We start from the raw sequence: 144,179 nt of genomic DNA, 5'->3' as shown, positions 1-144,179 counted from the left end.
CAGGTTGGTTGGGTAGGTGGGGCTTAGTTGAGGAAAAGAAAATACTAGTATGGCGGTGCAGGAAAAAAGTGTGGGTAACGGAATTACTGACACTTTTCCCGCTTCGCCATACTACGAGTTTGGCCCTGGAGTGGGGGATTTACCTCCAGCATAATGCTGGAGATAAATCCCCCCACTTTCTGCTGAAAAATCGGTAAAATTGGTGGAATTATCATGGCAGTAATTCTGATGAAATCCCCAATGGAATCGTATGGACTCCAAAATAATGGGGACTAACCCTGCCATCACCACTTGTAATCCCACAGTAAATCCTTCGGTCCAAGTGGCGGTTACAGTAATTTCATTTGGCGGTATTCCGGCGTATTTACTGACAGAATACCACCCAACTCGTAATGAGGCCCACAGAGAAACAGTGCAAGTGAGAGGGGATCAGTAGGAAGGGGGAAGGGAAACAGGCAGATGGATGGATAAAGGTAGAATTCATATATGAATGGATAACAAAGGATTGTACGATAATGGATTCAGCTTATCTTGCGCACGCACTTGAAAAAATAGATAATTTGAATCTTGTTTACTTTCAAAACCTCAGTATTTATTATTGTGTTTGCATAGTTTATTTTTTCAAGTTATATTGAATTATCTTCATTCAATGATCATTGTCTTGTTGAATTGTCTTCATTCAACTCCAATGGTAATACTTATTTTGTATACAATCATAGATTTCTTGTGAATTGTATTGTATAGCACATTCCTCTTTGCAGGTATCCCTGTGTACAATCATAGATTTCTTGTTGATTCTATTTTATCGAACATTCCTCTTTATATATATCCCGACACGTGTTTCTCATATATATCCCGACACGTGTTTCTCCGTCTTTCTTTCGACGGTTCTTCAGGGAATATCTTAGATTTGTATTTGTTTGATAATTAAAAATCAAATTCTCATTTTATTTATTAATATTATTTTATTTCGAACTGTTGAAAAATATACTTGTTATGTAACTACACTTGGCTTTAGCTTGGAACAAGCCACCATAGATCCATGTAAGGATTTCTTCGACCTCTGTGCAATGTTTTTGCAGAGACTTTAAGCGTTCTTATTACAATTGTTGTCCTCTTATATTATGGTTTCAGGTCCTTGTTGTGATAAGGACATTTCATTGTCTTTGAAATTCAAGAAAGGAGACGGGTTCGATTGCTGGAAATTGTTGCTAAGGCTGTAAACAATGATCTGCTAGGATGACAAATGAGGCCAGAAGTATGGAAGTGAGGAAATTAAAGTGAATAGACACATGGGTTGATGGAAAGTAAGACAGAGTCGGACACAACCCCGGAGATAGCTGCACGATACAGCCTCTCTGCTCAACCCCCAAAAGAGAATGTGTGATTGTGTTTTGACACTACATATATGTTGACATGGAAACCCTTACATGGAATTAAACTGCATTCAGGCTTATTTGTCTCCAGCTGTTGTAGTGCCTTCCATACACATTGCCCCGAAAGATGATTAATATTTGTCTTGGGAGGATAGCTCATGGGCAACGTGCTCGCCCTCGAAGCAAGACGTCATGGAGCACCACAGGTTCGATTCCCGGGTCCGCACTTAGAAACCTCTGGCTATTAGGCACGTTATAAACAACCTATCATATTATATCATATATCATATTATGGTAACATGCTGGTACTGCAGGGGGATGAGGAGGAAGGAGATCCTGATGCAATCATCGACCAGAAACAGGTTTTCTAGGCCGATGACACTAACAGCCCATGCAACAGACGGCAATTGTAAGCCATGACCTGACATCAAACTGGTCCTGAAGAGGTTGGAAGTGCTATAGAACCACCGGACAGTGTGTCCTGTCATGGAGGCTAATTAAAAAAGCCAAGCCCTTAATGACTAGACATAGGAGTAAGATATCAGCAATGATGAGGTTATCATGTGGCAATAAGCCACGAGACAGCGGGCCACTACCGCCCCAGGTAATGCCCCCGGGGCCACTAGTTACACGCCCGAGCATTGTGAGGGCCTTAACGAGGCCCCGGGGCCTTACCGCAAGCAGTATTGGCCCGCTGTCGAGGGACTTATAGCCATTAGTACCCCGTCCTGTTAGACCGGGGTACTAATTGCATTTTTTCTGTTCCGAAATGCGTTTCGGAACAGAAAAAAAAATAATTGAAATAAAATGGCCACTGGGAAAGGAAAACGTAGTCCCTTTTCCCTTTCCATGGCAGACATCGGGAGCGGACACGCTGGGAACATAAGTGTTCCCAGCGTGTTCACTCTCGAGAAAATAAGAAAAAAGAAGGTAAGTGGGGTTGGGAGGGCAGGGAGGGGATAGTTTGCAGGGGAGGGGGGTGGAGGAAAAAGAAAACCTACCTGAGTCCCCGGCAGGGGACGAAGGCAGCCTCTAGCTATGGGGAGGCTCGGAGCGGGGATTGCCCCATTTTGAGCCTCTTCATTGGCTAAGGGGCTGCCACACCCGCCCCCCGCTGGGAACAAACGCAGGCACGTAGGTGCGTCCACAGGATTACACCATGGTATGGCTCGGAAATGAGCCAATCACATTACGTGTATCCCGTGGACACACCCATGCCAGGTACTAATGACGAATAACCTAACTAACATCAGAGCAACCTTGGGGAGAGACTACAGGGTGTCATAAACCAAATTAACTGCATCAGGAGGATAGCTCAGGGGCAACTCTGGGTATTAAGCGCGTTATAAATAACCTATCATATCATGTCCAACAAATGTAGATATGGCTAGCCAGGCACCAAATGCCTCATGCGGTTGAGCAACATAGTGACACCAAGGCAGATGGGAAAGGCCTATCCTCTTCCCAGGAGGCATATGCAGCAGTCCTGAAAACAACATCAAGCCATGAAGAGGCTCACCCCAAGAAAGTGTACAAGAGACCTGTCCCAATGCACCAGGTACTCTCACGCCACCTCTGTATGGTATGTGAGCTAGTTTGGGTCTTCTGCATCATTTCCAATAGGTGATTCCTAGAGGAAGGAGCACTTCAGAGGGCCCTAGGTTGTGCCAGCATGGGTGGGTACTTGTTCATGATTACCATTCTTAACCTAGGTTAGGGTTGGGACATTATTGGGTTCTGCACAACATCGTGGTTAAGAGTGGGTGGTTGGATGGAATTGGGTTTTTGTTGGTTGAAAGAATTACGCAAGGAAAACAAAGGTTACTCACTGTGGAGACCTTATCTGGGGTGCAGACATGACAATTCGAAATCCCCCATCCTTCCGTCAAATTCCTTAATCATGTGGAATATAGTATTTATGGGAGATGGCTAGGAATTTTGTGAAAGCCATTATGAAGCCGACCGTATCCAAATTCTGCCCTGTAAGTACCTTACAATAGCTGTACTTGGTTAGATTATAAAACTGATTTCAGTCGACTAAAATCTGTATTTTTCAAAAGCAGTAAAATTAATGTTGTGTTTGTGCAGTTCTTTGCCTATTTTAAATTAATCGATTATTGACTTTATTCCCATCAGATGTGTCGTGTATTTATGACAGCGGGTAATCCATCTAATGTAGATCTGAGTTGACCATTTTTTAAGTCAATTTTAGAAAGAATAACTTGGCGTATTTCAGACACACTACCCTGGAATTTGGTTCAATATTTTCGGAGCACAGATTGTGGCTGCTCTCCATTCTGCCAAACTTCTTCTGGGTAGGGTGATTCATTGTGGAGAAGTGACCTTGTGGTTTATTTCTGTTTGCCAACATAAATGTGTCAGAGGCTTTGAAAAGGAAGAGCAGCGCGTGAAATGGGACCAGAGACAAGGTGGAGTTGATTTTGTGCCTGAACAAGCAGTGCTATGCTTGCAGCAGCTTGTAGCGCCTGCGTTTGGTTCTCCGTAGTCATGTTATCGTAGCACTTCATGGTGGTACATACAGAAGACACAGAGCTTGATTCAAAAAGGAGTTTTCAATGGGATTTGCCCATTACGCCCAAAGTGTCATAACATGTTTCTCTTTAACCGTATGGATCTGTGTTGCATTAATAGTTCAAGCAAAATATTTCTACCAAGAAAGACAATAGAAGTGGGAACCAATTCGCTGCACACAAAGGCCCTGATTTACAAAGCGTTTTTCAGTGGGGGGCGCCATTGTAAAACTTTTTGAAATCAGGTACCAAGCTGGTATGTGACTTACGGTCCTGGAGATAAGAACAGAAGCTGCTCAGGAGTCTAAATGATTCATCTGATATTCTGAATCCTTTGCACAGATCGAACGAGCTCAAGAGGTGCTCCTTCTTATGTGGCCGTACTAGGGAAACTTTGCTTCAGTGCAATTGCAATTAGCATCGGGGCAAAAAATGCCTTAGTGAGAAAAAAAAAATGATTTCAAAGATTGTTTGAACAAGGGCAAATTTCTCTCGGGAAATAATGTGTTGAAAGAATATTATTTTTTGGAATGTCGCAATTTTCACCCACGTGCTATTGCACCTTAAGTTCACTCATACAGATAGCGATAACGACAAATATGTCTGCTTTTTCTCATCCTTGCATTACATTCAACTGTGCAGGAGCAAAAGGCCTTATCATCAACATAAATATATACACACTACATTTGCATTTGTGCTAATACCATTTGCATGTTGGCAATTGGAATCCATTGCTTTCTTGCTATTTTGCCTTACCTTGACGTACTGCTGCCCAAATCCGTAGGATTACCTGCGATTGATACTACATTTCAGGTCACTGCAATTTTCATGGAAAAGCTCTCAGTTGATCCTTTCAGGATCGGACCGGGCCATAAAATTGTATCAAGCACCAATGAAAAAGTGGCCCACAGTTTCAAATGGCTATTCATTCCTATTGGGACACTGTTTGAATAATACCCAATGGGGAGTTTCTGGATAAAATGTGATGCAAATTGTGCATTTTAAAGAATATTTATTCAGCAACACTGGTCAAAACTATTAGCCGCCTGGTGAAGTAACTCATCAAACTGGCCCACATTGGCCACAAATTTGGCCCACTTTGACCCAAAAAACTGTCCCACACCAAATTTTGGGCCTCATTACGACCCAGGCAGAAAACCATGGCTCTAATAGCACCATGGTCCATGCCGGTAACTTACTGACTCTGCCATGGAGAAAGGGGGAACTACCACCCCGTTACAAGGTTGGCGGGGCGGTAATTCCCCCTTCCTCCATGGCCTTTCCCCATTCCCATTTTTGCCCCACAGGGCATAATGAGAACGGGGGAGGCGGTAATTACGGTACCGCAAATTGCGGTACCGTAATTAGCACCAAGGTCCCTTTGCGGGTCCATTCCTTAACAGCTGGTAAAACCAGCCGTTAAGGTGGGAACCCGCAAAGGGACCTCGTAATCAGGCGCTAAGGGATTACCGGTACTGGTACCCTTACCGGTACCGGTAATCCCTTAGCGCCAGGATCGTAACGAGGCTTTTGTTTTTGGGTTCCCCTTTAGAAGTTTAATGGACTATGGAAGATTAGCATTAGGATATTACGTGGCACCAATCTGGTCGCTTAGAATGCCATCAATATCAGCAACTAGTACATGGTGGGAACGTGGCTTCGGTCTCCCAGACAAAGAGGTGGCTGCGATTAAGGGCTTTGCCACATCATGTTTTCCTCTATCACTGAATTAAATATATTTAAAGGGTAATTGTAATGTAAAGGTTTACTAATCCTACAACATATACCCCCAGTAAATTGTTTTGACAGCTAGGCTAAGGCATTCCTCCTTTAAGGGTTTTGATAAAATGTAGGCTGTCCACGGCAAGGTTATGATATATGTGGGGAAGAGGTGGAGACAGCTGTACCTAGATTTGTAGATACATAATATCGGACCTGTGTCATTCTTCAAACTAAAACTTCTGGGGACTAATTTACAGAATAAATAGTGCAGCGCAAAAGTAAATTGTGCCAATAAAAGGCACTATTCGCTGCGCAAAAATAAACCCAACGATTTACAGATCTGTCTCTGGGCTGCAATCCAGCACCGTGCGCCATGTATGCGCACCCTACGTGAGGCGTGTGGGACTGGTCAGCGCAAAGGACAAGAAGGAGGCGCAATATGCAAACCCCCTCATTAAAACAGAGAAATGAGAGATAACATGGGCATGGGGAGGGAGGCGCTGTGTAAATGCACAAACACGCCCCATTACGCGCAAACAAAGCCGTATTCACAGAATAACCACTGGACCCGCACCAATCAAAATGCTCAAAAAATTCACTGCCACCCGTGACCAGGCAGAATGTGAGACTGTGTATGCAATTGCAGGAAACAGAACGCACCGTGCAAATGCAGCGAAAGCCCTGCACCATGCTGGTCCCTGCACTTCTTTCATACCTACTGCTACATGGAAGAGGAGGCGAAGGAGAAGGAGGGCCAGAATCTACCATACATGCACAACGCTATTCAGCATGCCCAAATGAGGATGTTTATGGTACATGCATTCCTTGAATTGGTCAGTGAGTGGGAGAATGACCTGGTCTCACGAACCATGTGGTCATAGCCACTAACACCCTTTGTGAAAGTCCTAACAGCACTACACTTCCTGGGGACTGGCACATTCCAACGGACCACAGCCATTGATGGTGGTATCTCACAGTACACACAATCACGCTGTCTCAAGTAGGTCCTAAGCTGCATCACTGCACATGTGCACAGTCACATCGCCATGCCATGAAACATGCAGACACAACAAAGAGTGGCACAATAATTCTATGCGGTTGCCCTGTTCCCACAGGTGCTGGGGGCAATAAATTGCACATATGTTGCACTACATTCCCAACGAGCAACCAAACGCATATAAAATTGGCATTTGCTGAACATGCAGGTCATCTGTGACGCCAAGGCACATGTAATGCATGTGAATGCAAACTATCCTGGATGCACCCACGACAGCTGCATACTATGCCATGCACACACCCACCAGCCACTGGCATTTGGAACATTTGGAAACAAGTGGCTCATTGGTGAGTATCACTCTGCACACAAACAAACACACAGATTTTGGTCCACATCAAATCTGAATCACCATGCCACGATATCCTGAACCAAATAACTATTTTCCTTGTCATCCACAAGGGACAGCACATACCCACTATCACCATTCCGGATGACACATATCCGACACCCCACCACACCAACGGAGGACTGCTACGATACAGCACACATTGCAACCAGGGGCATAATCGAAAGCACATTTGGAATGCTCAAAAAATGCTTCCACTGCCTCCACGATTCAGGTGGAATATTGTTGTATGCACCAGCTGTGTCATGTAAGATCATTTTAGCATGTTGCATCTTGCATAATACAGCCACACGTCGTGGCATACCAATAGAGGTACATGAGGGGTTGTGTCCGCAGCCACAGGCAAGACCCATAACAACAGCAAGCCAAAAGGTCAGGGTCCAGCACATACGCAACCAGCTTGTCCAGATATACTTCACATGAAAAACATATAGTGTGACAGCCACACCATATACACATACCAGAATGATCTTGATGATGAAACATGGCAAGACGTTTTGGACCATAGACCACTGCCTGAGATTTGCAGTCCAGGGTGGACATGTGGTGTGTGCCTCATACTCATAAAAACACACAAATCCTACCAGTACAACCTCACAGCAAAACATGCCAAAAAGGACAGTGTCACTATTATGACACATAGCAATACCAAAGTAACACACACAAGCACACATAACAGACAACAGGATCACTCAGCAACACATACCAACGAATAAAGCCACATGAACATGTGACATCTGACAAATCAAAACCAAGGTCTGTAGGAGTATGGACTCCGCATTTCAACATTTAGACTCTGCATTTCACATTCACATTTTAGCAAGGGTTTTAACTTTAACTAGGGCCAAGGGTGTGAAACTCATTGCTGGACTCAAGAAGTGTGAGTCCCAGGCAGAATTAAATAGATGCCAATGCACAAAGCACATGCTAGACGTTGATCACGTTGCTTAATGTTGCTATTTCAATTAACTGAACTGCACTAAATATAATACTAACCTAAATCTAACATAATAATTAACCCAACCCCATTTAACATGTAACAGATTCCCATAATAACATTTAGTGCAAATAAGCTCATGAAATAAGCCGAGTGCAGACTGATGAAAAGGCATAATGCCCTGAAAATGGGAAAGAAAAACAAACTTTAAACGTGCAGGCTGAATCTGCGCTGTGTGGTAAACTGAAACATGAGAAGATCCACTTTACTAAAGACCTGGCTTTGTCTTGGAGCAGGAAGCACAAGAGAAATGTTTAATTTTCTCGTCAGTAATGCAGTTAGCACAATGAGAAAGGGAAATCGCGTAATTTCTTTAGTGGGATGATCTGGACAAGAGGAGGTGCTTGTGGTGATTGACAAGGGGTTTCATAAAAAAGGGTTTTGAGGCAGAGTACCGCTGTAGTACTGAAGAACTCACCTGCAGCCTTATTCTGCTCCTGCAGTGCGAGGACCGGGTCATGAAGTTCCAGGTTCACCCTCTAAAGGACCCCGAGGTGGAGTGCTGGAATCCCAAGGTGTCCGCCCAAGTGCCCCTCTGATGTTGGTCCAGCATCAATGGCAGCCCTGGCTTTCTTTTGACACTGGATAGTCTTGTCATCCCATCTCTTCTTGATGTTGTAAGTGGTTCATTTGGCCACTCCCTCGATGTTCACGGCCGTGGCAATGTCCTGGCATCTCTGCCTATGGACGACCCCAGCAAGCTGCTGCTCTGGTTGGAATAGGGCGTCATAGTGCTCGAGCACCTGGTTGCACAGTATGGCAACCTCTGCCCCAGAAAAGTTGGCAGCCCTCATCCGCATGACCCTTGAGGTTAAGATGGATGTAGCAACATGTTGGTGGTGATGCAGGTGGGCTGGCACAATGCCTGGTATGCACCTCTAACAGAGAAACAAGTCAAACAACCATTGTCCAAAGGACTCTGAAACACTCAGTTTCATCCCCACGTCACCCACTCACATCAGAGGGCCCCAAGTATGGTCACTGCACATTGTCCCCGCCCAGAGTCAATACTGATCCAGGAAATAAAGGACAAATGGACAGTGACAATGTTCCTGGTGTCACCTGGGCATGGACCAACACACTCACACATGCACACTCAACGTCCAACTGTTCATGTCACTACCGTCCAACTAACCTAGGCACCTCACTATCACAATGTATGAATCTGCCAAAATGGCTCACGTGCATGATGGGCAAGTAGAAGTCAACTACAATGCATTGCGGTTGTGTCCATGCCACACGTGCCTTCCCATACATAGGTCTGTGCCCCGCCACAACACACTGTGCCCCACATAAAATTACCCCCTCCCCATGAGTCCCAAATCCCACCATGCCGCCCCCCCTGCATGTACCTTCAGATCAACAGGTTCAACCATCAACATTCCCCTACTTGCCTGCACTGAGTAGCAGCAGGCAGTAATGTATTATTGGCATACCTGGACCAGACTGTGCACCTCATACATGCTGGAGGGATTCCAGGAGTGTGCAGGCAGGCCACGATGTGTCCAGGACAGGTTACAGTGAGTTGTCAGTGGACAAATCCAAATCCAGGTGCAAAAAGAAGTAAGGTCCAAAACATGTTAAGTCCTGGGCACATGCACAGGAAGCATCTGCGCAGTGTAATCGCAATGGTCAGCGGACACAGAGCACAGTAGTGGACAGCGTTGCTGGCAGAATCTTCATATATGCCAAGCGAGTACAGAATTTTAAATTCATCCGTTCTATACTTATTGAACAGCTGACATGGATGGCAGGGGAATTGGCAGGGATGGGAGACCATTGAAGAGGAGGAGACGACCAGCAAGAAGTGCCAGGGGAGGAGCACAGCTGCCAAATGCTCTGTCAATGAAGGTGCCACCGTGTCCCTATATGGACCAGGGACAGCCACCAGTCACAGACAAGGGCCAGAACTGTGCATTTTTTCAGTGTTCGGGTGACCCTTCTGGCACCAGTGCATTGTGGTATGTTGTGATGCATGTGAGGTGGTGTTATGGCCAGGATGTACAAGTATCTGGAGGGCTGTTAGATGGTTGACTTACCAGGTGGATGTGGTGGTCTACGGAGGGGAGCGGTAAGTCTGCCATGTCCGCCTTGGCCATAGATATGTACTGTGTATGGGTGTGAGGAGGGGGTCCTTGGTCCTTGGTCAATGGTGGCTGGGGATGTTTGTGTTGATGATGTAATGTACCTGTCATCACATGTGCCCCTTCCATGTAGCCAGTATGCCATGCAGAATGGTGTTTTCTTGGACTGGCAACTGTTCACTCATTGCAGAGCCATTCATGATTTATTTGTCTGTTTGCATCATATGTTCCATGCTCACATGTCTGTCTCTTGATGCTTTATCATTGGATGCGTGTTGTGATTAGGGCGTGGCTTTTGTATGTGTGATGAGGCATGTTGCAACTGTGTTCTTGGGTCTTGCATATGTGCACACGTTTGCTGAAATCTCTCTCCTCTCTCGCTTTCCTAACCAGTGTTGCATGCAGTTGCGGAATAAAGCATGGAGAACAAGCAGGTGCCAAGGCCAAGGACCTCAAGGAGGCTGTGCAGACGGCATGCACTGATCCACTCAATGACTTCACCTGAGGGACAGGCGTCAGCTGAGGGTCCATCTTCGGATGCATGGGACATTGCCATGAACCTGGAAGTTGAGTCCTAAGGGGGCAGAGGGTCAGGGCGAATCTGCCTCCCATTCAGACAGGCAGGTTGACACAGGGTTGTCATCTGGGTCGTCAGGGTCTGGTGTGGTGCAGGTGGAAGAGGCATTTTGGGCATGTCCGTGGTGTCAGGTGGTGTTACAACATCTGATGTGCAGGCTGCGGACTTGCGCCTGGGACAAGAGGGTCTGCAGGACACAGTGGCAGGTAAGCCACTCACACTGTCCAGTGCCATCCTACTGCAGTTTTGCATGACAATGTTTATTCCACGACACAGACTACCCTGGCAGTGCGTGCCGAGGATGCCATTAGGGATGCCATGCTGCCATTCACATCTCGGGCCATAGCCGGCAGGTGGCTGCACTCAATACACTGGACATCATCCGTGGCCAACAGGTCAGCCATCATGGGTAAGTGTGCGACATTCTGTCCCAGATGGCTGGAACACTATTGATTGTGGTCAACATGGTTCAGGCATCACAGGTCACACCCACCTCCTCTTCAACTACTGTGCCCCAGGCACCCACAGGTGTGGACTACATGCAGGCAACCACTGCAGGATAGTCTGTCCATGTTCACCCATTTGCTGCCCTGGTTCCACCTTCGCAATGTGTGGGGATGCAAGTGCACAAAGGGATTATTGCTCTGGTATTTGGCTCGGCCATGTCAGGCACGCGTGATGAGGCTGCGCAGGTGGACATGGCATATGTGGAGAGTGGTGGGCCAGTACTGCCCTCCAGGAGTAGGTCATCTCTCCGGAGGGAAGCCCAGCACCAGAACGGGCTGCCAGATAGAGGGAGGAGTTGCACCAGCGGAGGTGTGCACACCGGCGGTTGGAGGCAAGGTGGGCCCAGAGGACATACTTCATCTGGCAGGGGTGGATAGTGACAAGGCAGCGTATTGGAGTGGCCACAACATACCAGCTACTACACATGTGGCAGCAGAAGGAGAGGTTCCATGCTGTGGAGGAGGTAGTTTACAGGGTCTGGGCTGCTGCACATGTAAGGGCAGAGGTCTTATGAGCAGAGATTGAAGATGGGAGCAGGAGGGCTGCAGAACTGATTGAGCAGGCAAATCGTGAGGTCCTGCAGGCCCTCAGGGACTGCACGGAGGCACGCCTGCGGGAAGTGCATGTGGTAACAGAGGCTCCATTTAAGCTGGAGTTTCCAGGAATGGGACAGCAGCAGTGACTGTATGTATGTTTTGTGTTTGCATCACTGATGTTGTTTTCAGAGGGGGATTCCTGTGACTTTCTTTTGGTCGAGTTGTACCATTTCTTTAGATGTTTTTCAATTATATAACAGTGTCTTTGGTTATATGGGATTCCTGTGGTTATTTTGTCATTTCTTCATGGGGCCAAATGGTTTCTGCAACGCTCATGTGTGTGTGCAGTCATCTATTGTGTGGCATGTCACCCTTGTCTGCTTTTGAGGGGTCATGTCACATAATCATGTGGAATGCTTCTCTGGATTAATGTGTCACCACTCAGCATGTCATGGTTCTGCGTATACTATGTTCTGTGCGGCATTAGTACATGCATGTGCTCACTGTGCATGTGGGATTTGGGTTTACATGTGCACATTGCTAATAGGCATAATGTGTGCTGTTTGCAGGTGAGGGTGGTGGTGGTGGGGAGGTTTGATGGTTGGTCATACTGGTTGTTGGTGCAGTGCTAAATGGTGTTTATTGCAGAGATGGTAATTTGTCCAGGTGTATTTCCTGTACGGGTATGTGATTGACTCTGTGTGGGGATAGTGACTGTGCCTTGCTGTGCACATGCATGTTGCACTGTTGACCCATGTGTTGATGTGATTCGGTTCTTGTATGTGGACATACTGCTCATATGTGTTTGGTCGATGTGTTGTTGATGTGAGTGTGCTCTCATGTCTGATGTTTCTATCTGCAAGGCTTTCTCTGTGTTGCATGTGTGTCACAGGTGTGTTGGGTGTGGTTTTGTTGGTGTTGATGGTGTTTGTTGCTCAGTGTTTTGGGTGGTCTCAGTAATGGTCACTGACTTGTTCAGTATATGCAGTGTCATGATGTGTGCTGCTGACATTATGGTTTTGTGCAGGGTAGAATTCATTTCATGCATCATGGTTGCTAATGCATGTGTTACTCAACAAATGGCACCCAAAGTGTCTGTGCCTGATGGTTGTCTGCATTGAGGTGTTAGTGGATGTACATGCGCTGCAAATGAATGGTTGTCGTCACCTCCATGGGTATCTACGATATATGGTGACATTGGTTTATCCATGGCATACCTCATGTGTGACACATCTGTGTAGTATTTCTGTCTGTCCAACTGGTGAACTTGGGTGGCTGGGGATGTGATGGCACACTGGTAACTAAGACTACTAGGGGTGGTTTGAGGGAACATTTGTGAGGAAGTGCTAAAACATTCGGGTAGTTGTTCTCCACCATATTTTGTGTGACAGGCATGTTGTTGCACCCACCATACAGTGGGATTGTCCACAGTCCAGTAGATCTTCTCCTCCAAGCGCATTCATGCCTCTTACAATCTTCAAGGAGGCAGTCTTTCAGGTGTTGCTGGTTAATAGCAAGTGTTGCCTCAGGGAATTCCGGTTACTGAAGTCAATGCAGGCAGCCAGGAACCAACTCACCCTCCAATTACAAATGTAAATCTCACAGTGGGGGCAGGGGGAAAACCAGCAGTGTGGTTCTCCTGAGTGGGGGCATGTGTCACACCGTTCCTGCCACCTCTGGAGCCCGGAACTCCCAAAACATTTTTCCAAACAAGGGGGGTGAGGGGCACTCTCCGGTTCCCAGCTTAGTATGCCTTCCACAGTCCAGTAGATCATCTCCTCCAAGCGCTTTTATGCCTCTTGCAATCTTCAGGGAAGCAATTTGTTCAGGTGTTTCTGGTTAACACCAAGTCTTGCCTCAAGGAATTCTGGTTGCTGTAGTGAATGCAGGTAGCCAGGAACCAAGTCACCCTCCAATTACAAATGTAAATACCACAGTGGGGGGAGAGGGGAAAACCAGCGGTGTGGCTCTCTTGAGTGAGGGCATGTGTCACCCCGGTGCTGCCACCTCTGGAGTCCGGAACTCACAAAACATTTTTCCAAACAAGGGGGGCGAGGGGTGCACTCTGGTATGCAGCTTAGTATGCCTTCCACAGTCCAGTAGATCTTCTCATCCAAGCGCTTTCATGCCTTGTTCAATCTTCAGGGAGGCAGTCTGTTCAGGTGTTGCTGGTTAATACCAAGTGTTGCCTCATGGAATTCTGGTTGCTGTAGTCAATGCAGGTAGCAAGGAACCAACTCACCCTCCAATAACAAATGTAAATCCCACAGTGGGGGAGAGGGGAACACCAGCAGTGTGGCTCTCTTGAGTGGGGGCATGTGTCACCCTGGTGCTGCCACCTCTGGAGTCCGGAACACCCAAAACATTTGTCCAAACAAGGGTGGGGGGGGGTGAAGGGCACACTCTGGTTCACAGTTTAGTATGCCTTCCACCGTCCAGTAGATCTTCTCCTCCAAGCGCTTTCATGTCTCTTGCAATCTTCAGGGAGGCAGTCTGTTCAGGTGTTGCTGGTTAATACCAAGTGTTGCCTCAGGGGATTCTGGTTGTTGTAGTCAATGCAGGTAGACAGGAACCAACTCTCCCTCCAATTACAAATGTAAATCCCTCAGTGGGGGGGAAGGAGGAAAACCAGCAATGTGGCTCTCCTGAGTGGGAGCATGTGTCACCACGGTGCTGCCACCTCTGGAGACTGGAACTCTCAAAAACAGTTTTCCAAATAAGGGGGTTGAGGGGTGCACTCTGGTTCCCAGCTTAGTATGCCTTCCACATTCTAGTAGATCTTCTTTTCCAAGCACTTTCATGCCTCTTACATTCCTCAGGGAGGCAGTCTTTTCAGGTGTTGCTGGTTAATACCAAGTGCTGCCTCAGGAATTCTGGTTGCAGTAGTCAATGCAGGTAGCAAGGAACCAACTCAACCTCCAATTACAAATGTAAATCCCACAGTGGGGGAGAGAGGAACACCAGCAGTGTGGCTCTCCTGAGTGGGGGCATGTGTCACCCCAGTGCTGCCACCTCTGGAGCCCGGAACTCCCATAACATTTTTCCAAACAAGGGGGCGAGGGGCGCACTCTGGTTCCCAGCTTAGTATGCCTTCCACAGTCCAGTAGATCTTCTCCTCCAAGCACTTTCATGCCTCTTGCAATCTTCAGGGAGGCAGTCTGTTCTGGTGTTGCTAGTTAATACCAAATGTTGCCTCAGGGGATTCTGGTTGTTGTAGTCAATGCAGGTAGCCAGCAACCAACTCACCCTCGAGTTACAAATATAAAACCCACAGTGGGGGGAGGAGGGGAAACCAGCAATGTGGCTCTCCTGAGTGGGGGCATTTGTCACCCCGGTGCTGCCGCCTCTGGAGTCTGGATCCCCAGTTATTGGGGTAGTGCCAGATTCCAGTGCAACCATGTTTGTGGACACTCATTCATGGACACACACACACCAGTTATGGTTTAGGTGATGCTTAGTCTAGGTCCAGCCACATTGTTGCAGTAGGGTGCTGTGTATACTCAGTAGAGGTGTTGCCACTTCTGGTCATTTTATTTAGCTGGACAGGGCTGGGCTCTTGTAGGGTGTTGTCCCCAGGGGACAATGCCTGTTGTGCTGCTGTCCAGGACCACAGTACATCCCTCTAGGCATTACCCTTGTATGTCGAGCTGATGTGCTTAATTGTGAGTCACATTCGACTCAGGCCATATTGTCAGGCACGGTGGTGGGTGTACAGTGGTCTGCATGGATGGCTGCGTATGTCGTGCCCGAACTCATAATGCACTGCAAGTTCTTCACCTGGGACACCTGCAAGGGGCTGGGACACACATGTGGGCCATGTGGGCCATCAATGCTCACTTTTACATCGACCAGTCCTCCAGGCAATTAGGCGACCCATTCAATGGGGTCAGACATGCATGGTGTGCAGTGGTTGGCTGCCGGCCTTCCTGTTGCATGCATACTGGTGCAGGTGGGGCATCTGCATGCTGCACTGCAGGACTGCTAAATGGGGTGGACAGTTAACATCCACTGTTGTGCCCTGACTGGTGTATGGTGATGGTGCCAGCTAAGTGACACACAAGTTGTTTTGTATTCTGCAATTTCTTTTTCTACACGGGGAGGTAGGGGTGCTGGGTTGTGGGGTTTTGTGGTTCACCTTGTGTGTGCAGGTCCATTGGTGTGATGTGTGCGTGTGGTGTTATGTGTGTGGTGTGGTGTTTGGTTGTGGTACAGGGGTTGTGTTTATTGTGTGCGGGTGCCCTTTGCATGTGGGTGCCTCTGTTTGGTGTGTGTTCAGGGAGTGGGTATGTTGGGTGTAGGTGCCCTTTGCATGTGGGTGGCTTTCTTTCATGTGTGTATGGGGAGGGGGACTGGTGGGTGTAGGTGCACTTTGCAAGTGGCTTGTTAAGTTTTGTGTGTGTCCAGGGAGTTGGAGTGATGGATGTAGGTACATTTTGCATGTGGCTGGCTCAGTTTTGTGTGTGTACAGGGATTGGGTATATTGGATGTAGGTGGCCTTTGTATGTGGCTGGTTCAGTTTTATGTGTGTATGGGGAGTAGGACTAGTGGGAGTGGGTGAGTTTGCGTGTGGCTGGTTCAGCTTCGTGTGTGTGTGGGGAGTAGGACTAGTGGGTGTAGCTGCCCTTTGCATGTGGCTGGCTCACTTTCGTGTGTGTGCAAGATTAAGGAATGGTTGGTGTAAATGCACGTTGCATTTGCGGTGTGCATATGTAAATCATTCATGGGGTTGTTGATGGTTGGTGTGGGTGCAGGTAATAGTGGTGACTTGTGGGCTCTCCAGGCTATTTTAGGTCTTTCGGGTAATTTGGTGGCGCGGCTCGGTATTTGCGCAAGAAGGGCTATTTTGGCGGGTACTTGGTTTGTGCTATGGCCGTGTTGTGGGTGTATTTGGTGCAATCCTATATTTTTTGCACTGTGGGGCCCTGCTGGTGCTTTATTCAGTAAATCACTTCCTCGCACAGTGCATTTGCGCTGCGCAACCCAAGTGCACGCACAGATATTTCTGTGCCAGTTTTTTTTCTCACTTCTTTCTGTAAATCAGGCCCCTAGTGTGCCCAAGGATTGCTTCTGCAGCTGTGGAATTAGTTTGCTGGAATTGGCAATCACTTTATTTTGACCATTACATTCACATTAAAAGGATAAGTGGCTAAGGCATCTTTTAAAAGGTTTGGCAGTTTTTACTCCAAAGTAGCAGAAGCCTTGATAAAGGTAAGAGATAGGTACAATGAGATGGTGGTTTATGTAATGTAAAGAAATATTTCTAATTAGTAATTCTTTTATTTTTATGTGATACATAAAATCTTTGATGTCCTGGGTTTTAGTCGTAGTAATGCACGGTGGTGGCGCGAGTTATGGTTGCTTAGATTACCGTAACTAGCGAATTTCTGGGGTTTTTCGGTTTTACTTGTAACCATAATGTCCCTTTAACAAAATTGTTTTCATTGTATTTCATAGGTTTTTATTAGTGCAACTTAATCATAACGTCCCTTTAACAAAGTTTTTTCATTGAATTTCATAGTTTTTACCAGTGAATGCTATTGTCCTACAACTTACTAATATCATACTTACCCAATATAGCCAAATTTTGTCCAATTTACAGAGTTTCACCTTAATACTCTGCCATTTCCCACCTCCTAGAATCTTTTTTAACACTTATATACACGTTTTGCAACTATTTCAACTAGTTTTGCATCCATAGATTTCTACGAACATCTGACTTCATTGCAGTCCTTCCGGACAGTGCCACATGACCATATGCTGGCGCGCGGCATGATGACGTGTCCGAGAACCCGTCTGCACTTCGCGATAAGATTTGTGCTTCACAGACAGTTCGGAACTGCATTTTCTACTGATCTAGGAACTTTCAACTTCAAAATTTCCCTTGCACAGCTCCAACACATATTCCTACTCAATATTCGTTAACAATCTAGTACACAGTACATACTTTTAGAAAAACTGCTATTTATCTTAAAATGGCATCAGCTAATGACATCCCTCCTCCCCAAGAGCCACCACCACTGCCGTAATCAAGAAGCATGAGAAACACTGCCCCCTACCTTAGAAATAACACATGCACAAAACTTTCCCCTGTCCACCTGCCCCTCCATATTAGTGTTTGGTGCCTCTTCCCTCATTTCTCTCCCCACCTTTCGTTCTAAGCTCTCCTGCCAAAAAAAAATACATCCAAAAACAACAAAAGAAATGTTCCTTTACGAACCACCTTTCACAGAAAAAAATAGAACTAAAAAATAAACTTATATACTCCATCTACTTTATATTTCTCAGTAAAGTACATAGACAAGATTTTCCAACATTTCCATTTGCATTTTATGTTATGCTAATGGGAATATTGTGGCGTTCATCCCCCGTTACAGGGACTGGAACTGTGGATACCGGCCTGGCAGCCCAGGTTTTCAGCCCAAGCGAAGCAAGGGTGGATAACGGGGTCTCTGGACCATTATCCCCCCCATTGCAGCCCCTGTAATGGGGATGAAGGCCATTAGAACCCTAGGTTCACAAAGCGGGAACCCGGGGTGCTAAAAAAAGTATTTTTCTTCCTACACTGGGACGCCTGCGGCATCCCAGTGGCGGAAGGAAAATCTTTTTCCAAGATGGCCACCATTTTAAGGGAAGACGGGGTTCCATACAGGGCCCCTCTTTGCTTTACATGGCAGCCTACAGAAGGCGAAAAGAGAACCCTATGACCAAATTAATCGAGCAGATTTTTCTTCCCTTTCAAACCTATCCCAATTTCGAATAACTTTACCACAAAGCCAGTCGCATGTGGACATGGCCACTTTAACCCAATGAGGTAGTGGCCAGTAACCCGATTGTCCAGATCATGACCTTATTCCATGACCTGGACAATCGGGCCACTGCCCATGGCCACAGGCTACACCTCAGTCACCAAAGATATATCACTATTTTGTGTACCTACATTATGACACCTGTCAAAAATTAAAACTCGGGCACAATTTGCAAAACCATGCTTTCAGGTCCTTGTCAATGCACCTTATACGAGTTTGCTGGAAATCCACACATGTTTTATTTTTTCAAAAGTGTCAAATGTATGCACATACAATAGTCATATAACCTAGCGCCCACTTGACAAAATCCATTCAGACTTTACGAAAACATGTATATCTAGATCTATAATCTATTTGCAAACCTTTGTGTAGATTTGTCAAATGGCACCACATTTATAAGCCTCTACAATATTGTGGGACCCCCCTCTAATTTTGCCCCCTCTTGACAAAAGCCCACCAAACTTTGCAAAAACATTTATATCTAGATCTATTATCAGTTTGCTAAATTAAGTGTAGATTTGTTAAATAGCACCTAATTAATAAGCCATTACATTATTTTGGGACCCCCTCTAATTTTGCCACCTCTTGACAGAATCCCACCAATCTTTGCGAACTCATTAGAAATCAGGTCAGAAATAAGATTGCAAAATTTCATGTGGTTTCATTTAATGGCGCCAAAGTTATAAACCATCCAAGAACTGCTTTTCACTAAACCTGTAATGCAGAAGTGCCTGCAAATTTCACAGGACTGTTCGCAAACATCCGGACTGTTTGCTGACTTTTTCAGCAAAAAGCACCTGTTTTTTTGCTTCTTGCAGCCATATCCCATCCCATCCTCATCACCCCTCAACTCCCAAGAGATTATTTGATAAGTGTTTTTACCGCGATGTCCGTGGACACCGGGCGCTGTCCGTGAATCCAATATGGCGGGCGCTTTAAAAAATCGGACACACTTTACGCTTTTCACCATCTAATCCGTGAGCGCGTCCGATGTCCGCAGACACCACGTTGCCTTCTAATCCAATCGGAGTCCTGCCCGCAAACTGAACAGGGAAGTGAGTCTGTGGACAAAACCCAGATATCACTAATTTTTTTGGACCTACTTTTTGGTTGTTTTAAAAAAACTAATGAACGGATTTCCACCAAATTTAGAAAAGCACGCTTTTGGGACCAAAACATGCTCCTTCTGCAAATTTGGTGAAAATCCATCCAGCGGTTTGAGCTGTAGGCGTGAGAAAAGTTTTTCTCCATTCAGTCTCTGGAAAAAAGAAATGTTGGACCTCCCCTATGACTTTTCCCCCCCTTGACGAAACTTCACCAAACTTTGCAAAAAAAAATCAGAGTGGTCCATATACTTTTTTTGCTAGGTTTGGTGAGGATTTGTGCAGGTGGAGCAAAGTTATAAGCTGCCCAAAAAGTGTTCTTCCTATGGGTTTAGCAACTTAACCATACCTACACGACCTCTACCGCAGGCCATGTAATATAGATTGGTATATCTTTCATCATTTGAAGTGCATACAATAAATACAATTCTACTGGGTAGTAATATCTAGGATTGGCTTAAATTCTGTTTCAGGGTAGGATCAGCGCAGCAGATCAGCACATTCATCAGCACAATTCCATACCACCAACTGAGAGAAATTAAATTAATTACATGCCTATTTTTTGCCAACTCATTCTAGGGTACTACTTGGCCATTAGCTGGAATGCCACACAATCAATACTGACAGTAAACCCATCAAATTCACCATTTGATTGTCTGGAGCTTGTGGCATTCCTGAAAATCAAGGCACGTAGGACATTGCAGACCCATGAATGACAAAAACTCTCTGTCTGCCCAACTAGCTGAAATATGTGGCCTCTCTGATTGGGTGAAATTCTGCTCAATTTGAAAGTCTGGAGGCATTGGCCAACCCCCCATCAGCACCATATAGAGAATGATGGTCAGGAGGATTGCACATGCCTTCTCCTCTTCCACTCCTCTGTATAATGTTTTCTTTTTGCCCAACCCCAGTCATAACAACTATGAAACAGTACTTAGATGGTGGATGAATTGAATAAAAGGGGCTTAATGGAAGCATTAAGTCTCCTTGTCTATTAGCACAGGCATGATAAAACATGATGGAAACATGATGGAATGCTAAGCTAACCAAATGATGTCCCACTGATTAAGAAGCATTGGTGCCCCCAATTTTATCCTTCACTTTTTGGTGAGTTCAGGAGTCTCCTGAACTGGGAAAGATATTCCCAGACCTGGATCGAGACCTCACTACACCTATTAATGATGCTGTATCCGGTGGACAAGGCTCAGTAAGTTTAAAATATGCATTGCTTTGATTGCATTCACTTGAAGAGGGAACATGCCTAGCAGTTCCAACTGGATTGCCATGTGTAAGCATCGTGATTGGCTGGATTTGCATATGGTTTGTCCTCCTCTGTAAGGGCACAGTTGCTCTACAAATCATGGAATGTATTGCCGACGAGAGCAATTCCTCTATGTTTAGGGGTCATTCGCTCAAATATTTTCATCCATCACTTTTCTTTTCCCCAGACATTGGTGTGAAAATAAGGCTTTCCAATGGAGGTGCAGACCTTCCCACTAACTGCTTGGATCTATGAAGGTTTCCTGATTGTTTTATTGTTTTGGCTGAATAGCAATTTAGTAATTTTGTTGGCCTAATTTTGCTGATTGTTTACCACAAACAGTGGGGGCGGGGGGCTGCCCACACCCCTCTTTTATCGCCCACAACCCTCCTTTCTGTATACCTTACCCAAAATTACCATCAGTAAGTTAATGGTAAAAAAAACATTCAAAAAATGAATAATCAATTTCATCCTGATGAAGACTGTTACTTTGAATAGAGCATTCTAAGAATTAGCTCGGAAATATAAAGGCCAAAACATACCTCCCAATGCTTATACATGCTCAAAACAAAAGAGGAGTTTGAGAGGAAAACCAATTGTAGAAAAACGTGGCAGACTCAATGACACTATCACCATATATCTCCCATGGGAATAAAGACTTGAGGTTACATACAGAGGATTTGGGTTGCATCCAAAATATTCCCAAATGGGTCTCTTCATTTTATTTTAAGTAATCTCCAATATATTTATTCAATTAATTCCAAATAGAAAAAGACTTACAAAACTTACATTACACACTTGAAAAAAGATATAATAATATATATATATATATATATATGTATATATATATATATCTATCACTGTTCTTCATTGAAAACGTCTGCTTGAATACAAATTATACAGTAAAACCTTTTATTTGTCTACTACATTTTAACATCACAAATGTAATTGGCCATATAAATCGTTTTTGTCATGAGTGAGATAAATTCCTTTACTTTTTACAATATTTCTCATGAAATGTTCTAAGGTCTATGGAATGTTACTCATATATGTCATTGTTCACAACTCTACATGTATATGTTTCAGTTCAATAGTTTGATTAATATTGAACATTCTTCAGGAGTATCATTTGTATTGTTTAGGAGGTGCTCACAAAATACAACTTACCTGTACATGTTTCAGTTTATTATGATTAATATTGAACATTCATCAGTAGACACACATTTTTGTTTAGGAGGTGTTCACAAAACCAAAGTAAGTAAAGAGCTTCTGTAACGCTCACCTGATATCCACGGGGACTCCACTCAGCCAGTCCGGACTTCTGACCACTTCAAACCCTTCCCTGGACCTGCTCAACCAAGCACTGGGCCTGAAACACAGTATTATCAGAGGTCAATTCCCTATTGGTCTTGCTTGTCTGGCCCCCCTTTTATTCCCTGGGTCCCAACCTTCCCCCGGTCCTCTCCTCACCTTGTTTATTGATGTGGGGAGCTCTCCGTCCTGCCTTTGATGCAGGGGTGCATTGGTTGATGCGCGCTGCAGGGCGCCTAGTTGCTTCACTGGCACGGGCCCGGCAGACGAGGCTTGCTGTGGCTTCAGCCTGACCGGTAATTGGAATGGGTCTTGCAAAAGTTCTGATGGCTCTAGTCCCTTTAATTCTGTGTCTTTCTTTCCTTAGGTGATGAAGGTCTTGAGGATGGTGATGCGCTGCTGAAGTAAGCAGGAATGCGGAGCGTGGTGCTTATTGGCTTCCTTAGCACTAACCAACGTTCGTCTTTTCTGTGTCCTTTTAGATGCCGGAGTAAACCAGCCTAGAAGCGAGCTGAGGAGATGAGCTGCGGTGAGAAAGCGCAATGTGCAGCACCTCTTAAATATTTTGCGCTAACCTGATGTGTCTTTTCCCCTTTTTCAGATCGGCGGGATGCTCCGGAGCAGAAGTTGTCTGATCGGCGGGAGTTCAGGTAAGGATTAAACTCTATTTGCAAATTCGAGAGAGCTAAGTATTGCAGAATGCTTACTAACGTCTTTTCTTCTATTTTTCTCCCCTTTGGTAGGGTGCAGCGTGCCGAGATGAAGATGACTTTGCCGTGGGAATCCGCAAGACGAGGAAGAGCTGGACAGAAGTTGGATGCTCTTCAAGGTGAGTATTGGCAACAAAGTTCTTATTCTTGCAGGTGTGCTGGCGCTGAAGAAAGAAGTGGGCCTCTTCAGGAGATCTGAGCATGGTGAGTGTCACGCTGCAGGTGCAGAGAAACGCAAAGCATGTTTCTCAGGCCGGGTGTGGTTTAAATAGTCTGTAGGTATCCCAGGTATCCCTGGGCTGAGCCACACCCGAAAGACTAGACCGCTCATCCAGTTCAAGGAACTGAATTACATGGGGGCATCCATTGCCCCATAATACATTGCAAATCCAATACTAAGTGGATCTCAGGACTGTGTGTGAGCTTGGTACCAAAGGCGCCAAGTCTGAGTCCAAGTAGGTGTCTGGGGAGATGGAGAGGTCCTGTTACGCTCACCTGGCTCCAACAGGGGCGTCAATCTGAACTGGACAGCTGTGGTCTCCAGCAATGTGACGTGTAGTACAGAGATGACAGACTGGACTGGCCCACCTAGCTTTGTTTGCTTGGCCCATAGGAGTATTCTTTTGCAAATGGAGAAAGGGAATTAACCACCCGTGGAGTTGAGTGTTAACTCCCACCCCCGCTGTTCTCCCCACTGATCACCTTTGATGTCCCCTCTTATAGTCTCACCTGATGGTTTGGAAAGATGAGCTCTCCATCCTGCATTGAGCGCAGGGGCGCGTAGATAACCAGTTGCTTCACTGGTTCGGAGGAATTGGTGAGTTCCAGAACAATATTGACTCTGAGATTTCTGGCGAGACGCCGTAAGTATATAGTTTGTAAGAGTTCAAATGTCTGACTTTCACTCTTGTCCGATTCCTTGCAGATTGCAGCTTGACCCTAGCGAAGTGTTCCTCGTTGCAACCGGTAACATGCAGGTAAGGATTTGTATTATCCAACACAGTTCGATAAAATAATGTCAGTATGTAACCTGTTGCTTTCTCCCTTATTCAGGTGCTGAGAGAAATTATGAAGTCTCGGAGAATAATGCCTCTGGTGGTAAAATTAGGTAATTCTATTGTGGTGAGAAGGATTCCCCTTGTTTGTCCCTTTGTTTCACCTTGATGTCCTTTTGTTCCCCTTAGGGGCCGGGGTAAGGAGAATATGCGGTGGAGGCTGTGCCGACCCGTGAAGAGGAATAGTACCCCCGGCGGTAAAATCAGGTAAGTCTATGGGGGGGTAACTAATATTGCCTCTGTTTATTCCCTTGGCTCACCTTGCTGTTCTTGTGTTCCCCTTAGGTGCTGGAGTGCAGCGGGAACATGCAGAAGGATGCAGTGGATAGTGAAGATGCTGCGAAGGGCTGTGAGTTCAGCGCAGCGCTGCAGCAGGCGAGGCGGCATGCATAAAATAACTTCTATCTTCCAGCTCGAAGGCGCGGTGGATCGGGAATTCAGGTAAGGATCAAAGGTATTGCTCTTGTTCTATAACCTTTTCTCCTTCTTTCTCCCTTTTTCTAGGAGCTCCAGACTCGAGGCGGGCGTGGCAGAAGACTGGATGCAGACTTGCAGGCACGGTGAGCATTACGCTGCTGGATGCAGAATAACGCGAAACGTGTGCTGCTCTTCGGGTGTGGTTTAAATAGCCTCCAAAGTAGTCCCAGGTAAGTATTCCTCCCCGACCCCACCCGAGTAAAAAATAGTCCCTAGGTAAAGTAGTCCCTTCCAAGTCTCTTTTGGCTTGCAGCATGGTCTGCATCAGGTAAGTTTGCAGCATGGTCTGCATCAGGTAAGTTTTAATCTATGAGCCTGGCACCTATGGCACCAGGACTGACTCTCCATATGAGCCTGACGCCATAGACGCCAGGACTGCACCCAAATAGGCCCTAGCAGGGGTTGTTGGGCTTGCTTGGAATAACTTGATGCCTGCTTCCGGGGTTGCTAGACTTGATCTGGATCCCCGGGGGTAGGCATCATGACAGGTCCTTAGGGGCCGACTAGGTGGCCGTGACCTGGCTCCAGCCTGATATGCTGGGTGGCTGGGGACAGGAATCGTGACAGCTTCAATTTAATACAATATTTCTAAAAATCACAAGGCAAAATATTCTTAAGGGATGTTTACACATGTACATATCATTTGAATATGGTTAATTAGACTGTATGTAGAATATTTTGTGACAAAATAACCCACAGGAATGCACGTGGTTAAATCTAGATAAAATCATGTTTTAATGTGAAGAAATGAGCACTTTGTCAAATGCCTTTGAACTGTATGTAGTCTATTAACATGTCCATATTGTTTTTAAAGCAACGGCTTTTTAGACATTTTGTAAAATCAAATAAAGAGTGCTTATAAGATGTAAATGTTTATGCCCTCGCTAATTAGTTTGTGGGTGAAACAATTGGGGATTTATTCAGATTACATGATTTGAAGGCTATTCTTGTCTCCATTCAAATATTCCATTCCATGACAAGCTTTGATTGTTTTGCTTTATGGATCCTGGGAAGTCCGGACTGAGTACCAGGTATCTCACATCTATAGATATATACATCAAAATGTGTTTGTTTGTTTGTGGTGGGATTTGTGGCAAAGTGTTGTTCCTTATACGATTCCACACTGTTTCACCAATCTGCACCACATTTTGCATAGTTACCTGTTAGGACCCTGCGGACATTACTGGCTACATGACATTTGGACACCCCATCCTGCCCCCCGGATTTCAGCACAAGTCAAAATGTTTTTGTGGCTTTGTGGCGAAAAGTTGTTCCTTATATAATTCCACACCGTTTCTCCAATGTGCACCACATTTTGCATAGTTACCTGTTAGGACTCTACGGACATTGCTGGCTACATAACATTTTGACACCCAACCCCGTTCCCCAGATTTATGCAAAAGGTAACATTTGTTTGTGGGTTTGTGACTTGGCAAAGCATTGTTCCTTATACAATTCCACACTGTTTCACCAATCTGCTCCAAATGTTGCATTGTTATCTGTTAGGACCCTCCAGACATTACTGGATTACTGGCCGTATGGCATTTGGACACCCCACCCGTTCCATGGATTTCAGCATAAGTCAAAATGTGTTTGTGGGTTTGTGTGTTTGTGGCTTGGACAAGTGTTGTTCCTTATTCAATCCCACACCATTTTATCAATATGCACCATATTTTGCATAGTTACCTGTTAGGACCCTGCAGACTTTACTGGTTACAAGACATTTAGAGACCCGACCCTGTTCCCCGGATTTCAGCACAAGTAAAAATGTGTTGTGGGTTTGTGGCTATGTGAAGCATAGTTCCTTATACAATTCCACACTGTTTCACCAACCTGCACCAATGTTTGCGTAGTTACCTGTTTGGACCCTGCGGACATTACTAGCTGCATGACATTTGGACACCCCACCCCTTTCTCTGGATTTCAGCACTCTCACACATGAGGCGGTCCCGAAACGAGGAACAAAACTCGAGGTCCAGGCCCTAGGATGCACGGTTTCCAAGATATTTGCATTGCAATGCACTGCAACGAGCTGCACCACGCCAGGGTGAGGTGGCAGGTGGAGAGAAAGCACAGAAGGATCCGGTATGCAGCAGAACACTGACGTTTGCCTCCCCCCAATGTCTGCTCCAGTATATGTCAGTTGATCAAACACACCCATTCTCTGTGCAGTTTACTTCAGGCTGCAAAGCACATCAAGCGATAAGCAAATCGGAACAGCGCCCTACAGGATCATTGTTATGAAATCTGTCTACAGAACCCATCCGGAGAACAGCTACTTCTGCCAGTATATATTATGAGAGATGAAGGGGATGCATTGGGACCTCAGGCATGGCATGATTGGTAACCCTTGATTTCTCCCTGGCCTCACCATCCTCTCAAGTGTCAATGTCAAAAGCAGTCAGTCCAGGTGGGCAACAAGGTATAGGAAGGTGTGCTCACACTTCTCCACAACAGGGGAATCAAAATGAAGGAGCAGGTCCCGAGGGGAATTCAAAGCAGAATTTCCCAAAAGATAGAAACCACCTCTTAATTCAAATTATAAAAGTAACTTTCCTCCAAATCCAAGTTTTCAAATCGAGTGACCTCCTCCTCCTCTTAGGCTCCAGAATGATTGTCCCAGTACCAGAGGGAATGGAGACCTAAAATAAATTGTATAATGCCCATTTTCAACAGTACCCAAATTAATGTTCTAGGAGAGATACTTTTCCTTTTACAGAGCAACAAAGGTATCAACAAAGACCTCAACACAAACCTGAGTGCAAGGAAAATATCTCTCAACTGTAGTGGCAGGTGAGACAAATGACCGAATTACTGGTTTTGATTTAGATCTCTATTTGGACTACCCTTCAGGCCACTTTAACCTGAACTATTTTGGAAGACATGTGGAAAAGCAAAGTAGCATATACGATCCAATGGTTCTCTTATTTGAAACACCAGTTAACAAGCTTGGGGTTAGCCGATTGGTATGAGATTCCTTGCCAATTCAACATTAATTAAAAAAACAATCAAGCACCTCTATTTCAAAAGTATAATAAACAGAGAGAATGTTCTGAGTTTGTGCAGACAAGGGTGAGAATGCATGTATCTCTCAAATGGACTGTGGGCTCTGAGACTTATCTATCATGGATTGCTCTATGATAGGAAAGTTTAGATTAAATATGTTGCCATTAAAGAGTGAAAGTAGCAATTGGAGCAAAAGCAAAAAGTCTTCTGGGTGCAAGTGCAATCCAAGTATAGTGGAAGATGTGTCACATTTCATGTTATTTTGCCCAATGTATAAGGACTTATGTCAGAGAACTATCATTCAGATCCTAAGGGGAATTCATTTGTATGAGTTACTGTCCAGCTCGTTTCTTTTTAATGTTGAAAATTAATCCAGCTAGCTGCTGTGCATTGGGACTGTATTTATGTAAAGCCATGGAATTAAGGAGAGGGGTTCTATTCTGGAATCAGGTTGTATGATTGTATCAGTTTTATCGTGTATGTATTGACTAAACCTTTATATGGTGTTTTCACTCCAAATTAAAGTAATAAAGAATAAGTTGAGCAAGACATTTTAAAGATGTTGAGTGACCAACAAGTTCCTCAAACTTCCAGTGTTCTACAAAACAACTTGTCTGCTGGGTCAGCCCCTCCAATGAGACAGATAGACAACAAACATGAATCCAAAGCTTATGGGGAAGAGGGAAAGGGGATATAGAGGAATGGATATTCCAAGCCATAGAGGAAGCATCTGTTTTTTACCCATAAACATACCCCTGAATTAAACATAAGACTGACAGAAACCAGTATTTACAACTCTTCACCCCTGGAACCAAACCAAAAATAGAACAGGCAAGTGGCATTTGAAGAAAATACAAAGAAGCTAGACACCATTGTGAGACAGGAGAGCTCAGCAGTGAAAACAGAACTATGGATTTCCACTTTCAGAGATGGAATGATAACTCCTAAAGTAATGTGGATTAAAATTATAGAAATTGTTTCTGACAATGTGATTATTTATAGGAGTACAATGGTGAGTGGTGGCTAAATTACTTACCCAGCCCCCACACCTCTACAAACCAACAGTGATCCCAATCACAAAGGTAAAAAACAGGCACAGCTAAGAGATATGCCACCTTTGTTTTTTGTGGGAGCATGGAGGTATGGGAACGTGATCCAGTAGCAATCCAAACTGCAAAGTACAACAATCCAAAAAAAAGGGACGTCCAACCAAGGTTCTGTATAAATACATACCCATGTACAAATAACTATATAAATACTTTGAAAACCCACCCATCTAAAGGAAAGACAGAGAAATGTGGAATGTAATGGGGCAGCCATTAGGGCTGTCAGCAGGGAGAAAGAACAAGCAAGAAATCCATTAAGGAATGCAAAAAGGGTATGTTCCTACTAAAAAAGCTGCTAAATGGATTTAGCCAGCCTCTATGTTCCAAAATGTGGACCAGGGTGACAAAGTTGGTTCAAAGTACCTTAATCCGATGTTTGGCGGTTCAACAGTATTGAACCAGGCTTTGACATGTACTGCGGTGCGGATCGAACCAGGTTTGGGTGACGTGAGTCATGCTGGGTCAAGCAGTGAGCCACTGTCTAGTCGGTACGAAGTGGGAACTCGGTGCAGTTGAGTGCAGTGTTTGGTTCATGCGGCTTAATGGCTCACAATGATTGGGGATGAAGGTTTAGTCCAGTCAAAACGTTGCTAACCACTGGTTTTGGGTCGGTGGATGATGTGATGCTCCAGAAGATTCAGTCGAAGTCCGTAAGGTTGATTTGCTGACCTTGATCTTCTGATGGAGGGTTTGAAGAGGCAGCCATTTGAATTTGTCAGCATTGGTGTGCTTTTTATTTGAGCAAACAGGTGATGTGCTGCACTTGGAACAATGTGGCAGTGAGCCAGTTGAACAGAAAGTAGGCAAAGTAGGTTCCAAAAGCAGCACTAGTGTGTACCTCTGGTTCAAGTGTAGTAAGCGTGGTTTGATGTGGTAGAACAGGGATTATTTCTGTTCTGGCTTCCCAGATGCTGTGAGACCCAGTGCAGAAGCTCTAGGACACAGTGAGTCTTTTGAATCTCTATTCTCCCAAACTGGGAAGGTTTGCTGCAGAGTGGCAGGTCCTGGCCCTCAGCAAGAGTCACCCCCAATGCCACCCAAGCAGAACTTTCCAGCGCACATTCAGGGACTCAAAACACACCCTGTTCACCTCAGTGGCTGAGGGCTTTGGAAAGATCAAATCTCCCAAAAGAGGTCCAAACAAATTCTTCATAATATCTTGTATGGTACAAACCTGAATCAAAGAACGAGTGATAGACCCCATAATTTATTGGGAAAAGTCCACAGGTAATTGGATAAAAGCCTTTTTTAAGGGGTCCAATCTCTGTCCTTGTGACAAGTGGTCCTTGTCTTCTTGCATCATACCGAAAGTGATTTGTGCTGAAGGAAGTGAGGGAGAGAGGAAGGAAGGAGAAGTTATGAGAAAAACAGGATGTTAGAACCCTTCCCCAACTGTGCTGTGCTTCCTTTGTCAGACACATAGCATCAAAGGTCCTGTTGTAGGTCTAGTCCTTTTGTATAGGGTCGCCCCTTGATTCTTGTTTCCCCTGACCATGGGCTATGGTCCTGCTGAGAGCAGCAGAGACAGACAGTATAGGAAGAATGAACAAATCCTGCCCATGGCTGGCCCTGCTCACAATATTGACACCTATATGATACAGATTAGGTATGGCTATAATAATTATATTAAATGTCAGCTAGCATAGCCTAAACTCAGGTATGGGTTATGTTTAAAGATTACACTGCCACAATGATGGTGATTTATTATAAATATGTAGTTTGGGAAAAGATGTGCTTACTTTAAATGCAGTCTCTCTGATGAAGAGACTTTGTTGTCACGCAGCTGTGAAGGCACTTTTGAGCTTGCAACCCACTCTGTGCCACTGGATAGCAGATACTGCAAATCAGGGTACTGATTCAGCAGGGCACAGGTGCAAACTAATCTTCTGGCATGGATTTTGAGGAAGGTTTTTCTGGTTATTCACCTGATTTTAATAATATAAAATAAAGAAATAAGGCTTCTACACTCTTGCCAGATGGCAATCCTTCACAGAAAACAAAGACCACAAAATAGAGAGTTGTCAAAAATCCCTAGACACGAAGTGCAACATGATCAAATAGAAACTAAGGTTAGGACGAGTCCAGAAAGAGTAGAGGTACCATTCCTCCTGAAACATTATAAGCACTGCTCTCTGATTGGAGAGGGGAGTGAACAGTTTAGGGAGAATGGGGATGTCCCTGCTCCATATTTGGAATCCAAGAGAGCATGTATTCCCAGAAGTTTCCAAGTGAACCCACAATAACTTCATCTTGGGGCAGAAAATGCCTATATGGTAGTATCCCAAGGCTAAGTCAGTAAAATCATTGATATCAAGAAAATTAATTCTGAGTTGTTCAGTAACTCACACTTCCTCTGTAAATTAGAAGTTAAGGACAGCAAATGTGATCTGCCTATTCTGGTTCAGAGACTTACACCTCCTATAGTCACAAGAAAATGTCATAGTGTGGAGAGGGAGTCTAGTACCCCCACCTCAACCACCTCGCCTATAGTGTCTATATGTTGGGAGCCAGAGTGTGAGACACGTGCAGTACCAGTGAATATACTGATAACGAGGAGAATCTGGGAAGCAAGGTTCCCATTGAGATAGCCATATATACATATGAGACAGTATGATGGTCATTTGAATTAAATTCCAGAAGAAACAGGACAAATGAATGGCAAAGATGAATGGTGACGTCACACAAAGCAAGACTGATGTGCATATAAGAGATGCAGAGATGGAAGAATATAGACAATTCTATAAATCATCAAAGTATCGAAGATAAGTGACATTTTGGGATCAAGATGAGGAAGCTTATGCAACGAGATAGATGCAAATCTCAAGCTGTTTTACACATACAAATGGAATGAAACGCAAGCAGATGAAGTATTCATGAGGCTAGCTTTATAGTGGATAGATTGCTGCATGCGCCAATGTATACATATGTATATGAGTCAGTAAAAAATTGATGTTTCCACTATGTACTATAGCATAGCTGAGCAAAAGAAATAAGGTCTTTTTTCCAGTATGTTGCAGTCAGAAAAACAAGTGAATTACAGGTGAATCTCAGAAAGGCGAGGCTGGATGAGCCAAGAAGCCAAGGCTGTATCAAGCTGTGGTGAGCTGACATTGGATACAAATCGCGTGAAAGAATGGAGCTCCTGTTCAGTAGGCATGGACAAAAACATGAAGACGTCAGAGGTCTATTAGAAAATAGTATTTTAATACACTAGAAGCTCAATTTCATGGGCTTCAGTCACATGGGGAGAAGAAGTTGGACGAGCATGATGGTCACACCTATGCACAAGGGCAGAGCGTGCCTTCACTCCCCTGAATTTCCCAGAGCAAAGAACCCTCCGAAGGATAAGTTGAAAGTCCTAATTGACAGCAGACCACTGAGGTGAAGATGAATGGATATATTAATTGGTGGGAAGCTATGGTTAAAACAAGCTCACCAACACCTGGACACCCAGCCTGCGTGCTGCTACACATAGGTGGGAAGGTACTGACAGAGTTTAGAAGCCAACCAATAATAAGGGACCACACGTTGAAGGGTCCTACAGTTATTTAGCCAATGGAACATTGTGTATTTAGTGACGTTCATAGTAACCTGTTTGAGGGGAGGGCTTAGTTGTCACACCTGATATTAAGACGCAAATCACATTATTCCCCTGCCCTAGATAAGTATGGATTATATACTTAGATGTTTTCTTAGACCCTATCACACTTGCCACTAGGTTTTTGTATTTTGCCACGTACGATGACGTTAGTAATACGCAGGCTAACGTCACTTATGATGATTTTCTGTTATACAAACAAGATTTTTTTTTAAGATGCATTGAGAGATTTTGCGCTGAGACTTCTGCTGATGTCTGTTGTACTCCCTGTTTTAGATAATTGATATTAAAACAGTTATCCTTTTGCCAACTACCTGAGTCATTTCCATTATGGATGTTTGAATAATTTCTGCATCCACCATCCATCTCAAGGCTATTGCTACCTCATCTTAAAGGGCTGGCAACTCCAGTTGACGTGGTAGCAGAGGATAGTTAGATACCCATCGAGATAAGCATTGGGGTCCCGGAAATATTGCACAACCTCTGCCATTCGGCTGAAAGGACGTGAAGCTCTGTAGATAGCAGTTTAGTATAAAGCAAGTCTTGTACAAGCTAAGTTAGACCGGTCCCTTGTTTTCAGGCAGAAACCCCTCCTGGCGTTCACAGGAAGCTGAACGAACGGAAGGTTGGAGAGGCTACTGAGGGGGCGTATGATCCCGAAAGTCGGAAGTTGAAAAACACAAATGTTGAGTAAAACTGAGTGAGGTGGCAAAAGTGTGAATGAGCAGTGGGTGAAGAAAATGACAAGGGGGAAAAAAGTAATGAAGGAAGGTGGGGATAACATAACATGAGAACGATGAGTCTTAAATATTGAGTAAAATTGACTTGAGCAGAGACCAAGCAATTATGAAGTATCATGAGGGGTGTCAACAATAAAAGAATCACCTAGATTCCTATATTGTAAAGAACAAAACAGAAGGAACAGCGCCTAAAATCCCATAGAGGAAGACGTAGGCGACAAACCCGGTTAAAGACGGGTTTTAAGAGGGCCATTCAAACTCTGTAGGAGTATTTTTAGAGGCAGGAGAAGTCTTGAGGAGAAAGGTTAAGATATATGTGGCCGGTCGAGTGTGTTTGTTTGCCTGTTTCTTCTATGTGATTGTGTTGACGAAATAATAGACGAGATTCATAAATGTAAAAAGGAGAAACGCAAGAGTTAAAAACGAAGTGTGTATTTAATAAACTTGTATTGATGTTTTTTTAGCAGATTAAAAGTAAAAAATGTAATAATAGAGGGTTTGGAGCCTGCGACGATTGGTGCACACTCATATTGTTTTGTTTTCATTGAAAAGTATTATTAAAATGTGCGAAGAGTAAACAGTGAGTATTGACAGTCAAAGAGTGATGTGTCAAAATGAAGGATATTACTCCACTTATACACCTTTGCAAACAGCTGCCGAAACACGCACCCAAGCTTAGACAGTACAGTGCAGAATGGGTTAAAGGAACCGCAGACAAAATATTCATGCCATAGTCACAATGGGGATCGTTATCAAAAGCAGTACTGCAGCATATGACAACATATTTGCATGCTGCACATATAGGAAAAAAGTTAGGCAAATGACTAGCGAGCTTAGAGCTCTGGATTATAAACCAGGAGGAGAGAGAGGAACCGCCTCCTGTAGATTGAATACTTAATATATGCACAGAGTGGGGTGAGGATCATTCCACTCCACCCACTGCCCCTGAAGCAGACGGCAATAGTAAGAAGAATGACAGGATATACCCATTAAGGGAGCTCAAGGCAGCAATGGGGTATAGTAACCCGGCATAAGAGTCACCTGTGCAAAGCATCAACGAGGGCTCAAAGAAAAATACTGAGAGATGTAATCTCTAAAGGTCCCAAGGGACAAAGAGAGATGCGACAAGGAGAGAAGCAAACAACTAAGTATATCCAGAGATATAGGATGGGACAAAAAGGGATGGAAAGGAGAAAAAAAGGAGAAGACTGATGAGTTAGCACTTATAGAACGAATGGATGGTCAGATTTTGCTCAAACTCGATGGTAAAAAGTATTGAGGACGTGAGGCAAAGGTTAAAAAGGATCGACTCAAAAGTAGATGGCTGTATGGCATAAAGGGAGCCTCACGCAGTGTTAAAACCCAAGGAGATGTCTTTAAATAGACTGACTCTAAATGGAGATAATGAAGAGCGAAATCACACAAGCTAGGCACAGGATATGTCAGACGAGAATAGAGAACCTATTCATGAGGAGGAAGGTAACACATGTAGCCCTGAGGGGTGTATTTAAATGGGTAAGAAAGTAAGGTGGTCGGATTTAGACCTCCTTATATTTCAGGTGTCAGAATTAGTGATGTGGCTAAATCGACTTAAAAAGCAGTCCCATAGTCAGAGTCGGGACTTGCCACAATATATGAGCAGGCTAAGCTCATTGCCAGGTAGGAGGCGGTGCAGAAACAGTGTCTCTGACACTGATAGACAAAAGAGGGGTGACGAATGGGAGTTTTGGGAATTCACAGTTTCTTCTGTTAGAGAAGGGAGGGGCCAAACCATAATATGTGCTTTGGTCGCAAATGGATAAGGATAATTTAAGGTGCAGACTTTTGAGTTTAAATTCTGGCGCTGGAGAATGGATAGATGAAATGGAAAAATTACAGCAGAAAATATGCTATTTATAAGGGACATTAAGGGGATCCTGACTGCTATCCTTGGGGAAAGACCTAATGACATTTGGCCAAAAGCAGGATATTCTGATGTTACCACGATAAAGCACAGCTCATAATAGAGCGATGTTTTAAATTTAAAAAAAAAAACTGATGAGTTGGAAAGCGCTTAGAGTGCTGTATCTGGAAATATCAGATATAGGAGCTATATTTGTGCTAAGGGCTGCCTGACAAGGTACAGAAGCCACTCAAGAAATTGATAGGCAAAGAAGCAACACCGTGGCCGGAGATTTAGTTGACCATTGCACATTTTTGCATGTTTTTGCCCGAAAAGAATTAAAAGAAAGACGATATTAGGAAAGGCGAAGAGACAAGATTAGTGCAGAAAAACTCTCCAAGTTCGCCGTTGAAGGAAGGGGCAATAAAGGCTAGTGGAGATGGGTCAGGTTCATAGCAAACAAAAAACACGCCGCAGGTGAAGAGCCAAAGGCAGGTCAATAAAAACAAACAGTGGGTTTGCACCATGGGGAAAAGGAAGCTTTCAGGATAGGGGCTTCCAGAATAATTAGGAGTGCTTATAGAATAATCAAGGTGGGTTTCAGAACATACAGAATGATAATTAATGTACACAGGGAGGATAGATGGGGAGACCTCTGCTAGGGAGGATAGATGGGGAGACCTCTGCTTATATGTTGAACATGTGGTATGACAGGGTATTTTGTTTGCATGTGTAGAAGGATTGGTGCAGAATAATCAATTTTGAGAGGGAAGACTTCAGACCTGCATGCATAGTTGCAGCAGAACGGAGATGGAGTCGCTCAGAATCAAACAGTGCAGTAGACAAGCACTGAAAATGTAGCAAGACATCTTAACATAGCAGTCGCTCATGCAGACATAGCAAAGTACACATATGAGAAGAGTAATGACTCATAGAATGAGAGGAGTCACTGTTGATGGATGGAATCCTGTTTATAGACACAATGATAAGAATATAGACACAATAAGATGGCTTAATGAGAGATTTGAATATGATCAATGCTATTGGTGAAGCCTAACAATCCTCATGAGGAAACTGAGGGTTGACAATAATAAGAGGCAAATCTTTTTGAGTTTAATAGACATGGGTGTAACAGACCTATGTAGAGGAAAGGGACATGTCTGAGCTGTTATTGTTATGTTTAAGGCAGACATATGTCCACATATTGGGTCAAGATTTAAGGGCCAAATTGAGCGTGACGATTTTGTTTACTGGTAAAGGCATAATATGCTCAAAACACCAGGAATGCATTATTTACACAAGAGTGAACATATTATAGCATTTACAGGAGGGATGGTCCAATGAAGAGTGCCAGTAGAATTAAAAGGTTTTTTTCAATATGAGGTACAAACCTCTTGCATATACTAGAGGGATTCTGGACTCAGTAGTAAAGGGTCATGTTCACGTGAACAGTTCTGGCAGCCGCTGTGGTCACTGTTAACAAAAAAAAAAAAGGCTGTGAGGATAATAAAGGGATGCTCTATGACGTTATTTGATAAGTATGCATTGTTTCCCATCATTTATTATGGAGAAACCGAAAGGAATGTTGACGTCTGAAAGGGTTTTTGCCTATGAGGTGGTCATACCGAATCCAGCAATTAAAATAGTCAGATGCAGAATAGTGATTCCTACCATGTTTGTATTGGAACCACTGGCAAAGGGTGAGCACGCACAGGATTGTTCAAACTATGAGGAGTTCTATGATGAACTCCTAAGGGTGAAGGAAGATGCATTGGCAGTTGGGGAGATTTTCGTTATTGACAGTTCTTCAAGAATCGATCAAAATGATGGACAAAGATAAACAGGTGCCACTGTGGTAAAGCACACGGCCAATGGAGGGTTTGAAGTACTGGTAAGTGCACAACTACAGTCTCATATTTCAGCACAGGCAGCAGAATGAGTTGCGCTGATTGTCGTGCTCGAGAATCATGTAGACCAGGAAGTAACAATGTACAGTGACCCCGCCGATTGTGACGTCAATGATAAACGTAGGAGTAGCACGTTGGAAAAGGAGGGACTACCTCCGAGCGGACGGCACTCTGCTGCAATACTCAGTCTGATTGGACAGGCTCGTTGAAACACTACAAATCCTAGTAGCCATTATTAATGGTAGCTAGAATGTGCAGCTCACACCAAAATAGCAGATTTCATGTAGAAATTTAAAAAGTAGACAAGGAAGTAAAAAAGTGTTGTAGGTATAGAAGAGATTATATTATTTGATATGTTTGATTTGAAGGAAAGTATGATAATAATGATGAATGTGTTTAAACTGTTGTAATTATCTTTTGTTTAGAACATAATGAGGAGAGATTAAAGGGAAGTATCCCAAGATAAGGAAGACTTGTGAATACGGAGTGTGTGCTCTTTAACCCTCTCTAAGGCATTGTGGCAACAAAACAACATTGATAAACCAGTGATGTTTGCAGCCTTATTAAGGGTGGTGTTGGAATGGCTACACTACCCTGCACACGTTATTAGAGAGAACCTCGCTGCAACGAGTGCGGAGGATTGGTTCGGTTCACATAATAGTAGAATACGTTTCATTTTTAATAATAAAGTGTACCGTCTGTTGAAAGGTTGCTGTTGGGCACATCTTGCGCACGATTAGAGGAGCTATTCCAAGACTTAAGGGTCTCTTTTAGCATTTCCAAATTGATTTAAAAAAATCAACATGCTGCAAGTCTGTAATGAATACAGATATATGATTATAGTGGTATGTCCCTTTTTAAGGTGGATGAAAACTGGACTTTTTACACACCCAGACGCCACCAGTGCAGCAACATTTTCATTATGAAAGGTATTTTCAAGATGGAGAATATGGGAATTATTGCAACTAGGTAAAGACCCTTATTTTGTGTTAAAAAAAAGTCTGTGGATAAATAAGCTTGTTGCTGAAAGCTCAGGTTTTCATAGACATATCACCGGCAGGCGGACAAGGTCTGTGAAAGGACCCGACAGCCTGCTTAAAAAGAGAGTAGTTGAATTGAAAGTGACCCTGAAAAAAAGATGGGTGCATTGCCTATCACTGGCATTGTGTACGTTAAGAAATCAACCAGATTCAGAGCACCATTTTGTTTTACAAAAGAATGACAAGGAGGCGAATGAGGATACCTCTCACACCTCCATCTAGTATTAGAAGGGATGCCTAACCAACAGTAGAATTGTTAGAAAAGGAGTTATGTGATTACCCTAGATGTGTGACTTGAAGTAAGTCTGTCATGGTATGGGGCAGCGCAGAACACAAAAGGAGATGCTACAACAACCAGAGATAATCAGCTTTGTATTTCCAAATTCTTGCCCGGAGATACAGTCATAATTTGCAAACTTTGCTAGAAGGTGGCACACACTTGCTTTCAAAAGCCCCTTCTTCGTAAAGGACATGTGTGGGAGCGAGGGGCCAGCAGGCCCCTCTCTGCCTTCACTTCTCAGTACAAAGCTTGGACCAAGTGCCTCCAGTAGTGGGTTTGCCCCTTGCCCTTATGCGAAGCTAACTTTCGTTGACTTTCGAGTAGCTGGGACCACTGAGCAGGACACAGGGCATCCATCTTTGTGCCCCCTTTCGACTCCATCTTGGTGACCAGGCCTCACTGCGATAGTACAAAATGCTTCTCTCTCTCTACTCTCTGCGATCAGGCACACAGAGCACATGGCCCCCACCTTCGTTCCCACTCTAATTGGAAAACTCTGTGGCTCCATTCTCACGCTGAAGCCGGAGGTATTTGCAACAACTAATAAATGTATCACATCAGTCTTCCTCGGAGATCACTGTCCTGCGTGTGAACACGCATGAACTAAGCACATAGCTCGTTCATCTCCACAAACGTGCCCTTGCCCCCGCACCCTCGCCGATGGAAACTTACTGCCATTCTGACCCTGTGTCCCTGCGAGATATTCCTTTCATGTGCCAGATCGATGATCATGCTATGAGGCCCACCCAACAGACCCCCAACTAACATTAGACCCCTGCTGCAGTATATCTTGCCTAATACTAACAAATGCCACATACCTGAGATTCTTGTGAGACTAACCCCACAGTTCAATGAGAGTATTATAGTGGTCAAGACCTTTAAACATGTGACCTGTACAACTCAAATGTTATAGATGATATAGACACCTGTGTGATTTGTATAGTGACATGATAAACTACTGAGAGTCTTTTGATCAACCATTATTTAGTGCATGCATTATTTTGAATGTATTCATTAGCTTAGATAGTGACCACCCTGCTTCACTGCGATCTGACCTTCACCCATTCGGAGCACAGATATCTGACGTCCATCCTCCTGCCAACCAAGCAACCAACCAACTAGGAGGAAGAGATGATGCCCACACCTAAGACACCACCCTGGCTGACCAATCCGGGTCCAACGTAGCATCATATGTTAGATATGTCATTGTGCCTATATAATGTATTCATTAGCTTAGATAGTGACCACCCTGCTTCACTGCGATCTGACCTTCACCCATTCGGAGCACAGATATCTGACGTCCATCCTCCTGCCAACCAAGCAACCAACCAACCAGGAGGAAGAGATGATGCCCACACCTAAGACACCACCCTGGCTGACCAATCCGGGTCCAACGTAGCATCATATGTTAGATATGTCATTGTGCCTATATAATGTACTGTAACATTAATTTTGTCAGAGCGCTCTCAGAGATCTAGATAAACTTTTCCTTGAACTCTCGCAACCTGCTCTCTTTGCCTTATTCCCCGCCCGGAGTGTGCCTGTTTTATTTTCTTGCACGTGTAAGTCGGGGAGGGCACAAACATTTGGTGACCCCCTACGACGTGATTTGGAGAGGTGCCTCGAGGCCCGCACTGTGCGGCAAGATCCGGGACGCCCCCCAGCAAAACAATTGCCTCCAAGGCCGACCAGCCTGTGCGCACTACAAGAAAGGGTCAAGGGTTTCCGGTTGACGAATACCCAACTGAAAAGCTGCTCGCCGAGGCGGGCCACGGCTTGGTTGGGTTGCAGACCTAACTGGGGTCTGACCGCGAATGGTGACCTTCGGATCATCTGACTGAACACATGAGTGCCGGTTGCGAAGGTTACCAAGGAAAGGTAAGGGGGAATAGGAGGGAACAGGGGAACAGGTGGTAATGGGTTATAGGGAAGAGTAGGGCTTGTGTGAGTGATATGAGGCTTTTCTGATCTGTCCTTTATATGGCCATTAGGTTTCGTGAGAGGTGAAAAGAAGAAGAGAAGAGGTATCCTCCCCCGAACGGGGTAGGAGGCAGTGCCGCGTAGCATTGTCTTGTCCAGTGCAGATAAAATAAGAGAAGATAAAGAGAAAATAGTAGGGGTCTCATATATTGAGTAGACTCGGAGTAGTTATTTAGAATATTCTTTTTCCGTGTAAGAAAGAATTCAAGGGGAAGAATAAAAGGGTGTAAGAGGTGAGGAGCGAATGAGAAGAGTAGGTGGAAAGGGGAAAAGTTTGGTAACGGGAACAAAGAGGAAATAAAAGCGCGCAGGTAGTGCATGTGCATGTTTTGCGTTATATGTGTTTCCATGTTCTGTCTATTGTTTTGGTCAAAAGTATCAAAGTATTGTAATTGATTTATTGGTAAAGTGGTACACATGCGAAAGTGAACTGTTGAATTTGGAAATGCAATAATTACAAAAGTAACAGTGAATGTTGATACATAAAAATTACTAGTAATTGAGAAGCACTTGATATATCGTTGGTCTAAAGGAAAGGACGAGTGGGTGGAACGGTGATTAGGGGGAGAAAACATTGTCATAGGGGGAATAACACCACTAGCTCATATTTGTCAACACCTTCCATTATACAGTGAAAAGATACAAAAGTACCATGATCAATAGTTGACAGAGATAAAAGAAGACAGTGTAATGCCGATTTGGCAAGAAGGAGGGTCATTTGATAAGAGAGTGTTAGATTTAGTGTCTACGCACTTGCTAGCAAGATATTAGGGGAAGCAGTTACAGAATAGAAGGGAAGTGCTGGATCTATGTTGAATGTTCGAGGAAGTGACCCCCACAGCAGAGGTAGGTAAAGAAAGGCCAACTGAAAAACAAAAATCACAGGAAGAGGTAAGCGGAACGCCAAAGGGCGAGTGCACAACAACCACAGCTGAGGGTGATACAACCAAAATATATCCGTTAAAGAAAAGACCAGCAGTAGGATACAGCGAGCCCCTGTACATACCAGCATGTCCCACCCCCACTCCCTCAAATGGAGTGGTAGCTACAGCACCAAGACCCTATGACAAAGGAGGTTTGTATGGCCCAACGAGCGCACCCCCCGTGAATTTAGCACACTTGACAGGAGAATTAGACCGCCAGCTAGCACATGCACAAATGGAGATAACACGGCTGAGGGCACTCTGCGATAAGGGCCAAATGTTGCCTAGGGTAGGGGAGGTGCCTCCATTATCCGTAACAGATATCTCACCCCCACCAAGCACAACAGGGGAACTAGCACCAACAACACCAGAGCCAGCACGATCCATAACGTCCCAAGGGACACACATACCACAAGGGCGAGAAAGGAGTGGAGATCAGGGGTGTTCCTGTTCCATCTAAATAACAAACCAGTGAGGATTATATGTCCAGCTACTCCAGAAAGCCAACAAGGGGAAAGACAGGAGGAGAATGGCGAAGAAAATACAGAAATAGGAGAGATATGGAGTGACTTAGATGAATACGAGGAAGCAGCAGCCGATGTGGGATCTCCACTACCATCGCAGCTTGACGATTGGGATGAACCATCACCGCCGCGATGGCAGGCTGGATTAAGACAGCGAACAGGGAACATGTTGGTGAATAAAATCAAGAAAGGGACGGTAAGTAAAACAGGAAAGAAACATAAGTTACAGATGCCACTGATACGTAAGGGAGCAGGTAGGCCACACTATATCCAATGGACCCAAATGGACAAAAATAACTTGTTGAATGTTCTCCCTCCACTATCGGGAGGGGCTGGGAAATGGAAAAAAAGTGTTTGAAAAAAACACGGCAGGGGTGCCACTAGCAATAGGCAATGTAAAAAGTTTGTAAGTGTCGGCCGTTGGCGATCAGGCAGACGCAGTATGGGAGAAGGCAGGATTCCCAGGAGTAACAATGAGTTGTGACCCCCACGACGGATCACCGTTCAACAACGTTCGAGCGCAAGTATGGGACGCATTGCGGCGCACGTTTCCAGACATTCCAGATTTACATTTAGTGATGCAGTGTACAATGGTGGAAAACGAGGATCCTACGCAATTCATACTACGGGTGCAAGATTTGTGGAGAAGCGAAACTGGCATGGCGTGGAACCAGTCCACCGCCTTGTTCTATTTTATCATCAAAAAAGGGCTCCCGAAGGAGGTACAGAAGGCCTTGGATACAATAGCTGGGATAAAAGCCAAGGGTTGGCCTGAGATTCAGACTATAATTGTACACCAATGCAGGAGGATCAAAGAGAGGGAAAAGGAGATAGCACAGAAAAGGCTGGCAGACAAAGCGAAACTGGTGCAGAACAAATTGGTGAAGGTCGCCGCCGTAAACGCCAACGTAGCCACAGATAGAGAAAACGAGGGGGATGAAGGAGCGGGAAGTAGGCCAGTGACAATAGCAGCGTTGCGGATGGCAGGAGAACAAGGACCGTGGAACGGAGAGGATTCATACAGCGGACCACAGTGGCAAGAAAGACCGGCAAGAGGAAGAGGTGGGTACTGTGGCCAGAGAGGAGGATTTGGAGGTATGGGGACTAGAGGATCTGGTGGGCAGGGGATGAGAGAAGGACCGCAGGGTCTTGTTGGAACTGTGGGAGATGGGGACATTATTCAAGGGATTGCAGAATGCGGCCTTCAGGGTATTTCCAAGGGCAGCAGCCCATGGAAAATGAACAAGGATGGTGATGCCCACACCCAGGTAGCCCCTATGAATTACCAATGGGAGGGGTAAGACACCAAGACCAGTGCTACAACGAACCCCAAATGCCGCAAAGGCAGCCACCCCCACAACTGCATCACAGCGCACAGCAACCCATGGCGAGACAAAGTGCTGTAAGCAATGCAAATAGTAACTGTTTCGCAACGGCTGCATATGGTGCACCTGCATCATTCCGCGGTGTGACAGTGGTCGGAGACAAGGGGCCTCATTAGGACCCTGGCGGTAAGGGGTTTGCGCCAGCGTTAGCTGCGCCGACCCCTTACCGCCAACTACGAGATTTCAGAGCGCCATGGACACTTTTCCGCCCGCTTTTTGCGGGCGGAAAAAACCATGGCGCTCTGGGACCTTGGTGTTAATTACGCCACCGTATTTTACGGTGGCGTAATTAACTCCTTCCCCACTCCCATTGAGCCCCATGGGGCCGAAATGGGAATGGGGAAGGGTAAATGGGACAATGGGGACTTACCGCCCCGCCGACCTCGGAATGGGGCGGTAAGTCCGCCATCGGCCATGGCGTAAAGGGACTTTGCGCCATGGCCGTTAAGTCCGTGGATGGCGGAAAAAATCCGCCAGGGTCCTAATGAGGGCCAATGTCTTTTCAGTACCAGGACAAGAAAGGTATGCAGACTAGGACAGCCCACAGGGAACACTTGCGTGTCCAGTCCTATCCACCACCCTACTTGCAGAAGAGGAACCACTAGTGGGGGCAGAGTTAGGAAACAAGCAGTTTATCTTCATGGTAGACTCAGGAGAACAGAAATCATGTCTTATGGAAGGGTGGTTTCCGCTTTCTGGCAGGAATTTGGAAACACAGGGGTTCTCTGGGGCTAAAGATCTTGATATAACGGTGGGGGGCGAAACCGTGCACGCACCCTTACTGTACCACAAAGACACGCCAATCAATTTACTGGGCAGAGATTTCCTAAGTAAATTGAACATGACCATTTCGTTTACTGAGCGGGGAAAAGTGTGCTCCACCCCAGGAGTATGCCCAGTACGAGCAATGTTGATGATTAGCACAGTGATGAATGAAGTTGTGGTGCAAGGAATACCCATTCCATAGACATGTTTATTTATGGCATCAAAGTATTAGCCCGAGTGGTACCAGAGATAAGGAGAAAGGAATGGAGAACACCATCAGATTTTATATTCCGCCCAATTGCACACACAGATGTTGTGCCAGGCACGATCATGTCCATAGACATCGAGGCAGTTCAGGTATCAAGCAAACGCATTGTGGTCATAGGATTGGACGCGCATGGGTGTGAATGGAGAACTGTGTTATGCATAGACCCCAACATAATGCTAAGAGACATAACTGATGAGGAATTATTCACTGATAACAAAGATGACGGAGAGATAATAATGGAAATAAGCATACCATGTGACATCATGATTCAGTACAGAGAGGTACACAACCCACTTATGGATAGCATTAATGCCCCGCCAACAATATTTGAGGAAGACATGGCAAAGGTGGTGCCTGAAATTTGGACTACATGCCCCCACGATGTAGGATTACTCCATGAGGTGACACCAATAAAGATAAAACTAAAACCAGGTGCCATACCACCACGAGTGAAACAATATCCCATATCCAGAGAAGCAGAAGAAGGGATTATGGAAACAATAAATGCACTCCTAAAACAAGGTATTATAGTGCCATCAAACTCCCCCTGTAACACGGCTATCTTCCCGATCAAAAAAGCAAAAGGAGGGGCGTGGAGGATGATCCAAGATCTCCGCCCACTCAATGACGTCATCCAAAACGTGTTCCCATTAGTGCCTAACCCGGCATCAATACTGTGCAGCATACCCAAAGAATCTACATGTTTTACTGTGGTGGATTTGAAGAATGCTTTCTTCTCCATACCACTCGACCCAGGCTCGCAGTACCTGACAGCATTCACACTAGGAAACAACAGGTATGAACATCGCAGACTCCCACAGGGGTATTGCGAAAGCCCCAGCATTTTCAACCAAGTATTGCGTGAAGATATTGGAAACATAGATGTACAGAGCACCAGTATCCAATACGTAGACGATTTACTCGTCTTCAGCCCCACAGAAGAAAAGTGCAGAGAAGACTCCGTAACACTATTAAACGTGTTGGCTGCCAAGGGGTATAAAGTGGACAAAGGAAAATTGCAATACTGCCTGGCCGACATTGTATACCTCGGACAGCTAATATGAAAAGATGGGAAATGGATACTCCCAGACAGGGCAGCTGCTATACGCAACATGATCATACCTAAAACAGTTAAAGATATGCAAAAATTCCTTGGTATATGTAATTATTGCCGAGCATGGATCCTTGATTACGCAGCATATACACGCCTACTGCTACAAGCATTGAAAGAAGCACAGAAGAGTAGGGCCCCAATAAAATGGCCACATGTCATGATGGCACAGTACTTTAGATTAAAAGACCTCATTGCAGATGCTCCAGTACTCGCAAACCCAGATTATAAGAGGGATTTTTTCTTATTTTCACACTGCAATGGAACACTGATGACAGCAGTGCTCACACAGAAAACATCATTAGGACACAAACCATTGGCCTATTACAGTGGAACATTAGAGGCAGTGATGCAAGGACACTTCGTGTGCGAACAGTCCCTCTCTGCAGCAGCTTTTGCCATAAAAGAAGTGCCACAATCGTGATGGGATGTTCGGTAACACTATATGAAGAACACTCCTTATTTGCAATTCTTGAGAGGTCAAAATCAACATTAACAACACAGAGAGCAACAGCATATGAGATAATAATTTCGAGCCCCAACGTACACGTTGTCAGATGCAAAACAGTAAACCCAGCAACATTTATTACAGAACCATGCACCACAGAGGACATGCAGGAACACGACTGTGCCACCTATGAAGGGGAGGGTGATGACATTCCCAAAGCGAGCGAAAACGCCCTGAAGGAAGGATAAATATATTTCATAGATGCGTCAGCATCGATAAATCCTGAAACGGGGGAGAAGCATGTAGGGATGGCCGTAGTACGCATGGAGGAAGATGGCAATGAAACAATTGTCCAGAAGCGCCTCCCGTCCCATTACTCCGCACAAGCAGCAGAACTAACTGCATTGATTGAGGCACTGCATACAGCCAAAGGATGCACAGTAACAATATACTCAGACTCAGTATACGCAACAACCACGGTCCATTCAGGGCTATCCCGCTGGCGTAGGATTGGGTTCAGAAGAGCGGATGGCTCACTAGTACAGCACGCTGCACTACTGACTGAAATGACAGATGCATTAGCAGAACCATCGGTAGTGGCAGTGGTGAAATGCCAAGCCCATACCAACAACACAGATGCAGTCTCATTGGGAAATGCGGCAGCCGACGCAGCAGCAAAGGAGGCCTTGTATTTCAATACAACACCAACACTCAAATGCGTTTTAAAATCAGCCATTACAGAGCCATTGGAAGAGGCGTACAGTAACACACCAATAGCGCAAATAATAGAACTACAAAGGAGAGCACCACAGGAGGAGCAAGAGTTGTGGAGCAAACGAGGGTGCAAACAATCAGCCACAGACGTAATTGGGAGACAGGAGACAACAGGAAAGGTAGTGATGCCAGTAGAATTGCTAGAGGTAGCATTCCAACAGCCGCACTTCCCAGCCCACGTAGCAAAACAACATATTGCCGCAGACATCCAGGAACATTGGTTTGTCCCCAATTTACAGGAACATTTGTCAAAATTTGTAGTAGAATGCACAACCTGTCAAACATACAACTCAGGAATGACATTGAGAAGACTGCGTGGCACCCTGCCACAACCAGTAGGACCATTTAGAGAACTACACATAGATTACGCTGACATGGGTGAGCGATGTAACGGAGCAAGGTATTTAATTGTAGTGGTATGTCCCTTTTCAAGGTGGGTCAAAGCGGGTCCATGTCCCCACCCAGACGCGAAGTGTGCGGCGAAGTTCCTGGTGTGAGAGGTCTTTTCTCGTTGGTGAATATGTGATGTGATAAGATCAGACAACAGTACACACTTTGTGAGTGACGTCACTCTTGGGGGTGAAACACAAACTTTGTTCCATTTATCATCCGATGGCAAATGGGATGGTGGAAAAGATCAACGGATTACTAAAGAGTAAACTATCAAAATTGTGTAATACGCTGAAAAAGAATTGGGTGTATTGCTTACCCCTAGCACTGTTTCAACTCAGAACGCAACCCTGCAAATACAACCATCTGAGCCCCCATGAGATTGTGACTGGGAGGCGAATAATCGCACCGCTCTCCACGATTAGGAGAGCATCAGACGCACACAGAGCTGCCACAGTGCTGCGGGAGGAATTTAAGGAATACCTGACCCAGCTGGCGCGCATAGTATGCAGCATAGCGTTACAAATTGCACCACAATTTACTGAGAATGTAGCAACTGATACTACCATGCCAGCTGCAGACAGCCCAAGCGGGCCACTGATGCCAGGAGCACAAGTCTACGTTAGGAGTTTTGTGAGGCGATGAAATTCACCGAGGTTTCATGGCCCCTACGAGGTCATTTATAATACGCCCACCACAGTTAAAGTTAAGGGATTGAAATATTGGGTGCACCTCTCAGGTGTGAGGAGGGCACACGATAGTGCATTCCCTCAGACTGAACAGGAATGCGCAAGCGCCACCGCGGATGAGGTTCAGCCACAATGATAATGTGATTTAAGTAAATACAACATGTAAAGGGTGAAAGTGACGACACGCCCTCTGGTAAAAATGAACTATGTCCATGTCATTTTTCTCCTTCCACTTTCTTTTCATCACTATCTCTCTCTCTCTCTCAATATTGAATTGAAATGCTTAAAGCAAAGGACGTAATTAAGATAACAGTGAACAAAGTGAATATCAGAAATGAGTAAATAATGAAAAGTAAATATGTAGATATACAACTGTATTTATTCTGGTTACTTAACAACTTTGTATCGCCCCTCCAGGTGGCAAATGGACCAACGCAGCGCAGTCACCGAAAACACCATTATGTTAGATAGCGATAGGGGTGCCATTAGGGCTAATAGGTTCAGCAATGTTGAATGTGTTTTGAAATGTGCTGCAGTTTTGTTTTCAGTGATGTTGTTTTTCTTGGCCTGGTACTATACACTTTTATCTTTGGCTAATGACATGCACAAGGGGGGAACAGGGCTAACTTGATACGAGAAGGTTCGCATTTAATATGGACTGGAGTAAAGACAATGTGGAAAGAAACGTATGACATTGATGCTAATGATACAAATGCAATGAAACCTTCAGAACACTCTGCCGCCGATCCAACAAGTGTGTCCTTGTTACATCCGAGTATAAATATAAGTAATGATTATGAATTAAATGTTTATGATGGCGACTACTATTGGCCAAGCAACGTAGCTAACACAAGCTTGCATGTACAAATAACAGTAGAGCCTACCTCATATTACGCTGCTGAAACTAATGAATACACAAATGATAACATATTTAACGGTAATGACACAGCTTGGGCGGGCTTGTTCCCAATACACTACCAAAGAGTGAAGAGCCACAAGGAGGGAGGGAGAAGGAGAAAAAAGAGGTGGGCAGAAGGGAAAAGACATGACATTTATCATGGCCTGGGGTTAGATGAGATATAAGACCCCCGTCACCCAGATCAATCAAACAAGTGGTATTCGGACATGAGTGCCACGGCAAAGCAGGCGACAAATGAGAGCTGTTACGTTTGTTCGCTCATACCACATGCATCGGGGACACCAAAAATGTTAGTACCACAGGAAGTGCCCTTGTCGGAGGCCCAGTGTTTGATTCATTTGGTTTTGTGCAGGATAAAAAGCACCTTCCAAGCGCAACACCGTCAGAATGGAAAAACAGGAAAATGAGAGAACATGCACAAGCAGATGCCAAGGAGTAATTTGCCTTAAGGAACAATTTCTTGTCATCAAAGGGACGAGGCATGCAGAAAATAAATGGCACGAGGAAACTATCGAATGCAAAGCAGAAGCACTCCAAGGGCTATCCAATGAAACCTTCCAGTGGATAAAGGAAGTATGTGCCCCCATATGGTCGCAACTGGTCACTGAAGCTAACGTGGGTCACAGCGTTGGAAAAACCTATCAAAATACAGAAAAGTACCACATGAACTGTGTTTCCATGGGGAAGGAAGAGTGAACATGGGGGAAACAAAGAAATGCAACAAGACGGTAATCATACCTGACATGAAGAAAGGCACCACTGCACTAATGGACATGTACTGGATTTGCGGCAAACAAGCCTATCTACACCTCCCAACAGCATGGTAAGGTACATGTGCCTTGGCCACCCTCCACTCAGCCCTGATGGTAATACCAGAGATTCATATACACGGAAAAGAAGGAGAATCAGCTGGCATATCGGCAGCAGGGCAATCGGCTGAACTATCGACAGCGCCCCAACAAATGATAACAGTAGCTCCAACTTACGAACTATTGTCAGAATATGAACTGAAGAAAAAACTAACACAAAGTAAAAGGTCCTCCAATTACATCTCATCTGAATCATCGAAACTCCTTGCTGAGATCCCGTAGAAGTACAAGCTCTTTTCATCAGCAGAGACATTTTTCGCATCACTCCTTGTCCCAGGACTCCAAGCATGAACAAACGCCAAATGGTTTCAGATAGTGCGCTGGGAGCTCATCCAACTGGCTAACGACACTGAAGAAGGGTTCAACGTTATAAAAATAGAGCTCCGTGCACTGCGCCTAGTAACAATGCAAAACAGATATGTCCTAGATTTCCTCACAGCAATGGATGGTGGTGTTTGCTGAAAAATTGGGGGGGCGTGTTGCACGTTCGTGCCAACTGAAGATGCTGATAACGGGACACTCTCACATGTGATAACAGCAGTACACAATTTAGGAGAGAGGATGAGAACAGAAGGAGGCGCAGAGGAAAGCACATGGTTCGACAATCTGTTCAGCTGGATACCTTCATGGGTAAACATGGCAATGAAAACACTCGTCCCCATCATCATTTTGTGCTCCTATTCTTCTGTGTGTGCCAACTGGGGGAGTCCCAGTGAAAAGAGTATGCCTACCTCAACTATGATAATGGTAAGAATGGGCCGACCAACAATGGTAGCTACTATGATAGATGCACAAATACAAACAGGGGAATACAACACACCACAATACAGGATGACAGCCATTTACAGGCAATAAGGGGACAGGGTTGATAATTTGCACCACACAACAATAAAGGAACCAACGGAGCTGCAATGGTACAGAGAGGTATGGGTGGACTTAGATGGAGAGGGTGGGATCTACTTGATGTGTACACCAGACGAATATGTCAGAAGAGGAAATAGCCTAAGAAGTGTATGCATGTCATGGATGCCAATAAAAGTCACCCCCGCTTGGGACGAAGCAGTCGCGGAGGCTGAGTACTACCGTAGGGAGAATGAAAAGAATAAAAAATAAAATATTTGTTACTTTAGATGTAATGAAAGGGGGGAATGTGTGGGAGCGAGGGGCCAGCAGGCCCCTCTCTTCCTTCATTTCACAGTGCAAAGCTTGGACCAAGTGCCTCCAGTAGTGGGTTCGCCCCTTGCCCTTATGCGAAGCTAACTTTCATTGACTTTCGTGTAGCTGGGACCACTGAGCAGGACACAGGGCATCCATCTTTTGTGCCCCCTTTTGACTCCACCTTGGTGACCAGGCCTCACTGCGATAGTACAAAATGCTTCTTTCGCTCTCCTCACTGCGATCAGGCACACAGAGCACATGGCCCCCATCTTCGTTCCCACTCTGACTGGAAAACTCTGCGTCTCCATTCTCACGCTGAGGCCGGAGGTATTTGCAACAACTAATAAATGTATCACATCAGTCTTCCTCTGAGATTACTGTCCTGCATGTGAACCAGCATGAACTAAGCACATAGCTCGTTCATCTCCACAAACATGTCCTTGCCCCAGCACCCTCGCCGATGGATACTTACTGCCATTCTGACCCTGTGTCCCTGCAAGATATTCCTTTCATGTGCCAGACCGCTGATCATGCTATGAGGCCCACCCAACAGACCCCCAACTAACATTAGACCCCTGCTGCAGTATATCGTGCCTAATACTAACAAATGCCACATACCTGAGATTCTTGTGAGACTAACCCCACAGTTCAATTAGAGTATTATAGTGGTCAAGACCCTTAAACCTGTGACCTGTATAACCCAAATGTTAAAGATGATATAGACACCTGTGTGATTTGTATAGTGACATGATAAACTACTGAGAGTCTTTTGATCAACCATTATTTAGTGCATGCATTATTTTGAATGTATTCATTAGCTTAGATACTGACCACCCTGCTTCACGGCGATCTAACCTTCACCCATTCGGAGCACAGATATCTGCCGTCCATCCTCCCCCCAACCAAGCAACCAACCAGGAGGAAGAGATGATGCCCACACGTAAGACACCACCCTGGCTGACCAATCCGGGTCCAATGTAGCATCATATGTTAGATATGTCATTGTGCCTATATAATGTACTCTAACATTAATTTTGGCAGAGCGCTCTCAGAGATCTAGATAAACATTTCCTTGAACTCTCACAGCCTGCTCTCTTTGCCTTATTCCCCATCCGGGGTGTGTCTGTTTTATTTTCTTGCACATGTAAATCGGGCACGGCACAAACAGACACTACACCATCTGCAGTTAAGGTGCGAGGCAAACGCACTTGGATATTCTTTAGTGACGTATAGATCTGTACTGAAGAATCTTCAGCACACCCACACCCATCGGAAGCAAGCATCGGGGAAGAACCACAGCACATGCAGACTAGATCTATGGTGAGGAAGAAGGACGCAGAAGCTGTTGAATGACGATAAAGAGTATATTGGACTGTGTCTTATTTCGATAAACTCTTTTTAGTTACTAAAAAAGGAGTTAAGGGAAGATAGTTGTTCTTGAGCCACAGGACTTTGTTGACATTGGACTAAGCCATGCTTACGTCTTGCTTATAAAGGAGAGTGGGCCAGACTTGGAGTTTCTGTTTGATCACTGGAAAAGGGAGCAGTACCCCAATTCCTTTCTTACTGACTACCTGTTTGGAGATACCTATGGTGATGCCCAATGACAACATTTCATCGATTATTCTTTCCATTTTCGTGTTCATCTTGTGGCACGTATCCTCCGCTGGTTGGGAGAACTACTGACATTCATCTTTTTCTGCAAGACCCTAAAAATGGTCCAATTGTGAGAAGATTGCTTGCAGCTATCATTGAGCAGATCCTTCAACTTTCTGAGTTCAGTGTGGGGAACACAGATGCCCCTGTCACCGGATAATGCACACAGACTGGTCAATTTGATATTCTACTATCTGATAGAGGAATGTCCACATCTTGTTGGGAGACATACTGACTTCCAAACTTTCCTGAGACCCAAGAAACAATGCAGTGCTCATTGAAATATTGAGAGACATCATTAACCAAGTTAATGGATACTCCGAGAGGACGCTGAGATCTGAATGAGATTTTCAAGGAAGAAAATCCAAAAGCCTGTTGATTGAGAACATTTGTTTCATGCTGAAAGAAAAGCATCATGTCATCTGGTGAGAGGCCAAATTGTGGCATTCATTGGGAATTTGTATTCCTCATCAAATAAATCAGCTAGTTGAAGCTGTTTGAGGAACTTTCTGACCTGACTCAGTAGATTCTAGAAATAGTGCATGATGTTTCCCCATTAAAGATATTTTTTTCCTTCCTTAAAAGTAAATATGGGCAGATCAGTAGCAACTTCATCATGTCAGATCACGAGAGACATCCACAATGTGCAAAACGTTCTTACTGCAAGTGGTCCTACTTGCATTGTGTTCATAATAGTACTACTCTCACTTATAGTATGCACGGCTTATTATGTGGAGACACATTAAGTAAAGATACCTGTGTATCCTCCTGTGCAAGAGAAGGGTACAGATGTGGCAACTACTAGGCAGTTGAAACCTTATGTGATTTTTCCTATTTTAGAAATACACGCAAGAGCACCTGTTCCTATGATAAATAAACCAAGGTTACCATTTGGAGGGAGGTCACGCATGGAGGTTATAGTAGATTCTCTATCGCCATCATTTGCTGCTGCTAGAAAAAGACAATTGGATAGGATGAAACTTCTAGAACTTTCTCCTACACAGATAGCACATGTAAACACACCCAGTCCGCTGATGAGTGTCTCTATGATTGGTCCAGTAAGATTAAACTATGCTGACATACTTCATGAGATGGCTAAAGAAGCTTGGTAGAAAGAGAAGAGACCCAAGAGAAATGCTAGGGAGGATGATCATGAGCTAAATGATTACCTGGACAGTACAGCACATTTGCGGAATAACATTTGGTATCAGCGTATGAAGGAAGTGGGAAGGGGACCCTCAAAGGAGGAATGCTTTGTGTGTGCACTCCTGTCTGATAGCATGGGGAAGTTTAAGATCTTCATAGCTATTGAAATAGACGTACAGACAGCACATTGTCTATCAGACATAGCACTCTGCAGAACAAGAGGCCAGTTCATGGGTCAAGATGCATATCTCAATTGGACAACTGAATGGACAGATCCAGATGAAGATGACTATGTCCAAAACACAAATACAAGAAATAAAGCGCAGACTAAGAAACTTGTAATCAGATACGAAAAGCCTGGAGTGAAAGGAGCTGAGATTAGACGAGAAGCAAACGGGAAACTTGAGGTTACAGGAAAATCTACAGAGGAAATTCATAGATGGAAGAATAGAGGCCTAATGCAGATTTGCGGATTCGTGCTATCACCAGATGGCTGGGAAAAAAGGAGTAGTTATCTGCAGAGCCTGGGTAGTAATTGGTCGTTACAAGCCAACCATTGACATCGTACAGAATGGATGCAAACCATTATGGCCGAGACTTGCTAAACTACTGGCCTGGGTCGAAGACAAAGGAGGACCCTTGCAGATAGTGCCTTTGGAAAGTTCAAAGCTGTGCAACAAGAACAATGGCACAAGAAAAGTTAGAGAATAAGAACTGTGGTCATATCTTTGATGTACCAGGAATGAAACTTGGAACAGCAGTGATAATGAATCACAATTGGGCTTGTGGATCCAGAGCATATGTGAGGTTACCCAAGGATTGAGGAGGACAATGTTCATGTTCCAGCATTAGTGATTCCGAAAAGTGACTTGAAATTTGACAGTTTCCCAAAAGCAGATGCTCACCTGAGGATGAAGAGATCTGTGGAGCTGCTAAATCGAATGAAAAGGGAGAACTAGAGACCACCAGGGTGCGCAGGTGAAATGTCTGCCTGAGCGCTCAGCCCCATTGGAACCCCCAGAACACTGCAGGGAACCATCGGTTGCCCAGCCCATAAACGGTCCCAACAAAGTGCAGAAGAAGGAGGAACCTTCGGCTACAATCGAGCCGACTCTTGAGGAAAATCAGTGCTGACAAAGTTAAAACCGGAGCAGGAGAAGTGGAGACCCCCGACCCACCTCCTCCAAAGCACAGCATCGCCACACGCAGGCAGGCCACGTGACCGTAGGCAGGGCAACGACTATGAGGGCCCCAGCTAGTGAAACGCTGTGACGGGGAGGAAATCCCCCGCAGCACCGGAGAGCGGTGGAGCCGTTCCACAAGCACAGAGAGGTCCCACCGCAAAGCGGCTGACAGGGGGACAGCAGCGGGATGTGGCTTTTTGGGCTGCGCGGCGAGGTGGAGGACAGAAGCAGCCTCTGCAGAGCGCGGCTGAGAGCCCCCTCTGCTGACGCACCATCCTGGCCAAGTTAAGAGAGAACCCTCACGGCTGCTCCACAGTGCGACCACCGCCAGCAGCAGGTGAGGAGGAGGGGGGTGGCCGATAGCGTGAAAGTGCACAAAAGCCGTGCAGACTTCCCCCTCCCACCGCCGCCACAAGGAAAAGCAACCCATTCCCCCACCCCTACCACATTTACAACTCTAGCAGCCAGAGCAAGGGGCCCCACTGTAGCCCGCCACAGCTCATAAAGCAGAGCACAACACAAGGAGCCACAAAAGTGATGGCGCTACCCCCGGATCATACCTAACCATCCTTCTCACAGGCTGCAAACAATGCAGAGCCTGGCACTACAAGGCTAGGCACAGCTCAAAAACTGTAAAGTAAAAGCGCAGCACCTCACATTAGGAAGCAGCTGGGGGAAGTGAGAAGAGGTGAAAAGCCCTCAATCAGACTTAACCCTCCAAGACTTGCTGATCTGCCCTTTTTCCCCCTCCAAACGTACTCCCTCAGGCACCGGCAAAAGACATTAGCTCCTACCTGGCCTGGTACAAAGAGAAGGATGGGGGTGCTGGGGCCACTTGAAGCTAGACCTGAACCACCAGCTCCCCAATACGAGCAGCAGTAACAGGAGCCTTGGATTTAAGACAATTAGGGTAGTGATCCCCACCCACTCCCTTTCATAGAAGAAAGTAGAGTCAGCACCGGGAAACCTCCTCCCCACACCGCCCCCTCAGGAAAACAAACTGGCAATAGCTGGAGAACTAGGCTCGGTACCATTGGACTTTGTGGGCAAAGGTGAGACAAGGACCTTAGTTTAATTAAAAGCCTCCTTTGGTATGAGCGGTGACACCTTGCGAAGGAAGTAGCACAAAAGGGCATATTGAAGGTGAGAGCAAGGGAAGCCTGACCTGTGACCCTGCATGCAACCCACCACAGCTGCCTCCTCAGTGGAGAAACTACATAAATACAGGAGAGAACATAGGCAAATGGCCACTTCCGCCCCCCAAGAGACCCCTCTGATTCCGGGAGGGGACCAAGAAATGTCTACCAAAGCAAACATCCAACTCCTATTCGAAGAAATAAGAGTCTTCAGAACAAGCATGACCAAGACAGTCAGCGTCCTACAGGATAAAACCCACAAGATAGAAGACAAAGTGAAGGCCCTGGAGAACTAACAGCAGTCAGCAGACATAGTGGAAATGAGAACCGAAGGCCGATTCCAAGAACTGGAGCAGAAAAATCGAGATTTGGAAGCAAAGGTTAGATGACCTTGAAAATAGAGAACGCAGAGCGAATGTTCGAATACAGGGTCTGAAGGAGTCTCCCGGCGAGACGCCAACCGCTCTGGAAAGGAGGGTCAGAGACCTCATCACCTCTATCCTCCCTACTCCGATCACACCCCAATTAGAGTTTGAAAGAGTCCATAGGGTGGGCGGCCCGCCAGGAGGCCCCAGATCGGTGCTGGCAAGATGCCACCAGTATAGACACAAAGTGGAGATCCTCCAAAGGGAACTGGACACTATTGACTTTGAGGACTCTGAGGTCAACATTTTTCAAGATCTATCAGCAGCAACTCTTGCGCAAAGGAAAGCATGTTGCCCCCTCACTGCTTGGCTGCGTGATAAAGGAATCAGGTACCAATGGAACCATCCATTCGCATTGGTCTTCACACACTAAAATGAAGAATTCAGAGTTACCTCGGGGGAAGAAGCTGGGAGAGTACTTAAGGGTATACAAACAGACCCGGAAAGAGAGGAAGGGGAAGATGCACCGTCTTCATCGCAAGCAGAACGAGCACCTATTGGTCCGTCTAGACAAAAGAGCAAATCCAGAGGCGGCAGAAAGTTCAAGAGACTGAACACCCCATGACTGGGACAATAAGGGAAAAAAAGATATTGTTGAAAGCTCTGCATTACCTAGAGTAGCAGTAGAGTAGCTGGGCACTCACACCAGTAGACATTATGCATTCACTAATATATAGCTGTACTAAGAGGTAATAGACTAGAAAGTTCTGGGGGTGACACTTGTTGGTGGCCCTATGTTTATACTTGGGTGTCTCCACTGTTTAGGAGGGAAAGTATTCACCTCTTCTTGTTTCTCTTTTTTCCTTTTCACTTTTCACATCTCTTAGGGGTTAGGGTGGGGGTGAGCGATACAGGGCCTGACCAGTCAGTAGAAACCACAGAATTTGAGGCAATACGCTTGAGTATTTCAAGAACATGGCTTTCAAAAGAAGACGTCGAGGCCCAGACAACAACTTACAATGTCAACGTCGATGGAGGATAGAACAGTAAGAGTGGGGTCACTAAATGTGAAAGGACTAAACTCGCCACAAAAAAGATCCATGTTATGGCAGACTTTCCACCAAGCTGGTCTAGACATCCTATTTGTTCAGGAGATAAAATATAAACAATCTGGGGAATTCGATATAAAGGGGGTCGCTGTGGGGTTGTGGACCAGAAAAGAAAGGGGGCGTAGGTATATTATATCACTCCACTCTTTGTTTCCGCATCACAGGTGTCCGCAAATATCTAAATGGAGCATTTCTAATAATACAGGGTGTGCTAGAGTCCCCCACAGTCACACTGTGTTCAGCATACACCCCAAACATGCTGCAGTTAACATACAGCAAAAACCTACTAGCTGTCTTGGAAGGTGAAAGAGTGGCCCCCCTCATCTGCGGGGGAGATCTCAACCAAATTATGGCCTCATCTTTAGATTGGCGATCATTCCGCCCTGGAGCCCATCCCCCCCAGACAACATACCGCTTCAACTTTTAATTTCAGAACACCATATTATTGATGCTTGGCATGTCACACACCGGCCAGAAAAGCATACACATTTTACTTGCACCCCCACCAAACCTTCACACGAATTGACTATGTACTATTAGACACCAGCCTGGAACATTTGATTTCAAAAGCAGACATAGAAATAGTGGGATGGTCGGACCATGACATGATCATGGTCGATCTATTTCTGGGTGGTTACGGAGTTGATGGACGTGTAATGATATGCTGTTCAAAGACAAACTGTTCCGAGAAGGGCTAGATGAGGAAATGCGTGATTTCTTTACAAGGAATAATACTGGCGACGCCTCCATTCTAACGGTTTGGGAAGCAGCTAAGGCTACCATTCGAGGGCTTATAATAGTGCAAGGTGCTTCAGTCAAAAGACTGAAACTGCTGGAAGAAACTAGGGCCAAGCAATTAATACTTAAAAAAGAACTAATCCTTTTAGAGGAAAAGGGAGAATCATCGGAGGTGAGAGCTGAAATTAAAGCCCTCATACAGGAATTGAAGGATATCTGAATGGGAAAAGCCCTGACCAGCCTCAGGTTCACTAAGCAGAAATATTTTGAAAGGGGAGACAAAGCCCACACAGTACTTGCAGCGAGACACCGATAGGAAAGAGCGGACAGAGCAGTTCTCAGGGTGCAATCGTCCTCAAATTTGATTTTAACAAAAACGGGCAGACATCGCAACACATTTTGCTCAATTTTATGAACAACTCTACGCCGCCGATATACCACCATCCCCTGAAAGCACTGCATAATTAATGTCTATAATAGAGTTCCCTCCACTCTCAGATGCAGATAGGGACCAACTAAATGGCTCTGTCACCACGGAAGAGGTAGACTGTGCCATTGGCTCGCTGAAACCTGGCTCAGCTCCTGGCACGGACGGCTTCACCCCAGCCTTCTATAAGAGGTTTAAGGGGGTTCTAACCCCGTTCCTCATGCTTCTCTTTAACGACATAATGGAATCTGGCATAGCCCCTCCGTCCTTCACGGACGCTAGAATAGTAGTCCTCCCAAAGGAAGGGAAAGATAGATTAGAATGTAGCTCTACCGGCCGATTTCATGTTAAACGTTGATGCCAAGGTGTATGCCAGCCTCCTCGCTAAAGGGCTAAGCAGAGTCCTACCTCAATTGATCCATAACGACCAGGCAGGATATGTTTTAAACCGTCAAGGCGCAGATAATGTCCATAAGACACTGGATCTCATAGCTCTCATCCCTGCCCCCGAGATCGAACCCATGTTGGTCTCGATTGACGCTGCAAAGGCATTCAAAAGCGTGGAGTGGAGGTTCATGTCAGACGTCCTTAAAAAAGCAGGCCTGGGCCCAGACTGTATCCGAGGAGCCAAGGCCCTGTACCAGAACACTCGAGCGAGAGTTGTAGTAGACGGTATTGCATCACAAGAGTTTGGGCTATCTAGAGGGACAAGACAAGAGTGCCCCCTCTACCCGTTATAATACATTCTTGTTATGGAGCCATTAGCTCATAACATCAGGCGAACCCCCAACATTAGAGGCTTTCATAGATATGGGACCGAATATAAACTAGCGTTATTCGCAGATGATATTCTGGCGTATCCCCGAACAATCGATACCGGCCCTATTGTCTGAAATAAAGGACTATGGGGCGCAATCCGGGTTCAGTGTAAACCGACACAAGACAGTTATCCACCCTCTCAAAGAACCAGGCCCACCCCTCACAGCGGCCCCCCAAACATGGGGTTTCCAGTTGTCACAAACAAGCCTGAAATACCTAGGAATAACAATAACTAGAAATCTCCAGGATTTGTTCCAAACTAACTACAAACCGCTATGGGCCACAATCATGAAAGACCTCGACAACTGGAATCATGGGCCGGCAAACTGACAGCGATCAAAATGAATGTTCTTCCGCGACTACTTTTTCTCCTTCAGTCCTTGCCGATTGTCCTCCCGCATACATATTTGAACACGGTTAGAGACTCTGCTGTCGTTCCTCTGGGATAAAGGTAGACCCTGCATTGCATGTAAAACTGATTCTAGCCAAGGACAAAGGGGGCCTTGCCTACCCAGACATTCATTCTTATTATGCAGCAGCAGTGCTTCACACCTTGGTGGAGCACATCAGGGAGTCAAAAGCCAAGCAGTGGGTTGCTCTGGAAAATGGCCTCTTTGCCCCTGTAACCATGGGCGATTGGCTTTGGGCACCCATAAATACCATACCGCGCAAGGCAAGAGAACATCCTGTTCTGTCAGCTATCTGGACTCTATGGAATAAAAAAAAACAGGTATGAAAGGAGTTACTACCTGGCCATCGCCGCTCAGCTGTAATTGGGACCCCCATATCAGAGACGCCATAATAGACCCCCTTTGCTTTCAACCTCAATACGAACAGGGTTTGGTAAGAGTGGGATAAATGTGGAGGAAGGGCTCCTTCCTAGCCAAGGAAGAATTAGAGGAGACACAGGACCTGACTATTCAGCCCCTCCCATATCTCCAGCTAAAGGGAGTCCTCACAGATCGCAAATGGAAAGATCAGTTACAATGCCCCCTGACCGCTTTCGAAAATATATTGAACAAACACACCGGCTCCAAGGGGGTTATATCGAACATGTACTGAGCACTTCTAGAAAGAGGACACCTCCCCATTCCCAATATCAGAGCCAAATGGGACAAATAACTGGGGTGGGAGGACAACCAGGAGGGATGGAAGGCCATACACAGAGCGGTATGGAAGTCCTCAATAGCAATGCAATTTAAGATGCACAATTGCAGGATACTAGTACAATGGCACCTTACTCCCGAACGTCTAGCAAAAATGTATCAGGGCATTACCCCCTATTGTTGCCGTGGAGGCACACAAGTCTGCATGTATTGGCATCAGTGGTGGGCCTGCCCCCAGATTCAGCTGTTCTGGAAAAAAATCCTGGGGTGGATACACGAGATTGAGGGCATTCAAAGGATATAACACCCCTCCTGGTTCTTTTTGGGGTAGAACAGATCGAAGACAGATACATGCCCCTCCCACACATGCCATGGAATCTGTTATTAGCAGTCTGTCCGTGTCACAATAAAATGGAAGGCACCCTCCCTCCCCACAACCATGAAAACCCCAGTGTCAGAACACTGGCTCCAGCTCCTCTTAGCGTAGCACCTCAAGGGATGCTGATATATGAAACGGACCCTCCACTGCATACTCCCATAAGGAAAACCTATACTCCTCATTGTCATTGTAGCCACATATTGCTGTTGTTCTTTACGTTCCACCATACTCAGCAACTTGATCACTGACTCTCTTAAGCAGGCCCTGGGAGAGAGGGAAGTGGGGGGAGGGTGGGCCATGGGCTTTCTGTCTCTTTCATCTTTTCCCTTTTCTCCTATCCTTTTTTGGTTATTCTTCCTCAGTCCCCCTGTCATCTCTTTCTCGAGGCCGCACAAGGGATTGGGGCCCCTTTTCTACTGTTCTCTCTTTGAAAATGAAAAATGTTCTTTATGTGATCGCATTGGTCAATATACGAAGTGTTTTGGTTGATTCTTCTCTAAGGTCGTTTGGCCAATATAACTCTTGATCACAATAAAAATATATTTAAAAAAGGGAGAACTATTTCTCTGCCAAGTCAATAGAAGCTTTTGACTCCATCCCGTATGAACATGGACTGTTCAGCCAGACTTCATGAGTTTTCACATTGATCTTTATGTCGAGAATCTAGGTTGGAGCAAACACCAAATGGCTGCAGATTACCAGATGGGAATTGCTGCAGGCAATCAACACAACCATAAAAGGATTCAATGCTATCAGAGAAGAGAAGAGAGCCATACGCTTGATTACTCTTCAGAATAGACACGTCTTGGAAATGATCACAGCTATGGATGGAAGTGTTTGTGCAAAAATCTGAGAATCATGTTGGGCATTCATACCTTCTCACAATGACGAAAATGGAACTTTGACAGAGGCCATAAGATGTTGATGAAACTGCGCGTCCAGATGATAGACAAATTAGAAGACATTTCTGATGACAGCTGGTTTGGATCGCTCAGTTCTTGGGTTCGACAATGGGTGGCAGACATGTTTAAATTCATTGGAGCCCTGATTGTGTTAGTATTGCTGGGATTCTGTGTGATCAAGATAATAATGACACAGCACAAGAAGACAGCAAAGAAAGATATAGGGATTAAAATCGTGATCAATATTGAATCAGGATGGAAGGCTAGAGATCTGACAGATGGAAAAATCAGAGACTTTGTGAAAGCTAGTATCCATGCACCTTAGGAAACGAAATTCCTGTATCCAAAGAACCATATGAATTATGTGGTAAGATGGATCTATTACAGTCCAAGTGGACAGTGCATGCTGATGACTTGGAACAAGGATGAGCATGTGAAATCAGCTGGATGCCTGAAGGGAGTCATACATATATGCATCCCTAAGAAGCATTTCTTTAGACAAGGATGTCTAGAGGTGAAGAATTATGGGAGAGTGGTTGATGAATGCACAGAGGGGGGAGTGTAGAGAAGGAGTCAAGTAACCCCACATCAACCACCTCACCCATAGTGCCTATATGTTGGGAGCCAGAGTGGGAGACACATGCAGTACCAGTGAAAATACTTATACCTAGGAGAATCTGGAAAACAAGGTTCACACTGAGAAAGCCATATCTACATATTAGACAGTATGATGGTCATTTCAATGAAATTACAGAAGAAACAGGACAAATGAATGGCGAAGATGAATGTTGACATCACACAAAGCAAGACTGAAGTGCATAAGAGAGATGCAGAGACGAGAGAATATTGGAAATTCTATAAAACATCAAGAAAGTATCGAAATTAAGTGACATTTTGGGATCAAGATGAAGAAGTTTATGCAACGAGATAGATGAAAATGTTGAGCTGTTTTACACGTACATATGCAAAGAAACGCAAGCAGATGAAGTATTCCTGAGGCTAGCTTTATAGTGGATAGATTGTGACATGCGCCAATATATACATATATATATATATATGAGTCAGTAGAAAATGGATGTTTCCACTACGTACAGTAGCAGAGCTGTGCAAAAGAAGTAAGGCCGTTTTTCCAGTATGTTGCAGTCAGAAAAACAAGTGAATTACAGGCGAATCTCAGAAAGACGAGGCTGGATAGGCCAAGAAGCCAAGGCTGTATCATAGCTGGAGTGAGCTGACATTGGATACAAATTGTGTGAAAGAATGGAGCCCCTGTTCAGAAGGCATGGACAAAAACAAGAAGACATCAGAGGTCTATTACAAAATAGTATTTTAATACACTAGAAGCTCAATTTAGTGGTCTTCAGTCACGTGGGTAGAAGAAGATGGACAAGCATGAGAGTCACACCTACGCATGAGGGCAGAGCGTGCCTTCACTACCCTGAATTTCCCAGAGCAAAGAACACTCCCAAGGACAAGTTCAAAGTCCTAATTGACAGCAGACCACTGAGGTGATGATGGATGGATATATTAATTGGTGGGAAACTATGGTTAAAACAAGCTCACCAACACCTGGACGCCCAGCCTGCGTGCTACTATACGTAGGTGGGAAGGTACTGACAGAGGTAAGAAGCCAACCAATGATACGGAACCGCATGATCAAGGGTCCTATAGTTATTTAGCCAATGGAACGTTGTGTATTTAGTGACGTTCATAGTGACCTGTTTGTGGGGAGGGCTTAGTTGCCCCACCAGATATCAAGAAGTGAATCACATTATTCCACTGCCCTAGATAAGTATGTATTATATGCGTAGATGTTTTCTTAGACACTATCACACTTGCCACTAGGTTTTTGTATTTTGCCACGTAGGATGGCGTTAGTAATACGCAGCTTAACCTCATCTATGACGATTTTCTATTATATAAACAAGCTTTTTTCTAAATGCATTGAGAGATTTTGCGCTGATTCATCTGCTGATGTTCGTTGTACTCCCTGTTTTAAATAATTCATATTAAAACAGTTATTATTTTGCCAACTACTTGAGCCGTTTCTATTATTGATGTTTGAACAATTTCTGATTCCACCAGCCATCTCAAGGGTATTGCTACCTCATCTTAAAGTGCTGGGAACTCCAGTTCAATCTCATGGAAGATATACCACAAATTGAAAATACTGAGTCTGAAGTGTGATACAATTTATCTCAAACCTCTTCTTGGAAAACACCACAACTTTGATGGAAAATTAATCTCTGTCAATGGGATTGTGGAACTAGAGATAAAAATTTGATGACAAGGATTGTCGTGGGTCCATAGGACGCACCATATTTACTGGGGAGTGATTTATTTTGGAGGCTATGCCCTCTGATACATTGCTTGAACCAAGTCCTCTGGACCCAAACTAAATTACCCAAATTACAGAGAAGTAACAATTGTATCAGCTTGAATGACATATGCCACTTGATTGAGTGAAACTCCAACCAGATTGAATTGTATCTCCAAAACAACCAGGTCCCCAATATCACTATCATCTCAGTAGAACAACTGAAAGTTGAACAGACCACATCTCAATCATTAAAGATGAATGTTACCCTTTAAAACATATTTGAATATTGTTGTACAATAGTGATGCTTAAAGTCTCATTTTGAGCTTGGACAACTCGATATGAATGGCGGCCAATTCCCAATATTTTTCCACAGAGGTCCTAGGTCCTATCCCTGATGACCATTACAGAAACACTGACAGACTCTGACCATAGAAGATCGACACTGAAGGGGGTATTTTTTTGATGTATTACTCATACCCTTATAGGATGGAGGATATTACCTGTGAGATTATGACAGATTAAATGGTATTTTTAGTTACTTATAACTATCTCAAAACCACAGACTCCTCAGTCAAGGTAATCACCATGAAAAGCGATCTTGCCAGCCAACTGCAGTACTTTTAACACCAGAAGTATTCCAAGGCTTCAATAGATGATCAAAGACCAGATAAATCTGGTTGACGCCTGTGAAACAGACAGTGGCAAAAGCTGATACAAGTGTTTCTGGATTTCTAGAATATCTTCTTAGTTCACGCATTTCATTGTGGGGATAGAGTTCTACACTCAAGGGTCAATACTGATGGGCACTGACGTGGCTCCTGTGTTTGTACGAAAATACTTGTTGCCTCTATGCGCATCGAATCACTCATAGATATTAGCAAAAGCTTGGAATTCTGGGATGATTGTACTGAGGAAACTAAAACTAAATAGATATTGGAGACGCTGTGCTGACCTGAGGGAGTTGAACAAATCAATCCATAGGTGTAGGTGGCCTCTTCTCTATATTTCGACCAAGGACTGATTCAGATCCAAGGTTCAAGCATATATTCAGCATTTGATCTTACAAATAGGTATTAGATGGTAGCCATTGTTAGAAAATATTTCTTTTTACAGCACCAGTCCTTTGATTTCTATGGACCCCCAAACCTTTTGCTTTTATTTTTGATTGTGACCTGCTCTTTTTGCAGTGCAGTGAAGACTTCAGCTTCACTAAGCTAGATTTTGCTAAATGTTCACGGGAAAAGTGGCATGTCCTTCGGGCTGTCAGTATTGGGGAACATTGCCTTAGTCTTATTAGTTTGTTGACACTTTTGGTAACTTTATATCACTTTGGTAACTGTTTATCATTGTACAATGCATTTTACAATGCAGTACAATGGGGTACACTATTTGTTTTGCCCTAGTCTAACATTCAGAGTATTTTTGGATACTTAAGGTGTACCTAAGGGTCAATCTGGTGGCAGCAGTTACTTTTTGCTATTAATTGGTGTATTTCATTTTAGCCTTACTACATTTACCACATTTACCGCGTTTGGCTACCAACTGCGGCTTGTGTCCAAACATTTCTTTGCCACATGGTTTTTCGTTTGTCCCTTGGCTATCTTGTCTATAACCGTTCTTCCTGGCCTGTGAGGCAGGACAATCCGTAAATGGACTTTCAGTGCCTGGGAAAGCAGAGGCTTTTCGCAGGCTACTGCAGGGCCTTGTGTGTTTGCAGCCACAAAGTGGGCTGGACTATCTGGTCCCAATCCTCAAACTTGTTTCAGTGTGTTTCAGTTGTATTCATGAGTTGTGCCACCGGTGGTCCTAATTGGACCATTGCTGTGGTGTGTATGCGTGAGCCAGATCTGTCATTTGCTAGTGGGAGTTTCGACCCCTACCTGGCTTTTTGGATACACAGAGGACCCCTGACCCACTCTGGAGACCGAAGGAGCAAAGTATCCTGTCCAGCTGCAAGACTTTCAAGGAGCTTGTAGACTTGTTGTAAGAAGGCCTGGCGACCAACGTCTGCTGCTGTGCTGTCCTGAAAGAGCTCTGTCTTGTAGGTGATCTTCCACAGTCCTACGAAGGAGCTGTGACCCTTGGAGAGAAGGGAACATCCATTCTCGATGTCAACTTGAAGTCATATGAAGAAGAGCCTTCAGAAGTGCCCCTGGACCACCCAGTAGCTGACCAGCTCAGAGTTTGGGCTACCGTGCTGCAGATGTCATTGTTTCGAGTTGAGGCCTGGAACTTGGGGGATTCTCAGCCTGTACTATAAGATTCACCTCTGCGAAATGTCATGGTCGTAGCATAAAGGGAACCAGTGATAGGAAGCAGAGTCTGACAGTGGCAAGTGAATTCTCTTGCTTCATCGTGCGTCGATGGCTGTTGTTCAAAACTGCTTTCCTGCATCCAGTCCAGCGCTGACACGGGCCCTGTATTGAGTTCTGCTGCATTCTGGACACTACATACTTTTTTCCAGCCTCACAAAAATGTATGGAACTTTGGAAAACATTTGGGCTCAAGGCCCCATACATTTTAGGGATGGACTTCAAAAGTTAGTGTTGTGTCTCTGCAGACCTGTAGTGCTTCATACTAATACTTACTTTCCTTTACAGGGGTTTTATATGTATTTTGCCCTACACCAGTGATTGTATATATGTATCTGTCATTAGTGTTGTGTGATAATATTACCTGTTAGTAGTTATATTTGTCAGTGTTACAGGGCCATAAATAGATATTTTATATCTGATTGTCTAAGTGTGTTGTCTGACATTTAAATGTGTTTGCTCATTGTGGGCCACTTACTAGCTCACAATCTCTTGAGACTTAGCCTAGACCACTCATCCACATACCTTGAACTGGTTTGGCTACAGCTCCCCGAGTTGTCCTTGTCACTATATTAGGTGGACCTTCTATACAACTGTCCACCAGGCCAGAGTAAAGAAAATCGGTCCTATCAGCCATTAGATGGAAAGAGTAGTATAAACCTGCCTTTATCATTGTTGTGCAACAATACACGTGGGCTCATATGGCCTTTGGATCCATTTACTCAGGAAATTAATTAAACATTTTCCTCCACAAATGCACGACTGACTGGGGTGAAAGGGCAAACATGGCCTATGAAAATGACTTGTTGATAAAAAGTAAAATAATAGAAAACGTCTGGCAGAGAGCCAATGCGTTCTTAGTTACAAAAACCAGGTGAACAATTGCCATTCAAGAAGGCTTAGTGGTATAATACCAATATGACATTCCATGGAATAAGAAATAATGGCAGAGGGTCTCAATACTCAGAAAAAGAAAATTGAAGCACTGCTCAAATTAAAGATCCCTACGAAGACTCTGTGAATTGCGCACCCTCCTAGGACTGACTAATTGCGGTCAAAGGTTTATCAAGGATTATGCAAGGATCATTCAACCCTTGATATATTTGTGATGGTGAGGGAGAAGCGGTGGCAGGTTAATGCACAATTTAAGGCAGTGATTTAATTGAAGAGAAGCCTGTCTGGAGCTCCTTGTTTGGATTATTAAAATCAAGAATAAGGTTTTCTTTTTGGAGACCGGATTTTCAGATTCCTATTTGACAGAGTTGTCATGTCAAAACCAGGACCATGTCAACAATAAAATTGCTTACACAAGTAAAACACTATCCTCTACAGAAAGCACTCCTGGTGAGGGTGTAGGTGTTGATGAACTAATACCAATTCTTCCATGGAGAACACATAATTGTGGACACTTCCCAACAACCATTGCAATATTTTCAGAGCAATGAAATACAGTCTGGACATGTCTCTAAGTCAAGAATCACTTCTTGGATTCTGGAAATGCAAGGCTTCCTTTTAGAAGTATGGTACAGCAAAAATAAAAGGAGTCTGGTGGCTAACGGACTGGTGGACTTGCATGACTGTGCTGACGATCACTGTCTCAAGGACAAAGGTCTAATAACAACAGACAATATGGCAGTTTACCTGGCATCCTGGCACAAAGTGTGTGAAGAAAACACTTACCAGGGGATAGCCACGGTTTATGAGGAGAATTGTTCCTACCATATTACCAAAGATGGTGATAATTAATTAGTCACTGGCATTGGGAAAGCTTGGGTAAATAATCTTCCCAAACTCTCTGTTAGTTTAACAATTGGCCCCTGAATTAGTCCGGTGGCAGAGTAAATGGTAATTTATTAAGTTATCCTCACTGGAATAAACCGCCAACTCACAGAACTGGTGATTATCTCCAATTCTAATTACATCCAAAATGGCTTTGTGAAGCACTAATTTACCTGGAAAATTGCTTTGCACAAATATCAAATGGAGAACACATGTTAGAGTGATTGATGATTTGTTAATGTCGAATGACATGACCTTTTATTGGAAAAAGAACAAAAGTCATTCAGAGATAATGGTTCCTGACAAAACAGGACATTACTAATTGGCCAAAACAGGAGCTGATTTGGCAGACCCTTAAATGCAGCGGTAATAGCGCTACCGCCACATTTAAGGGTTACCGCCAAACTCGTGATGGGGTGGTCATCTACTGGGCACACATAGGTAAAGAGCTCTGAATGTATCTAAAGTACTGTCTGGTTTGTGCTCAGTTCCAACCGAGTTCTCCAAGTCAACAGGTTCCTCTTCAGAACAGAGGAATTCCATTACCTTGGTCTTATTTACAAATCAAATTCAATGGACCAATTACTTTTTCTTCTAGAGGAAAATGATACATTAATATACATTGGCGGTGATATCCCTCTTCACAAAGTTGATTGAATGTCTTCCTGCTTCAATCTGAAAGGCAGAGGCAGCCACCGCTTTGACGAACAACCAGATCTTTTCTCATTTCATTCTTCCGCAAATGATGCATTCCATAGAAGTAGTGTTAAGAGCTATATCACAGGAGTGCTGCGTACCTGTTTGTCTTGCAGAAGATCTTGAATTGGAAGCCCGACTGTCTGTATTTCACCGAGGTAAGTGTGACGCGAGAAATCAGCCCAAACCTCAACCCAAGATTTAAACAGGGCGGAGGGTGAACTGACTCCCAACGTCACGGTGAGCTCACCCCTGATTTTCGTGACGTCACGACAGTGCAAGCACTGGCAGGGGGAGCGTGAAGATGTTAGTCCTTCTGTAGCTGTTGTAGTTCTGAGGAAAATCCAACAGAGAAGGGAGCTGAAGAGTCTTCTCCACGGTGGAAGCAAATCCGGCAGAGTTGGTAGCTGAAGGGAAGATTTCACAAGGAAATCCAGCAGGCTGGAGAGGAGAGGGAGGCAGGACCCAGAAGGCAGGCAGGAGAGTGGAACACGAATGGAGGGCAGGGAGGAACCAGCGAAGGCGGGGAAGAGGGAACCAAGGGCAGGCAGGACTGAAGAACACCCCGGGACCAGGACAGGAACCAGACTGAGAACCAAGGGGAAACAAGGAACCAAGGGACCCGGGCAGGGACCAAGAGAAGGGGAGGAAACGGGCAGAAAACAGGAAGCACAAACGGAGCGGGAACACGATCAGAAACTAACCGCGTTGAGACGCAATCAGCTGCTGCTCATCGCTCCTCTTATAGCGCCGCCAGCACCACAGAGGCCTGGAACGCAAGCCGCCTCGTTCCCAAGCGCTGGCGGGCCCAAAACGAGGCCTGAGAAGCAAGCTCTCGTAACTCCGAGTGCCCAATCCAACGCGCATGCGCGGAAGCGTGGACACGGTTGCCCGCGCATGCGCAGAGGAGTCTGATTCCGAACAGTGGAACCCAAAGCGCGGAAGCGCGAGTAGACCTGCCAAGATGGTGTAGGTCGAAAGGAAGAGGACAACCTTGGTCTCCGGGCAAGTGGCGTGACAGGTAGTCATTTTATCAGCAAAGTGATGAGTATAATGTGGTAAATATTAGGTGTTAAAAGAAAGTTCCACATTCCCTACCATGTAGCAACCAGCAGGGGAGTGGAGAGATACAACAAAACAATTGTAGGAATTTGAAATAAGTTTGTTATTGACTATGGATCAAGTTGGGACATAATTCTGATATCACTCAGATCAACACATTCTTTAGCTACTAAAATGCCATCATTTGTTTTAATGACTGAACCAAAATGGCATTGCCAGAGCATCTCCCATACGAAACACAGGAACAGGCATTGATCAACGCGTCAACAACCCCTGAGTATGTAGAGAATTTAAGAAAAGTGCACATCATGGTTTTACATATGCCCGATAAAATCTTGAGATATCTTGAAGACCTTGCAGGACTCAAAGATGACCAAATGAGAGTATGAAGTGGGTTATGAGGCCTGCCTACATCATTTTCAAATGAACCATTCTAAGTGTTTACGTTCTTGGAAGGGATTATTTGAAATAATAGACAAGATGGACCTTGTTACCTACAAGATCCTCATCCCAAAAGGATATATAATTGAGGAAATATGGGGCCACTTTAATCAGTTAAAATGCAGTCATACCCATACAGCTTTAAACAATGTTGGTGTGCCTCTTTACAACTATATTAGAATAATAATGATTTTATGAGCTGTGTCTGGAAGCACAAGAATTCCTAACCTTTGGGAAACTTGCCCATAAGTGGATATGCATCAGACTGTTCAAGAGCAGAACACCATAATAGTGCGGATCCCTAGTGCATACCCGAATAATAATACAAAGAAATATAACTGAAGAATGACTTTCATGATGATGTTGGCTAGGGTGAGTATAAACTGCCAATTACATCTACATATCATCATACATTAAGTGACTTTTAAGAGCCAGTGTCCATTGTATAGTGTGAACTGATAGATCAGAACCTGTCTTGCTTGATACAAAGTAGCCTAGTATAAAAAGAGCCAAAGTGAGCATAGATGCTCTCAGGAATGTAAAGGTATATTTGGGGAACCCTGATTAAAGTTATAGCACTGTGAACTGAAAGTTAGTCTAAGGTGTAGGTGCATTGTTGAATATGAATAAGTAAAATAGAACCCTTTCGGTGCAAACACTGAGGAGGATCTCTGTATGCAAACTGTGATATCCTGTAGCTATAGATCACACATAGAGAGTCACTTAAGAGATTGCATGTAATGTGGTTGCCATAGCAAAGAAAGGAATTGGATCATGGGAGGATAGCTCACTGGCAATGTGCTCGTCTTGGAAGCAAGATGACACAGAGCAACATGGGTTTGATCCACGGGTCGACACTTAGAAATCTCTGGGTATTAAGCGCGTTATAAATAACCTAGGCATACAGTTTTACAGATTTCCCATGAATCAATATGGTTTTCAATCTGTTACAGTTTATGAATCCAAATACATGTTGCTTATCCTAGTAATATTGTATTTTGCCAAGTTGAATGTATCAGTCAGAACAATCACCAAAGTGTGAATTATAAGGAGGTGCTTGTTTTGAATAACTTATGTTAATTCAATTATAGTGTTGATCCTTCTGGTTGATCAGACAAGCCTTCCTGATGGTATGACATCTGTTTATATTGTGGTGAGCTTTGCTTGCCAACAGTATATAAGGTGTCCATTTCCTGGATTGTGAGTGGGGTCCAGTGGTAAATTCCATCTTTGATATTTGAAACAGAATCAATTGTTTTTACAAACCAGTCAGTTTCTTGTCCCAGAGTGTGTGTCAATCTGGAAAAGTAAATACCCTTCATTTGGATGATAGACGTATCTTGATGGCCGAAGGCCAACCGTCTTATGCACAGAATTATAGAAATACAGACTGCTATGCTTGACCAACAAGCGGCCATTTTAAACATAGCAAGAATCGCCATTTTGCTTGTTAACCATTGCTCATTGCTTTCTGTCTAAACTGCTTTGCAGCTTGCAATTCTTGCGAATTCTGCTTACTCTGCTCAACTGTTAACATTGTTGTCTGAATATGAAAGGGCAAGGCCGCGGGACTGAGGAGTTCGTTGAAACTCCTCATGAGCAGCCCACAAAGGAATGCCCAGGCTCCCTCTGTGTAGCCTTGAGGGAGAGCTGCAGGGCATTTAATCATTTCACAGCTGCCAGCCAGTCTCGTACTGTGGTAGAATATGTTAGAATAAAGCAGCTAAAGGCTTGAATTATGTTCTTCTTACGGCCCCCCTTCACGAAACCCTTTAGAGCGTGTCGGCTCCCAGGACACGAATAGCACCTCATAGATAGCAAAGCTTGGAATGTGACTCATCCCCCATGTGCAGCTTGCTTCCAAGAACAGAAGCACTGTGTTCTGTTCAACAACTGGAAGATGCCTCTGCACTTTCTAAATTGCACATTGTTACTAGAATAGACATCGAAAGTGTCATAATTGTCATACTCGTCGGAAATGTCCATCATCATCCCGAGTTCAATGAAACTCAATAAAAAGGGGGTGTTAAACATGTCATAGCTGATTGTATGATATGCATTTTGTATATATGTAACTGATGTATGTAATTCGCTCTCTTGCGTCCCTCGAGATCTAGAGAATACACGTCGCGGGGCGTGAGACCACAGTTGGCCAATTGGGACTATTTTGCTTGCAATAAACCCTAGCATTGGGAATTTTAACCTCGTGTCTGGCGCATCCTTTCGTGTATGGTTATTGCCTTGTTTCCATATCGCGAGGGACCCCTAAGGGCCCCTTTCAAGATGGCGCTCGAATAGGGGCCCTCCCCCACTTGCCCCTTCGTAGACGTTGTAACGGAGTAGAGGCGGAAGAACGGCGAGGACGGGACGATCGAGCCGGGATCAAGAGGTGTACGGGGCGCCCTGTAGAAGTGAGGAGAGATTCCTTCGCAGATCTGCACACATCTGATCCCTGATCGACGTACCGGGCCAGAGGGCAAAGGAGGCGAGGGTCCCTAAACGAGGCAGAAGCCAGAGAAGCACTGACACAACGTTGGGAGGGGTTGAGTCAGGACACAGGCGACTTGTTTTATCAGGTGAGTCATTCCACGATTCAAACGAAACCCTAATTATTGGTAGAGTGTTGATTTTGCAAATTCAAACATCCAGAGTAAGGTTGGTTAACCAAGGGGAAGGTTAAAAACATGCCTGGAGTTCTGTCCACTTTAGCAGGGCTTTTCCGCTGCGGTAGACAGTCCTTGGAAAATGGCCAAAGTGCACCGCCTGGGGGAACGCCGGCTTATGACATGTATGCAAAATATGGTGTGGGTGCGATAATATTTTGTGAAATTTGGCATAGGCAAACTAGAAAGCAACAGGACCATCAGTGGCCGATTAATGGTAGCTTTGAGATTGCGAGGATAGATAACCTAGAAAGGGTGTTGATAAGGAAAAAAGCACGACCCGCAGCTTTTGAGACTATCAAAGATTGGAGGAGGGAAGCAATACTCTGACTTAGGAGTAGAGACAAGCATGTGCGTAGGTACAAATCGAAGCTTGAGGTAGCAGATGAAAAGGAGGAGGAGGAGTGGACGGCAAGTCTAAGACGGGAAGGGAGAAGTGAGCAAATGAACATAGAAGGAATATACCCGCAGCGGGAACTACACATAGCAGACGAATTAATGGAACATTTGTTAACCCATAGGGGTCGAGGCCCAAAACCAGGATTGAAACCAAACACGCCAGTAGTGACTGCGCAGGCCCAACCAGTAGCTCTCATACCACCTCCTGCAGCTCAAGCACTTCCCCTCACGCAAGCATTAACCCACGGCCCACCCACAGCTCGAGCCCTCCCACAAGCGCAGACCGCACATGCGCAATTTCCCAGCACCCAGCAAGGCCCTTTACAGATGCCACCTGTGTCACTTGTCCCATCCACACCTCCCGCTCCAGAGACAGATTCGGCACCATCCACCCCTCCCGAAGTCGAAATTGAGACCGGGGAGGTGAGAGGCGGGGCTGAAGGAACAGGATTTGGACGGGTAACTCGCAGCGTGATCAGCAAAGAAAGAAAGGTTGAATTACAGCAAGAGGCAGAAATGTACATAGAAGGAAATGATGGGACGGCAGCATTGGCCTCATTATATGGGTACCGAAGAAGCAACGAGAGACAGGTAGTGATGAAATACATGGGGGAATTTTTGGTGGGAGAATGGAAAAAGTTACTTGGGAATTTACCGCCACAACGATTGTTAGATTTGAATAAGTTAGCATGTTGTAGAATAAAAGATGAAGAAGTAAAGGAACATGTGTACATACTCATTGAACTAAAAATGAAATGGAAGATAGACATGCTGAAATGTTTGCTACAGAGTGTATTAAGAAGGGTAGGAAGGAGGCGTTGAGGTTGTATATGCAAAAATCCTGCCCGACAGTTTTTCCAGGTGGTGCAAAGCATTTGCCGGCACCGGGACAAATAGGTGATAAACAAAGATTGCAGGCATGGGTGGGGGAAACAATGCGATGGATGTTGAACAAAAGAACGTCAGTGGAGGAAGTAAGTGAGATGTGTAATGGGTACCCATTGGAGATGAGAAAAGAAGTGATGCGAACAATGGTAGGGGTGTTACTGCAGCAGGTAATTGGATACAATAGAGGTAGAGGAAATGCACAAGGCAGGGGAAATTTGAATAATATGCACGGGGTGTCATTGGGATTAAATCAATGTGCCTACTGTAAAGAGGAAGGACACTGGCGAGCGCAATGCCCGCACCTACAGAATAGAGGTGGGTTTGGCCAGAGAAGGCCTCAGAGAGGACATCAGGGGTCAAATGGCCCAAGCAGAAATAGCATGCAGCAGCAGGGATATACCAATGGAGGTAATGAAAACCAATCTCATGGTCAAAACCAAGCTCAACAGAACCAGGCATTGAACCAAAGTGCTCCGAACCAAAATCAAGGCGGGCAGGGCCAACAGAGAAATGATCAGAGTGGAGGACACCAAGGGGGAAATGGGAATATTTTTGATACACAGCCAAACACGTATTATGGCAGCAGCGGTGACTACACATCGGACGATGTGTTATTTTTGCAATAGGACAGCCCACGGCAGGGGTCGGAACCAGTGTCTATTCCCGTGAATCAGAGAGGACCCTACATAGAAATAGGAGTCGGGAATAAGGAGCACCGTTTCCTTGTAGATACAGGGGCACAAAACTGTTCGATAGACCACCACTTGGTTCCGGAGATCCCACTGTCTGGGCAAAAGAATGTTTCTGTAGGGTTTGCAGGTACACCAGTAATTAACCCAGTGTCCGAAGCTGTCCCAATTACAATAGGACCATTTACGGAACAGTGTCCATTTCTTCTAACAGAAAATTGTGGGGAGAACTTGCTAGGATTAAATTTGTTGAGAAGATTGGGGGCAGTTATACATTGTACGGCAGATGGGGTGTTCCTCACGATTTGGCCTCATGATGCACCTGTGACGGAATTTATGTCAGAAGCGTTACCAGAAGAGCTAAGTAGAGTACCAACCTGTCTGTGCATGATAACGATGTAGGATGCTTGAAAATAGAGCCAGCAAAAATAACTTTGAAAGAAGGTGTTACATTACCACGAATTCCCCAGTATAACATTTCTGTTGAAGGTGAGAAGGGATTAAAGAGTATTGTTACTGACCTGGTGAGATTGGGGGTGGTTGAAGAAATTGCAGGTAGCACGTGCAACAGCCCGATTCTTCCAGTTTACAAGAAAGGAGGCAATGAAGTACCATATCGTTTCATAATTGATCTGCGTGCATTGAACAAAGTGGTAGACCCACAATTCCCTTTGGTCCCAGATGTCACAACAATACTGACAATGATACCGGCCACTGCAGAATACTTTAGTGTAGTTGATTTGAAGAACGCGTTCTTTAGCATTCCAGTGGATAAAAGCAGTAGATATCTGTTCGCGTTCACTCTAGGAGGTCGATCATTCACATTCACACGCATTCCACAAGGATACACTGAAAGCCTGAGCATTTACAGCAGGGCACTAAAGGAACAGCTAGATATGCTAGAACTACCAACAGGTTACGCACTCTTGCAGTACATAGATGACTTGTTACTAGCTGCTGACACAAAAGAGATCTGCAAAGAAAGTACTATATTACTATTGACACACCTAGCTACCCATGGTCACAAGGCAAGTTTGAAGAAATTCCAGTATAATCAAAAGGAGGTGTCTTATTTGGGTTACCTACTTTCGAAAGAAGGGAGAAGATTAACACCAGAACGCATAGAAAATATTTCTAGTATGCCTATTCCAAAAACTCAAAAAGGAGTGAGAGCTGTAATAGGCATGGCCTCTTATTGTCGGCAGTGGATCAGTAATTTTGCGTTGATTGTGAAGCCGATGGTAAGCTTAACTTAAAAGGATGCAGTGATGCCTTTACAGTGGGATGAAGAATGTCAGAAAGCGTTTGAACAATTGAAAGTCGCATTTTGTTCCACGCCAGTTTTAGGCACACCGAACTACAAGAAAATATTTAGACTATTTGTGAGCGAGAGTGAAGGATGTGCATTGGCGGTTCTGACAAAAGAACAAGGTGGAAGAAATAGGCTGTGCGGCTATTATTCTTCCGCGCTGGACCCTGTAGCGCGCGCACTACCACGATGTTTGCGATCTGTTGCAGCGGCTTCTGCGTCAGTGAAACAAACGGAAGGAATGGTATTGGGGCATACTTTGATTCTGATGGTGCCACATGCCATAGACGTTCTATTAAATAGAACACAGACGCAAAACCTCACCTCTGCTAGACTAACAAGATATGAGCTCATCTTGTTTGCACCCCACATCCAAATTATGAGGTGTAGCGCATTGAATCCTGCAATAATTAATGCCATTGCCCACAGCAGAAATTGGTGACAACGAATCACCACCCCATGATTGTTTAATGGTCACTGAAGAAGAGACAAAGGGAAGAGTTGATTTGAGCGACACCCCACAGAGAGAGCCGGATGGGGAGTTGTTTTGTGACGGCTCTTGTTTCAAATTACCAGATGGCATGTCAACTGCCGCATATGCTATCACTACTCTAGAGAGTGTTGTAGAAAGCAGAAGAATCCCCTACAATTCGGCACAAGCCGCAGAAATAATAGCACTGACCCGAGCCTGTGAACTCCCTGAGAATTTGAACGTAAATATTTATACTGACAGCCAGTACGCCTTTGGCGTGGTTCATAACTTTGGCCGACTCTGGGCTGAGAGGGGCTTCGTGACATCACATGGGACCAGGATTCAGCATGGCCCTTTGATTGTACGATTGTTGTCTGCACTCATGTTTCCAAAACGCCTAGCAATAGTGAAATGCGAGGCGCATAAAAAAGTAACATGTAAAGTGGGAGAGGGAAACGCATTTGCAGACAGGATTGCGAAACAAACAGCCACTGATTTGAGTAAGAAAATGATGACAGTACAGACTGAGGAAGTACCCTGTATGATAGAAGATGGGATTGCCACTGTCAAAGAAATGCAGGCCAAAGCCACGGCCGATGAAATCCAAGGGAGGGCTGAGGGCTCTGCTGAGTTAGTCTTGGAGGGTTGTTGGGTGGACAAAGAAACAAAAAAGTGGATGTTGCCAAATTGCTACGTGACTGCAATGGTCACGATGGCGCATAGCCCTACTCATATCTGTTCGAGGAAGATGGTCCTGCATTTATCCACAGTATGGAAGAATGCACACATCAAGAAAAATGCAGAAAGGTTGGTGCAGAATTGCATTATGTGTTTACAACACAATGTAGGAAAGGGAACCGTGATTCCGACAGGCAGTTTTGGCGCGCCCTCTATGTCATTCGAGGAGATCCATTTTGATTTCATAGAAATGGAAAGGTGCCAGAACTGCAAATATGTGTTAGTGGTGATTTGTGCATTTAGCAAGTGGGTGGAGACATATCCTTTAAAAGACTGTACTGCCATGTCAACGGCAAAAGTAATGTTGAAGGAGTATTTCTCCCGGTTCGGGCTGCCCCGTGTCCTGTGGTCAGATAACAGCCCACACTTTGTGGGTGCAGTAGTACTACAGATCTGTGCAGGTCTGCAGATTGACAAGCGATTCCACAGCTCCAGGGATCCGAGTTCCGCCGGACTTGTTGAGAGACATAATGGCATCCTAAAAGCCAAGATGGCAAAAATATGTGCCGGAAGCAAGTTGAGTTGGGTAGATGCATTACCTCTAGCACTATTGTGCATGCGCACGTCTGTGCAGGCTAAAACTGGGCTCTCTCCCTATGGAATTATCATGGGGAGACCGTCAAATGTATGGTGCGCACCGCAGCCCTAAAGGTTATGGGAGGTTGAGCATCCTGTGTTAAGCACGTACCGTGGCCTTTTAATGCAGAAGTTGCCTTTGATTCATCAGCAGGTGCAGGAGGCGTTATCAGTGCGATATACGGGACCGGGGCACGTGCTGGAGCCTGGAAGCTGGGCCCTGATTAAAAACTTTCAACGGAAGACGTCATTAGCACCCAGGTGGCGCGGCCCCTACCAAGTACTTTTGGCGACACAGACGGCCATTCGAGTGGACGGTCGCAAGGCATGGATCCATGCGACACATGGCAAAAGATTCCCAGGACTGCTGACAACTTCCGACGACCAGAGAAAGGAAACGGTCTCGGAAACGAAAGAAACTGTTGCCAATCGCATGACACAGCACCAGCCTGAGCGAGAATTGAAACTCGAAACAAAGTCTGAGCAAGAAGTGAAACAGAAACCAGAGCCTGGAGAAACTGCCAAAAAGGGGGAAGGGCGAAAAGTGCCCCAACGTTGCCCAGCAGAAACAACATCACTGCCGAGCGACAAAAACTCTGCATTGCAAACACCAGCAGAAACAACGCGTGTACCCCTTTGGTGCCCACCAGCATCTTCAAACGCACCAGAGCCAAAGAAAGAAACTGCATCATTGCCACAGCGCTCATCGCTACCCATCATTGCGCCGCAGGCTGACACTGAGCCTGATACTGGAAGTGCATCGGCACTATTTACGGATCACACAATACCAGGAGTGAAACGGTATAATTTGTGGCCTCGACAGGCAAAGTGATCCACAGATTTTTGGTGCTTTTCTTTTGCCTTTGGTTCCACTCACGGACGGAGTAGGAGCCAGGGGTGTAGAGGAGAGAAGTGTGAGACTTGTGCAAGTCGGACAATTCAAGACTCACGGCTCCTCGGTGCGCTTATAATAGAGTACATTTGTCAGGAGCCAGAGCAGGACAAGCTGGACGCACATAAGTACTGAGGCAGACAGAGTACATGTGGCCTAAGCCAGAGCGGGACAAGCTGGATGCACATAGTACTCTGTCAATAAAGAACTGTTCAGAAATAGTCTGAGCAGTGGAAGGAAGAACAACTAATCTTGCTCGGAGTGGATAAGTGATCGAGGCTGTGAAGGGCTGGCAGAATTGAACTGTGACATTTCCGTTGAACTTTTTTGCATCAAGAACGAGAGACATTTGCGACAAACATTGCCAGCAAGAAGAAGGATGATGAAGAACAAATCAAGACCGGTTTCAGCCTCCTCCTGCACCGCTGCTGAAAAGATGATAGTTTTAGAGACTGTAAATTTAGGGAAAAAGCATGGTAAAAGGAATGAGGTACTGACTTGGACATTGGTCCTGTGTTCTCTAAGTATGGTAGTACCAACAATAATAGCTATTACGCTATGGTTTATAGACTCCGCACACCCATTAGAAACACTCTTGCCAAAAGTAACTACTGAAAGCCCGGTTCATGTAATCACTGGTACTTTGTCCCCAATGGAAGAGAGACATAGAGAAGGATATGGCAACAATACATTGTTGCTGATAATGAATATGACCCATGCGGTTTTAAAAAAGAAAGATTGCTGGGTTTGTGCCCATTTACCACAGCATGGTGGGAAAGGGATAGGCTGGTATGTACAACCGTTACCAATGAGTTATGCATGTGAAGTATCGTTGAGTGCAATGTTCTTTGGGAAATGGAACAAGAGTAATATGGGTCAGCTAGATGAGACAAATATGAATGAATTTGAGGAAGTGATCATGAGACCTGTGGGTTGTTCCATATTCCATAAAGCTCGCGTGTTTTCACCAGATCCCATGAGGAAAAATACACGAAAGATAACAAGACTAGATAGATTACATAGGAAGAATAGACCGACCCCGCCAGCAGAAGAAACATCAGTAATGACATTTCGAATGAGGGATGAATGGAATAAAGATGATGTGCCCCCTGCCTATACAATGGATTACAGCCCCAAAACTGCTCCCCTATGTTTAAAGAAAAAAGGTTCCTATAAAGTAGGAACGTTTAGTAGCTGCATGAATACAGTGGTTTTAAAGCACGAAATAGAACCAGTGTACGTAGGGGACCCTGTTTACTTTATATATGGGGAAAAAGCATATCCATGGTTACCTAGGAACTGGGGAGGTACGAGTTACTTGGGTCTACTATTCCCAGGAGTGTTCCTCTTAGAAACTGCAGAAGTAGTGAGGCCATTAAAAGGTAGAACCCGAAGGAGTAGTGAAGATGGAATGATAGCAATGGATGTAGCCAAATCGTTTACACCATTCTTGGCCCAAATAGAAAATTCCTATAATATAAGAAAACTGTGTAGAATATTAAAAAATGCAATAGATTCAACAACGGATATTTTATTCAATATGACGTTAGAAGAGAAAGGAATAAGACTAATGGCACTACAAAACAGAATGGCTCTTGACATAATATTCGTTGATTGTGGGGGAGTTTGCAAACTCGTAAAAACTGCATGCTGTGTGTTCATAGATGACTACTCCCCTACCATATTCAGAGCCATCAGGAAACTACATGTCCTTAGTTCCACACTCTCTACTGAAGAATGGGGTTGGGGGATAGGATCCTGGTTTTGGGAACTATTGCGGTCCTGGGGATGGAAGCTAATTTCGATACTAGTGGTGGTACTTGGTATATTCATAACATGTTGCTGTTGCATACAATGCCTACCAATAGTTTGCACTGAGATAACTGAGGGATGTACTAAGGGATGTATGCACATGGTGTCGAGAGGAGAACAAACGCATGGCCGAAATAACAGAGACACTGATGAAACAAAAACAGTAAAACAATTCATGGCTATAGACATTAATGATGAAGATGATGCTTATGATAGCATGAAATCTTCAGGCATAGATACCCCAGACATATCCTCATCAGAGGTGGATAGAATGAATGAATAAGACGTTTGGCATATTGCCAAAAGGAGGGTTTGTCAATCTGGAAAAGTGAAAACCCGTCATTTGGATGATAGACGTATCTTGATGGCCGAAGGCCAACTGTCATATGCACAGAATTATAGAAATACCGACTGCTATGCTTGACCAACAAGCGGCCATTTTAAACGTAGCAAGAATCGCCATTTTGCTTGTTAACTATTGCTCATTGCTTTTTGTCTAAACTGCTTTGCAGCTTGCAATTCTTGCGAATTCTGCTTACTCTGCTCAACTGTTAACATTGTTGTCTGAATATGAAAGGGCAAGGCCGCGGGACTGAGGAGTTCGTTGAAACTCCTCATGAGCAGCCCACAAAGGAATGCCCACGCTCCCTCTGTGTAGCCTTGAGGGAGAGCTGCAGGGCATTTAATCATTTCACAGCTGCCAGCCAGTCTCGTACTGTGGTAGAATATGTTAGAATAAAGCAGCTAAAGGCTTGAATTATGTTCTTCTTACGGCCCCCCTTCACGAAACCCTTTAGAGCGTGTCGGCTCCCAGGACACGAATAGCACCTCATAGATAGCAAAGCTTGGAATGTGACTCATCCCCCGTGTGCAGCTTGCTTCCAAGAACAGAAGCACTGTGTTCTGTTCAACAACTAGAAGATGCCTCCGCACTTTCTAAATTGCACATTGTTACCAGAATAGACATCGAAAGTGTCATAATTGTCATACTCGTCGGAAATGTCCATCATCATCCCGAGTTCAAAGAAACTCAATAAAAAGGGGGTGTTAAACATGTCATAGCTGATTGTATGATATGCATTTTGTATATATGTAACTGATGTACGTAATTCACTCTCTTGTGTCCCTCGAAGTCTAGAGAATACACGTCGCGGTGCGTGTGACCACAGTTGGCCAATTCGGACTATTTTGCTTGCAATAAACCCTAGCATTGTGAATTTTAACCTTGTGTCTGGCGCATCCTTTCGTGTATGGTTATTGCCTTGTTTCCATATCGCAAGGGACCCCTAAGGGCCCCTTTCATGTGGGAATGATTTTGGTGTAAATTACCCATATGATTAGGGCTTCCCAGGATCGTCAAAAGAACCAAACATTGTTGATATTTGTGTTTATCTTCATTGGGTTAGTTAAATAGTCATGAATCATGTGTCACATGAATAATTAATCCTACAAGTTATTTCATTAATTCAATGTTTCCTAAGTTAAGAAATATATAATCCTGATAGATTTCTCAAAGGAGGATTATTATGATGTGAATAAATCGCATTAGTTAAGATCGTAGCAAACTCTTTACCAAGCACAGATGTTGAATCAAACAACTTGCACTACTCAACCACCGAGAGAATGTTTCAGAGCACAAGTTCCAGAGTTCAAGAGCACTGAATAGTCTGGATTACCCATGTTCAACAATGAGTGATACAAGGGAATCCTTGCCCAGTAGGTTTCATTACATTGCTTAAAACAACTCTATAGAGGAATCGAAACATGGCTGCACCAACAGAGAATGATGTGACACCAGTTTACAATGCATGCTAGTTTTTGTGTTTTTGACAATCCTGGTGTAGAAAGGTCATGCATTAACGTTGACATAAAACCATGATGTACCAACAGATCAATGCTGCAGGGATCCAAGACTACCTAGCCTTAAAGATGTTCCATTCCCCATGATGCCCAGCTCTGAAAATGGTCTAGTCAGAAGTATTATTGCTGCCACAGATTTCACTTCTTGAAATATGGCCAATACATATTCACAGTGACTGAGATAAACACAATTGTCATAGTCTAGCCTAAAGTTAAGCAGTACTGAGTTAGCTGTCATGTGTTCCAGTTAGTCCAAGTATCAAAACAGTTGCCAGAGCATCCTCAAGTGATACCAGCAGGTGCGTACCACATCTGTGATCACAAAGTTAAAAGTTGGTTAAAAGTTAAAAGTTAAAAGTTAAAAGTTAAAAGTCTATAAAAAAAATAACATCTATGTTTCAAACTTGCATATTTGACCATAGAGTGAGTCCTAACAGAGACAGCAGTTGGAGGTCCAATGACAGAATGAGTTTTCAATCTTAATGACTTTGGTTTTGTTGGAGTTTAGCTTCAGGAAGTTGGTTGCCATCCATTGATCTGTATGGGATACATTTCTGAAAAGTCTCAGGTAGTGTTTTATCATGGCCTTGAAGTTGTTATGTCATCTACATAGTTGTAAAACCCCAGTCCATAGACATGGATTATATGGATCAGCAGTAGAACATATATATTAATAAACTGAGACTAAGGCCGACCCCTATAGGACTTCACCGTCAATGGCTCTGGTGGGAAACATTGGGAGGATTGGCAGCCACTTAGAGATGGTTTGAAATAAATAAAAGGTACCATGCCAAGATGGATTCACTGATACCTACTTATGAAAGCTCACATGGTAGCATTTAATTTAATGGATCAAGGGCTGCTAACTGATCAATCAGAATAAGAGCTGACATACTGCCTGTGCTTAGCTCTAGCCTCTTGTCGCCTAGTGCAGCCAGTACCACCACTTGACTTCCAGATCTGATTTTCCTCAATGCAGCTTAGCAGTTGAGTAAGGGCTATTTCTCTAATATTTTATAGAAATCTCTGATGATTGTAGGACACCTTGTGATTTTGTGACAATGGTGTGAACACAAGTGCATTTGATGGCAATCACTGGAATGGTGACAATACCGGAACTTGTTTGAGTAATTGAATATGTAGGACATCACTTAGACATTCTGTGTGAATCTGGACATTAGATGGCAATGGGCCTCATTACGACCCAGGCGTTAACCATGGCGCTATTAGCGCCATGGCTGACGCCGGTACCTTACCGATTCCGCCAGGGTGAATGGCGGAATTAACGCCCCATTCCAAGGTTGGCGGGGTGGTAATTCCCCATTCACCATTGGCCCTTCCCCATTCCCATATTTGCCCCATAGGGCTCAATGGCAATGGGGAAGGTGGTAATTACGGTACTGCAAATTGCGGTACCGTAATTACCTGCAAGGTCCCTTTGCGGGTCCCGTCCTTAACGGCTGGTAAAACCATCTGCAATGACGTGAGTATCTAAGTAATCCCTTACACTAGTGTGAGTACCATTCTCATGAGGACTATAAGAGGGTAATTCATACAATTCGGCGCACAAGTGGCACACGCGGCTGGCGCACAGTGTGCACGTGCGGCAGTCTGCGCCAGCCGCGTGCGCCAAAATCCATTTCAGCGCACAGCGTATTCATGGATTTCAACATCCATAACAAGCCGTGGTGCAGAGTGGCGCAGCGACCCTGCATCAGCACCAGTTACGCCCCCAACCCCACCCTGTGCGCCATGAACAGCGCACAAATCCAGTACATGGCGCAAAGGCCAGTGGACCAGCATACAGCCCCCCAACCATGAAAACGCATGTAAAACTCCCTGCGCACGCCCCAGAATACACGTACCCTGCCCGCGGCACCAATAACGCGAGTAAAACTCCCTGCGCACCCCTCTGAATACACGTACCCCGCTCACACCAGGTAAATAGCGTAGAAAACCCCCCCATTGTGGCGTGGGCTGCCTGTGGGGCATGCCCAGGGTGGATGGGGTGCCTGCGTGTATTTGGGGGGTGCGCGGGAAGTTTCACACGTGATAGGCCTTGTGTGAGTGGGGTACATGTATTTGGGAGGTGCTCAGGAAGTTTCACACATGATAGGCCTTGTGCGAGCGGGGTACGTGTATTTGGGGGTACACTGGAAGTTTCACACACGATAGGCCTTGTGCGAGCGGAGTACGTGTATTTGGGGGTGCGCAGGAAGTATCACATGCAATAGATCTTGTGCGAGTGGGGTACGTGTATTTGGGGGTGCGTGGGAAGTTTCACATGCGATAGGCCCTGTGCGAGCGGGGTATATGTATTTGGGGGGTGCGCGGGAAGTTTCACACGCGATAGGCCCTGTGCGAGCGGGGTACATGTATTTCTGGTGTGCGTGGGAACTCATACATGCGTTTTCGCTAGCGCAAGAGGGGTACGTGCATTCTGAGTGTTGCGTGGGAGTTTCACACGCGATTTGTCATTGTGCTTACTTGTGCCCTCTCCCCAGGCCCTGCAAGCAGCCAACACCACATGGGACTACCCTACACCCCTGGCCATGCCCTGCAGGCAGAACATCCACCCTGGCTATGCCCCACAGGCAGCCCATGCACCCGGGGCATGCCCCGCAGCAGCCCACATGGCACCATGCACTCGTGAGCCCCAACACATGTCCCACCCAGCATTGATGGACACCTGTCAGCAGGCCCCGACTCATGTCCCCCTGCACACCCACCCACCCAGCATTGACGAGCACCTGCCAGCAGGCACCGACTCATGTCCCCCTGCACCCCCACCCACCCAGCATTGACGGGAACTTGCCAGCAGGTCCCGACTCATGTCCCCCTGCACCCCCTCCCACCCAGCATTGACGGGAACCCGCCAGCAGGCCCTGACTCATGTCCCCCTGCACCTCCACCCACCCAGCATTGACGGGCACCTGCCAGCAGGCCCCGACTCATGTGCCCCTACACCCCCACCCACCCGGCATTGATGGGCACCTGCCTGCAGGCCCGGCACATGTACCCCTCCAACACGTCATCAACATCCACATTCATGGCCCTTATGGCCACTCAAATCCCACCCCACGCCACCCCAGTCCAAACCCCCAACCAAGTATTCATCCACCCCACATTGCAATCCCCATTACATGAAACATCCCAAATGGCAAGTATGCACATCAATACATGTCCATCACACACACACAATGGGTGCAAGTGAATGCGAAAAACCACATCGTGACATGCATGAAACCACTGAGAGAATACCACACAATTGAAGTATGAAACCAAAATGTATTAAATTAAAAATCAATGGAATAAAATAAAATCACACAAGAGAAAAAGACAAACAAAAGGCTGGATGTCCCAAAAAAATATATGAATGCAGAATCCAAATAAAATCAAATGAAAATGGCTCCAAAGTGTCTGTCCATCAAACAAAATCCAAAGGATGAAAAAAGATAAATCCATTGCTCCATGGGAAAAAAAAAAGAGTTCAAATCCAGTCTTCAACTATATACAATTTACAAATCCAGGATCCATGAGCCCAACAATTCAAAGGGAACCTACAAAAAACACTACCTAATAACCAACTATGTACAAAAAGGTGGGGCATAGTCCATGCGCCCCAAAAGAAAAAATAATATAAAGGAAACCTAACACTAATCAACTATATACAATGGCGGCGGGCAAGTCCTACGGCTCACTCCATGATGTCCCGGGGCAGGGCATCATCGAACTCCATGTGCCGGAGGCGGGCCTCTCCACCTGTCCCTGAGGTCTCGCAGGGATGCAGTCATGGCCTGTTCCAACTCCCTGCGAGTTGCCTCGAGGCACTCAGCCCGCCTCAATGCCCTGCGCATGGAGAACTCCGCCCTGACCATAGTGAGCCGTGCCTCTTCTGCCCACCACCACTCCGCATCGATCTGCTGGCCCAATCGCTGCGACACGGAAGACACTCCCATTCCAGGGTCCTCCTGCCCTCCGGCCGATGCCTGCCCCTCTGATGTTGATGGCCCCGAGCCATCATCGCTCCCACCTTGATCCTGCTGCTGCCATCCATGTGCCCTGCCTGATGATGCCAGCACATCCTCCATCTGCTGGTCTCCAGTTGGTGGGGTGTCCACCCCTGCTGAACCTCCGACTCCCGACTGTGGCAGGGATGTGATCTCCACCAAGCTGGCTGCGTTGTTCGGGGCAGGTCCAAAGCAGGCCCTGGTGGAATCTGGGCCAGAAGACGGCAAAGAGAACGACTGGTGCATAGTCTGCATGGAGGAGGAGAGGGTGGCCAGAGTGCTCGACACATGTAGGAACCCTCTGACCAGGGCCCCTCCCAACTGGGCCGCGTTGCCATGCAGCTCTTCGTGATGGTGTGCGTGGTCACCCCAAGAAGCACGCACGTCATCACGAATGTCACGCGTGCGCAACGCGACATCAATCAGGACGGACTCCATACGGTCACGGGTCTCCTCGTCCGCAGGTAGTGGGGTGCCAGATGACGTGGGCCTCCCCCCTACCTGCGGATGGGCCTGGGACGGGGCATCCATGCTGGTGCATGGTGGTGCAGTCACAGCGTCAGGGACAGTGACATGCACAGGCCCCTCCGTGGCGACCTGTGCTGCCTCCTGCCCCTGGCCCTGAACTGCACCACCTGCACCAGTGGTAACACCCCCACCAGGCCCCATGTGTGGCTCAGTAGCGTCCTCCTCCGCCTCTGTGTACACCACCAACTTGGATGGCTCTGCACCGTCTTCTGCCATCGCAAGCCCCTGTGGGGGCTCACGCACCCTTTCTGCTGCAGCCGTAGTGGCAGACGCGGCACCAGTCCCCTCACTCCTGGATGATGGTAATTCCTGGGAGGGTGGCTGGGCCTTGCGTCACCGGCCGGTGGAGGCATCCCCGCCGCTTTGCTCCACAGCGCCATCTCCACTCACTTCTTCACTCAACACTGTGTAGAGGGGGACATAGAACACAAGCATCAGGGTACTGTACAATAGTCCCCTAGACAGGAAGCAATAGCACATGAGTGGCACTGTCAAACGTCACTTCCATCATGTCCCTCCACAACACATGGGTCAATGCAGGCAACACACATGCAGAAACAGGCACGGCGCATACAATCAACATTTGCATCCATGTCTAAGGGCCTCTATTAATATACAATGTTGTCTTTAAACTCACATGCATCATGGGTCATACTGATCCCATGCACACACATCACCGGAGGCTCATGCATCTGGCCTCGTACACCACAGACACAGTGGATACAAGGATGACTAGACTGCATCAGTGAATCAACACATCGTCACAGACATGTATCATGCATCCATGAAGTTTCAAAGTCACACACACGCTACTCAGACACACAGACATGTACACCATACATGTCCATGACAGCAGCACCCATCTCTCACACCCCATCCATGTCCAAGAACAGAGACAGGCATGCATTCATGTGTGCATTCCGCATGCTGCTCCGCATGTTGCATTGTAACACATGCACCATCCATGTGGTTCACGCATGACTGGTCTCACATGCAGCACCATGATGTCCCTGCACACACACATCCATACATGGCCTATGTCACACATACAGGCAAGTAGATGACTACCAGCACACTGCTACATGCCCTGTTTCACAGCAATGCATGGCCACTTACCACTCAACTCCAGACGGGTCTACCTCTGAAGGATCTGGACGTGGAGCGATGGCCTTCTGCGTTCCAGGACCCTCGTCTGGATGTTGGTCAGGTGGACCCAGCACCCCTTGGCATCCGCTGCCTTCAAGAGGCACCGGGCCTTGCTGAGGGTCCTGGACCTGAAGTCCTCCCAGCGCTTCCGGACGTGTTGCATGTTGCGGGCTGCCACCCCCTCCACGTTGATGGCAGCCATGATGTCCTTCCAGATCCCCTTCCATCCTTCATAGTCGGCGCGTGAACTTCCAAAGAGGGCATCATAATGCTGCAGGACTTGCTCCACCAGGATGCCAACTTCTTTCTCACTGAAGCTGGCAGCCCTCTGCCTCTCTGCTGTGGTGTTGCCACTGGTGCCAGATGGTGTTGTGTTGGACATGGCAACCCCCGAGGCAGTTGTGGGTGGGCAACTGGGTCCTGGGGCTGAGCTGTGGAGCGATGGTATACCAGTCGGGAGTCTTCTGTTCCAGCAGGGGTGGTCATAGCAACTGGACCCCTGCAGATGGCTGGCGTGCAGGCACCAAATAGCAGGGCATGTGTGTAGCAGGCAGGCAGCAGCAGATGGCAGGTGGGAGCATGCTCAGGGCTCTGGGGGGCAGGAAAATGGCCTTCTGGGCAGGAGCATGGTCTTCCGTGTGTTGTCAAATGGCCAGCTTGATACAGAGTGATTTGGCACGTGAAAAAACTGCACGTCAGCGTGTAATTTGAGGAAAGGCCCTTAGCGCGTAAGCACGTCTGTGACGTTACGCGCGGGCGTTTCCCTTGTGACTGGTGCATAGTGATGCAGCACGTGAAAAAACAGCACGTCCACGTGTTAATGCGTGTAATCCGAGGAAGGGGCCTAAACATGTAAGTGACGTGATGCGCATGGGCATTTCCCTTAGCACGGGTTAAAGGTGAGTGGGGCCAGCAGTTCGATGTACGTGCTTCTCGTGGAGACCGACGCGTGTGTTGCTACGTCGTGTTGTTTTGCGCACCATCACAACTTCACAGCGGATCAAGGACATATCTCTTCTTTTGGTGGGGGTATTAGCTACGCGTGTTTTTTATTATCACGCTAGTCTGACGGTGAGTCACGCACACTATTTTCCCCACTGCGGGTGCCCCTGTGTATCGCGTACCCGTTTTCGAGGTCATAGTAGCCGGCGTGTCCCACGCGTATGTGTTTTTCGTGTCCCTGGGTGCCACTGCGTACTGCGGGAGGTTAATTCCACACATGTGGGCTACCGGGGGTTGCGTGCACGGTTTTACTGCAGTTTTGGGGTGCCTGAGCATTGCATGACCTGTCACGTCATCACCGGGGTCACATACAGCCTTGCAGGTGCAGGGGTGCTTTTAACATCTTGTATCCCGACTGCCATGGGCCCAAGGGTAGTGGTAGCTGCAGGTGCAGCTGTGGACACCAACACCCAGGCTCAGGGTCTGCCAGCGCAGGCTGCGTTGGCACTTGAAGAGTCCATGGAAGATTTCCAGCAGTCCCCTGGGGCAGTAATGTCATCTGCTGCCCCGACCAGCCGGGTGTTGGCAAGTGCAGGGGCAGATACAGCCAACAACACCCCAGTTGTGAGTCTACCAACCAGGACAGTCGCGGTCAATGACCCTGGCTCAGCTGATGTTGCTGCGCTGGGTCCATTCCAGGGCACCCAGCAGCCACTGACGCAAGTCAGGCCTTCGGACCTCCTTCCAACTGCCACTCCCTTGGTTCAATCCACCGGTGCCACTGGCCATGCTGATCAAGGTGGCATTCGCCAGCCAAGGTCTGCACCACCATCCAAGAGGAGGAAGGTTGCACCTGCAGCACAGGCTGGGACCCCAGACACAGCCACGGCCTCCAGCATGTCAAGGAAGAAACCTTTCTGTGTGCAGGAACTGGACTCCCTTGTGGACTACGTGCGGGACCACAGCCGTGAGATGCTATTCGGGCCGAAATGTCAAACTACGTCTGCCCATCGGAATACCCACTGGAAGCATGTTGCGGATAATGTGAGTGCATTCGGCCATGAGGTGTGCACAGCTGCCAAGTGCAAGAAGCGTTGGATGACCTCAGATGCAGCGCTAAGGCCAAGCGTGCCTCTAATTACAACATGACTCTGGTGACTGGCAGTGGGCCAGCACCTGAGGAGGATGACCTCACTCTGCATGAGTCAGTCGTTGAGGAGTTCAAACCGGTAGAATCGGTCGAAAGAGTGGGAGAGATGCAGGACTTTGATGCCCCGTCCAGTGAGTGTTGTTGCGTGTTAGTCTAGGCCATGTGTGTTTTACTTGTGTGATGTGTTGTGCATGACTGCCACTACATGTCATGAGTACATGGTTGTCATGTGCAAGTCATGGAATGCTTCACTGATGCGTGCATGCTCTGCAGGGTGGCGGACATGTAGAGCAGATTGGGACTGTCCTAATCACCACACTTGCACCCTACTCACATGCTACTCAACCGGATGCCCCTCTGGTCCATGTTCCAGCTCACTGGCCCTTCTGCATATAGCCAGGGGTGTCTTTCCTCTCAGCACTGGGACTATGTCATTGTATGACTGACGTGCATGTGTCCTCTGCCTGCATGCGGGTACTCCACGTAGGCATGCCCCCTTGCCCCTCCACCCACCCTGCTCCCCAATTTCACCATTGCAATGGTGTGGATCATTTTGGCGTACTGCAATGGCCTGTTCAAGCCTCCTGTGTACATGCTAGACACATGCAGTGGGGTACATACTCTGTCCTTCATGCAGGGTGTCTCACTTGGGCAAAATGAAAAGGTGATGGCTGGATGGTTTTGAATAAATCATAACCACGGGCAAAGCTCTGGGCAAACCTCCAGACCATCGTTTTTCAGTCTGCCAAGCCATTACAGAAGGGGAAAAACCATATGCAAATCAGGCTTGGTCCAACCCCAAAAGGGGCAGTCCAGCCCGAAATGCTAGGTCACATCCCTTCTGCACGAGACCGCCAGCATCCCCAGACATGTTTCAGCCTTGTTGGGCGTCATCAGTGAGGAGTAGCTTGGGTCTCTAGGTCCGGCAGACTCGGGACCCACGTCTGGGCATACCCGTCCCACTCGGGGTGACTTTAGCAAAATGAAAAGGTGATGGCTGGATGGTTTTGAATAAATCATAACCACGGGCAAAGCTCTGGGCAAACCTCCAGACCATCGTTTTTCAGTCTGCCAAGCCATTACAGAAGGGGAAAAACCATATGCAAATCAGGTTTGGTCCAACCCCAAAAGGGGCAGTCCAGCCCGAAATGCTAGGTCACATCCATTCTGCACGAGACCGCAAGCATCCCCAGACATGTTTCAGCCTTGTTGGGCGTCGTCAGTGAGGAGTAGCTTGGGTCTCTAGGCCCGGCAGACTCGGGACCCACGTCTGGGCATACCCGTCCCACTCGGGGTGACTTTAGCAAAATGAAAAGGTGATGGCTGGATGGTTTTGAATAAATCATAACCACGGGCAAAGCTCTGGGCAAACCTCCAGACCATCGTTTTTCAGTCTGCCAAGCCGTTACAGAAGGGGAAAAACCATATGCAAATCAGGCTTGGTCCAACCCCAAAAGGGGCAGTCCAGCCCGAAATGCTAGGTCACATCCCTTCTGCACGAGACCGCAAGCATCCCCAGACATGTTTCAGCCTTGTTGGGCGTCATCAGTGAGGAGTAGCTTGGGTCTCTAGGCCCGGCAGACTCGGGACCCACGTCTGGGCATACCCGTCCCACTCGGGGTGACTTTAGCAAAATGAAAAGGTGATGGCTGGATGGTTTTGAATAAATCATAACCACGGGCAAAGCTCTGGGCAAACCTCCAGACCATCGTTTTTCAGTCTGCCAAGCCATTACAGAAGGGGAAAAACCATATGCAAATCAGGCTTGGTCCAACCCCAAAAGGGGGAGTCCAGCCCGAAATGCTAGGTCACATCCCTTCTGCACGAGACCGCAAGCATCCCCAGACATGTTTCAGCCTTGTTGGGCGTCATCAGTGAGGAGTAGCTTGGGTCTCTAGGCCCGGCAGACTCGGGACCCACGTCTGGGCATACCCGTCCCACTCGGGGTGACTTTAGCAAAATGAAAAGGTGATGGCTGGATGGTTTTGAATAAATCATAACCACGGGCAAAGCTCTGGGCAAACCTCCAGACCATCGTTTTTCAGTCTGCCAAGCCATTACAGAAGGGGAAAAACCATATGCAAATCAGGCTTGGTCCAACCCCAAAAGGGGCAGTCCAGCCCGAAATGCTAGGTCACATCTCTTCTGCACGAGACCGCAAGCATCCCCAGACATGTTTCAGCCTTGTTGGGCGTCATCAGTGAGGAGTAGCTTGGGTCTCTAGGCCCGGCAGACTCGGGACCCACGTCTGGGCATACCCGTCCCACTCGGGGTGACTTTAGCAAAATGAAAAGGTGATGGCTGGATGGTTTTGAATAAATCATAACCACGGGCAAAGCTCTGGGCAAACCTCCAGACCATCGTTTTTCAGTCTGCCAAGCCATTACAGAAGGGGAAAAACCATATGCAAATCAGGCTTGCTCCAACCCCAAAAGGGGCAGTCCAGCCCGAAATGCTAGGTCACATCCCTTCTGCAGGAGACCGCAAACATCCTCAGACATGTTTCAGCCTTGTTGGGCGTCATCAGTGAGGAGTAGCTTGGGTCTCTAGGCCCGGCAGACTCGGGACCCACGTCTGGGCATACCCGTCCCACTCGGGGTGACTTTAGCAAAATGAAAAGGTGATGGCTGGATGGTTTTGAATAAATCATAACCACGGGCAAAGCTCTGGGCAAACCTCCAGACCATCGTTTTTCAGTCTGCCAAGCCATTACAGAAGGGGAAAAACCATATGCAAATCAGGCTTGGTCCAACCCCAAAAGGGGCAGTCCAGCCCGAAATGCTAGGTCACATCCCTTCTGCACGAGACCGCAAGCATCCCCAGACATGTTTCAGCCTTGTTGGACGTCATCAGTGAGGAGTAGCTTGGGTCTCTAGGCCCGGCAGACTAGGGACCCACGTCTGGGCATACCCGTCCCACTCGGGGTGACTTTAGCAAAATGAAAAGGTGATGGCTGGATGGTTTTGAATAAATCATAACCACGGGCAAAGCTCTGGGCAAACCTCCAGACCATCGTTTTTCAGTCTGCCAAGCCATTACAGAAGGGGAAAAACCATATGCAAATCAGGCTTGGTCCAACCCCAAAAGGGGCAGTCCAGCCCGAAATGCTAGGTCACATCCCTTCTGCACGAGACCGCAAGCATCCCCAGACATGTTTCAGCCTTGTTGGGCGTCATCAGTGAGGAGTAGCTTGGGTCTCTAGGCCCGGCAGACTCGGGACCCACGTCTGGGCATACCCGTCCCACTCGGGGTGACTTTAGCAAAATGAAAAGGTGATGGCTGGATGTTTTTGAATAAATCATAACCACGGGCAAAGCTCTGGGCAAACCTCCAGACCATCGTTTTTCAGTCTGCCAAGCCATTACAGAAGGGGAAAAACCAAATGCAAATCAGGCTTGGTCCAACCCCAAAAGGGGCAGTCCAGCCCGAAATGCTAGGTCACATCCCTTCTGCACGAGACCGCAAGCATCCCCAGACATGTTTCAGCCTTGTTGGGCGTCATCAGTGAGGAGTAGCTTGGGTCTCTAGGCCCGGCAGACTCTGGACCCACGTCTGGGCATACCCGTCCCACTCGGGGTGACTTTAGCAAAATGAAAAGGTGATGGCTGGACGGTTTTGAATAAATCATAACCACGGGCAAAGCTCTGGGCAAACCTCCAGACCATCGTTTTTCAGTCTGCCAAGCCATTACAGAAGGGGAAAAACCATATGCAAATCAGGCTTGGTCCAACCCCAAAAGGGGCAGTCCAGCCCGAAATGCTAGGTCACATCCCTTCTGCACAAGACCGCAAGCATCCCCAGACATGTTTCAGCCTTGTTGGGCGTCATCAGTGAGGAGTAGCTTGGGTCTCTAGGCCCGGCAGACTCGGGACCCACGTCTGGGCATACCCGTCCCACTCGGGGTGACTTTAGCAAAATGAAAAGGTGATGGCTGGATGGTTTTGAATAAATCATAACCACGGGCAAAGCTCTGGGCAAACCTCCAGACCATCGTTTTTCAGCCTGCCAAGCCATTACAGAAGGGGAAAAACCATATGCAAATCAGGCTTGGTCCAACCCCAAAAGGGGCAGTCCAGCCCGAAATGCTAGGTCACATCCCTTCTGCATGAGACCGCAAGCATCCCCAGACATGTTTCAGCCTTGTTGGGCGTCATCAGTGAGGAGTAGCTTGGGTCTCTAGGACCGGCAGACTCAGGACCCACGTCTGGGCATACCCGTCCCACTCGGGGTGACTTTAGCAAAATGAAAAGGTGATGGTTGGATGGTTTTGAATAAATCATAACCACGGGCAAAGCTCTGGGCAAACCTCCAGACCATCGTTTTTCAGTCTGCCAAGCCATTACAGAAGGGGAAAAACCATATGCAAATCAGGCTTGGTCCAACCCCAAAAGGGGCAGTCCAGCCCGAAATGCTAGGTCACATCCCTTCTGCACGAGACCGCAAGCATCCCCAGACATGTTTCAGCCTTGTTGGGCGTCATCAGTGAGGAGTAGCTTGGGTCTCTAGGCCCGGCAGACTCGGGACCCACGTCTGGGCATACCCGTCCCACTCGGGGTGACTTTAGCAAAATGAAAAGGTGATGGCTGGATGGTTTTGAATAAATCATAACCACGGGCAAAGCTCTGGGCAAACCTCTAGACCATTGTTTTTCAGTCTGCCAAGCCATTACAGAAGGGGAAAACCATATGCAAATCAGGCTTGGTCCAACCCCAAAAGGGGCAGTCCAGCCTGAAATGCTAGGTCACATCCCTTCTGCACGAGACCGCAAGCATCCCCAGACATGTTTCAGCCTTGTTGGGCGTCATCAGTGAGGAGTAGCTTGGGTCTCTAGGCCCGGCAGACTCGGGACCCACGTCTGGGCATACCCGTCCCACTCGGGGTGACTTTAGCAAAATGAAAAGGTGATGGCTGGATGGTTTTGAATAAATCATAACCACGGGCAAAGCTCTGGGCAAACCTCCAGACCATCGTTTTTCAGTCTGCCAAGCCATTACAGAAGGGGAAAAACCATATGCAAATCAGGCTTGGTCCAACCCCAAAAGGGGCAGTGCAGCCCGAAATGCTAGGTCACATCCCTTCTGCACGAGACCGCAAGCATCCCCAGACATGTTTCAGCCTGGTTGGGCGTCATCAGTGAGGAGTAGCTTGGGTCTCTAGGCCCGGCAGACTCGGGACCCACGTCTGGGCATACCCGTCCCACTCGGGGTGACTTTAGCAAAATGAAAAGGTGATGGCTGGATGGTTTTGAATAAATCATAACCACGGGCAAAGCTCTGGGCAAACCTCCAGACCATCGTTTTTCAGTCTGCCAAGCCATTACAGAAGGGGAAAAACCAAATGCAAATCAGGCTTGGTCCAACCCCAAAAGGGGCAGTCCAGCCCGAAATGCTAGGTCACATCCCTTCTGCACGAGACCGCAAGCATCCCCAGACATGTTTCAGCCTTGTTGGGCGTCATCAGTGAGGAGTAGCTTGGGTCTCTAGGCCCGGCAGACTCGGGACCCACGTCTGGGCATACCCGTCCCACTCGGGGTGACTTTAGCAAAATGAAAAGGTGATGGCTGGATGGTTTTGAATAAATCATAACCACGGGCAAACCTCTGGGCAAACCTCCAGACCATCGTTTTTCAGTCTGCCAAGCCATTACAGAAGGGGAAAAACCAAATGCAAATCAGGCTTGGTCCAACCCCAAAAGGGGCAGTCCAGCCTGAAATGCTAGGTCACATCCCTTCTGCACGAGACCGCAAGCATCCCCAGACATGTTTCAGCCTTGTTGGGCGTCATCACCTCTTTGTTTTTGCTTTGTCACCCCGAGTGGGACGGGTATGCCCAGACGTGGGTCCCGAGTCTGCCGGGCCTAGAGACCCAAGCTACTCCTCACTGATGAGCCCCAACAAGGGTGAAACATGTTTGGGGATGCTTGTGGTCTCGTGCAGAAGGGATGTGACCTAGCAGTTTGGGCTGGACTTCCCCTTTTGGGGTGGGGCCAAGCCTGATTTGCATATGGTCTTTCCCCTTCCGTAATGGCTTGGCAGGCGAAGAACGATGGTCTGGAGGGTTGCCCCGAGCAATGCCAGTGGTTAAGATTCAGTCTAAACCTTCCAGCCATCACCTCTTTGTTTTTGCTTTGTCACCCCGAGTGGGACGGGTATGCCCAGACGTGGGTCCCGTGCCTGCTGGGCCTAGAGACCCAAGCTACTCCTCACTGATGAGCCCCAACAAGGGTGAAACATGTTTGGGGATGCTTGTGGTCTCGTGCAGAAGGGATGTGATCTAGCAGTTTGGGCTGGACTTCCCCTTTTGGGGTGGGGCCAAGCCTGATTTGCATATGGTCTTTCCCCTTCTGTAATGGCTTGGCAGGCGAAGAACGATGGTCTGGAGGGTTGCCCCGAGCAATGCCAGTGGTTAAGATTCAGTCTAAACCTTCCAGCCATCACCTCTTTGTTTTTGCTTTGTCACCGCGAGTGGAACGGGTATGCCCAGACGTGGGTCCCGTGCCTGCTGGGCCTAGAGACCCAAGCTACTCCTCACTGATGAGCCCCAACAAGGGTGAAACATGTTTGGGGCTGCTTGTGGTCTCGTGCAGAAGGGATGTGACCTAGCAGTTTGGGCTGGACTTCCCCTTTTGGGGTGGGGCCAAGCCTGATTTGCATATGGTCTTTCCCCTTCTGTAATGGCTTGGCAGGCGAAGAACGATGGTCTGGAGGGTTGCCCCGAGCAATGCCAGTGGTTAAGATTCAGTCTAAACCTTCCAGCCATCACCTCTTTGTTTTTGGGGTGTCTCACTTGGACTGTGCAGATGGCAGATACTCCGCAGGGACATGAGTGCCCACTCATGTTCCATGTGCATTCCATGCATGCCCCTATGTGTCCTTGACTGGATGATCATTGTAGTACGTGTCCAGGATGACATACATTTCATGGCATTTCATCAGCCATCCCATGCCCACTCTGGCTCAGTCCTGCAACACACACATGTTAAGGGTGTCACAGTCTGTGTGGGGCACAGGTCTCCCCCTGTTTCAGACACACTGACTCTGTCCAACTGGTGTAGTGGATTCTGCACACATGGGTGTACTACTGAGGGTTCATCATGTGTCCTGCTTACTGTCCCATCGTCATCTGCTGTGTTGTCAGTTGACTCAGATGATGCAATTGATGCTAGTCAACACTGTCTGCCAATACACAGGTCTGTGGTCACCGATTAGCTACCATGCAAGGCATCCCTGCATTTTCACTTGGGGGGGGGGTTTGCTTGTAGCCATGCAACCCATTGCATGCACATTGCACGTGATGCCTGAACTTGCCCTTGCACTGCCGTCATGTTTTTTGATACACATCATGATGTACTAGGTTATGTAGCTGTCACGCTCACCTGAAAACTCTGCAGGAGCGAAGGATTCCCTCGACCTCTGCTCTGCTCTTCCCTTGCCTGAATCCTACTTTATCTCCCTCTCCTGGGGTTCTTCCTGTAAGGTAAGGTAAAGGACGGGTTAAGAATGGTGCCAAACCTTGGTAAGACCCCCTTCCCAAATCCCTAAGTCTAAGCACTGTGTTTAGGGGCTCACTTCTTAGTTTGTTAAGGTGTGCTCTCCGTTGAGGCTATGCAGGGGCACTATGGTGCGGGGCCGAATGGCTGTTGTGCAGTCGTGATGCTGTTCTCACTTGTCGTGGTTATGCTGCAAGAAAGAAGGCGACGCCGCCTCCATAGTTTGAAAAGTTCAGCCGATCCCAAAAATGTCCAGGGGCAGTTACTACACTGGACCCTTATGCGGTGGTTCTTGAGAGTTCAAAATGTCCAAGTGTCCTCGGTTGCCCAGTTACTTCACTAGGCGCTGGTAAGAGAAAGCGTGCAATTGTCTTTTTGGAGTTTGCACCCAGAATTGTCTTTAGTGTCTAATCCGCCTTTTCCCTTGTTCTTTCTCCTGGCTGGTTTGTCAAGAAAATACCTCTTCGGAAAGAAATCCAACGAGCGGGTGTGACCTGAAGGTCTGTGAGATGAAGCTGAAGAGATGATCGGAACCGCCGAAAAACAGGTGAGTTGAAAAACGAAGTTCGCGAATGCTTTCTGTTGTTTTCTTTTGCAGATGCGGAGCTCGTAGAAGCGAGGATGCTGTCCTGCCGGGAATCGGATCTGCAGAATGCCGTGGGAGAAGCTCCGGAGACTGGAACCAGGTAAGCGCGTGCTCACTGCTACAGAAATCACACGAAGCAAGTCTTGTTCTTTGGGCGTGGCTTTTATAGAGGGCCTCGCCCAAAGACTAGAGCGTTGCATACATTCCGGATGGGATCCATGTTAATGGAACAGGAAGTCTCATGTTATCCTATGGGCGTAGGAGGTTTCTATGGGAGACATGGATCTCAACCCTGACCTAGCCCTCCATGCTCTTACCCACAATGCTCCTGACCGATTTCTCTTCCAGTTATCATGAACTGGGTATGAAATCGACTGGATAGTGCCACCTAACCTAGTGCCCATGACTGTCCTCCCCCTCAAGACCCCTCCCAAGGATGTGTTTCCCGGACCAGGCTTAGTGGGATTGTTCTTATGGAACTTGAGTAATAATCGAGGGGCATGAATGACCTGTCTTGAGGACCATATCCCTTCCAGTCCACCAAATAATACAGGGTCTTTCTCACTATCTTCGAATCTAGTATTTGTTTGACCTCATATTCCGGTTCCTCCCCTATTAATACTAGGGGGTTCGGGGGTACTAATGTTCTAGTCCCAGGCTGCACAGGTTTCAACAAGAAAACATGAAACACGGGATGTATGCGCATTTGTGGAGGTAGAGTTAATCTCATGGTGACAGGATTTACTACACTTTCTATTGTGAACGGGCCTAAGAATTTGGGTTGAAATTTCCTGGCCCCCTTCAACCCTATATACTTTGTTGCTAGCCATATTGGATCCCCGGCTTGGTAGTTAGGCGGCCTCTTGGCGGTCAGCATACCTTTTCTGTGTGATTTTAGCTGCCTCAAGGTGTTCTATTGCATCTTTGTTTGCCTGTGAAATCCTCTCATGTAAAGTCTCGATGGCTGGCATTTCGATGGCTTCTGGTGGGTCATATGCTGAGGTTCTAGGGTTGCAGCCATACAGAGTGTAAAACAGTGTCATGCATGTGGAGGTGTTTATCGAATTATTATATGTGTATTCGGCCATCCACAAGATCTCTTCCCAAGAGCGTTCTGTCTGGTGTAGTAGGCAACAGAGGTAATGCTCTAAAGTCTGGTTTGTACGCTATGTTTGGCCGTCTGTTTGTGGGTGGTGACTGGTAGACAAAAGGATTTCAATTCCGGCCAGAGAACAGCAATGCTTCCAGAACCGAGACACAAATTGGCTTCCTCTGTCAGAGATTAATATGGATTGAAACCCATGCAACTTCACAATTTTATAGAGAAATTCCCTAGCAAAGACCTGAGCTGATGGAATCCCTTTTAGGGCGATAAAGTGGGCCATCTTGGTGAATAAATCTACTATCACAAGGATGGTGTTGAATCCGGAACTGGGAGGCAAGTCCGTGATAAAGTCCATTGAGACTGTATGCCAAGGTGTAGATGGCGTAGCCAGTGGTTGCAGTAAGCAGGCGAGTCTTTGCCTTGAGGCCTTGTTTTGGGCGCATCTTCCGCATGAGTTGACAAAGTTGTGGATATCTTGGTGCCAATTTGGCCACAAGTAGGATCTCTCAATCTTCTCAGTGGTCTTACCCACTTCAGGGTGGCCTTCCATTGGTGAATCGTGATAATTTACAAGTATTTCTTCCTGCAGGGTACGTGTTGGGAGGTACAGACGGTCTCGATAGTATGGTAGACCATTCTTGACGGAAAAGTTGACCCCCTTTTCTTCCCATGTTTGTAATTCCTTTATGGGCAGGCTGTTTTTTACCTTCTACTTGACTTCTTCCCCTGAAGAATCATTTCCACACAGACCGAGGATCTTGTCTCCTGGTATGATGTCCACCGGATCAGAAATTCTGTAAGCTTGTTCTCCTTTGACTATGCACGATAAAGCGTCTGCCTTCCCGTTTTTAACTCCAGGCCGGTAGGTAATCACAAAATCATACTCTGATAGGAACAGAGCCCAACGAAGCTGTCTAGATGATTGTGATTTAGCTGAACGTAGGTACTGGAGATTTCGATGATCAGTTATTATGGTAATGGTATGTTTGGTTCCGAGTAAATAATGCCTCCATTCCTTGAGGGCCTCTTTTATCGCAAGCAGTTCTTTATCCGTAACCGCATAATTTAGTTCTGCTGGTGAGAATTTTTTCGACCAGAAAGCCACGGGATGAAGCTGACCAGTGTCTGGATTCCGTTGGGACAAGACCGCTCCCAAGGCCAAGCTTGAAGCATCAGTCTCAACGATATAAGGGAGATCTGGTTGCGGGTGTTGTAATACTGGGGCAGATGTGAATCTGCTCTTCAGAAAACAAAAGGCTTCCTCAGCTGCGGAGGTCCATTCAAATGTCTGATGCTTGTGTAAAAGGGTGGTAATAGGATGCACCAAATGTGAAAAACCAGGTATAAAGCGTCTGTAGAAATTTGCAAAACCCAGGAAGCTCTGCACTCCCTTTAGAGACGAAGGTGATGGCCAAGTGAGAATAGTCTCTACTTTCCTGTTGTCCATACGGATACCTTGTGGCGACAAGACGAATCCTAAAACCTCAACTTCGGTGACATGGAAGGAGCACTTTTCAAGCTTGGCATAGAGGTGGTTGTTGCGCAGCTTGTGAAGAACTGCCCGTACATGAGATACATGCTCTTGTACAGTAGCCGAATAGATGAGGATATCGTCTATGTACACTACGGCACATACGTCTAGCAGTTCTCGTAGGATATCATTCATGAAGTGTTGGAATGCCACTGGCGCGTTGCATAACCCGAAAGGCATTACTTGGTACTCGTAAAGTCCGTACCTGGTGCGGAACGCTGTCTTCCATTCGTCACTCTCTTTAACACGTACCAGGTGATAGGCCCCCCCGAAGATCCAATTTCGTGAACACCTGGCGTGGTGCACTTGGTCGAGTAACACGGGTATTAGAGGTAACGGGTACCGGTTTTTCACTGTGATCTGGTTTAATGCGCGATAGTCAATGCATGTCCTGAGATCCCCCTCCTTCTTAGGGATAAAGAAGAGGGGAGACACTGCAGGGGATTTGGAAGGGCGGATAAAACCATTTGCGAGGTATTGGTCCAAGTAAGCCTTTAGATGAGCGTTTTCCCCTTCCGTCAAAGCATATATGCGGCTACACAGAACCTTTGCCCCTGGTACTAGGTCTATCTGACAGTCATCAGAACGGTGCGGGGCAGAACATTGGCTTGTTCCTTGGCGAATACATCTCGAAATTCCTGGTATTCAGGAGGTAAAACTCCCAACATCCCCAACCCTGGGAGAGTTTTCTGAAATGCTGTTATTGGTCGTTCCGGTGTCCAGCCTGACTCGTAACAGTGTCTGCAGTCCCTGGGGAAGGTTAATGATCTACTACGCCAATCTATGAGTGGGTTCTGTTTCTCGAGCCAAGGTATGCCAAGGATCATCTGGAACTGTGGAGCCGAAATCAGATCGAATGAAATTTCCTCCTTGTGCCCGTCTTGACAGAGCATAATGACCTTGGCGGTACAACGGGTAACTGGTTCTGATAGTAGCTGAGTTCCGTCGACAGCGGTTACATTGTCCACGATTTCCTTCGGACAAATTGGTAAACCGATTTTGTCAGCCGTCTCTAAGTCCAAATAATTCCCTATGGCTCCACTATCCAAAAAAGGCTTCAAGTCCGTGTAATCTGGAGGGTTGGCGCTGGTCCACGATGGTAACTGGGATGGTAAAATGAGAGGTCAAAGGAGTCTTTTTTGCGCTCGACAAACCGACCTCTAAGTTTGCTGGGCGTTGGAGTTTTCTGCTTCGGTTGTCTCTTTTACCCCATCCATGGCGCCTACAGTCTTTCGGGGCGGTTTGGCCAGGCAGTTGCAAAGGAAATGGCCGGGTTGACCACAGTATAAACATAATTGTTCTTGCCGCCTTCTATTATGTTCCGCCTTAGAGAGGGGACCTCGGACTCCCCCTAGTTGCATGGGTTCAGGATGTGTTTCCGTGAACTGGCGAACTGACGTCTTCTTGGTCTGCATGTAAAATGTCCTGCTCTCCGTGCGTGAGCGGTCGGCCCTCCAGGTCTGCAACGGTGATCAAGTTGAAATGCTAGGTCTATGTATTCAGCGCACCCATCGGGTGGAATAACTACTTGTTCCAGGACGTCTTTAAGCTCTCCCCTTAGACCACGGTAAAAAAGGGTTGTCCGTTTTTCCTCGGTCCAGTTTGTTTCGGCTACCAGGCGGTTAAAGGTTGATACATAAACCAAAAGATCCTGATTCCCTTGTCACAAAGATAACAGCTCGTCATCCAAGGCCTGCCCTTGTGTACTACGGGCGAAAAGCTTTTCCAATTTGCGTTGAAAGCCAGCAAAATTTTGAAGCAAGGGGTCATCCCTGTTGACTAACGGTACAGACCAATCCGCAGCATGTCCCCCCAAATATGACAACACAAAGGCTACTTTAGACTGGTCTGAGGGAAACAACCCTGCTTTACACAGAAAATGTAGATGGCACTGATTCATAAAAGTGTTGAATCTGGTGGGCTCCCCTGAGAATCTTTTTGGGGGCGCCAGAGGTATGTTGCCAGGAAGGACTACCTGTACTGGAGCTGCTATGGGTTGGGGTGGTACAGTTGGTGGGGCCATGGCTCCCCCTGGTAATGGGGCCATATCCGATTGATTCTGAAGTAATTGGCAAGCTATCTCATCTGTTTTATCCCTGTTCACTGCCAATTCACACCTTAAGAAGTTTGTCACCGAACAAGCTGCCCCAATAACTGTGACAGTTGGTCTACATCCGAGGTCTCCATCGCTCAGGCAGAGGTGTTTTAAGGTTGGCTTTGTGTTCTGTCACGCTCACCTGAAAACTCTGCAGGAGCAATGGATTCCCTCGACCTCTGCTCTGCTCTTCCCTTGCCTGAATCCTACTCTATCTCCCACTCCTGGGGTTCTTCCTGTAAGGTAAGGTAAAGGACGGGTTAAGAATGGTGCCAAACCCTGGTAAGACCCCCTTCCCAACTCCCTAAATCTAAGCACTGTGTTTAGGGGCTCACTTCTTAGTTTGGTAAGGTGTGCTCTCCGTTCTGGCTCTGCAGGGGTGCTATGGTGCGGGGCCGAATGGCTGTTGTGCAGTAGTGATGCTGTTCTCACTTGTCGTGGTTATGCTTCGAGAAAGAAGGCGACGCCGCCTCCTTAGTTTGAAATGTTCAGCCGATCCCAAAAATGGCCAGGGGCAGTTACTTCACTGAACCCTTATGCGGTGGATCTTGAGAGTTCAAAATGTCCAAGTGACCTGGGTTGACCAGTTACTTCACTAGGCGCCGGTAAGAGAAAGCGTGGGCTTGTCTTTTTGGAGTTTGCACCCAGAATTGTCTTTACTGTCTAATTCGCCTTTCCCTTGTTCTTTCTCCTAGCTTGTTTGTCAAGAAAATACCTCTTCGGAAAGGAATACAATGAGCGCGGGTGACCTGAAGGTCCGCGAGATGAAGATGAAGCTGAAGAGACGATCGGAACCTCCGATAAAACAGGTGAGTTGAAAAACGAAATTCGCTAATGCTTTCTGTTGTTTTCTTTTGCAGATGCGGAGCTCGTAGAAGCGAGGATGCTCTCCTGCCGGGAATCAGATCTGCAGAATGCCGTGGGAGAAGCTCCAGAGACAGGAACCAGGTAAGCGCGTGCTCACTGCTACAGAAATCACACGAAGCAAGTCTTGTTCTTTGGGCGTGGCTTTTATAGAGGGCATCGCGCAAAGACTAGAGCGTTGCATAAATTCTGGATTGGCACAAAAGGGATCCATGTTAATGGAACAGGAAGTCTCATGTTATCCTATGGGCATAGGAGGTTCCTATGAGAGACATGGATATCAACCCTGACCTAGCCCTCCATGCTCTTACCCACAATGCTCCTGACCGATTTCTCTTCCAGTTATCATGAACTGGGTATGAAATCGACTGGATAGTGCCACCTAACCTAGTGCCCATGACAATAGCTAGTGGGTAACGTAAACATGTTCTGCACTGCATAAACCCACTTATGAGCCGTGTAACACCGTTCTACATGCCTACTCACTGATGCAATGTCAAAGTAACCTGGCATGCATGGCAGGTTCTCATTTGTGTGTGACATGTCTGCTTCATGTGTTGGCTGTCTGTGTAATGTCTATGTGTGCGTGTTATGTGCTTCTCACATGTGTACTAATGTATTTTTTTTCTCCACTTTTCAGATGATGATGCAATGGAGCCAGAGGATGGAGTTGTCATGCCAGGCACAGGGTTGTCATCACAACAGCAACCCGGCCCAAGTGGGGGTTGTGCGGTGGTAGGCCACGAGAACCCACATGTGCCACAGATCATCTTGTCATTGGCTGGCAATGAGTCCAGCCCAGATAACCACTCTGACGTCCATGTCGAGTTGGATGTGCATCAGATCCATTCGTCAGGTGATTCTGATGTGGACGCTCCTCTGTCCGCAACACCTGCACTGAGGGGCCAGACGGTGGAGGGACCTCCGCCTGTGGTGGATCAGGACGCAGGGTCACCCTCCACACCAGTCGCTAAAGTGCCTGGGGCACCACGTCGATGGGGGCATGTAGTCCTGCAGCCGTGGGCGGTCCCAATCCAACAAGGATGGCCGGTCCTTGGGCACCGCAGGTGTCGAGCCCAGCAATGCGGTGGCCATGCGCCACCGAGGTATACTGAGTGGGAGCAAGACATGGCTGCCAATTTACAACTGCAGGGGGCAGCAATTCATAACATCGCTGTGAGCATGGAACGTGTGGCCCAATCTGTGTTCCTCCCTGCTAGGCAGGTGCTTCTCCAGCGTCAGGTGGCGCAGTCCACAGCCCGCTCGCCTAGGCTGGGCATGGCAGCCTCAGACAGGGCATGCCAGGCTGAAATGGCGTCTTTGCGTCAAGCAATTGATGCTCACGCCAAGGCACACATGGAGGCCCTGGGGGTTGAGTATGAATCCCCCAGATCGACTCTGGGTATACTCATGATGTCCCCGAGGGAGCGGTCAGAGGAGAGATTTGCGCAGCTTGAGCGTACCATCTCGGCTGAGCTACGTGCTTGCCAGGAGGTGCATCAGTTGTCCAGCCAGGCCACGCAGGATGAACTCTGTGTTACACGTGTTACCTTGCAAGAGGAAACACGCGTATCACGGGAGGTTCTGCATGCTGACCTACGTATCATCGCCACACAGAACCAGGCTCACCCGTCTGGCAGATTTGCTGCCGACAAGGGGCAAGCTGCGCCTAGGTGTGGTCAGGCTCCTGTGCCTAGTCCTCCTTTTCAGTAAGAGGCAGACTCGGACGACGAGATATCTCCCACACAGGTCGGGCTGTGCAGGCGTTGAGCCCATGGAGGTTTTGAGGTGCACCCTGTACCTCCCTCGTCCTTGGTGTGCCCTCCCGGGTCGAATGTGGCCATTTTTGAGTTTTGATTTTAGTTTAGTTAGTTAATATTGTTTCTGATAGTTAGTTTAATTAGGTTGTATAGGTTGTTTATAGTTAGTTTAATTAGTTAACATAGTTTAATATTGTTTGTCTATTGTGCATTCATGTGACGGTGTGGTGCTTTGTGGCTTTTGAAAGCATCCACTGTCTGTTCCAGCTGGGCCCTTCAAGCTTGTCTTGTGTATGTGTTTGCAGCTCGGGGTCCTGACTCACATAGGCCACTCCTGCTTCCCTTATCCATGGGCTCGCTAGGATGGTTCGGGGTAACGAAAATGTACACAAGGGCTTTTTACTTTCCTCATAACTGTGGCCTGTCTGCTGCTGTACTACTTGTGTTAACACCCCTAGTGGGAATTGGTTGTGTTTTATCCACACCATGTCTGTAATAAATTTGGGTGAGTACGTGATTGATGTCTCCATTAATTGATGTGGATTGTGATGTATGTTGTTTTCTTGCCTGTATAGGTGCTTGATGCACTTCATGCTGTAGACAGTAGCATGCACCCTTTGCCTGTCAAAGTCACACTGATGGTGGGAGGAGTTTGGATGTAGGTATGTAACCTGGCCCAGTGACAACCTGCATGAAGACACACACACAGGGAACTTTCCAGCATTATTAATATCTTTTATGCACTTTCTGCAGGAAAATGAGCCTCCACACTACCTTTGCCAGCAGACACAGGGACGAGTAATCCTGAAATCTGGCCACGTTCTGTGGTGCAGACGTGTGCATGTGTGCGCAAGCAGAAGCACAGGGATTGTGCTCAGACGTCCGACAGAAGCTGACGTGTTTCCAGGAGCTCCAAGTAAGGTGAGCAGCACAAGGGGCCACACCGCAGCCAACCTTCCACCACGCCACTTGCACATGCATGCTAAGTAGCACCAGTGTTGGGGTGCTTTGCTAGGCATTGTTGGAGAAGCGCACAGTACGGCTAAGATGCGTTGAGGGCCAAATGCAAAGTACCTTTACAAGTTGTCAGGGGCACATGCAGGGGCCATCGAACATATCCTCGAGTACCCCTTGCTCCATTGAAGCAGAGTTATTAGGGCAGTAGCATTCCTAGCCAGTAACTGATACAGCGCACAGGGACACCCAGCGAGGCAGAGACTTGTGTGCAGTGCATATAATTTGCATGAGCAAATTGCCACGTGCACTACCTATTGAAATCAGTGGCTGCCAGAACACGACTTATACGCGTGTAGCAGCTCACCCAGGGACCATTGTATCATGTGTGATTCTTGACGCATTGGTCTTCCATTTCCTGCGCGCCCACATGCGCCTGCCTTACTGCATTGATAGTGTTTGAACCATGAGGGGGGAAAGCTAACGTATGAGTACAAAGCAGCAGACAAGAGTGTTTGTCTGTGGAGAAGTCGCTTACTTTGGGGCATGGATGGTGTTGTGTGTGTGTTGTAAACACACATTCAGATTAGTAACTCACGCTCTCTTTGCAGCATTGAACTGCTTCTGTTACCGGACCGGAGAGTGCGCAGGCAGGAGGCCAGCACTCACCCCAGAGATAAGTCTCTCTTTGGCTTGCATTTTATTCATTTGATACAATGTGCATGATGAACATGTTGTCTCTGATTGAGTATGTGCTGTTGTCAATAGTTGTTTTGGGTATTTTGACTACTTTCCCTTGCCAATCCAACTCCCCTCTCCTTCCCCTCTTTCCGGTTATTCTGAATACCGTGCCTGTCCAAACAACATATCCTTAACCCTCCTTCCCCACCGGGGTCTCAGAGGCCTCTGTAAGTTTGACCTTGCAGGTGCCCAGACCACGGAGGGGGTGGTTGGTTCGTGCCACTCCTGCACCTGGACACCGGAGCTGTGACACTACCCATCAGTTGTTGCATCCTCATTGTATGTTAGGTACCGAAAATGGTAAGCATCATGTTGGACCATTGTTGTACTGTGCTACATTGGTTGTTCTATCATTGTGCTTTGACATGTGCTTTGACATTTTCTTCTACTTCAAGTCATCTACTGGAGACTCTTCCAGGGTTTTTTGGTGCATACAGGCTTTTTCCCTGGTTTGGGGGTTTGGCTCCTTGGAGTTCTGTGCGATTTGGTATTTTTACCAGTCAAGGTGGCCTCTGGGGGGGCTGGACCCTATTTACACGCAAGCTGGAACATGGGGACCAAGGGGTAGGGTGATCCTGTAGCCAGGAAGACTTGAAGGAAGAAGGCTACATACCTCAGACACAGTTGTTCAGAAGGTCATGGTGATGTGTAAATGAGGGAGGGCCTTTTGTTGTTGGACAGTTGGCTTGGGCTACAGTGTTTTGGGCACTCTGACATTGTAATTGTGGGGTACTGTGTACATGACGTGTTCTGCTGGTCAATGCCTGTTCCTGTGTTGTCTTTAGTTTTCAGGTGTCAAGGGATTGGTGTGGTTTGACATGCTGGGGTGTACACATGGCAATGTTCACATGTGATGTGTACAGGACACTGAGTGTCACTTGATTTCACATGCATATATTGAGTGCATGTCCCTACTGACACACACAGTTGCACAATGATCCATCACACGTACAACCGCCCTTCCATGGCCACAGGTGCACACAGATTACCTTCTCGGACCCGCTGTGTCCCTGCAGCTCATGATCGATGACCATTTGGGGATCCTGAACATGGGTCAATTGGTTATTTATCTAATGTGTCATTTTCATGTGATGCTCAAGGTGTATCTGCAACACAATGGCTGCTCACTGTGCTGTGTGCTGAGCAGTGTGTTGCAGGAGACACACACAGTACACGGGTTCGGGCGTAGGGATTTTGCCTTGCCCAATGTGCATGTGAACAGGAATTCAGTGTTGTGTTCATGCTACGACTGGTGGAAAGCATTTGTTTATGACTTGGTATGTGTGCGAGGTTGTTGGTCAGTCATTTCATCTGATTCCATGTAAGGCGTCATTGTCTCGGGCCACTTTCCATTTATCACATGTCACTTCGTATCTTATTGGTCATGTGTTGGGCTTTTACTATTGCATGCCATGTCATGTTGTGGCAGACCAGCGTGATGTGGGTTGGAAGGGTTTGGGTGACATAACAGGGATTGTCATGGCCTGTTTTGCGGGGGGTTGTGATACACACATTGCATGTGTTCCTTTTGGTCACACAGGATTGGTTATGTTTAAGTAGCTAGGGATGCACACAATGTAGCACTTCCGTGGCAACATTCTCAGGGTGGTAAGGTTGTGACAGTTGACTGTCTCTTTGTTATCATCGATTGTCACCTGGTATGTGCCAGGCCTGTGTGCACTCCGCCGTGGTGGGAGTTTAGGTGAAAAATGTGGCCACAAACTGGGCTGGGGCTGCCTCGCCACATGCCCTTTCCCCTCCCATGAGCAGTGCCTGTGCGTGTGGCTGGGGAAGTCGGGGCACCACAATGTCCACAATGTGCGTGGGTTTCCCGTATTCGATTCCATGAATACGTGTTGTTCGCGTGCGTGTGGGCGTTCCGTGTATTTCCCTGCAGTACTTCCCCAGTTACGCCTTCTTTTTCACGCGTTGTTCTCCATTCTGCGTGTTACGCCCTGTGTCCCACCCCCTGTTTGTTGTGTGCGCCGACGTTGTGTGCTTTCCCTGTGCACATCGTGCACAGCGTTCGGGATGTTGCAATGACGTGTGCGCCTGTGTGTGCCACGCACGTGTTTGGCGCACATCCCGAGGAAAACACGTGCAGGGACTTCCATGAATCGCATGCGTACGCGTGTGCCTGTTTTTTCACGCTTGCGCCAGCTTGCACCAAGATTTTCGGTGCACGTTTGTTCCATGAATCGGCCCCTAAATGTCAATAGGGTGGAATTGTGATGCCAATGTATAGCAATGGAGTGAGTGCATGCCATGCACATTTGATGCCAATATCTGGATCTGGGATGAGCACCTGGACCTTTAATGAGAATACCTTTAAATATTTGTAATACCTGTGCTCTTGATGGTACCTGGGACAATGATGGACATCCATGGCAATGGGCGGAGTATCTGAGCATTTAATTGTAATCCTTGAAAATCATGAGAAACCTTGAGAAGGGCATAGCATTCCCCTACAATAGTGTAAGGACCTGTCTATGTAAAGGCAATCCATGGTAATGGATTTTGTAGCTGGGTATTGGTGCACAGTAAACCTGTCTAGTCTAACCTGAGTGTAGTAACAATAAAATGAAAGGGCAATGGGGTGTATGCTGACAGAACTCTGGTGTTGGTATGTGTGCCTCATCTATTCTGTAGAGATGTTCTTCACACGTTAGAGCTATCCACATCCGATACTCGGTTTGAAATTTGAAACATAATGTGGAGGCGAGGCACGGGACCGCATGAGCAACTCAAGCAGCCTGCCACAAAGCTGCTCTATCTATTTAAAAAGCTTGGTTTCACGTTCCTTGATGCCTTGATTATTATTTGACTGGTTCATGAGCCCTACCAAATATCATGCGTTTCAAGGATTAGCTACAGATACACTAAGAGTCTGCAGCAGATACAGATACATTACCAAAATCAAATAATGGCCGACACATTTCACTTTGAGGGAAGACACTGAGGATTGAAATCAGTATAACCTCGGAACTACCACTATACGTGACTCCATATTATAGATTGTTTTAAGTTGCAGAGTTCCACAGGTGCTTTGCTTAGACACCACATGCTAGACCAGTTTGGTCACTACTATTATTATTGACCCCTGAAGAAGTTCCCTGAATCACCTGATATTCAGAGTAGTGGAACGAAACATGTTGGGTTTTTCATCAGCACCAGAATAGGTGTTATGCTATGATGTATTAGGAGATCATCGAACATAGGATCTATGGGAATTGAACCTATATATATGTGTTCGGGCAAAGAACCGAATATATAGCATTGTGGAGAATAAGAATTGTGGACCATAATTCTAAAACTTGTGATATTAAGAAGTCAATGTTTGTGATATAGGATTATTAATATGTGCAATATTGTATTTTATTATATGTAAACTTTAAAGTCACTGAAGAGGTGTTAGGCACTGGTCACTTTTTTCAGCAAAAGCCACTTTTCGATGGTTTTAATTGAAAGTGTATCTTTTAAACTACTTTTTCATGAAATAAATGCTGATTGTTTTCAATATACTGTTGAAGGTTAACATTGTCAGGCTGAATACTCTGTGAACTTTGTTACCTTAACCACATGGAATTGAGTATAGAATTATGTTTAGTCTTACAAACCTTAGAGATTTGCACCATAATTCAGTAGAGACAGGGAGCTGTTAATGTCTTCTTGAGATGTTGTTCAGGACTGAAGATTGGAAGTTTGTAGCTGGGCAAAGCCCTAATCCTCTGGGAACAAATACTCACTGGTCCTGGTATTTCACAGTTAAAGCAATGTTCCAAAAAATAAATCAATATAATAATGAACTACACATACTTATTACTGTGCCGAACGAGATTTATATCAAGCATAGGGATGCTGCTCCAGGTGGTGATCGATACGAGCATAGCATAAAATATGTTCCACCAGAATGCTGGTTGGATTTACACTAGTGCATATATTTTTATTTTGTCTTTTTTAAGTATGTAAATATTTCACATCAGCGATATTGCATAGTATATAATGTATACAGTGCAAGGACAAATGTTTGCCACAGTTCAAGGGGAACATGCTAAACATCTATAAAGGCAACATATTTACCTAATCCATGGGGTAGTAAGTAGTTGGGCATATTGTGTCTCTAAATTGATCATATTGTGGGCATGGGCAAAAACTATTTGAACATGTGTGAATAATGAAAAAAAGCTACACAAAGATGAACAAGGTGCTTGATGCCTCCCCGTATCACAGCTTGGCCTAAAGGTATGGTAATTTAAACCAAGGTCTTCCGTATCAATATAAAGTGTGTCTATTCAGAGAAGCATCTCACAGAATTTGATCAAAACAATCACCCATCATGGGAAAATGGCACAACGATTGCATTTGTTAACCATTGAACCAAATTCAGTATTGAGCTGTGAAGGGCAGCATGCAACAGCGTAGCATGCTACCCGAAAGCATGACATTGCCATCATAAATATAGCCTTATAGACCTAGGGAGGAGTCTTAATCACGGGAAAAAGACCTGTCACCAAGTTGACCTCAAGCCATAAATTGGGGAAGGGTCATTATCCCAAGGGATAATGACCCCTCCCTGGGTATATAAGGCTATTTGAACATAGTAGACTACTACTATGTGCCAAAAACTCCAACTAAGCAATAGGTGTTGGAGTTTTGGTGGCCAAGTAAAAACGATACTGTAATAGTGTGTAAAGTAAATAGACAAGCTCAGTTAGTAAATTAAATGTGGTTTTATTTTGTAGTGTTTTTATGACAACAATGTCTTTATACGTTAAGTATTTTAGTTGCAAAATTAGTTAAACTGGGTTTGGTTAAACATGAGCGTGCATTAGACATCCTGTAAAAGTGAACAGTTTATCTTTAAGAAAGTGAAAGCATATTCCTTTATTTTAAATGTGATGTTGCTGGGAAAAAAGATCCTCCCAGAAAATAAGTGTCTTGTTGAAAGAAACCTTGTCTGGAAATTGAATTGTGGTTTCCCTGTCTGCATTTTATGTCAGAATGTTCAGAATGCAGTCCATACCAATAGTTATTGACTGTGCCCTGAACATTCTGATTGATTGAGAGGAGATCAATAAGCATCCCCATGTGCTAATACACAATGAAGTACCACAGCTTGTGTTATTGGTAGCCCGTGGACAAGAGAAAGAACAAATGGCTAATAAACAAAATACATGAATAAGGAGGTAAACAAGCGAAGTTAATACTTGGGCGGCATAAATGCTACAGTCAGATCACCAGAGTTGTCCACTGGGCAGATGCACGACAACAAATGTGTATGTGTGTGCAGAAAAATAGAGCAAAAGTAGATGGGAAAGGTAACTAAAATAAATGTGCATCCGTGGGTGGGAGCAGCTATGGGTTGGAAGTAAATTTCCCAGACCCTTAGTTCTGCATCTGGGAGTCAATAGATCAGGTGTTCCTAAAACGATATCTGCACAATCTCAGTCAGCCAATTGTGTACTGTTGGTATGGAAGAACTTCCCCATAGCGGGACTGCACATAATTTAGCCACCATGAGTACTGTCGCAGTCCACTGCCTCTTGTGCTTAGTAAGAACTTAAACACCTGACTGGTCAAGCAACAAGGATGACCAGAGGCGATTTTGTAGGCTCTCCAAAATATGCTTCATTTCAGTGAGGATTTCTGAGATGATGTTCTTCCATGTATGCAAGGACACAGAAAAGATGACAGAAAACATGCAATGGCCACTCCTTTATCTTTACATTTGCAGCCCTGATTGGCTCAGAGACTCCCTGCCGCATGAAGTCCAATGTCAATGGTGTAGTATTTCATAGCTTCTGCAGTTGCACTGCCTTGAGACCAACTTTATGATATTCAAGGACCCAAGACAATGCGTCTCAGTAAAGGGACAGTAAGGATTCCTGTTTGGTCCTTAGAAAAAAGGAAATAGTGTCATGACACAGCTTTTTAAAAAGGCTAGAATGACATGTGGAATAAACACCTTCGCCGTCTCCACAGAGGATGAGTAATGCTGCAATTGGAGCATAACTAACATAACTAAAGACATGTTTTCTGCAAACAGCATTGCAGTTGTGCATACTACCATCTTTAAATCACTTATGAAACGCAAGAAGTGTGCTTAAATACTACCTGCCACCCATGTCTTGATCCCTTATACCATGAATAACTTTTAACTCTAAGAAACACTTTTTAGGTCATTAAAATGGCATTTCCTGAAAGACATAATTGTGATTGCTCCAAACAGGGGTCTCCAGGTCCAGGTAAGGCTCAATATGTCGGAGGTCTCAATATGTCGGAGGTCTCGTCCAGCTACTTTAATGCATTGTAAGATTTGGTGTTTAATTTGAGCTTGACATGCACTATAAATCAATGCACAGTTTGAGGAAACCAGTTAGGTTTATACTGTGTGTAAGAGGATTCTTTAACGAGTTGTGGAATGTAAAAAGAATGACAAAACACTTCTTTTTAGAAATGTTTAGACCCTCTGATATCAAGTCAGATGATCATGAACCTGGCTTTTACTAGGGCCCCAAATATAGATTTCAACGTCCTCATGTAATAGTGTCAAACATGATCTGCCAGGTGTGAATGGGAAGCAAATATATATATTTTTTATTTAATTTAATTTGTTATACGCCCAGACCCGGAGGTATCACGGCGTAGTTACAGACATCTTAATCAATTGAAACTTAGAAATAGTTGCGTACATATTCGACGATAGGAGAGATTGCAGAAATAGTCATTGAGGCATGGTCAGTTAATATACAGGAAGGAAAAATACAGCAATCATAAATATTTGCATGGATTCAGAGGCTGTGACTGTTATATTATTCTTAGGGCGACTAATAGAATCTGAGGCGGCTGAGTTAAATAAAGTAATATTGGTTGAATAACCAATTTCTTAAGGATTTTTTTAAGCATGGGAAAGATTCCTTAGCTGAGCTTTGGTGTGATTGTCATTTTCACTGCATTTACTTTACATGGATAGACCAAGAAAGCCCCACATGGCCCATGTCTGAAGTAATCATGCTCCAAAATGGAAACAATTGGTCTGAGTTCATGTTATGTAAAACTGGATTTCCTTTCCTGTTGACACTGAATAAAAGGGGTAGTGGGAGGTATCTGATCTAGTTGTGACCGTGTAGATGGGCAGCGCTTCAGATTTCAGCCATTTGAATGTATACCCATAGAAATAAAGGAACTTGTCAATCATCTACATTAGTATCCCTAAGAAATGTGAATGGTCTGACATTTGCATCCAGGAAAGGCAGATTGACCAATCACAAAACGCCTTTCCCGGGCCCAATTCTACATTCAATGCCTGTGGTGAAAAAACAAAGCCAATACAAATTTGGGACATAAAAATAGAAAAGGGACTAGCCCCATTTTCTGATGACAGCGGCCATTTTTGAACCTGTTTTCAATGGCAGCTGTCAGGAGAAAAGGGACCTAGTGCCTTTTCTATTTTAATGCCACCGGCCATTTTATTGACTTTTTTTTCATGCCGACAGGAGATGTGCCCGCGCTGAGCACATCACCCGTGGGAATAAAAATGAAAACACTCTGCACCCTGGAAACATTTTGCTCGGGCCTACAAAGCTCGGGCTGGCGGCTGTTAAAACCCATGTCCGCCTTCACCCCCGGGGCCTGAAAGCTACATTGTTTTTATCATTCCACAAGCCAAAGCCTAAATACCCGCCCACAGACAGCATTTGCCATTGTTTATGGCAAATGGTTAAGGATTTCGGTAGAGTATGCAATATGTTTGCAGAGCCTTTTGAGAACGCGTTAATGCTTCCCTCTTCTGTATAGTCCTGCAAGTCCAGTTCTTACTTGTCAGAAAATAATAGCTGATATGATGGTCTGACTTCTGAAGAAATAACTCATAGAAGCTCATTGCATGTGAATAACAGTGACTATACAAAGGATGCCCTTTTCCACAACTAATAGTGCTGTTCTTTTTTAATTGTTAAACACAAGCAATAAAACACGAGTAATTTGCATTCATAAAAAATAAATTCCCGTCTAAAAGGCTAGTCAGTGAATGTATGAAAATTGTCATCTCAGAGAGGCACTGTAAATCATTTTACTCACACATTAGAGTAGTTACTTTCATTTCAACTGCTCCTTCGTTGTCAGGCATGACCCCCCGCACCCAGTATGAAGTGGCAGGAGATTCTTGTAGATGAAAGCCCATTGTGTGAAAACACGTACAAAATAGCCAAATCATTGCTCCTTGCCTACACATTGTTTACCTCGCATAATAATCCATTCTGTGTCAAAACCATTGCATGAATGAATGAAAAATATCAAAATGACTGTTCTCCACCCCTAGACAATTATCTCCCAAGTGCCCTACTCCATCACCTTGCAAAATCCATTTTGCTCTGCCTTCTTCTCCACGCGTTTCTCTTCTTCTGCATGTCTTCTGCCTTTATCTACTGATCACCATCACAACACCTTCCTGCGACTTCCAAACGACTGACTATTTGCTTCAAAATCATGACCTTATATAACAAGGTCTACCAGGCCCTACCCTTACTTCATTGTTAGAGTGGCCCAAATGCACAGTGATTCCCAGGCAATCTTATCATTCACCCGTGCATTGTGAATTCCATCCAAAAGGACAATATAAAATGTGGCTGTTCACCAAATATAGATCAGGACTGTCAACGAGCTAGTTATCTGGATGGTGTGGCTCTCATGCAGTTTAAAGATAATATGTACACCCTTTTCACCTGGCTAACATGGCTTTCACCCAACATTTTGGTAAAATGACTAGTGGCTCTTAGACACAATACAGTAAGGCCAGGTAGCATTGCCGAATGGAGCCAAAATGAAGATGTAACCCAACTACTGTCCAGAGGCTTGTTTTGAGTTTCAGCCGCATGAGCATGCCCGCTCCCGAGGTGAGTGAGTATTGCCCGCTCCCGAGGTGAGTGAGTATTGCCTGCTCCCATCAGCTGAAGTTTATTTCAGTTTAGCTGGAACATTACATCAATTGGTTTCAACAAATAGAGCAAGTGTTTAAACATGTTCACACTTTGAAAGAAAAACAGTACCCAAAAGCCAACTATGTTCTAAAAATAAATTATATGTATGCTCTGTCAAACTAGACATGTTCAAACTGCATTGGAACAGGAAAGAAACACAGCGTGTTTTTGGCACACCAGAAATGCAAACTGCATACCAGAAATGCAATCTTCATAATAAACAGTCAAATAACATTAAAATTAATCTTGACATGTTTGCAGCATTCACTTTGCTCAGGAATTCAGAACAGGCGTTATAGGGATACGTTTGTGGATGCAACTGACCTTTCCGTTCCTTTGATCAATGAATGATGGCAAACAGCTGAAAGTAAAAGTACTGGGCTAGCTGATAAGGAGGCGGGGCTTAGGGATACCTTAATCTGCTGCTGCTCGCTACATTGAACAGCTCTAATATGTGTTGATTTCCCAGGTTTCCCAGGCAGAAGCGTTTGCATCTAAGGGACATCACACACTACCACCTGCAGCGCCTCACACACATTTCCAACAACTATTATTTTTTTATTTTAAAGCATGCCTCTCAAGCAGATATGTATAAAGAACATTCCGAACATCATGTGCAACCATGTTCAAATCTCCCATCAGCAAAGCTGGGTGCTTTTGTCGAAGATCGGTGTCTCTGGACTCCAACCCACCTTTGTACAGGCAGCTGCAGAAGAAATTATGGGAGAGTAGAAATGGATGACTACATTTGGACTGACTATATATGTTTTTTTAAAAGCGTGAGCCAGCATGCAAAATGGCACTGATTGCCATGCAGCACATAAACATAATCGTGGTTGTAATATGCAGATTGGGGATTCATGCATTGGAAATAACGTTTGATTCTCTAAGGGGATCATTACCGGATCTTTGCAGGGCAACTTAATGAAGCAAAAGCATTCGGTGATGTATACATTATTAGGTCTGAAGTAAGACAAGGTTAGAAAGGCGTTCTTTAATTGGTTTCAGCACGCTGGCTGCCTTGTACCGGACATGGTCATCTTAATTAGAGGGTAACTGGTAACTATCTTGCTGTTACAGGACATAAGTCTGCCTTTTATTGTTTGAAACAAAAGTGTTCCCAGTGGTCTTCTTTCCCTTGACAGTTTTCATTCACTTGCAGTGGGTTGTGTCCCTCTGTCGTCATGATGTGACCATTGCTTCTTGTTCCACCATGTTTTGGAAAGTCTTGAAGGTTCATGAGTTCTTTGATCTTGCCATATCTGGTTACAATCATGTCCACCTGTTATAACAGACACTGATTGAGATTACATTCCTTGAGTCCAGGTCAGTTATCCAGGAAATGCTTTCTTTTGTCCATCATCGGTCCAGAGAAATCTGCTGATAAAATGTTTTTCAGGTATGAAAGGATTGTGTTTCTTGGCCAGCTGTAGAACCTTCCTAACAGGCCTGTGGCTGAGGAGAAATTGCCAGGGAACATTGTCTCTGGTTGAATCATTCAAATGTAATCATCTGTACACTTTGCATGTCCAACAAAGTTTCAACAATAGAACAGAGCAGTTTTGGCAGCAACACAGCCATGAACATCACCTGATCTCTAGAATCTATGTTTACTGCAATGAGGAATAGGCACACAGTTTGCATCCTACTTATATCTTCCAAGTCCTTGTTGCCGGCGTGGTGATTTGATGCTTTAACTTGCATGTTTGCCAGCCACTCAACTCATTCCTCTACTATTGCTTTTGTGGTTTGCATGACTTGCATCATTGAACATCAGACAAAGAGCTACCATTTTTTCCAGTAGCTGATTTAATGCGGAACGTATGGCTGGTTTGTGATCCATATTAGGCACATGGGGGTCTGAAAGATGCAGCCATGGTTGGGGGGGACAATAATCGCCCTTTAGGTGAGATTATTGGCAGTCTCACAATCCTGAATCAAACTCTACTTGTCAAGAGCTATGCATGGAAGCGAGTAGTGGCCCATGAATTTGTAAGCTTTAAGCACAAGCAATTCATCCCAAACCTCCTCCTCCAACAAGCCTCTGGGGTGAGAGGAGACGTCGCTGCAGTACAGATAGAGATGATATATGATGATGAACATATGATTGGCATATGATCACATAATTGTTGAGTGATGAGGAGTATGGCTCCCTGGATAGGAAAAGTTCATGGAAAAATGTATTGATGGCATGAACGAAGGAGATCAATAGAAAATATGCACAGCAATGCATAGACAAAGATCACATGCATTGGGAGGATCGGTATATACAGTCGATGGTTGGTGCTGTTAAAAGCGTAAATCAGTTAATGTGCACTCTCAATCAAACAGTAAGGGAGAGTGTCACCATCATGGCAGCCATGTGTGCTACAAACAGGAAAGTCAGACACCTAGCCACATGGAGAGGGTGTAATTTACCTTCACATGGCCATCGGGTACAGCCTAGCAGTCCTTTGTCCTTTGAGTGTGGTTCTACAGACTTTTGGACCTCCTTGCCCTATGACCTAGTTGTTATGATCCTGCTCGCCAGACTCTCCGACATCCACAATAGCCGCTGTACTGATGGGTGCCCCCCCACCATTCACCATGCTCAGTGTCTCTTCTACACCATGAAGGGTTAAAAGTTCAGGCAAATGTCAAATGTAACTTCCAGGTGTTACTTTTGTGCAAAGAACTACAAATCAGGACTGGCTCAGTCCTTGGGACAAATAGAATGGACATGTCCAAACACTGAATATCTGGCAAGATGATGCATGGGAGCTGGAGCAATGGCTATATGTAGACTCTCCCCTGAATCTTAGGTTCCAGTACTGGCTTTTACACAGGATGTTCAATATCATTTAGTGCCAACCACCTACTGCTTCACTGTCTAACTTCTACATCACACTCTCCCCTCCCCTACCTCTCCTCTGTCCCTGGGCCCCATCCCTCAAAACAATGCTCCCATTCTCCATTCACCTACAACCTCATCTATCCCCCTCCCCACCAGCACTACACCTGCTACTATGCCCACCTCTGACCACCCTTTCACTTGGCTTCTGGAAAGCACAATCCTTTTGCAGCAAGTTTTCCTACATGACTGGCCACCTCAACTATTAGTATACTCCACTTTCACTTCTCACTATCACCGACCAATACCTCAATCTCCGTTCATGACTCTGCTACACTGGTGGCTTTCCTCTAAGATTTTGTTACTTTCGCCATCTCGCCCTAACCTGTTGGAAAGGGTGGGGGAGTGGGGATATTTAAAAAAAACCCTCACCACTGTCCCACACCCCCTTTTGACATGACTGCTTCCACTTTTAAACATGCACTATTAAACCATTCCCTCCTATTCCTCTCATTGTTCTGGCTATCTATTGACCCCGTGGCCATCCCTACTCTTTCTTCCTTGATCTGAACCTTCTTGTTGAGTGACTTCCCACTGATATTCACATTGTCATGCTGGCAGACTTTCCCCTTCCCAAGAATATTTTTAAAATAAATCTTTTATTTTTACTTCCGCACACCCCAGCAAGGGCCCGGAAGCATACAGGCATAGAAGATGACAACCTGTATGGAAGGAAAAAAACATACAGAAGACAGGAGATAAAAAGAAATCACCTAAAAACAGACTGTCAAACATGAGAAGGACTGCCTAACATACATGGTAATCTAAAGAAAAGGGTCTTCAGTTTCTTCTTAAACTTATCCAGCGATTTCTCACTTCTGAGGTCAGGTCGAATTAAGCTCCAGAGTCTCGGTTTTGCTATACCAAACACACTAACTTTTGCCAGTTTAGCTCTTGGGACGATCAACATGTTAGTGTTATCTGATCTCACATTTTTTCCAGATGGTTTCTTGATTATCCTCGCTGCCAGGTATTGTGGGTTCGAGCCCTCCAAACATTTGTGCACAACAGTGAGCAGATGAAAATGTATCTTAGCCTCAACCAGGAGCTCTACAGAATCCCGACTTCAATTTAAGTCCCTCCTATCTGACCATTCCCTCTACTCCCTCTGTTACTATCCTATCCACTTTGCTGGGAACTGTCTTGATCTTGTCTTCCTACTTTGCTCACCTCCTCTGAACTCTCCACTGACCCCTCCCCCTCGGATCACTGCATTCTTAATTTTAATATCTAAGTCCCTACACCCTCTACATCTCATCTCCCCTCTTCATTCACAAAAGGAATTTCAAGCAGGAAACTCTTGCCCTTTACCTTGATGAAGAGATGCTCTTTCTCCTGTCCCTCACCCCTATTTGTGTCTTTTCCATTAACCATGCTTTTTTAAAAAATGTCCCTTTGCATTTATGGCTCCCTTTAATCAACCTTTTCCGCAAGCATAGTCACACTGTCCCATCATCATCCTTAGCCCCCCCTCGATTACCCCTGATATAAAGACCCTAAAAACAAGTATGCAGTAGACACAAGCAAATCACAGTCTCCCACCCTACTCATAGCCTTGCAAAAATATAATTTTACCCTCCCCTCTACACTCCTCTCTCTACTTTACTAACCTAATCTTCTCCCTTTGCAATCACCCCCGCAAATGTCAACTACCGTCCAATTGTTGCTACACTCCCGAGCCAATTTTCATTGTCTTCTCTATATCTAATAATGAATGTGTTCACTACTTTTCATCTAAAAAGTTTATGACACTTTTACAGACCTCCTCTCTCTCCCTCACCATCCTCTTTCTGTCGCAACTTCTCCACCAACTCCTTCTACACTCAACCTCTTCACTTCCTCTCCTACTAAATTAGCACCTATCCTTTGCAACGCAAATCCATCATGCACTCTTTTCTACTTGTTCGCTCCTCAAATCTTCAAAGACTTAGTGGGTTATTACGAGTGAGGCAGTAAGGGGTTAACAGCACTGGTAAAGGTGCCGGAGCCGTCAACCCCTTACTGCCTCATTACGAGTCTGCTCGCGGGAACCCACTAAGGACACCTGGTTTTACCAGGGGGTCCCGCGAGCAGACCAGGGTGTCGCTAACTAACCTCAAAATAACAGGTTGTATGTAACACATTTCAAGCCAGTGTTACAACACCACAATTTAAAACTTTTGTTGTAATTCCTACAGGAATGTAACAAACAACGCAATCTAATAGCTTGTTACTCAGCGATTCTACTGTAGCTGGTCTTTTATTGACATGTTTCATTCCTCCTGGTAATAATATATTCTGGACGGAACTTCTTCAGGGGATTTTTTCAAATGAAATCATGTTAGCATCACAACTCGAACATTGTGGTCATCACTAAATCTTTGTTAACACCTAAATACATGTATTCATGTTTCCGAGTTGAGGTGAGCTTGTACACAATACATGTGACCACCTGAAACACAATGTAAAAACAGCCATGATTAGTGCTGTTGCAACAATTCTATTATGCACTTCTCTTAAAACTACAAAAGAAAAGTGCTTACCAACAGTTCTGTTAATAATCGGTTCAGGTGGGTCAAGCGCCTGTCAAATAGGTTGTCGCCTAAAAGCAAAAAATATATGCAGCCTTATTTCCGTGTTCACCAACTACCAATATCTTCAAAAGTCTACTTTAAAAAACTCCAAGATTGAATCACTATGCTCCAAAATGTCACTGGCACTTACTTGTATAAAGTGTACTTGCAGACTCGAAGGGAAGCAGTATTGGCAAACCAAATCCTAATTTCACGTAGTATGTCACTATGAGGCCACAAATGGGAAAGAAAAGAGGGGCGGGGGGTATTTATAATCCTATTTAGTCCTCCATTTCGTGGTATATGACTTAGAACTCAACCTTTGTCACTAAGAGTACCGGCAGATACAACTCACCTCTAGCTTTTTTTTTGCAGAGTCTGTTTTCGTTCAAAGCCCTCTCTCTTTTCTTTTTGGCTCCCTCCCTTATAAGGATTCCCCTCCAGGTTGCCTTGCCCGCATCCCAGAGCCATTGTCTAGAAACCTCCCCAGTATCATTCAATCGAAAGTATTCAGTGATCTCAGTTTCCATTTCCAGTTTAAAGACAGGGTCTTTCCATAGGGTTTCATTGCATCTCCAATTCCCACCTCTAACTGGCAAGGACTCCCATACCATGTCAGCGATCACCATGTCATGATCAGACCATGTGATTGGTGTGATTTCTGTGTGTGAGGTCATACCCAATATGTCCCTTGAGAAATAGAGATGGTCGATGCAGGTGAGGGTGTTGTGTGGGGCTGAAAAAAAGGTGTAAACTTCCTCTGTATGGTGCATTTGTCTCCACACATCAGTCAGTCCATAGAGTTCCATCATTGACCTGAATTGAGCGTGATCTCCTCCAAGTTTTTCACACGTTTCTGGATTACCAGGTTTCCAATCAAGCGTGGGATCTGCCCATATGTTAAAATCTCCCCCAAGGATGAGATGACCTGTTGACTCTAACATAATCTTGGGAATTGTTTTGGAGAGAAATCTAACTTGCCCTACATTGGGGGAATAAATTGTGGCAATCGTAGTGGACACATTCCCAATGGTCCCCGAAACCAGTAGGGCACGGCCCTCAACATCTGACCAGACCTTTGTGATCTTGAAGTCCAACCCTTTCCTAACGAGGATTCCCACTCCCCCCCTCCTCAACGGTCCCAAGCCCCAAAATTCCATCCCGGAACGCCTCCCCACGACCACCCTCTCCTCTCCTTTCATATATTTAGTCTCCTGCAATAGAAGGATGTCAATTTTTGATCTGCGAAATTCTCTGTAGACAAGTGATCTTTTTGTTGGTGAATTAAGACCTTTGACATTTAACGTCCCCACCCTTATGGCACCCCTGAAATATGATTCAGCGGTCATCATAACAACGGGATCTAGGACCATCCATATTTTCTGACCATTGTAACTCGCTTCCTTGGTATCGAGGCAACCACATGACCGTTGCACTGCTCATAGTTCTTAAGTTTACATTTGATTCAACACGCACCCCAGTCCCCCGACAAGGCCCACCCTCCCATCCCACTACCTGCGTCCGATCGGGCCGAGTTAGCTTCACTCGCCCTGGACTGAACCACCAGTGGAGTCGTTACCTCACGGTCCCCTCGTAGAGTAAACATCAAAATAACTAATGAGCCCCCAAGAACCTCCCCCCAGAGTGAGCTGAATACTGCAACATGAGTGGAAGTCTCTATCACATTTCACCCAAAAAAAGCAACCATGTTGTCCTTATATCAAATGTCAGTTCAAGCATAGAATACTATACTTATCGAAGCTTAGCTGCCCCCCTCCGGAGAACCGTTCCCTCTGCGGTATTTCCTCAAACCTTTCACCTTCCTCCTCTTCGGGCCCTGTGTCTGCCATTCCGACCCATCCCTGGGAGGACGGTCGCTGGATCCCTCGCAATCCTGCGGGCCTAGTAAGTCAGCGATGCAATCTTTGATCTGCCGTTCGGAGCTCAGCCTGATCTTCGTGCCTTCATGTTCGAAGGAGAGAGAAAAGGGATATGCACACCTGTATCGCGAGTCCCGAGACTTAAGCTACGTCGTGAGTGGTTTGCACATTTTCCTCAGGGCTAGTGTCAGGGCGGAGAGGTCCTGGTATATTGTTATTTGGGCCCCACTTAGGGTAATGGTGCCCCCACTCCGTGCCTTTTCCAGCACTCTCGACCTATCTTGATAACGGTGGAATCTTGCCAGCAGCGACCTCGGGCCTCCAGGTGGGCCTCGCGCTCTGTGAATGCGTTCCGTTTTGGGTTCATCTATGTTGTCGTCCTCAACGAGTAGCTTAATGATGTCGTGAAGGGTAGTTTTTAGGTCCTCCTCTGTCTCTCCTTCCTTCTCAGGAGTCCCAAAAAAGCTTAGATTGTTTTGCCTTTCGCGATTCTCCATATCGTCCATCTTGAGTTTAAATTCTTGCTCCCTCTGTTCTAATTCGGTTATTCTGTGTGAGAGCTGCATTTCTAGGATGTCAATTGAGGCCTGATTGTTCTCAACGCCCTCAACCCTGTCCTCTATGTTATCTAGGCGATGTGTGAGCTTATCGATTTTTCCTCCTATGCTGGCACCCATATTTCTTATTTCCGCCAGTAAATCCGCAATATCTCCTTTTGCCGCGGCGGTTTCTGCGCCGACAATTGATGATGTAGCCATTGTGGGTCCGACGTCAATTCGGGGTGCTAATCCGTATGCATATATGGCAAGTTTCTGGCAGGCGTTCATGCGCCTGGTGTTGCAGATCCAACGTGTCGTAAGTGCAAAAGCTCAAGTACTTGGTACCACAGAGAAAGCACAAGCCCGTAGACCAATTTCCCCCTTCTATTATTTTGGTTTCTGGCCCAAACAGACCGTTTTAAGGGTGTCGCCGGGGGCCTTACCCTCTGTGGGGGAGATGCATTTGTTGTTACAGTCCAAGCAAGGGCTTTATCGTCTTGAGGGAGCACGGTTGTTCGTAGTTTCTCAACATCTCGCGGACACCTCCACGTGGGGACCCGCGAGTGAGTCACAAAGTGTACCCATCGTGTGCCCGCTTCTCCGTTATCGCTTAAGAAAGGAACCCCAAGGCGCCACGCGGCTGGAAGGTAGCGCAGGGTTTCCTCCGGGTGTGGGGCACCGGCAAGGCGGCAATCAGTTGTGTTGCAGTTTCGGGCTGAAAGCTTTGTGCGCTACCGCCAAGCGATGGGGGTGGTCCAGCGGGAATCACTTACTTCTCTTGGGTCACGCTCAGAGGGAGGCGAAGTAATCCCTACGTGGGAGTACGACTCAGCAGAAGAGGGAGCACAGGGCCCATGCCTCTGTCGTCTCTGTGGGGCGACCGGCTCTGCACCGTCTAGCTTGTTTCAGGCCCTTTCCCCGCTACTGCATCCCATCGACTGTTCCGTGGGTTCCTCGCTTCCAAGAGTGGTGTCACGTAGATGTGGGGGCCCAACCTCCGGTGGCCGCTCCTCTTGGTGCCAGCGCAGTAATCGCTCCCAGCAGGCACGAGGTCCCGAGTCGCCTCAAGGCCGCGTCCAGTTTCGTTTTCACCGCCACGGGTTCTTGGCAATATTGACTGGAAGCCTGGGCCGTTTTCACCCGGGATTTCTCCCGTGTATGGTCGATACCTTCATAAACCTTTGTTCCGAGTTTTAACCCCGGGGGGTCCCAAAGTGGGGGCTCATTCCACTTTTCCGGACCTCGGGACGGGAGCTCACGCAAGAGAGGAGCTCATCAGCGCGCCCCCTGGTGGCCACCCCCTCACCTCTAGCTTTTAATGCAGATCCTAGCTAAGAGTGAAAGATGTATTCCTAGAGCGTAACAAAATAGTTGTGCGTGGCTGCTCACACTGCTTGTTTAAAAACAGTCTGCCTGAAAATATATAAATAATGCAGGTAGGTTAGCTCCTGCCAACTATACTCAGGCTCTTTAACAGCATATAGGTTACATGCAGCAATATAGTATACTAATGTTACACCAAGGGACTCACTTATTGAATGCAATCTTGCCCCCATCAATGCCTTCACGAGCTGTTTGAATATAAGTCTTGATCGCGTTACCCATACCAAGTGTTTTCAAAGGCTGCAACATACGCATACTGCACGTGACCATCACGTGATCACAGTGGCTACTTTGTATGCCCTCTGTAGATCTGATATTCAGTTGTTGTTACCTGCGGCCATCTTGATCTAGTTTGTACTAACCCCCTCATAATTGTAGATTAGAGGTATGTATATCGTTCCTGCGAGCATATCGCTTGTCCAACTAAATAGAGTATTCATTATGAGTTTTGCTCAAAACTCATTGAGATTATGTCACTATTAGTGACCTCCAACATGGTTTCAAAAGCCAGGTCCCTGTCAACACCAAGAGACCAGTGAGAATACAACCGTATCAAACTTGTTACAGGTGAAAGAGGTGAGTACTTACTCACTGTTCTAATAGTTTGTTAAACTGATGTGGTATTAGGATCACAAGAGCAGAGTGTTGCACTCTTACCAGTGGCATGAGCCCCAACCACAAATCTGACATTTGAATCATATTGAATGCCAATTAATGCTCTTGTTTAGACCAGTCGCGGCACTGTTAGTCATAAAAGTACATAAACATCATGAACGAATCACAAATCAGTAATCTTACAATTGGAACAAGTACAGCGTTAAGATATTGACGGATCTGTGTGATTACTTATAAAAGAAATGCTGAAAATGAAAATGTTGATTTAATTTTCTTTCGCACACATGGCACTGCAATAATATGTGTGAAAAGGCCCCCTTCATCACCCTCATAGTCTCCTTATATGTTGTATTACCCCAATCCAACCCAAACATATAAATGGGTGGATATGTGCACTTCAAAATTCTGCATATTTGTGTTCCGCATTTTTTGCTGCAAAATTATGCGGTGATACCGATGTTTACTAGAGCTGCCATGCCAGACAGAGATATTTTACTTAAGAAAAAAGGGAAATTATAAGGGCGAAAATGTAATGAATTAAAACATGTCACATAGCAAAAGAGAAACAATAGTAATGAAGGAAAAATGCAATGGCCATTTCTAATTAAGTTAGTTTAGAAAAACATGAGGATAATATGCAGTAATCTAGAGAAAGACATGACAAACTTCTCTTGTATTCAATCCTAAGGAAATCTTGCGATTAAATCCTCAGATTAGCCTAGTTTCAAGTCTCCTGAGCATGAGTTACCTATTCTATTTTCGTGGATTTGGTTTATGGTTCCAAGGTCCATCCATTTAAGGAGGAACCATACTGGTTGTGTAATTCTGCAAAATGACATGCAATGGGATCATTTTGATCTTTGCATTTGATAGCTCTGAAATGGTCCAAGACATGGATCTTAATCTTCCAGTCATTGCTGTCAATGTATCCACTGTCACATGGACACACAATATCATAGAACACATATTCTGTGTTAAAGTCAATGCAGTTTCTGATATGTGTCAATTTTCTACCTTTGACTTTGAAGCAGGTGTTTTTGACAATCTGCTTGCATATGACACATGATCCTCAAGGAAAGCAACCAAATTTGTGTTGGAGCTAACAGTTGATGGGGGATATCAAATTGACTACTGGTTACATAGTCCCCAGTGTGTTTGCCTTGTTTGCATGCAATCTGTGCCCCAGGCTTAAGGGTGTGCCTCAGATCAGTGTCTCTGTACCAAAGTTGCCAATGTTTCTTAATGATGTTGTGGATTTGCTTTAGAAATACAGACAAATGGAGAAGCAACAATTTGCTAAATAGGGACTGGTTGGTTCAAACAGAGCTTTCTCCAGTCTCTGTATAAATATTTTCACCTAGTATCAACATCTCCAAGTAGGGTAAACACAGTGTCAGTTTCAGTCCCTGGAAGCACTCTATACAGTAATAGCCCATTAGCAAGCACATTTTGAGTCTCTCTCTTCTCTTGGAACAACCAATATCCGAGCAGCACATAAACTGTCACTTCCATTTGATGCTCTCTGGCGTTCAAGCTCTCTTCATCTCAGAATAATGGAGCAGTCCCAAAAGTAAAAATCCTACTAGCTGCAGGTGGTATTTTGATAGACAAGCATCTGGTACGGTAACCACCTGGATGAGTTTCCTGTGGAGTGGAGGCTGCAGGACCGCAGCCTTCCTCTTGAAGAAGAATACGAAGGGCAATGAACACTCCTCTTAGAGAGAGGAAAACTCTCCCGCCACACCTCATTGATGGACTCTCTTTAGTCTCTTTACAGTCCCTGCTGAAGAGACAAAACAGCAACGTCCTTTCTTCCTGAAGGTCTCCTCCGCTCTCCTCAGGGATTTTCCTCCACTGTCCCCTATCAGATTGGAGGGAATCACAACAAATGGGTATAAAGACCTCAAGGACCCTGAAGCCCTCCTAACCACACAACAGCCACATCCACAAATACACCGTGGACACGCAGCTATACTTCAAGATCAACTCCATCAAGGACACCCATAGGCTCAAGACCTGCCCCTCGCTGATTGAGTCTTGGGTGTGCAGTGCATACTTGAAGCTCAATCCCTCCAAAACCAAATTCCTACTCCTCACCAACAACACCGAAAACCCAGACATCCAGACATGGCTATCAACCATGAACTCTGATGAGGGATTCACACCAGAGCTCACCTCCTGCGCCAAGTCCCTCATGTTCAACATTGACAAACACCTCTCTTTCAAGGCACACATAACTAAGAAAACCCAGACAGCTTGGTATCAGCTCTCCCTCCTGTGAAAAGTCAACCCTTCCTCCCCAGGGACAGCTTGAGATCCACTGTTCAATCACTGGTTCTATCCCACCTGGATGGGGGCAGTGCACTCCTCGAAGACCTCCCATCGCCTGCCCATGATGTCTTAGATGTGGCTGTACACCTCATCAAGGGTCTACACAGATATGACCACATCACCTCGGCCCTCATCAACCTTCAATGGATCCCATTGCACGCACGAATCACCTTCAAGTCTTGCTGCATCATCTATAAGGCAGTCACCCAGCCACCTTGCGGATAATCTCAGCATCTCCACCAGACAGCACACCACAAGAAGCCAGGACACGTGCAGATTTGAAATCCACCACTGCAAAAAGGAAAGGACCAGAAAACAAGTATTTTCTGCCTATTTCCCAAGACTATGAAACCTTCTCCCTGTCAGCATTAGACTCGCCCCCACGCTCGTACAATTCAGAAAACAACTCAAGGCCCACCTCTGCAAGGAATCGCTCCGACCTCAACAGCGAGGCCATCACATCGACCTTTGCACCACCTAATTCTCTAGACGACGCCTGTCCCTCTCCTCCCCACCACTCAGTACAGTGTGCCCCTCTGTATTCCACCCCGGCTGTATATCTGTTCTGTTGTTACCCCTGATAAGCACTTCATTATGCATATGTACTGTTGTATATCTCTGTAAAGCGCTCTGTTATGTATCTGTTTTGTTGTATACCTCTATAAAGTGGCTCGTTGCTCCTCGAAGCCAGATCTGTGCTCAATAAATATGATAATGATAATGATAATGATAATAATAATAATAATAATAATAATAATAATAATAATAATGGCGCCCTCCCACCTGGCTAATTCACAACACAATGAGAGACCATCTGACATAGCTGACCAGCAATATCTATCTACCGTCCCTTTCGTTAGACCTTTACAGGACTAGGGGCCCGATTCAGGGGTCCGTGTAAAAAAAGAAATGTGTTGTTCCAAGCCAGAACAACACATTTCTAAAATGTAGCATATTCTAACAGGCAAAGAATGCTGTGCAGGGACATGAAAGCCTTGACTTTTTCATGAGTCTGATTTATGGCTTGACAACAGCCCTAGCACCCATCAGGAACACAGGGCAGTAATATGGGGGGGATTCTCCCTTCAGCAGCACTGGTTCAGCACGTGAATAAAAGAAGGTAAAATACGACATCTCTGAGGTGCCAGTTAAAATCCACTACACACTTTTTCCTTTTATAATTATAGCACTTCTTAGACTGCGGCACCACTTTTCTAGTTTAATGAAAGTTTTAAAAAAGTTCTTAAATTTAAAAAGTGGCAGTCTTTAAAGAAATGCTTACAATACAACTGGAGCACAAGTTTGCCCCACAATGAGAGATTTTAGCAGCGTTTGCTGTTGGAAAGTACAACGTCTCCCGGTCAATACTTCCACCCACTTCAGAATGGTGGTGCTGGAAACTGGAGGGGAGAATCCGAGAACGTCATAGTTCCACGCTCTTTTCATGATGAGCTCATAATCTGCCCCCTGGTCTATCCCCAGTATTGAAGAACGGACTAATCCATGATCAGTGTGCATTCAATGGGTTGTGCTAGCATGTTGTGTGCTCTTTGGGCGTCCGTCCCAGGATGCGTGTGCATGGTTGTCACTTCCATTGAGGCAGACAGAGGAATAAATTCACTCATGCATCCTTGCATGCTGCCTAAGGAAAACAACCGGCAAAGATGTAGGCCGTTTGCAGCAGAAATGTGGGGTGAGCCGCTGTGCCACACCCCATATGGCAAATATAGCGTTGGTATCACATGTATACATGTCTACGCAAAAGCCATTTTTAGGGTGCAGGGCTTAATTTTGAAATAATGTAAATGACGTTCAATAACGGTTTAATTTTAATCGTTTCTGTTCAGCCGCTTGTTTCAGCATGCTGTGTGTATGTGCGTGAGTGTGTTTGTGTATATGGTAGTGCACTGCTTACACATTCATTTTGAAAAATGTAAACCGTCAGACAACTGAGGTGAAACCTTTACGTGATGTCTATAACATTTTAGGCATTTATTCTTCCAAATAAACAGTCGACAGGCTGTTCTTTGTTAACTGCCGTGCTTGTTTTGGCCAAAAAAACATTAATGGGCCTATCATCAAACTGACTAACATCTGAAGATTCTCAGTTTAAGAAATGAAGTGCCTCATAAAATGAGACAAATATGGATCAACAGATAGGAGGCTTGAACTCGCGCTGGGAACTCGAAGGCAACCTTCACCGTAATTAGCTGGAAATGTCAGGTGTCGTAAAAGTCAGCCCATCGCACATAATCAGGCCATGTAAAGACCGAGGCCACTTAATACTTAATACTGGAAAGAGGAGCTTTGCCAAACACGCGGAGTACACGCATAAATAACCCTCGGCCACTTGGCCTTTTTTACGACCAAGGAATTTTTATTGATTGTTTACATATGGCTAGAATGATGATTGCATTTTTAATAGATCCATAAAATTGTAGTCCCGAGTTAATAGGGGACTACTACATTAAAGGCAGGGAGATGTAACTCAGCTGTTTGGTTCAAGTTGAAGTTGAACTCAGCTGTCCGCAGTATGTCTGTAAATGGAGCCAATTGGCTGTTGACAGGATACAATTGATGCACAGAAACTCGCATTTCTATCCCACAAAGTTGGATGATATGAAGGCATGTATTGAATTATTATAAAATCAGTTTGTTTAATGGTTGGAATAAGAAAATCTGTTTTGCACAATGCTTCCTGTGACTGCCAATCATATAACAGGAAGATTACAGGTGGATAAAATACGTTTTTAATTTTGGACTGTGTACTTGCTTCCTAATTTGCAGTGATTTTCCAGGGCACGACTGGAGTGCTCATAGATTATAAACTGAGCAGGGGATCTGATACATAGATTGAACTGTCTTGCAATTAAAACAAATAAATACATCCATCCACTAGGGTGCATTTTGAGAAATGTGCAATACGTCCTTCTGAAGTGAAAACATTTCTGTGACTTACAGTTACATCTCTCCACCGAGAAACCAAATATGTATTTGACATATGTAGAAGTCCCTTCAAAAATCAAGAAGCCTGCCACCACTAGAATTGACTCTTGATTGTTGAGTCGCACAGGCACTGCCGCTTCAGAACTGCCTTCTGGCTGACTAGAGCTGTGCCCTTGCAGTGCTCCCACTGCCCCACTTGGTTAAACCTCCTTCTCCTCCAACCTTAGTTTACAACTTGTCCAACTAAAGTGGCAGGGCCAATATGGAACTAACCGGGGAGTGAGTGCAGCGGTAGTGCAGGTGTTCACGACAACGGGTAGTGGGGAAATGGCCTGCAGACCATTCCCTAAGGGTTTAGCTCTTGTATGGGGGTGCACGGTGCAGTATGGGTGGGAGGGAGCTTTCCAACTCGCTTGGTCGATGGAATTGACCCAGAAGGACCAAAAGAGCAGGTGAGTGAAAGTAGTGAGAATAAAGGACCTGAGGCCTAGGGACATGAAGCTTTACAAGCCAGCAATGTCATCTGCGATTGGAAGACCCAGAGAAGGGGGAGGAAGGGTTAGTATAAATGAGCCTAAAGAAAAAAGTTAATTCGGAAGAGTCTAAATGAATCTCAATTCATCAAATGCTTAAACTGAGTATTGATTTGGGGGAATCCTACCACATCTTAGAAAAGTATAATGCATACTGCTGGGAGTTGCTCTACAACATCTGGTTGATGCAGATATGTTTCACCCAATAGTACTGGTAGGAAGAATTTGAGTAGCAAAATGAGACAGGAAACTGCTAATCCCTTTATGCAGTATTACATTGACTCCCAAATATGATGTGTGTGGAATTGCAGATCCTCGTACCCCGGCAAGACCTGAGCATGTTGAATGGTCAGTTCTATGCCGATTGACTACTGCATGCATCCTTCGAAGGTGATTTGTGCAGCGGATCATGATCCCTTGGTGGTAACCATTAGGAACATATGGTGATACTGCTTGACTAGTCCAAGTGAGATGTTAACTGATGGGGATGACAGTTGCTTAAAAGAGTCTAAGGTTAATACCATAGACTACCTTCAGAAATTCTGCATCAAGACACTAGCATGGCTAAAGACCACCCTTGAAATGGAGTGTGTACCAGATAAGGTTCATCAAAGGCCTGGGATGAGATCCTAAGAAAAGTTAGAAATCTACTGGTCAGTGCTGGGAAGATACACTAAGAGACATTACAAATCTAATGTCCAGTGGAGAAGTACAACTGGTCCGTACAATAAAGTTGAGCCAAGAGCAGCCCAAATTCGTGTGAGAAAAGATTTATGCTGGTTCCATAGGGATTTCCTGTTGGCAACATTCACGGGTAGCAAAGTAAGTCCATGTTAGGGAGAATTCTCATAAATGTGCTAATTCCCTTCACATTAGAGACCCCCAGCAACTTTGCTGGATTTTGAGGACTTGATTTTCTTTCCTGAAAAGAGTGTGAGCCTTTTCCCCCCACTCTTTCGTGTATTTTAATGTGTGTTTTACACTTGTGTTCTTTGATTATGGCATTTTAGATAACTCCATAGGCATCATCTTTTCATCTTTGTTACACAGCACCCTCAGTGCAGTGACACAGGGATGTATTTTAGACTTCCCATATGGTTAAATGCCTTCTCTGGGATAAACTAATGTTTTCCAGAAAATGTAAAGTGAAATTGACTTTACTAGTCTTTCCAAATTTCTAGACCCAGAACACACTATGTTAAAATGGAATGCTGGAGGCGTTACATAGTATTCCCTGTGTCTAAATATTCATGTAGCAGTCAAATGCTAACCTTTCCTATTGAAAAGGCAGGTGGCAGTGGTTTTACAATGAACTACCATGATTTTTCCCGACCACAAACACCAATAGCTAAAAATCACAGGAGCCATGTTTTTCAATATTGGTGCCTTAAAGCCCCTTTTTTTAAACAGGTCCCGGTCTTCTTTTTTTGCGTTTTTTTTTTTTGGGAAAAGTCCTTCCGGTGTTTGTCTCTGCCCGCCAACCCAGGGTTGGTCCCTTTGTTTGTATGCCTTTGGCAGGCTTCAGGACTAAAGACCGCCTCTGGCATCTGAGTGTCTGGGGTGGGCAGGAAGTGAGGGAGGTGCCCGAAACTCCCTGTGCTTAGTCTCCTAGGAGACCCAAATGCACTCTGGCGTTATTGGCTGGCTGACTGTCCTGGAAGGACAGCCACCCTGCTGGGTGAGTGACAGCTAGGCTGGAATGAAAGGGAGAGAACTGTTTAAAGGGCAAGTCTCTTGGACTGGAAATCAGAGTCGAAGAACCAAAGAAGAGCTGGAAGAGGATGGCTGCTGCAACTCCTGGACCACTGGTTTGCCCGGTGAAGCCCTGCTGCAGATCCGAATTGCCAAGTTCATCTCGACAGAGAAGCCCCTTCAAGGACGATTTCTTCCTTTGAGTTTGTGAGACCAATCAACTTGTAAGCCACCGGGATTCCATTCTCAAGGCTGGTTAGGATTAACCATTGAGAGGGATACCAGCTTGTACACTTGAATCTCCAACTACTGGAACTGAAGTGGCTGCATCTTGTTTGCTTTTTTTGATGATCCCGTGCAGTGCAGGAGTACCCCGATGTCCTACCTCTTGTCCCCACGACTGAGGCTCAGGAACAGTAACATCTGCAGGACCTGCCAGGAACAAACATCTTCAGTTGTATTTTGTTCTTCATACTAAGGTACTGTGCCAACCCAATTGAGAGAATGCCACTCTCTCGGTGAAAGTTTGTGAAACTTTCCCAACTTGCATGCCTAATCAGCTTGAGACCCGACATATGATTCTTTTTCACCTAAACTATTTCTGAGAACCTTTGCAAAGACCGTTTGATATCAGAACTGCTCTTTCATATCCAGAACACTAGCCATTGACTTTGGCCTGGCCTAATGAATTGAATTGAACTCCTCTGGTGAACTGAAACTATTTGCACTGTCTAACAAGTATATGGGATCTATTCTATTTAACTTGTCCCTTTTGCTCACTTCTAAGTAACTGAACTGCCATTTGGCTCCAATTTCAGGGGAACTCAAACTGTCTCAAAATATTGGAGATTTGTATTGAAGTGTATTGGTATATAATATTAAGTTATTTTCCTCTAGTGAAATATTTTCTAAATGAGTGTGTAATAAATGAATAAGTGGTTTACCAAGAAACCTTGAGCATAAGTGTTTAGTTGAACCACTGTGATTGAAAGTCCTCTGTGTTATTACTTGTACTGCTCAAATTCACTCTTGGGATAAGCATGGCTGCTCAACTCGCTACCAAAAACTGTGTGGTACAGACATATACCAAAGGTTGGTTTGGCTAACACCTGTAGTCCTAATTGTGTGTAGTGGTCCCAGAGGGTACTGCCTGCAATTCTGCCTAACAGTCCAGTTCTAAGGTGAAGAGGAGGTCTTAAAGTGTCAATGTATAATGTATGAACAGCGGACTAAAAAAGACATTTGAGCATGCGACCAAGGACGGAAAGAACTTGACAGGGCCATCAGTTTGAGGGATGCAATAGGATTTTGGACTTTGGTGACCCAAGGGACTTCAGTGTATGTCTCGATAACAGTTAAGTACATAATATGTGCTGAATGTAAAAATAATTAAGAACATTGTAGGGTAGAATATGGTATCATTCTGGGCCTCGGTTTGATCCCACTCGGTTCACACTGGATAACTGGAAGAGGTACAATCAGGTATTTCCAACTTGAAAAGTGTGGAGATAAATCCCAGGGGATTTCTGTTTTACCTCACCAGAAACCATTGCCCCTTTCCTTTCCTGTGTTGTTGTTTCAATTTAACACTGAAAATGAGAATGTGTCTGAATGCTCAGATCAATGTACCTTCTCTGCACTTCTACCAATATTTGAGAAGGTTTTTAGGGAGACTTCTTTTAACTATAACACAATCTCCAATTTCTTCATTGTCTGCAAATTTCTTTGAGTCAGGTAGAGTAATACATGAGGTGATCGTAGTTTTATAGAAGACTTCCGAGGGCATTTTCCTTGTCATGTGGTATTTCTTCATAGTATTCAGTGTACTTGGTGCAAACATGCACGTTATCTCCTTTGCTCACTGGTCCTGCTGGAAATCTGGATGGATTTACCACTAGGCACCTGACAATTTTGATCAATGGGTTTGATATAATTACTGCCATCCTCATAAATCGTCTCTGTGATACCGTTGGCATCATTGACCGGGCACTGGAGTGGCTGAACTCCTTCTTTTCAAACCGACCCTCCAAAGTGCAATTGGGCCCTTTCCTGTCCTCCACCTCACTCTCTGCCTGTGGAGTCCCTCAGGGCTCTATCCTATCGCCATGCCTTTTGAATATTTACTTTGCCCCTCTGGCCTGCTTGATCTCCACATTCTCTCCTCACTTTCAGTGCTATGCTGATGACACTGAGCTCTCCTTTAAGCTTCCTTCTACCTCCTCTCCTTCCTCTCTCATACATGATTGCTTAACTGCTATTATTCATTCATGGTGCTCTGCTAACAATCTCTGCTTCAATGCCAGTAATAAATAGATCCTTCTCATTGGGACACATGCTCCCTGTTTGCCTCTCTCTCTCTATGGCCACCCACCTTGGGACCACTCATCTAACCTTTATGTGAGGCAAAGAACCCTGTTGTTATCTTTGACTCTTCTCTCCCTTCTCTCCCCACATCAGAGACTTTGCCAAGAAGTCCAACTTCCAGCTTCATCTCCTCAGAGGCATTCTCCATTTCCTCACTTCCCCCAGAAGCTCTGGTTCTCTCTAGACTGGACTATTGCAACAGCCTCTTCTTCAATCGCTTTCCCTTCACCCTCTTCAACTAATCCAGAATAGGGCTGCAAGACCTATCCTTGGCCTCAAGCCCATGGACCACATCTCTTCAGCCCTAAAATCTCTCCACTGGCTCCTAGTGACCGCAAAGATTAAATATCTCCCTGCTGCTAGAGTTCTTAGGTCCTCTGACTCCAACTCTCTGCAGGTCAGATGCTTTTCGAACCAGAACGTGGGCAGTAGATCCCTTACTTTGGCAGGAGCCTCCCTCTGCAATGGCTTCTCTGCCCCACTCAGACTTGAATCAGATCTTCCTAAGTTCTGGAAACTCCTCAAGACTTTCCTCTTCTCCTCCTCCTTCCCTCTCCCCCTCCTGGGCTAGTCTCCATCTGCCACTCAGACTTCTGCTTGGTCCCTTATGGGTCTGACCAGGGCTTTGCACTCCTTGACCAGGTCTCCTCCAGCATCCCTTCCAGAATTTGCCTTTGGGCACCCTTCCCGGACTAGCCTGAGTCTGGTCCACCCCGTCCACTGCTCTTGTCCTCCCTCTCCCGCTTTCCCCCAGCACATTCCCCTTTGTGGCTTCCCTTGCACTTGCCATCACCCTGATTGGGCTCCCACTCCTGCACTTCACCCCCACCCACCATGCCCCATTGTATCCCTTCCCCCTACTTCCACCCTCCCCTGCACTTCTTTGTCTGTGTACTTGCATAGTGAGAATGTCACAAGGCCTAGTATAACCGTTACTGCTGTTTCTTTTTCCCTTGTTCCCCCTGCTATTTTTCTCTTCCTATTTGTTTTGATTCACTTAAGAACCTTTTCAAAAATGTATCAGACATAATTCATAGTATGCCATTTAAAATAATTCATACAAGCATTTAGAACATTTAAAACATTTAACATTTAAAACACATTTACAATGCTTAAAACATTTAAAATGTATCAGACATTTCTACCAAGGTCAAAAATCAATAAATGAATCAATCAATCAAGCAATCAATCAATCAATCAATCAATCAATCAGTTGTGGTGCTACATAACAAAACAAGGGTCAGGCCTTTAGTGTGTCCCACAAAACACTCCAGATTTGAAATAATGCCATTTGTACCCTCTCCAAGTCAGTATTTAGACAATAGGCCCAAATGTCATCCGACTTGATCGCATCATAGTGACGCACAAACTGCCCCACCCTGGTCATGTAAAGGGTTGCCCACCTTTGGCACTCTATTAAGACATGTCTAGGAGTCTCAACATTAGATTCCAACATGCACATCCTACATATTGGATGGAACGGATGGAGTGAACAGAATGGATGGAGTGAATGGAATGGACGGAGTGGTTGAAACGGATGGAATGGACAGAGTGGATGGAACGGACGGAGTGGAAGGAACAGACAGAGTGGAAGGAACGGATGGAGTGGATGCAACGGATGGAGTGGATGGAATGGATAGAACGGACTCAGTGGATGGAACGGACAGAGTGGATGGAGTGGAATGAATGGATGGAGTAGATGGAACGGATGGAATGGACGGAGTGGAAGGAACAGACGGAGTGGAAGGAACAGACGGAGTAGATGGTAGGGATGGAATAGATAGAACAGATGAGTAGATTGAACGAATGAGACGAACTAGCAGATTGAACGGATGGAAAGGATGAGTAGATCTAACGAATGGAACAGATGAAAAGGATGGAATAGATGGAACAAATTGAGTGGATGGAATGGATGCAGTGGATGAAACGGATACAGTAGACAGAACCGTTGGAGTTGATGAAACAAATGGAGTGGATGGAACAGAAGGAGTGGACAGAACAGGTGGAGTGGATGGAACAGATGGAGTGGATGGAATGAATAGAGCGGATGGAACGGATAGAGCGGATGGAACAAATAGAGAGGATGGAACAGATGTAGCGGATGGAACAGATATAGTGGATGTAACACATCGAGTGGATGGAACAGATGGAGTGGATGGAATGGATAGAACGGATGGAATGGACTGAGTAGATGGAACAAATGGAGTGGGTAGAACACATGGAGCAGATTCGAATTAATAGGAAGGATGGAAAAGATAGAACACATTAAACGGACGGGAAGGATGAAATGGGTCTACGGAATGGATGGAGTAGATCATGTGGATGAAGGGTCGAGTGGATGGAATGGATAGAAGGACTAGTAGATTAAATGGATGTAACAGACGAAATGGATGAACAGACAAAGTGGAATGAACGGACAGAGTAAATAAAACAGATAGAATAGATGGTACAGATCGAGTGTTCGATCTCAAGCACTTTACTGATAACCACCATATCACAATACTACGCTTACTCTCTCCTATACACCATCACTCAACTAGAACACAGCGATACTATGACACATTCAGTATAGCTGTTCTCATACTAACACCCGCCGCATACTCCTCATCATTCTAATTAAACACAGCTAGCTGAGCACACACCGCTTGCTTAAGCATCTCCTCAGGACTAACACAGCCAGAAATCAGTCTGGGTGTCCACCCTCGAGACCTTCTTCAGTACATAAGGCACAGACAATTAGGTCTGTCCTTGTATTTGGAGTGGTGTACGCCAATTTCCAATCCCCAAGTGTCAATTCATGGGATGGCGAGTAGCTGTATGGAACAAATCCTTCACGGAGTCAATGACTTTGTAAAGACCACATTCTTTTTGTATTGGTAACTCCATCAGATGAGTTTTCAATTTTCTAGTTGTCTCAATATACGCCATAATTCTTCCAGCTCCAGATACCCAAGAGCTTCTAGGGAAATCCCGTCAAGGAGTTCTGTCGGCCAAGTCCTCAGTACATCATCAATGGCTAGGTGCATGAGTCTGCTCAGAGTGTTGAAATGCCTCTCGTACTGTAACAAGTCTCGCCGTAGCTAGACTCATGCATGTTGTTCATGTTGCGTGCTCATTTGCTTTGTGACTTCACATGTATTATTGCAATTTTATTTGTATTACTCTTGCCATCTTTAGTTCACATTGTGACCATGTTCTGCTGTATCTGCCAGGGTAAGGGCCTTACGGTTGCCGTAGTGAGGAACATTTCTCACCTTTTCGCCAATGGCCCGGGGGAGGGGCAGAAACTATGGACCTTAAAACAGCGTTTGATTCTGTGCCAAGAGCACTCTTGTGGCAAACCTTGAAAAAACATAAAATTCCAAAATATTTGCTTCATGCCATTGAATTATTACATGCCCACAATCAGGCTAGTGTGTGACACGGTTTGGGAGGGGACTTCACAGATCAGCCTTGTATGCCCCTAGAATTGGGTAAACAAAATTGCCCACTTTATTTTATGGGATGATGCAGCCATTCTTGCAACTAGCCCCACTGGCCTGAAAGTGGCCTTCAACACCTTTTTGACAAAATTTAAGGAGCTTGGCCCCGAGTTCAGTACCTCTAAAACTAAAGTTATGGTCTTTAAACCCCCTTTTTCCAAGCTATGCCAGGTGAAGATAAAAGTCGATGGCCTTACACTGGACCAAGTTGGGTACTTCGACTAACTGGTGATTAGGTTTAACAAGGTGGGGGGGCTGGTCGGACCAATTGACCAAATCCAAGGTCAACCTAAGTAAATATAGTGGGGAAATTCAGTCTTTGTGGTTTGTTATATATTAATTGTGGCTGTGATTGTGTTGTTTTGTGCTAAAGGATCAATCCGAATGAAGCTTTTTGAAAAAAAAAATATTCTTCATGTTTAAATGCATAGGTTACCTATTTGCGTGTTCTTCATGTTGCGTGCACATTTGCTTTGTTTATGTACATGTATTGTTGCAATGTTCTTTTTATTTCTCTTGCCATCTTTAGCTCAGATTGTGTCCATATCCTGCTGTACCTGCTTGGGATAAGGGCAGTACGGGTTGACTTAGTGAGGAACATTTCTCACTTGTGCTGCATTGGGCCAGGGAGGGGCAAAAGCTATGAATTACTTATTCATCTGCCTTCCAACATTTCGGTCGTGCAAATATCTGATTAATGGCCACACTCACATCAGCTGCTTATTACATGATACCACATGAGACGACAGTGTGCGGCAAATACATTATTGCATGTGTAATTCTGCACTGGTATGAGCCGCGGATCCTTTTTAATGGTGCTTAGGCATACAAAAGCAATATGAATTTAAGTAACACCAGAATTAGATTCAGTTTTTATAATTTGCCTCTAAATAGAGAAAGCATTCGGCTTTAAGGAAATGACTTCTCACTTGGTACTCAATTTAAATGGGTGATACTGGGCATTATATTTAAGGCTGCACCTATATCTTTGTCATTTCATCATTTGCCTTCAATATCCAGGGTTCTATTCCATGGATTTACCATGGACAACACTGTGGGGAATTTGGATTTATAGTGGGGTTTCTCGTACTTACATTTAAAATCAACTTTGACCCTCCAAGCTTGGAATGCCTCAAGAAGGGCAGCTGGTTGTTTGGATCCAAATTTCTCATACGGGTAGTTCATCTGTCTCTATAAGGACCTCTCCTCTCTCTGCAGCCTGCCCACAAACCTGTCACCAAATGGTTTCACCTCTGCACAGCCAGCTCCAGGTGCATCCTGAAAATGTCAATGTTCATCTCCCCATATTAATCAATAACCCTCACTTTATTATGTGTGCCTGCTGTTAAATATATTTTGGCTACTCTTCTGAGCTTGTGACAGAGGTGTGGCTTCCCCAGTCTCATGATCTGCAAGGGAGGGGGTGAAACTCATTCCTAACTTCTGGAGAGGAATTTCTATTTTTTATAATAAAAATTTGGAATTTAATGTTCAATCTTAATAACATATAGATTACTGTAATATGTAGATTAGTGCACACGGTCACATGCATCACGTTTCCCACTGTGATATATATTATCAGAAATAAGTGTTTTCCTAATTATCTCTTAATTTTTTCAATGACAGACCATACATATATTTATTATATGCAGAGAAAAAGCATATGATCTGTCTATAAACAGCACTAACTATCTCATGTTGATCGGACCTTGCAACACAAAAATATGCTTTTTAAAAAAAATGATTAAATAGTTGATTCAAATTGCACACAAAGGACATTTCTTCAATTTCTAAAGGGACAAGAGGATGACTTTGGCTTGAGATGGAACTGGTGATGCATCAAAAATGTTCTCTTCTCCATTTAATGACATTTTGAATGCAACTCCATTGGCGATACTGGTTGAAACAGGATTTCAGCAGGGAAATTTCAGATGAACACAATACATGTCTTAGCTCATGATCATGGCCTCATAACTGCTATAACAAACTGGGGTAAGGCTTTGGAAAGGTCAGTTTGCAAACAGTTTCAAGTTACCCCAAGCTACAACAGCTGTATGCCTGGGTCTGTTCACTTGGGTGATTGGAAATTAAGTACATGCAAGAACGAACACAATGGAATTTTAAATGCTGCTTTTTTCTATTGTAAATTTTACACTATGTTGGTTCAAATGAAATATATGCAAAATATGAGCATATAAAACAAATCACAGGTTTGTAATATAGAAGTGGATTTTCCTTCTATACTGGGGAATCAGGAACATAGCGCAGGTGATGAAATCCTGGACTTTTATCTTGGTGTCAGAATATTCATTTAATATTGTAAACCTGCTGAATTATTTAGGGATCTAAATGCACTCTTTTTTCATGTGCACAGTTCTTATTTGGTTCTCGGCCTTGTCCCAGCACTGAAAATCCATGGGCCACATTACGAGGTTGCCGGTAAAACCCGCCATTAGGTGGCAGTTTACTATAAACCCTGTAACCCCGGTCCACCACCTGACATCCCAGTGCTACCTGGTTAACACAGGCAGCGGTACGGTTATTTCCCATTCCCATTCAGTCCCATAGGACGCCCAGGGAATGGGAAATCTGAAGCACCATCACAGTTGTTAACAGTGCCGGTGCTTCAGTGAAAAACAGGCCCGTAGGGGTCTGAACTCCCAGCAGGTCATGCCTGCCTGTAGTTCAGTGCCCCTACCAGCATACTTATAGTTTGGCCGTCCAGAAAAGGTGCCGGTATGTTGCTAACAGCACCTTTATATCCAGACCGCCAAGATAGCAATGAAACCCCATGTCTCTGAATGTAATCAAAACGATCTGCAAAATGGTTGCAGTTAATAAGGTTTATTTTTGAAAATGTTTTTAAGCATGCATGCATTTATTTGCTTTTCGCATTTTTGAAAGGCATCCCTTTCAACATGGCAGAAAGCAAGATGCTTAATGCAGTAGGAGTGTGCAATCATGATTGGCACCTCTTTTGCTCTCTCAGAAAGGTTTTACTTAGTTCCATTTATTTTGGCCCATTGTCTTAGCCTTTTTTACTTGGTTCAAATTATTTTAGGCCATTGTCTTAGCCTTTTTTCTCCAACATAGACTTTCATGTAAGTCACTGTTTTTATAATGTCCCCTACTGATACACATTGAGGTGTAAGAAGGTCCTATGAGGGGCTTTCTGTGTTACAATGTAATGAAATACTGTAATTGAAGCAACTATTTAATTGGATAGACTAATTGCAAAACATGAAAGGAAGATACAGTATATAGTGGCTGGTCTCAATTGAAAATATTTGAAGTTTGTTCAAACCCTCTTGTATTCTGGCATATATGAATTATTTTCCTCTACACCCGATAACATGCTGATAACACCAGATTTCTATGCTACAGTCTTGTTTAAGTGCGTCAAGCTTAGTTGTGTTCTGGGAGCATTTAATGTATTTTTAATTAATTTTTATAATGCGTTTAACACCTGAGTTCGGTTTCTAAGCGTGGATCTGGGATTCAAATCTCTGTTGCTCTGCGTGGTCTTGCTTCCCAGACCAGCACTTTGCCCCTGTGATACACTTCGTCCATTTTCTAGTTAGTCCAGCTTGCTTTGCATCATCCAATTTTTGTAATACTTACATATATTAATTTGTCTTTATTTCCAACTTTATTGCAAACAAGAGGAGACAGCATATCAAGTAGCCTTGTGACAATTGGAGAGATTTAAACCTTAATCGCTGTGTGCCAGCCAGTGAGAGAATCACTGTTTTCCTGTTTGCAAAGATGGTTTGAGGGCATTCTGAGTTGCCCATTTATTAGTCAGTGGGCCATCCAGAATGGGCTATTACTTACTGAAATTAGTTCTAAAAGTGAAATTGATGGCCAAGGTGTAGCTGTGTTTGCGTTTAAGACACTGGGCCTCATTACAACGTAGGGGGCCACAGAATGAACGGTGCTGGTAAGGCACCTGCACCGTTCATTTCAGGCTGCCACATTACGAGGTTTGCAGTGGGTCCCGCTCCGGACGCCTGGCCAGACCAGACATGCAGAGCAGGACCCGCTAGCAGACCAGGATGCTAACAACGGGCCCGTCATTAACGGGCCCATTGTTAGCATCCTCCTCATTCCCATTGAGCCCTATGGGGGCTCAAATGGGAATGGGGATGTACCGGGGCCGGGTCCCGTGAAAGGGAATTACCCGGCCCTCCAAGGTCAGAATGGCCTGTAAGTCCCCTTTTGCGGAACCCAGACCTGGTACCCAGTTTGTGGGTAGCCATGCTGCTAAAAACAGCATGGCTACCTCCAGACTCGTAATGAGGCTCACTGATTGCATTTACTGAGCAATAGGTTGGATATTATGCCCAGAATTTCTGGACTGTTTTCCCATTATGGTAGTTCTGAGTAAATTAAGTTCTGTGCAGATTAAGACTCCTCCGCCTCCAAGTTTCCATCTTTCTTTTGATACAGAGGATTTTGAATCCTGTGGAAGTATGGACATTCATATTCACAGTACAGTTATCAACCAAATTGGAATTATCTCATGTAAATTTAGGTTTTCCTTCTTGATCTTGTTATATATACTAGGAGTGTTTGTTTATTTTTAGGCCGACTGAAGCGTTATGACTGGACACGTATGTAATATAAGTATGTATTTATTAGAAAATATATATCTAAATAGAGCTACACAATCAAGTGCCTCTTCTGTCCTCCAATCTCTTTTTATTCACCCGTTGGTCCTCAATGTTTTCCCACAGGCTCTTCATTCTTCTAGCAGTCTTCCTGTTGCCATGGATACCACATACCCTTTCTTTCCACAAACCTTTTCTTCACTCAACATAATCCTCCAGATATCCAGCCCTCATTCTGCATCTCCGAGACCATGTCAATTTTGTTCCGTTCTCTATCCACCACTCTATGTCTTATGATTCCTGCTCCCCTGCTCCGCCCCGTTTTGATGCTTTGGTTAAAGAGTTAGACATTTGTTTGTTTTCCAGTTCCCATGCATCCCGGTTCTTTAC

The sequence above is a fragment of the Ambystoma mexicanum genome, chromosome 8 (genome assembly GCF_040938575.1).
Source record: "Ambystoma mexicanum isolate Mex_15411 chromosome 8, UKY_AmexF1_1, whole genome shotgun sequence".
NCBI lineage: Eukaryota > Metazoa > Chordata > Amphibia > Caudata > Ambystomatidae > Ambystoma > Ambystoma mexicanum.
Note: the sequence above shows the minus strand (reverse complement) of the source record.